This window comes from Myotis yumanensis, unplaced genomic scaffold, assembly GCF_028538775.1.
Source record: "Myotis yumanensis isolate MYYU_CA2020_CCGP unplaced genomic scaffold, mMyoYum1.0.hap1 SCAF_19, whole genome shotgun sequence".
Classification (NCBI taxonomy): domain Eukaryota; kingdom Metazoa; phylum Chordata; class Mammalia; order Chiroptera; family Vespertilionidae; genus Myotis; species Myotis yumanensis.
In genome coordinates, this window is record NW_027223770.1 from 21,289,639 (window position 1) to 21,430,153 (window position 140,515).

Genomic DNA, 140,515 nt, shown 5'->3' on the forward strand with positions numbered 1-140,515 from the left:
GAATGGTGTCCCAGAGGAAGCCATGAAATTCCCCACCAACAAATCGTTATTTTGAGAGAAGAAATATTAACCTAGTGTGAACCGGTCGATTCATCACTTTCAGTGCAATTCTCCTGAATGCTTACGAAACCTTGCCATTTCTTGGAAGCTCCGTGAATAGAATTCAGCAATGCTGGTGGCCCCTGCCTTAAATTCTAGAAAGGTAGGTTCATTTTCCTAGCACAAAAGGAGAAGGAAATTGTTCTGCTGCAGGTAGACCATTTTTAAACAGCCTCTTCTCTCGGGCCCCGCACGGACGAGGACATGCTTCAGGACTGGAAGTGCTTCCCCGGGAGTCATCCGTGCTGTGAGTACTAGTATTACTTTGCCACAGAGAAGGAAGCAACACTATTTCGGGTAAAGTTTTCTCTGCTCCAGAAGGCATAGATACAGCTAGCCTTGATGCTTTGAAATAAAGTCCAATAAATGAATCCCAGCCTCCTGTAGAGAAAGTCGTAAGCATGACTTGGACTTGGGCCTTCCGAAAAGAAAGCTGTCTTAATTCACCGCGTCTTACCCAGAACGACCACTCCTGGGGTGAGTTTCAGACTGGCTGTCTCTACCAGAGTTCCAGTTTAGCATCATCCCCCAGCAATGGTTCTTTTTTTTTTTTTTTAAATATATTTTATTGATTTTTTACAGAGAGGAAGGGAGAGGGATAGAGAGTTAGAAACATTGATGAGAGAGAAGCATCGATCAGCTGCATCCGGCACACACCCAACCAGGGATGTGCCTGCAACTAAGGTACATGCCCTTGACTGGAATCGAACCTGGGACCCTTCAGTCCGCAGGCCGACGCTCTATCCACTGAGCCAAACCAGTCAGGGCCCCAGCAGTGGTTCTTGATATACTTCCCTTTGTAGAGTATATAGATGTGTCATCTGGGTGCCACTGCTTTAAGGTCGGACACTATACCTATCACACACACACACACACACACACACACACACACACACACCATGTTAGCAAACTCCCTGACTCAAGATTCTTCCCCTCCAAAGTCCTCGTGAATCCCATCACATACGCTAACTCACAGGAGACCTGTGAGTTTAACAGCAGTGCCTGAACTCCCAGCTTCTGCTCAACTTAGATTCCCTGCCCTCGTTCTATTTTACAAACACTGGGTCTTTGTCTGGAAGGCATTTTCCCTCCCACCCCCATCCCCGCCCCAGCTTCTATTGAACTCCACCAGGACTCAGCCTAGGTACCTCCTTCTCTGGGAAAGCCTTCGTGAACACCTTCCCAGGCTGGTAAGGGGACCCTTTGAGGTCTTTGCAAAAACAATCCGTGCACTCCCTGGGCTGTTTGTTGTCTTTACGGTGTACACTTTCTCTCCGTATCTAAATGATAAGCTCCCTCATTGCCTAGCAGGACTTGGAACACAGTCTGCCCTCAACCAATGCCAGTGGACTAAATAGGTCTCATTCTAAATGGTAAACTCTCTGGCCCTTAGACATTTTGACCATCAGAGGCTGCCACGCTCCTCCGTATGGGGAATGAAGATAAATCTGTATCTACCCTATATAGAGTGACTGGGCTAGTGGCGAATGACCCATTCGTAGAAACTCAAATATGTCTGTCTCTTCTCGTTTCACGGAAAAGAACTGGATCTTATGACATTGTTTTAAAAAGAGCGATTCTTTCCTGATCTAGAAAAGAGTGGGAAGGGGTGAAAGTATTTCTCTACCCTACGTTCTCAGAGAATGGGATTAAGCAACATGTTGATGAACTGTGAGCCTCCTTTGAAAATGGTGCAGTGGGTTTCATAGTCATTGATCTTGCCTATTGCAAAGAAGAACCAGAGGGGAGGCTATTCTCAATGAGAGAGGAGGTCGTTTTGCTATTTTTCCAGTGAATTTTAATGGAACAGGAAGTTCTCAGCCTACCCGTTTGCATATCTAAATAAGAAAAATGGCACAGATAGTCCCAGAGGAAGGTTTGGCCAAGAATGGGCTTTCCAGGATTCCCAGTTTGTTTTCCTGAGCATTTGAAGCCTTTTCCACTCTTTTAGGTTAGTGCCTGCAGCTCTTTATCCAATATAAATGTGTTAGGTGCTTCTCTATAGTAGGTCCTGATTCAGCTGGTCTTGGAATTGTGAATTAAAGTTTAGTGTGCATTTCCCTACTTGCTAAGCAATTTTATCCATTTCGTTTTGAAGGTTTTTAGTCCACGTTAGCAAACGAGTCGAATTTGCATTTGGAAGTGGAGTCTTTGGAAAAACACCTGTTCTCTTATCTAAACTGTGTCCCCTTGCTAATAGGTCACAGAAATGATGTTTAGTGACATACACACATGGGTGTGTAAAGTCAGCTTTCTTAAACATACTTGTGATATACGTCAAGAATTTTCTTTCAGAGTATAATATGAGAGCGTGGATTAACTTCTTCTGAACCCACACCTGGGCTTATGTCATGTATGCCATAGTATACACTGTTTATTTTCAATAATCTTATGGATTATTGACAGATAAACCACCACATTACAGTGATCGTGCTCATTGCTGTGTAGGGTGAAAAAGTACTTTTACACCCATAAAGGGTACTTAGTACTTTCAGAATCCATTAAGAGCTGGGAAAAGAACAAGCTAAATCACAAGGAAGAAAGAATTACTTTGTGTGCATGTGTTCTGAAGAACCTTAAATAAAATCAGAATTTTTCTCTTCTTCTCCTTCTTCTTCTTCTCCTCTTCCTCCTCCTCCTCCTCCTCCTCCTCCTCCTCCTCCTCCTCCTCATTTTCATTCTCATTCTTATTCTGTTTGTTTAGTTTAGTTTAAACTGTATTTGAGTGTGAGGTTCTGAGGTGCAATTTTTTTTTTTTTGCCTATTTTTCTAGAATATCAAGGGGCATGAGAAATGGCACAGCCATCACAGAGTTCATTCTCCTCGGCTTTCCTGGGATCCACGGGCTCCAAGTCCCTGTCTTCACCGTGATCTTTTTCATCTACATACTCACCCTGGCAGGCAATGGGCTCATTATTGTCCTTGTCTGGGCTGAGCCCAGACTGCAAACTCCAATGTACTTCTTCCTCTGCAACTTGTCCTTCCTAGAGATCTGGTACACCACCACGGTCATCCCTAAACTGCTGGAAACCTTTGTGGTGGCAAGAACAGCGATCTGCACCCCGTGCTGCCTGCTACAGTCCTTCTTCCACTTCTTCCTGGGCACCACTGAGTTCTTCATCCTCACCAGCATGTCCTTTGACCGTTACCTGGCCATCTGCAGGCCCCTTCGCTACCCCGCCATCATGACCAGCAGCCTCTGCCTGCAACTGGCCCTCAGCTCCTGGGGGGTGGGCTTTGCCATTGTGTTTTGCCAGACGATCCTGCTCATTCAGTTGCCGTTCTGTGGCGACAACGTCATCAATCATTTCTACTGTGACATTGGTCCCATCTTGAAAGCAGCCTGTGGAGACACAAGCACTTTGGAGCTTCTAGGTCTCTTGGCAACCATCCTGGTGATCCCAGGGTCGCTGCTCTTCACTGTGATTTCTTATGCGTCCATTCTGTCTACCATCCTGAAGATTCCTTCCGCCCCTGGCCGCCAGAAGGCTTTTTCTACCTGTGCCTCTCACTTGACAGTGGTCTCCCTGTTTTATGGAGCCGTCGTGTTCATGTACCTGAGACCCACCGCACACTCCTCCTTTAAGATGAATAAGGTGGTGTCGGTGCTGAACACTATCCTCACGCCCCTTCTGAACCCGTTCATTTACACCATTAGAAACAAGGAGGTAAAAGAAGCCCTGAGAAAAGCAATGGCTTTTCCAAAGACTCGTCGTCATGCAGAGTAAAACAGGCGACACATCAACATCAACTTAATGCATGGACACAGACAACAGGGGGATGAGAGCATGAGTGTGTGTGTGTGTGGGGGGGGAGTTTGGGGGCTAATGGGGAGATGAGGACACATTTGTAATACCTTAACCAATAAAGAAATTAAAGATAAAAAAATAAACTTAATGCAGATACCAAATTAAATGTGAGAGAGGATTGTGGAGGAGGCGAAGGTGTGAAAGCGAACTACGATTGTTAGGGTTTCCTACAAGCATTCCTTACATATAAATGAATCAAAAATCCTCCTTAAAGAGGAGATGTGACCTAATTGTCTAACAAGGAAACCGCCGAGTGCCCTCAGGTGCATGAGACAGAACTGAGGACTTGCTCAATTATACGCGGAAAGTGGAAACCACTCAAGTCAGGGACAACCGTCAGTAACATATTTTTAAAATATAAGAAATCCTGCCCTAACTGGTTTGGCTCAGAGGATAGAGCGTCGGCCCACAGACGGAAGGGTCCCGGATTCAATTCCGGTCAAGGGCATGTACCTTGGTTGCAGGCTCGATCCCCAGTAGGGGACATGCAGGAGGCACTGATCGATGTTTCTCTCTCATCGATGTTTCTAACTCTCTAACCATCGCCCTTCCTCTCTGTAAAAATCAATTTAAAAAAATTTTTTAAAAAGAAATCCTGTCTTGCTCTGTTTATAATAAATCCCTTTGCCTCATCTCCTTGACAAAGGTATAAGGCATCCCACACCTCATTTTCTTAGTATTTATTTTCTTCATAATAGAAGTTCCCTAAAGTTTCCTAATCAATTCAAAGGGTCTTTTAAAAATGCTTGAAATACATTAGGTTTTTATCTGATAATGTCTCATTAAGTGGATGTCCATCTTTTTTTTAAAATAAAGATGTTGGGGTTTTTAAAAAATATATTTTTATTGATATCCAAGAGGAAGGGAGAGGGGAGAGAGAGAAACATCAACGATGAGAATCATTGATCAGCTGCCTCCTGCACCCTCTCCCCCTACTGGGGATCGAGCCCACAACTTGGGCATGCACCCTTGACTGGAATCGAACCCGGGACCCTTCAGTCCACAGGCCAACGCTCTATCCACTGAGCCAAACCAGCTAGGGCTGGATGTCCATCCTGACATAAAACACATTTTTCATTAAACCTAATGCTGTTTATTCCCAGATAATACCCAAAGCTGAGGATATTGTATGAAAATTTCCTATTGGATTGTGTCAGTTGCTATACTTCAACCTCGGTAGGCCATGTGCCTAGGAAACCAATAAAAATCTCAGAGCCAACATAACCATGAAGGCTTCCCTGCTGGGAAACTCAGCCCCAAGGTTACATTAAGTTTGGAGCTGGCGTGTATGATTCGCATGTAAAGTCCCTCAAGGCAGGTGGCAGATCTATTGGTATAACCTTGCTCTCAGACAAGACATCTGGCATGAAAGGTTCTTACACCATGATGACGCAGATGAGTCAGTTTGTAAAAGATAATTAGTATTCTATATGTCCCTCTTCCAATGGCAAAGAAATGTTATCATTAAAACCCCATTAAAACTATGATTTTTTAAAAAGGATTATTGTGCATTTTTTAGTACTGAATTGAAAATTCAAAAGTGCAATGAGGTAAAAATGTAATCTCACTGTCATACCCAATTTATCTTAGGGAAGAGCTGTCTTAGAGCGGGGCATGGGAATCACTCATTTGAAGGCAAAGAAAGAGACGCTAAGGACATGAATATCATCAAGAACCCTGTCATCAAAAGAATGGTTTTGATAAGGAGGAAATATTTCTCCTCTAGCCTCCTAGGTTCTTCTGAATGGTATAAGAATTAAATTGGCATGAGACAGGTTAGCAGGAGAAAACCAAGTTTAATTTCATACCTATGGGGAGTATTATTTTAAGCAAAATAAGCCAGTCAGAGAAAGACATTATCATATTATCTCACTAGCATGTAGAATCTAATGAACAAAATAAACTGCGGAACAAAATGGAACTGGAAGCAAGACTATATGGAAGAAACTGGGCGGTGCCCGACGGGAGGGGTTGGGGGTGATTGGATGAAGAAGGAAAAAGAAGAGGGAAGAATATATATGCATACCCCATAGACAGGGACAATAGTTTGGTGAAGGCCAAGGGACAGGGTGGGCACGGGTGGAGGTGGGCAAAGGGAAGAAAAAGAGGAACAGCTGCAATAATGTCAATATTAAAATTTTTTTAATTAAAAAAAAAAATGCAAGGGCCAGTCTTCAAACCCCAGCTGCTCTCTCCTACAGTGCTCGACAGACAATTCAAAGGGGGGCGGGGGGGGGGGGGGGGGAGAAAAGAAAAACAAGAAAGAGATATTGGCATCCCAATCAAAACAAAGAAATAAAGATCAAAAACAGAAAAACAAAAGGAAATCGGAGACGGGCGGCGGGCGAGCGAAAGCGGCGCGGACGAGCCCTTTTGGATGAGGATCCCCGGGCTGGGAGCATCCCTGGGCGCGGGGCACATCGAGAGGACCACACCTCCCACGGCCTAGAACGGCTTCAGCGCCGCGAGGAGGCGGGGCGACGGCAGCTTCCGCTTCCGGTGCAAAGGCCCCACGTGTTCCGACCCTCCTGGCCCCGCGCGACTCGGATCCGGTGGCGGCCGCGCGGGCCGGGAGTGGGTGGGGGAGAAGCCGGCTGGGCAGGGGAGGAGCCCCGGGAGCTGTCGGAGCCGTGAGTGCTGGCGGGCTGGGCCGGACCGGGCCGAGCGGGGCAGCGCAGGGCGGGGACGAGGGAGAGGTCGCAGGCCCCGCCCCCGACCCTGGGAGCCGGTGCGGTCCTGGGGAGAGGGCGGCGGCAGTGTCGCGAGGGGCCGCGGGAGGCGTCGTGGCCCCGCGCGTCCCGGCGGCCGGAGCTGGAACCTGCGGGCCGCGGGGGGCGCTCCCGGCGTCCTTCTTGCAGCCCCCCGCCCCTGGGGCCTGCGGGAAAGCTGCTCCCAGGGCTTCCGCGCGGCCCCCGCCGGGCCGAGGGGGGAGTGGTCTGGGCCCGGGGGTTTCTCCCAGCGTTTTCTCGCCCCGCCTCGCCTCGCCGGTTGCTCAGAAATCCTCCCCCGCCTCCTCCCGGCCTGGACAGACCCCATCTCTTTCCACCACCACCACCCCCCCGCCCCCCAGGCCCAGCACACACACAGGGATACCCACGGGTGACCACAGTAGGCCCCGGGGCCGGTCTGGCTCGCGCTTCCCGGCTGTCTCCGTGGCCGGCCCCCGAGCTAACCCCACCGTCACCGGCAGCTGCCCCGCCCCGCTCCCGAGGGCCCGATCGGCACCTCTTACCGCCCGCCTTGCCCGCCTTGCCCTGGGCAGGAGGGTGCGGGCCTCTGCTTTTTGTCTGCTTGAACTTAAAAGTTAGGAGCGTGCCGTGGCTGTGCTGTGTTCTCGCGCAAAGGGGGCACTTTTCATTTTTCTGTGCGTCGGAGGCTGTTGTCGCCTAGGCGCCCTGATAACCCGTCTGTCTGCCTTGGTTTCAGCTCTTTGACCCAGCTCTTCCAGCACCGTGGTCCTGAGGAGCAGTGCCGCCCCCCACCCCCCAGGGTCCCTCTTGGAGGCTAGGCTGGTGCTTTATCTCTGTCCGCACTCTGCAGGCGATACCCAGGGCAGCCCCCCTCAGAAGCCACAAGGAAAGCTAGTGGCGATCCTCCTCCCTCCTCCTCCCCCCTCAATGTATCTTCCAAACCACCCCCACGCATGAGCCTGGATCCAGAAAGGTTGTGGTGGAGCCTGGGAGGCTTGTTTTGTTGCTGGGACGCGGGGGACAGCAGAGCAGTTAGGGTTTGTGGCCGTGCGTCTCGAGTAACTTTCTGCTCTTACCAGGTAGCGGAAGGGAATTTTTCCTCCTAGGACCAAACACCTGGGACTCCTGATCTTCATTCACCCCTGTCTTCCTCCGGCTGTACCCCTTTTGCTCCCTTTGTATGTATATTATATCGCACAGCAAGGCTTTTACTAGGATATGAGGGACTCTTGGGCATTACAAACGAGCGTAAGACATTACAAACGAGCATAAGACAGAACGGTCCTAGGCTCTTGAAGCCTTTGCATCCCCTCCCCCTTTAAATTTGGCCGACGCTGGAAACGTTGGATCCTTTCTGCTGAAGCCTCGGATTGACGCCCTTTGCCCCAGGCACTGGTTCCCAAATGCATGCATCTGGAGTACCTGAAGGGCCTGTGAAACAGATGGCTGGGGCCAGCCCCCCAGTTGCTGGTAATAGGCCTGGGCTGGCCCTGATAATCCGAGGGTCTAACAAGTTCCGAGGTGCTGGTGCTGCTGGTCTGGGTTTCTGACGCTGAGCACCGCTGCCTGTGGCCAGACTTCTTCACATAAACCTGGCAGTGGTTTGGGGGTCAAAAGACCTGTGTGTAGAGTACTTCTGTGCCGGAAGCTAGTAATAAGAGCTTGTGTGGGTAATTGAACCACGTGAGTCTGAATTCTTTCATTTGTAGAATTAAGAAAGTGTACTTTAAAAACAAGCAAGCTCTGAAGGCTACATTATCTTACACCAAATGGAAAGTGAAATACTTAAAAGTTTTTCCCTCAATTTTCTTATTTTTCTTGATAGGCGCTTCTCTTTTGATCATATAGCTTATACTCATAAACTAGTTTTTTTGCTGTGAATCTCTAGTATGTAAAGCCCCTGATATTTCTTAATTATATATTAAATTCTGTAAGGTCAGAACCTATGCTTTTTTTCGTCTTTCTCTGCCTAGCACCTTGTGTGGTGAGATATTGGAATGAACTCATCCCCAGCCCTCCTACCCCCTTGAAGAAGTTTTTCTCTCCTAATTCTATGCCACATAGTAAAACACTATATAGCTACTGTAGCTGATTCCCCGCAAGATTGGAATAAATGCTTATGCCCAATGCCTGTAATTGTCCCTGTGAGTGCTTTATACCCAGAATCGCTGGCCTCCACTGATTCTTAATGTGTTTCTATACTCAAGTTGGAAGAGAAAATAGCTTAATTAAATTCAACACACATTTATTGAGCACCTTTTCTTCCACATATTTAGCAAAATGTTAGGCTCTGGAAATAGGAAAGTGAATAAGGAGGTCTTTGCTCTCAGGGGCAGGGCTCACAGTGGGAAATAAAGATGCTAAACTGCCCACAGCAAGAAAGGCTTCCTGGGATTACTTCTCCTTTGGACCATGATTTAGGCTGCAGTGGAAACCTGACGCTGCTCCGATTCCTCTGGTCCAGCAAGCATGTGTCCCCTCCTTGAGCATCTCATATGCAGGGGAGCCCGGGAAAGCCAGGAGGTCATCTGGGGACGGAGCAGGGAGCGTCCGGACTAGAATTTTAGTTACAAAACTAAAAACCTAGTTAATGACTTCTGAATTGACTGTTCTGAATTATCCATATTTAAACCTCAGGTCAGGCTGTATTTATAATATCCTGTTATCTTTTATTAAGTCATGTTGTGTGATTGGCATTGACCATGTTTGTTGTAGTCATTCATTGGATACAGCTAGTGTAACTCTGGCTGCCAAATGAAAACTCTGCTGTTAGCAGGATGGGAGTCAGGTTTGCTGACTGCCCAATTCCTCCTTCAGATTAGTTTGGGTTCTGTTTTAACCTGGGGCGTATAGATGCTGCTTTATGTAGGCCATTAACCATCTCTGGGTAATCACCCTTACCTAAGGTTCATCTTCGCGTTGGAGATTAACAAATATCATGATGGCCACATAGTTAATTTTGGACTCTTAAAATCTATATTTGGCCTCTAGCCTGCCTCAAGTCTATAATGAATTCCTTTCACCATCCTAAGCTAATACATTAAGGCCCAAGTACTCAATAAAACCATATAGTATCCTTGTTCCTCTCAAAACACCTCCCTTCTCACCAGCAAAGAGCTGGACAGTTTCTCAAAAGATGACCCATCTCTCTGCCTTTAAGAAGAGAATCATCCCCATCTTCAGGATGAGTTGATGTGACTTGTCCAAGGTGACACACCTTTAGGAGGTAGAACGCAGGTCATCTAACTCCAAAGGCAGAATGTCCACTGTTCAGCCTCCTGGGCCTTTGGTACATATCTATAGAACACATTTCAAGTAAAAAATGAAGTGAATTATAATGATTTTAGAGCTTTATTTTACATTGTTTCCATTTACTCTCAGTGACATTTTTATGCCCATTGTACACTTTGATCCTAACCACAAAGTCTACAAATTCAGAGTTGAAAGTATTTATATCTCAGCCTCCCTGACTTCGCTGTACCGCCACCGCCCATCTGACCTCTTTATTCTTCCTAATCTTCCCCTTCTCTACACCTTATTCTGTTTCTCTGAAACCTATTGTAGTAACTTTGAGCCACTTCTCTTCGTGTTACTCAGATATTTTATGTTGAATCTAATGAAGAAGGAAAACATTTTAAGTGGCAAAATAGTTTTTAAACGTAGTTTGAACTTGATGTGTTCAAAAGTCAGTGAATTCATTTCCTTTTATTTCTTTTGCCTTTTGAGTTAAGTTTTTGAGGGACTTCTTGGGTATACTAACCGCTCACCTCATATTGCCCCCTCCCAGTTACAGGGAGGGAAGGGGACTATGATATTGATTCGTAGAAGCATTGCTAATACGATTTGGGAGGATTGCATGTAATTGCTTATTAGAGTTGATTTCAATCCTGCCTGTCAGTTTCCACCCTTGGAAAAGGGTCCTATTTGATCCTAGCTTATAAGCACTGTCAACGCAGGACTCCTCTGGTTTAACACTTCACTTTTGATGTGACAGTAAACAGACCTAGATTTTTCCTTTACATTTTAATCTTTTTGTAATTTTGATGAAATAACAGACTGTTTGCTTAACATTTAAATCTTGCCTTCTTCCCAAAAGTTGGAAAAAAGAGAACAAAATATATTGGGACAGTCACCTGAGGTGGTATGAGCCACATTTTGAAGATGAGACTTAGGGAGTGTCACATGGCTAGTAAGTGAGGAGAGGGGTCCAGCCCTAACCCTTCTATGGGAAGCATGGAGAAGCATTTTGTGTCTATGACAGTTAACACAACAAAAGAATCTTCCAGTAGTGGGACCATACTGGGCTAATCTTTAGTTTTAAAGAACAATACAGCATTGGAAAAGGGCAGCTAATACATTAGGGCCCAATTGTATTAGTTGATTTCTGTTCTAGAGCAAATGAGAAAGAAGATCTGTTGCAATGACCCAGTAAGCAGTCATACTCAAATTTCTAGGTTATCGATCTGAATTAGTGTAAGACAGGAATGGAGACTGGAAGGGATAGCGATGTCTGCTAAATAGAATCATTTGAACCTTTCTGATCACCTTTTTCTTCTGAAAATTATTTGCTACTAAATAGGTCACTATCTCTCCTTGAGACAGATATGACTACAGACCTTGTCATTTAGGCTCCAGAATGACCCCCGCAAATAGCAATACTTTAAGGTAGAGAAGCAAGTACCCTTCCATTGCCTGCAGTTTCCCGTTCTTGTCAGTAGGATTCTGTAGGGTCTTCACGGGCTGTGACACTTCAGTAAGAAGCAGAGACAGCTGGACCAGGATTGGAGAAAGGTCTTACCTTTCAAATAAAAAAACCTAAAGGTAAATGTATAGGTTCTAGAAATAAAAACTAGAGTAGTAAGTACAAGCTGAGTCCGCCACAGCCCAAGGACATTTGAAACCAAAATAAAGGCTTCTGGAGTTTGGGTTTCTAAAATCAGTGCTCCAACAAGGAGACATGAACTGGGGAACTGGTGGGGTGGGGGAAGTCCATGGAATTGAACCTCTCTCAGCCTGGAGCCTTGAAGAGCTGCCCCTAGAAATCTGTCGAGTGATAAGTCAAAAGGGCGAGGAAGTAGGCCTCCATAACCTTCGGTAGGACGAAAGTCACAGGCATTGGCCCAAATAATACCAGCTTAAGTCAGGAACACTGAGAAATTAACATAAAACTGATCCAAGATCATTGAAATCATTAGTTTTTAGGTAGAAGCAAATGAAATTCTATTCAAAGAGCTCACTTTTATAACCTAGGGCTCTCCGAGCTCCCAACATATAAAATTCAATCATTGAGGACGGGCATAGCATTTTAAGCATTACAAACCGCCTAAGAAAACAAATCATGAGATAGAGATTGCAGATTGAATAAGTAGGCAAATTAGCATATGAACATCGAGATATGGGACTCTAAAACAAACTGAAAGTATATAGTAGATATTTTAGGATAATGGATAAGTAAGCATGAAGAGCAATGTGATATAGATAATAAAAATGAATAATATTTTTATTATTGAAATTAAACTCATTTGATGGGCAATAGCACATAGACACAGCTGTTAAGGGTGAATTGATAATTTTGAAGGTGGATCTGAGGCAGTTCGTTTGAAGCACAAAGATTAAACAATGAAGAATTTCTCCGGTTATATGTGGGGACTGCATCTTGGTCTGGAGGGGACATGGCCAGGAAGACCAGTGGTAAAACTTGAACCAAGTTGTTCAACGTGCCTGTCACGTGCCAGTGAGGTGGAGCTGGTGATGTCATTTTTTTAAAGGGTTCTATTACTGCCTTTTAGTGGGCTTCACTAGGGGACTGGCAGTGGAGGTGAGATGGATGAATTTGAAAGAAGTTTAAAGGTAGAATTAACACGATTGGGTGAATAAAAAAGAGAGTAGAAACATAATGGAGAAAAAAAGGCTGATTCTTCCTGTTAAAGTGGGAAGAAAACTTCAAAGTGGAGGTGTATTCATTTAAATGCACTTTTATTGTGCACTTTATTATAGGTATTGGACATTGATGAAAAGCATAGCCCCTAACTTTAAGGCGGTTCACAGAAAAGATGAAAAATGGCTATTTGAGCCCCAATCAGTTTGGCTCAGTGGATAGAGCATCAGCCTTCGGACTGAAGGGTCCCAGGTTCGATTCCGGTCAAGGGCATGTACCTTGGTTGCAGGCACATCCCCAGTGGGGAGTGTGCAGGAGGCAGCTGATCTATGTTTCTCTCTCATTGATGTTTCTAACTCTCTATCCCTCTCCCTTCCTCTCTGTAAAAAGTCAATAAAATATATTTTTAAAAATGGTTATTTGATGTGACCGATACTGTGATAGAGATGTGCGCAGGTTGCTATGGAGGCACAGTGATTTCTAACCATGTCTAAGGATGGGGGGAATGGGATCAAAGCAATCATCTCAGAGGACATGAAGCCTGAGCTGTGTCTTGAAAGATAAAGTCTACCCTAATGAAGGGCAAAGACTCAGAAGGAACAGCATGTTCAAAAGCCAAAGAACTTAGGACTTTTGTGTGCTTTGCATGCACACACGTGTGCATGTGTTTGAAAGGATTGGAGAGGAGGGCAAAGGAAATAAAATGAAGGTCCATCCTAAAATATGATACTTGGAAGTAAGTCTGTATTTCACTTACAAGCCAGGATTGATTGAGGGTCTTAAATAGGGACCAGATTTGCCAAGAGTACTCACTCTTGTGCCTGGTAACTTGAAAGTAGACCTGGAGGCAGGTAGCTCACATCTGGAGGCAGTTTCAGTAATCCAGAGGAGAACTGATAAGGACCTACCCTGCAGGTCATGGGGATGGAGAAGAGGGACCTGTCAAGAAGAAGTGGGAACACCATGCAGCGTGGGGGTGGGGGTGGGGGGGGAAATGGGTATTCCATGCAGAAGGAACTGCCTTCACGCAGGCCTGGAGGCCTGGAAAGACACCCTGTTATAGGGAGATGAGCAATGCATTTGTTAGAACCAGGTAAGGCAGAGGGAAGGGTAGGATGTGAAGCATAAAAATAGATTGAGGGCTGATTGTGAAGAGCTTCATATGCTAAGGATTTTGGAACTGATCTTAGTAAGAAATTATCATCATCATCATCATTTATCCTCATCTGAGGATATGTGGGTTTTTATTGATTTGAGAGAGAGAAAAACATCACTGTAAGAGAAACATCGATGGGTTCCCTCCCACACGCACCCTGACCAGGAATCGAACCTGCAACTGTACAGGATGACATTCCAACCAACTGAACCACCTGGCCAGGGAAGAAATTATTTTTTAAATGTTGAGTGATGCAGTTTGAACTAAAACTTAGAAATATTTTTTAAAAAGTTAACTTTGGCGTGCCATCACTCTTCTAAGTACTTCACAGGTACTAATACATTTAATCCTCATAGAACCTATTAGATGAATACCAGTATGACCTCTATTCTATGAATGGGGGGACAGGCATAAGGAGGATAAGGACTTGCCTGTGGCCTCATACCGAGGGAACAGTAGAGCCAGGATTCACACCCTGGCAGCCTACTCCAAGGCTCTCATTCTTAACCTTACCCTCACACCCTCGGTGTTTCAACCAAGATGCACATCCAAAGCTCATCTAGCACTTCTAAAGATACAGATGCTTAGATTGACTGAATCAGAATATCCAGAGAAATGATGTGTGATACTGTTTTGCAAAAGCTTCATGGGTAATTCTGTTGCCCTTTGCTCCCAGTTGAGTACGGCCGGCACCCAGTTAGGTTACGGCAGTGGTGCAGGCAAGAGGTGAGGGCCCAAACTACAGCCGTCTCTGTAAGGAAGAGGGGGAAACAGGTTCAGAGGGTAGGAGGCAGAATCAGTTTAATGAGCTGTAAGCAATGGGGAAGAATCAGCGTTGAACCCAAGGATCACAAAGTTGAATCTTAACTGGAATGATCCAGCCTAGACAGGATTCCAGGAAGAGGGAGGGTTGGGAGTAAGACCGATGCGTGAACTTCATTTTGAACGCTTGGGTGTGAGTGCCTGTAGGTCTTCCAACTAAAGATGTCTTACAAGAGAAAAGTTGCTTTTGGGGGTGCCTGTGTGCCAGCCACTATACGTGGCTTTCTCCACTGTTAACTCACCGGGTCCTCCCCTCAAATCTCTGAGAGTTTCCATTTTACAGAAGAAATGAATAATGGGTGTGATTCGGTTCAGAATGAACTTTGATAAGACCTTCTCTCTCTATTTCAGTCCCGTCGATGTGTCTCTTCTGAGAATATACATTCTAGTATATATGTAAATGTGTTTGTACAGGACACACCTTGGTCAGTACCACGGTTTTTAGCAGGTAATTCTGAGTGTCCTTGCTGCCAGCCACTTAGCTTTTAGGTTCACAAGTCTCGTGAAGTAGAAATGCAGTGTTTTTTTATGGGGTGTGAACCATGCCCAGGAAAAGAGGTGGGGAACTTACGTGTTCAACATACGTCATCTGGTCCAACTAGATTTGTTTACGGGTCATGCAGATTCGGGGAAAGGGGACTTAATAGCTTGAGGAAGTATTATATGTGCAAGATTATGATTAAACTCAGAACTGCTATCGCTGTGCATAACTCTGTGCTTACACTGTTTGTCTCTACTTCTCTACCCCAGGTCCCTTGGGAGAAACTCCTCGAGGTGCCCAGGCTGAGACTGGGGGGTAATGGCAGTGTGAGCCCTAGATGGTGTGAGACCAGCCCAGAGCCAGAAAATGGCTACAGCCTTGGAACCAGAGGACCAGGACCTTTGGGAAGAAGAGGGGATTCTACTGGTGAAATTGGAAGATGATTTCACCTGTAGGCCAGAATCTGTCTTGCAGAGGGACGACCCCGTGCTTGAGACCTCACACCAGAACTTCCGGCGCTTTCGCTACCAGGAAGCAGCAAGCCCTCGGGAAGCTCTCATTCGACTCCGAGAACTTTGTCGTCAGTGGCTGAGGCCAGAGAGGCGCACAAAGGAGCAGATCCTAGAGCTGCTCGTGCTGGAACAGTTCCTTACCGTGCTGCCCGGAGAGCTGCAGAGCTGGGTGCGGGGCCAGCGGCCAGAGAGTGGCGAGGAGGCGGTGACACTGGTGGAGGGTTTGCAAAACCAACCCAGGACACCAAGGCGGTGGGTGAGGAGGGGGAGTCCTGACCTGTGTGATGTGGAGGGGGACCATTTGCTGGAAGGACGGATTTGGGAGTAGGGCTGACGGGGCCCCATAAATCACCTTTAAATTTAATTGGCTCTGCCCTTGGGTTGTGCCTAGATCCATAAGCCCCATGGGGCAGAGGCGGTGTCTGTGTGTGTGAGTGTGACTTTCTGGTTTTTGAAACACCCACCTAGGGACTACCTTAAGGGCCCTCGTCACCCCAGGGTCCCGTGGCTTTCATTTTCCCTTCTTTAGATGTTGAATCTCCAATTTCTTGGGAGGAAGATTTTGTTACTTCCTCAAAGGTTCTCATAAACCCTCAGTCACAGATTTCTGCCCAGGTCAACAGCACATGGAAGCAGACACTGAGGGTTGCTGCGGGTGGGACAGGTAGCGATGGGAAGGCCAGGACTGAGGTCCTGGTAGGTAGGGACATGGTTGAGGGAGGCGAGAAAGCAGTGCAGTGTCTGATTGTTCCTGCTTTGATCCGGCGAGGATAACAGCTCCTTGCGTGCCCCAATGGAACTGGGGGTTCCCCTCTTCATCTGGGTCCCTCTGGGAGTTTTTTTCTATTGGCAGCTTCTCCTAAAATGAGCCCTGATGACAACCAAGACTTTCCTCCTGATTCCATGGTGACTGGAAGTTGGAATTATTCCCAGGTGACTGCCCATGTTCATGGCCAGGAAGTCCTGTCAGAGGAGCCAGTGCACCCAGGAGCAGAGCCTGAGTCACCTAGTGAGCTGCAGGATCCTGCGCAGACCCTGACCCCAGAGGAGTCCCATGCGGAGATCACACTGAGCCCAGATCCGGGGGAACCAGCAGAGCAGAGCCTGTGCCATGAACTGGAGCTGCAGCCCTTGCACGAGAGCGGTGGGAAGCCCCGGCAGAGTGTGGGGGTGGAGGGTGGGGTGGACTTCTGTACCGGCGAGGCTGGGGAAATTGGAATAATAATAATAACTCACAGGACAGGGTGTTGAGAGAGAGAACTAGCTAGAGTCCCTGTGACTAGGGCTGAGCTTAGAGAGCCGTGGTCTTGGTCATTCCCTTAGCATCCGTTAGTGTTGTAGATTGTGTTTGGGTTATTGGAGCTGCCCTTGATTCCCAAAGATGACGGGGGTTGCTCAGCTCTTTGTTAGTTTCAGGGGTGCATTGCCTATTGCTGACCTCTGCCCTCTTTTCTTCGTAGAGGTTCCAGTGCCCCAGGACCCAGGCCTTCCTGAGGAGAGGAACACTGGAAACTCAGAGATGGTCGCCCTTCTTACTGCTCTGTCACAGGTGCACCCTCGTGTCCCTCTATTCCCTAGAGAATTTGAAGAGCCATATACTCAATGGGTCAGACAGGACACCAATTTCCACTCTTCTTTTGTCAGTTTAAATTCTGTTCTTCACTTGTGGGGGCTGGGGAAAGGAAGTTGCATCTAATGAAATAAATTATAATAGTCTCAGTTGGATCTGCAGGCTCCAAAACCCCTTTATTTGCCACTGACCAGGGGGACTAACAGAATGGGATTATTTTGTAACTCTCCACTGCAACTTTGACGTTGTTGAATGGGGGTTTGTTTTGGTTTTTAGGAATAAACTTGACAGTCATTGGTAAGGATGACTGACTGCTGCAGAAATGATTTCTGAACTTGCATGGTGTACTCTTGCAAGGGCTGCATTCAGTCAGGCCAGAAGCGAAGCTATGTGGCTGGGGGGCAAAGGAATAGAATTTATCTGTGCTTTTAGACTAATGGAGCTGAAGACAAAAGTCTTATTTATGCTGTGTAGACTTTGTAAGTGATAAGAGAGATTAGAGAAGGTCAGTCAGGGAAAACTTCCTAGAAAAGATGACTTTTTACACAAAATGTAAGTAGCATTAAAGCATCAACTAGGGAATTGAATGATGGCTTTTAAGACTTTTTTTGTAATTAAACAATATTCTCAAGAGGAAGAACATAGTTCTTCTGAAAGGAAGTAAGGCGAGGTAGCAGTAGCAGGCCAGTGTGAACGTGCCAGTAGGGAAGCAGTGACATGGTGAAACACAGGTTTCCTGAGGGAGCCAAGTATCCCATTGGAGTCCCTTCTGTCTGCTGGGTGGATTCTGCCTATTCCAGAGACCTTCCTTCCAGGAACAGAATGGGAGGCTCCATGAGGCTTCGCATTTTAATTGAATCCTGCTGTTGTTTCAGGGATTGGTAACGTTCAAGGATGTGGCTGTATGCTTCTCCCAGGAGCAGTGGGATGATCTGGATCCAGCACAGAAAGAGTTCTATGGAGAATATGTCTTGGAAGAAGACTGTGGAATTGTGGTCTCCTTGTGTAAGGAAGTTCAAGTGTTTCTAGAGTGTTATGAACACAGAGATCTTTCTCCTGTTGGAAATTATGGGGGCTTAGAGCTTAGACTGTATGTTCTAGACTTCTCTTATGCCTACCCCACCAATGAGATTAAAGAGTTAGCTGAGTAAAATGATTTCCTTCTAAGATAAAGGGAAGAGAAATGCTTAGAAAATGGTTGAAAACTTCTAATAAGAAAGTAAAGTTATAATATTACTAGAGGCCCAGTGCACGAAATTCATGCATGGGTAGGGTCCCTAGGCCTGGCCAGCAACAGAGGGCCAATCAAGGCCTTCCTTCCAGTTGCTGGCCATGGTCTTCTTTCCCCGGCTGCTGGCTGGGGCCTTCATTCCATGCCACCCCCTGGTGGTTAGCACACATCATAGCGAGCAATTGAACTCCCTGTCGAACTCCCGAGGGGACAATTTGCACATTAGGCTTTTATATGTAGATCTAGAGAGAGATCACTTTAATATATTTGAGGTAAGCATGAGTTTTGAAACAATAAAAGTTGGAGATAATCTATTTATTTAAATATGGGAAAAGAGGGTAGCATTTACAGTGTGTAATTATTGAGGTATAGGTAAAAGACAAAAAGTATGCAGTACTTGGTTGGAGGTACTCAAGCTAAAAAGACCAAAGATATGAATGACTTACTTGGCTGATCTGCTTTTACACAGGGAATTGTTTAACCAATCATAATGTCCTATTTCCCCTCTTGAACAGCATTTCCAATCCCCAGATTAGATGAGATCTCCCACATTATAGAAGAAGAGCCTTTGGTTCCAGATATTCTAGAGCCTCAAGAATCTCAAGAGCCAGACATCCTGACTTTTACCTACACAGGTGAGGAAAGACCAGAGGATTCACAAAGCAGCTGGCAGTTCCTTTAGTCGGTGCTCCATTGGTTCTTCCAATATGTCAGGCATTACTGCTGTCTCCCTCTAAACGCCAAATCCTTCTATCCTTTTCCTCCTCTTACCCCTCCCATCATTCATTTGAGGTATATGTAATACAAAATGGGGCGGGGGGGGGGGGGGGCGGTATCGGGACTTTTGGAATTGTGGCTAAACCATTTATTAAGCAGTTTACGTAAACTTGATCCTCAGCCTCCACATTTGTGAAATGAGGATTATAACATTTGTCCAAATTAAGGCTATTCACAGCTTAAGATAACAAGAAAGTGCCTGCATATGACAGGCATTCATGTGACTATTTCCTTTTTTCCCTGTCTCTACAGTTATGAAATATGGGCTTCTCACTGTGTGGTCTGGCCCTTCCAGAACTGTTTTAAAATACCGCCCCCCCCTCCCCCCCAATTGTGTAGAAGGCATCATTACTTCTATAATTTTCTCCTCTCACCATCTCTTCAGGAGATAGGAGTGAAGATGAGGAAGAGTTTCTTGAGCAAGAAGATCTGAATTTGGAGACTCTACACACATCTGTTTTAGGAGATCCAGAAATCCACCAGACTCCAGATTGGAAAATAGTCTTTGAGGATGACCCAGGTAGACTTGATGAAAGATTTGATACAAATATTTCTCAACTTAATAGTTCAATAAATCTTCAGGAAACCGTACCTATCCATTCCCTGTTAGGGAAACCTCATGGCTGTCCTATATGTGGAAAAAATTTCACATGTAACTCCCACCTTGTTAGACACCTGAGAACTCACACAGGAGAAAAACCCTATAAATGTATGGAGTGTGGCAAAAGTTACACGCGGAGCTCACATCTTGCCAGGCATCAAAAGGTTCACGTACTGGGCACTTCTTATAAATTCCCCCTAAACCAGAAGAATTTGAATGAGACCTCCCCTCTGGTCCCAGCTGAGAAAACACCTGTTGAGAAACCCTATCGATGTGATGAGTGTGGAAAGCACTTCCGCTGGACTTCAGATCTTGTCAGGCATCATAGGACACATACCGGAGAAAAACCTTTCTTTTGTACTATTTGTGGCAAAAACTTCAGCCAGAAATCCGTGCTAACAACACACCAAAGAATCCAGCATGGAGACAAGCCCTACATGTGTGGAGAGTGTGGAGAGTACTTCAGCGACCACAGGCAGTACCTGACACACCGGAAGGCACATGATACTGAGCAGCTCTATCTCTGTGGCCAGTGTGGGCGGAGCTTCAGCCACAGGGCCGCATTTGCCAAGCACCTGAGAGGACACGCTGCAGTGAGGTCCTGCCAATGCAATGAATGTGGGAAAAGCTTCAGTCGAAGGGACCACCTCGTCAGGCATCAAAGAACACACACTGGCGAGAAACCATTCACGTGCCCTGCCTGTGGGAAGAGCTTCAGCAGAGGCTATCACTTAATCAGGCATCAGAGGACCCACTCAGGAACCACCTCCCAGCTGGGACCCCATGATAGGAGGTCTGCATTCAGCCCTGACCCCGGGGTAGGCCAGGAGAAGCCCTCTGGTCATCCTGGGGAGACCTTTTCCGGGGAGTCTCCCTGACTTGCCTAGATGGACATAACCTTCCCACAATTAGGTAAATTGCTCCTCTCAACTTCTCCTTAAGGAGCTATTTTGCCCAAAGTACAACCTGAGTTGAGGCTTCTTGACTGGAGTGTCCCTGCCTCTATGCCATCAGTATGAGGTAGGAGAATTAGAAGTCTTACGAGTTGTGGTTATTATATTTTCCCAGAAATAGGCTGTTAGATACCCTAAAGACCAAGCAGCCTCAAGTTAAAGTTGCCCAGGACAATTCCTTAGGTTTGGTAAGGGCTCGGATCTTAAAGCACACAGCCCTGAACTCATGGCCAGATATTTGCATCCAGATTGCTTTGCTAACCATTCACAGGATAACTACACATCTCACTGATCACTTCCTCGCCGGGCACTGTCCGTGATCCCGGGGAGAGGTTGGAGAAGTGTCTGATGGGCGAAAACCTCAAAGCTGCTTCACGTGGACCTTGTCAGGGTGCTCCATTCCCATTGACAAAGTGGTGCCAGTGCCAGACACTGCTGAAAAGGAGGATCTTGTCCGAAGCCTCTTTCCTTGTGGGTTTTTCATCCTCTCCTTTTAGAGTTCTCATGCTGTTCGCCTTCCTACTGTTCGACCAATTTCTTGGTTTTGTCCCCAGCACTTTTTCTACTATAAGTGGGATGTGGCATTTGGGTGCCAAGGGATTTGCAAAGCATAATTAAGTCATAATGAAAACATTTACATTCCCACATAGGTACAAGCCTGCCCACCCACCCCACCCTCTCCACAGGGGTTTGGGAGGGCCTTTTGGAACAGTGTCCACCTTACAAAGGCACTGGGTCACATCACTTACATAAAACTGGAGATCTGAGATCAGATTGTGGAACAACTAAGAAAAAGCTGTTGCTGCTGGCCAAGGCTATCAAGACTATCCTCCTGACACCTAACCCCCATGATCCCTACCCTGGTTCTGTGGTATCAGGGAACATAAGGAACCCCAGCACCTGGGACCCTGAAGAATTTACTAAAAGTAAATGGCTTTCACGTGTTTGCATTGTCTGCTTCTCTGTGGTTTCATTTTCATGTAATTAAGAACTAAGTCATAGTATCTCATGGCCCAAGGGTCTCTCTTGCCTGATAAAGGTTCTGTGGAAATGAGGTTGAATAACTATGAACCTCACCTGCTTTGATTGTGGGAGTGGCAAGGACTGGGGAGACTGTCCTCCGTACATGGAGCACAGGGTATGGGATTAAAGCATGAGAAGAGGGAGACATCTGTGCCTGGTTTCTTCTGATCTGTTTTTTTAATGCAGTGTACACCAGCGGAATATGGGCATAAGAACAAGGCCCAGACCTAACAGCTCAACCAGGAAATTCTCATTTTGGTCAGTAATGATACTGCAGTTGACTGGTTTGGTTTTAGTACAAGTCTGCCATTGTCCTTTGGAAATACGCACATGGAAATAAATGAAAGTAACACTGGCAGTCAAGTTCCCTGGGTTTTTTTCTTCTCTTACTTCCCCCATTGACTGCCTCCCACCCTACCCGCCCCTCCCCCAGGCCTTCAGCACCTTATTGTTTGTGTCCATGGGTATATGCATACATGCATACAAGGTCTTCGGTTTATTACCTCCCACCCACCACCCTCCCCCCACTTCCCTTTGAGATTCTGCACTCGTCCATGCTTCCATGTCTTTGGATCCACGCCACTCATTGGTTTATTTTGTTACTTAGATTCCACATATGAGAATGATCATGTGATACTTGTTTTCTCTGACTGACTTCTTTCACTTAGCATAATACTCTCCAGGTCCCTGCATGCTGTCTCAAAAGGTAAGAGATTCTTCTTTTTTATTGCTGCATAGTAGTCCATGGTATAAATGGGCTTTTTTATCCACTCGTCTACTGATGGCACGTGGGCTGTTTCCAGATCTTAGCTATTATAAATTGTGCTGCTATGAACATAGGGATGCATACATTCTTTCTGATTGGTACTTCGGGTTTCTTAGGATATATTCCTGGAAGTGGAATCACTGGGCCAAATAGCAGTTTCATATTTAATTTTTTGAGGAAACTCCATACTGTTTTCCATAATGGTTGTACCAGTCTGCATTCTGCATTCCCACCAGCAGTGTACTAGGGTCTCCCCACTCCCCCACTTTTTTAAAAATATGTTTTTGATTTCAGAGAGGGAGAGAGAAAAACATCAATGATGAGAGAATCATTGATTGGCTGCCTCCTGCATGCCCCCTACTGGGGATCAAGCCTGCAACCGGGCATGTGCCCTTGACTGGAATCTAACCTGGGACTCTTCAGTTTGCGGGCCAACGCTCTATCCACAGAGCCAAACCAGCTAGGGCTAGGGTTCCCTTTTCTCCACATCCTCGCCAGCACTTGTCATTTGTTGATTTGTTGATGGTAACCATTCTGACAGGTGTGAGATGGTACCTCGTCGTTTTGATTTGCATCTCCCAGATTAGTGACTTTGAGCATTTCTTCATATGTCTCTTGGCCATCTGTATGTCCTCTTTGGAGAAGTGTCCTTTGCCCATTTTTTAATTGGATTGTTTGTCTTCCTTTTGTTAAGTTGTATGAGTTCCTTGTATATTTTGGATATTAACCCTTTATCAGAAGTATCATTGCCAAATATGTTCTCCTGTGCAGTGGGCTCTCTTCGTTTTGTTGATGGTTTCTCTTGCTGTGCAGCAGCTTTGTATTTTGATGTTCCATTTGTTTCTTTTCTCCTTAGTTTCCTTTGCCTTAGGAGATGGGTCTATAAACATATTGCTACGAGAGATGTCTAAGATTTTGCTGCCTATGGTTTCTTCTAGGATTTTTATGGTTTCATGACTTAGATTTAATTCTTTAATCCATTTTGAGTTTATTCTTATGTATGGTGTAGGTTGGTGGTCTAGATTCATTTTTTTTGCAAGTATCTGTCCAATTTTCCCAACACCATTTATTGAAGAGACTCTCTTGACTCCATTGCATGCTCTTGCCTCCTTTGTCAAATATTAATTGAGCTTAATGGCTTGGGCCGATTTCTGGGTTCTCTGTTCTGTTCCATTGATCTATATGTCTGTTCTAGTGCCAGTACCAGGCTGTTTTGATTACAGTGGCTTTGTAGTGTAACTTGGAGGAATCACAATTCCAGATATCAAGTTATACTACAAAGCCACCGTAATCAAAACAGCCTGGTACTGGCACTAGGACAAGACTCACGGAGGAGGAGGGGAAAAGCTACACAAGGTGGAATTGGAAAAACGGGCGGGCTGGAGATGGGTTTTTTGCGGAGTGTAAAGCTGCATTTGTTGAACAGAACGAGACAAGGCTGTGTCCTGCAAGTCTGATCCTCACTAAGGGGAAGAGCCGAGCATGTTTAGATGCAGCTGCAGAATTTCACTTCACACAAGTTTGAGTTGCCTGGGTTCTTTTCTACGAGCATCTCTCTCTCACACATGACTGTGTAAGACATGCCATGTGGGGTGATGGCTCCTCTGGGAAGTGGGTGAGAGGGACAGGCCCACCGGTGGTACAGAAGGTGACATTAGCTTTAATGACAAATTGTCCGCTGTTCTGAACTCTGGGTAGGAGGAGAATCGGAGGCCTCTTATGTTATTGTTGTGTCTTCCTGCCACTGTGAGAGCCCGTGTGCTTCTGCCCCAGCAGCCCCACCTTGAGCTTCCCAGACACGGGGTCGGAAAGCGCTCCTTCAGATAAAGGGGAACAGCCATCATGGCTGAAGTTTAATAAAGCCTTTGATCACGTTTTAATCTATAAGTTATCTGTGAAAACAAAATAACCCACACCATTTTATTTTATCACTTATTTATTTATCTATATTTTAAAAATCCACAACGTTTTAGAGCCGTCAAGAGCCATCAAGGTGTGGCTGCACACCAGCTATGAAAGCAGAGTCAGTGTTTTAGGTAGTGCAATATTTCCAGCTGCTGAAGAGTGACATGAAATGACAAACTACCCCTCCTCAGCAAGAGAGACCCAGAGTTGATGCTTAGAAACTACTACCCGCACCCAATCCCACACAGGAGGATTCTCAGGTGATGAAAACCAAGATGGGGTGCCATTTCTTTGCGCAGGTTGACAGTTATGTGGGCCCCAGCATAATGCGCAAACCCACTCAGTGTACATACACGCTCAGATCTTCGGAGGAATGGAGCATTTAAAGAACATGGCAAATCCATAGACTCGGAGGTTACTAACAAATCTTAAATGCTGAATTCCTGTCTGTAAATTCCTTGCTGCCTTTCCATCAAAGTAAAACACACACACTGGCCTCTGGGGGCTCGGCACAGCCAGGCCTGGACGCTGACGGGACCCGGCACCCGTCTCCACAGAAGCCGTGGAGACAGGTCTCGCCCACGTTGCCGCCAACCTGAAGGTTCTTGCTGGAAGGTGTTTGCTGCTTGGAAGGGAGCTACAAGCCCAAGCCGCTCCATAGAGCAGACGAGGGACCAGGCACTCCTAGCTTCTATTCTGGCTCAGTCTCCGTGGTGGGGAGACTGAAAGGGTGTGATGAGGGGGGCGAGGGTGGATGGTTGTCAACATAGACCACTGACACGGCCTTTGCCTCAATTCCCTGGATCTAGAATCAAGTTCTCATGATAAAGGTGAAGAATGAGGATAGAGAAGCACAATGGGAGGACAGAGAAAACAGTAAAACAACAACAAAAAACCAATCCAGGGGGCCGTGAATTTCCTGAACCTCGTGAGCTGAGAGTACAGAGGTCTCCAGGGTTCCCTGTGCTGAGGACGGACGGGGGCGAGACCCAAGTTTCTTGGATTTTACGATCTGAGTAAAGCCGTGCCCAGAAGAGCAGGACCTTGGCTAAGATTTGTTTCCTCCTGCTTAACAGGCGGGCAAACAAGCAGGAGGAAGGCAGCTGCTCCCGGGAACCAGGAGGCTTTGGGTGACAGCCGCACCTTCTAGAAACGGAGCTGCTCGTAGGGCCAACTGGCATTTTCTGGCAAACCCAGGATGCAGTGTGAACGCACTTTCTGGAACAAGCCAGTGGAGGCGCCCTAGCAGCTGGCCTGCTGGGGACTCGGAGCATCTGAGGCCAAAGAGAGCAGCGCCCAAACTTCCTGTGCTCATGACCTTCCAGCGGCACCTCTGCCTCCCTGGGGAGCAGGTGGTCTTGGCCATCTGGAGTCTGGAGAGGCTGCTGGGGATGGGCTGGAGGCAGAGCCTTTGTTGGATGCATAGAGGCTACCTGAGTAGTTTTCAGAAACAGGAGTGTCTCACACGTATTAGGCTTCGTGCACACAGGCCCAGGTCACGGAAACCAGCCTGGAGCTTGGAGTGCCTGGGCCTTGTGCATGCACAGCGCACTCAGAGACGTAAGGAAGGAAAGACTCACCAAAGAGCAAACTATAAAAAAGAGAAACCCCTCCACAGTCGTGGGCCTGGGCTTCAGGCCACTGGGAGTATGGAGAAACGACCGATGCTGGCGGAATCTGGAGGTTTATTTCCAACACCCCCTTCCCATTAGTGTCACCTGGAGAATGTGTAGAGTCACATGTGCATCCCAAGTTCTTGAAGCCACAGGGGAGTCTTATGGCTATAGAGAGGGTCTGAGGGCTGCAGTCACCTGGCATGTCGGTCTCGGGCCCCGGGCAACGCTGCCTCCTGGAGCCGAGGTCCTGGTAGGCAGAAGTCTGTGAGGCAGGCGGCCGGCGCCGGGTGCTAGGACAGCTCGAAGCCCGTGTTCATGCTGATGGCGTAGCGCAGCTTCTCCCGCAGGACGCTCTTCTTGCTGTAGTTGGGCAGCTTGAGCAGGTTAAAGCAGGTGGAGGAGGTGGGCAGGCGGCCACCTGGCTCCCGCTTGCGGATGGTGAAGAAGCCCCGGAGGACGCTGCCCAGGGTGTCCCCAGTGTCCTGTAAGCACACAGCACAACCTCGGTTGGAGGTGCCTAGTGAGGGAGCGTGGGCAGGTGCCCGAACGTGAGGCCGGGGGAGAGGACCTGGCCGGTGCTGGGTGCTGAGCGGGGTGTGCTGCACCGCCCTGGGGAGGCTGGGCCTGTGAGTGTGCCCTCCACCACCAAGACCGGCCCCAAACTGAGGACAGCCTCGAGAGGCGAGTGCACAGAGCAGCCCCGCTCCTCGGGCGACACAGGGGACTCCTGTGTTAAGGAAGCGCCAGGAAATGGGGCCTCTGGGGAACTGCTAATTATTGAGTAACCAATTGTCAGAGCCAGAATACAGTGAAAATACTTTAGGTCCCCAAACATTTCTGCGTGCAGCCTCATGCTTCCTCCCCGACCTGGCCAGTGCTTGGCTGGGGCAGACTAGCTTGGGGCAGTCGCCTCCAGCAAGGAGGCTCGTTTCCCATGGGAGGATCTGGAGCCCAGACTGCAGCATCCTGAAAGGTGTGGCACCCACAGGCCACCAGGCTGCAGGAGTGGGGGGAGGGGGACACTTAACAAGGGCTACTCTTGGAGCACCAACCCCGCCGAGGATGACAACCCCTAAGGCATTCATTCTCTTTATAAAAGACAGGAAACGGAGCAGCCTGCCCAGCTGTGCAGCCAGCAGGTGGAGGAGTTGGCATTCAAGCCTGTGCCTGTTCAGTCCCTAGGTCCATGCCCTCACCCTCTGCCACACTGTCTCTCAGTCCTGGAGCCTGGCAGAGCAGCGGCGACTAAAAACACCTCCAGCTACTCCTCCCTGAGGGAGGAAAGAGGACCAACTGAGCTGAGGCGGCAGGGCCAGCCTGCTCTCCCAGGGGAACAGCAGACTTGCTCCACGGCTCCCAGGAGCCCAGCGGCTTGCCCTGTGGTTGGCATAGCACACGACCCTCCCCAGCCGTGGTACCTGGTCATCTGACACTTCGACACAGCGAATGGAGAAAGGAGGCTTGAGGTAGGCGAATCCCAGGAGCGGGGGCCTGGAGCAGCTGGTCACAAACTGCAACACAAGGCGGGTCGGGACAGGGGGCCGGCGCTCCCTCAGAAACGGGCCCTCGGTCTCTCACTCCTCCAGTGACGGGTCAGTCACTGCTGTTCGGCTGGCAGGATGGGTCACAGAGGGCACATTCGGCCCAAGAACTGGGACACATCTCATATGTCTCTTAAGGGCTCGTCTCAGACTAAAACGTGTGAAATCCACGCCGGCGGACATGACTAGCCGAGTCTGGTGGAGGATGTGTGAAGAGTTCAGGAACAGTGAAACTCCCACCAGGGGAATGGTCTCTGGTGGGACTGTCACGTTTTGAACATTACAACTTTAAAGACACCAATACAGGAGTCCTGATGAATGCCAGCCATGCTCTTTGCAAAATATACACTAATAGCCGCTTACTTGATGGTGCGCATTTTATCGGGAGATGGCTTGAGTGGCATTGTGTGTTCATACTACTGAGAAAAAAGCTACACAGAGGTAGTCCCTGGTGAATAGAAATGGAGACTATTTAAACCCTACACTCCAGGAGCAGATTGTCTTTATTTTCTTAAGGTAACAGCACCACTTACTTCTATAATGACAAGAAAGCAAGAAAGAGGCATGAGCAAGGCCAACGCCAGCGAAGGGGCAGATGGAGTGCGGAGCCCAACAGGCAGAGCATGCCTGTCCCTGCAGAGGGTCCGCGCAGGCTCGCCTCACCTCGAGGCCCTCCCCAGTTACTACCTGACCCGCCTATGGGACAGGGCATGCTAATGACAGGAGGTCCTCCTGTTAATGTCATTTTTCCCCAGTGTAAGTTATTACATCACCTGGCCTTCTAGATTTAGAATATCTACGTATGCATGCACGCACACATAGGTAACATGCACAGTACCTTCAGAAACATGGCTCTCTCATTGGGCGTGAAGTCGGAGGCCAGAATATCCCAGAGCCAGATAATGACCCTGTGACTTCCATGAAAACCACCGTAGTAGACTGTGTGCTTCCTGAAAACAATGCAGACACGGCTCAGTCACGCAGACACAGGTAAGCACGGCATTTAGACAGGCACTACTGACTACCAAGTCCCCTGAAAGCCAGAGTTCATGCCTTAATAACCCCATGTCCCTGGAAGCTAACGGGGCAGAGAGTTCAAGAGCTGGCAGCTCCAGAGCAGAAGTCAATAGAAGGTCCTGCAACTAGTCCTGAGAAGCTCAGAGAGCCCAGCAGTCCTCAAGATCTGCTTCACTTCGGTTTCTAGGCACACAAGTGGTTGGGTTTTTATTCCAAGCAGTTCACCCCATGAGCGGGGAGGAGAGCATCGGAGGTGGGCCCTGAAATAACTCTCCAAAGGGGACCCCACGGGGGGCCGCTTGCTTTCCAGGCTAAGAACTTCGCCCTCGCCAGCTCACTCACTCCTTACTTTAAATCCTCCAGGTCAATCTCAGCGTTGTCACCGGAGATGAGACGCTGGAGCTCAGGGGTTGAGAACATCCGGGTCCACTCTGGTTTGATGATAGAACGGAATCCGCTGATGAGGGCAGCCGTCTGGTTTTTGATTTGAGTGTGCATTCGAAAGTGTGCCATCAGATGGATGTAGCTAATTCTGTAGCCGACAGAAGAAAACAATGGAAATTAACAGGACAGAGTGGGCTGTTCCCAATGGGCTAGAAGATGAGTTAGGTCATTTTTGTTCCATTTTACAGAAACAAACAGTACCAGGACATTTCACCAGAACAACCAGATGACGATGACGGCTCTCCTGAACGGTACACTCCGTGCCTCTGTGAAGGCATTGAACGTTCAAGGGCATTACCTCATCACTTCTCCAAAAAGAACCGCACAAAACAGTGGGCCAGTCATTCATCAGGATAACACCCCAATGTGTCAAGAGTCAAAGCAAGACAATCTCCAGGTAAGGAGAGGGCCCTTCTTGGTACAAAGGGTACTTTTCCGGTCTTGGATTTATTTTCATCCTTTTGGACATACACCAATTAAGATGTAATGCAGTCCTCCACTGAGCTTTAAAGCAGAGAAAAGCCGCTTCATGCTGAAACTTCAATCAGAACCTTGCTCATCTGGACCAAGAGAGAGGCCGTGCAAAGGTGAGGCCGCAGAAAGTTCTGGCCAAATGCAGCTGGCTCATGTTCAGTTTCAACTAGGACGTCAGGGCACTAACCACGGCTCCAGCAGATGGTCTCCTGGGTCTGATTTTATAAACACAAAGGCCGCATGTACAATGTATAATATACTGCAACTGAACAGGTTAAGTACATCCCAACAGACTTGCTGATTTCTTAGCAAGCACGTACTCAGGGGTGAAAGAACCCGAGCCCAGCCCAAGTACAACTCTCAAAATTCCTATCAGTCCAATCCAAGGAAACGTGTTACCGCAGCACTCAGATCTGAGTGACTGACCTTGAAAACAGCCTACTTTAAAAATTATCCAGCAGCAAACTTGCACATCCATACACTTCAAGATGACCTTTCCTTGACTCTTTGAAGCCGGTTACTAATACTGTCCATTTCACCAAAGAAAGAGAGGGACTCTCCCATTTCACACCTCGGAAGTGCAGGGTCCAGCATTCCCTGAAGGAGGAGAACCGGGCACTGCCAGGCCTCGCAGGATAGGCAGCCTGCAGCACTGAACCCCGCTCTCACCCTGAGGTTTACACTGAGAACATGGAAGAGCGAGTGAAAGGACTTTGTCCACAGGAGTTTCCAGGCGGGGCAGGAACCTCACGCAACACAGGCTGCACGGACCCACTTCCTCCTACCACCACCTCTGTACCCTCATGTCTGGCACAAAAACCCACCAATCTGAGGGCGGCTGGCTGCGTGTGACGTGTCACGTATTCGATGATGGTGGCAACCACTGCTCTCATTTACTAAGTCCCTCCTGTGACCCAGACACCCTGGAAGGTCTTTTACACGCGAGCTCTCCCGGGAAGCCCTCTGCAGGGATGGTGAGAGGGAACACGGGCAGGAACAGGATCCACTTGCTGACGCCTCCAGCCTGTTCCTCCCAGCCAGGCTCTGTTCTCTCTCAGCTGTCAAACTAACGCCCCCGAGGCAAGTCAAACTGGTGCATCTCAATCCTGACAAGAACTGGGTCTGTTCTGAATGAAAACTCCCAAGCATGAGGCTGACCGAGGCCTCCCAACCCAGAGACACAATGCTCAGGACGCTGGGCTGTAACGTGCATCTGGTCCAAAGGCCTCACCGGGTGGGACCGAGCTCTCACGTGTCACTGAGGAGAGTGACACTCAGATTATAGTTCAGGTGCTCAGCGGAGCCTGGTGGTAGGAGAAGACGGACCGATTGACAGACAGGCCTATACTCCTCACACCAGGTTCTACTGTTTTAATTCGATGAGAATAGGCCGGGTGGAGACAGTGCATTGAGGGGTTTGGCTTCTAGGGACCAAAGAAGTTGACATTCATGACAGATTCCTGAAAGCCTGTTATCTGTGACAACAGCTGCCGGGCCTCAGAAGCTCCTCATATCTAAGACCTATCTGCTGCATCTGAACTTGCCACTGTGTTCTCAAGATCAGGCTTTCTACAACCGCCACCCTGCTATCATTCCTAAACGATCTTCCCTCCAGGTGCCTTCTGCCTCGGTGCCCTCTGGGTTCCGGACTGCATGCCCGAAGGGCCCAGAATCCATCTGTCTGCACCGAGGGCCATCGTTACATTCCTAAGAACAGTGCCTCTGGCCTCAGAAGTGCTACTGCAAACAATAAAGTGTCAGTTCTTATTTTGCACATCGACTTTAATACGATTTTGGCCTATGAACTCTAACCAGTAAGTTCCATTATAATATTTATGGCTTTTCTACTTCAAAGAATCTTAATTTTCAAAGTAAGCCCGGAGAGCCAGAATGAAGTCTTCTCAAGTGCTGACCTTAAAAATCGAATTGCGATACTCACTTATTTTCATTTGTAACAGGAATGGTCTTCCCTCCAGGAATCAGTTCATGGCAAACGAGCTGGGGGAGAAGAGGGGGAGCAATCACTCGAGAGGATTCTAATGGGGAGAAAGCTTCCTGCAGACAAAAGGGCCGACACCCACGTCCGGAAAAATGATAGAATTAAGATGGGACATGTTTGGGAACAAGCATTTCCACAAAAAGCCTGGGCTTACACGCTTACACGCTTACACATCAGCAAGCAGATGCTGCACAATCAATACGAAAGGTATTTTTTCTCCAGAAAAAAAAAAAAATGTGGGTGCCAGAGAGAAAGATCTGGAAGGCCAGCCACGTGTTACGGGTGGCACTCTCTGGGCACCGCCACTCTAGGCGGTTTTCATTTTCACCTGTCTGCCCACATTCTAGCTGATACTTGGTTAGGAGTTTGCATTATTTTTATAGTCAGGAGAGAGAATTAAGAATGCAGGAAGAAGCCTCAAAATCTGATGAAAGATTTGGAAACTATAGAATCAACTGCTTTCCTCAACGTCAGAAACTTCAGTGGGTCACCTAAAGAAATGAAAGAGTGCGTCGTTTTCAAGCTAATTTTAATAGAAATTCTGTTAATGTAACTCTAAAGATGTGGACAGTTTGGAAAACAGTGACCTGTAGGGCCAATGCTGTGTGCATCATGGGGCACACCAAAGATTTTCAAACTAAAAGGGCCCTAGGAGTCGCCCAGCCTGGCGTTTCCCACAAAGGTCCCAGGGAGCACCCTGCCTGTGAGCGCTGATTTGACAGTCACTCCAGGAGATGGCATTCTCTCTGAAAGAGGAGTTCTGTGGTCAAATGCACTGGTATTCTTTCTCACAGGCTTCTCTGAGCCCTTAGGTGCCAGCCTGCTTGGCGGCTCTTCAGGAGGAGGGTAGGGCACATGGGCACTTACAGAGCACCCGGTGACACTGGTCCCAGCGAGGGCTCACACTCGGCAAGTGGCCCTTTGAGAAAAGGAACTTGGGGAGACCGAGCGGCCTCTGAGGCCACAGAGGCAGGGCTCAGAGGCAGCCCCGCACCCGGGCTCACGGCGTGGTTCCTCCAGAGCAGCCCTCGGGCCACATGCAAGGGGGCTCGTTCAGATGTCACCGGGACACACTGGAGGGGCCGGGGCACTTCCGAGAAAAGCTGAGAAGAACTCTGGGAGGAAACAGCTCTGCCCCCATGATTTCAAGGGTCTTTTTTCTTCCTGTTCTGCTCTTTGTGACGAGTTGGGATGGGGACAGGAGTCTGTTAGAGGCACGTCTTCTCAGAGCCTTCTTCCCCCTTTCTAAGTCACTGTCCTCATGAGTGACAGCTAATCCTCACCATGGCAACAAACGGAGCTATGACTTCAATTAGGAATGACCCAAAGCGTAACCTCAGCAGAGCGAGGGGTCTCAGCACAGCGAGAGCGAGCAGGCAAAGGCCAGGTCAGCTGTAATGGAAGGAGGAGACCTTCCCCTCCTGGCGAGGTGGGACAGGAGAACAGGCACGGGAGCCAGAGGAAAGAGAGGCCGGACAGACAGACACTCTGTTAGGGACCGTTGGGGAAAGCATCAAGGGCAGGGCAGGCCTCAGGAAGCCAGAGGGACAGAAAGAAGACTTCAGCCCCAGAAGTCAACCTACCTGACCCATGACGTCTTCATCGTACGACAGCGTCAGGCCCAGGTCGGAGATGTCCCCGTCGTAGCGCTAAGACGACAGAGAAGGGAAAGTGTTGGGACCCAGCAGGGCTATGTCCTTGAGGAATTGACACTCCTGCCTACAAGGTCTGCTTAGGCATCGACGGCTGTGGCCACTGAACAGCTGGAAGCAAAGGAGACAGCCACACATCCCCTCGAGGAAGGAGGCCCTGAGCATGGGTCCTGAGAGGCAGCGTCCTGAGGGCACGAGGGGCAGGGAACCTCATCCACCACACCCACCCTGCGGGGCTTCACTCGCTTCTGCCTTCCCGCCAGCGCTCAGCTAAGCCCCTGCCAGTCCACACTGACCTTAATGGAGGTGAGGTTTTTGTAGAACTCGGAGTCCAGGGAAGGCAGCTCGTCCACGGAGCTATAGAAGACACTGTGGTGGTGCCCGAGCAGCTGGCTCAGGAAGAAGGAGGCGAAGGGCACGTCCACCACGATCCCCTGGGGGAGGAGACAAGCTTGTTTGTCCAGATTCCGCCCCAATACTCCCATCAGGGGCAGCTCACGCCGCAGAGGCTCCAGAAGCATCTCCGGGCACTTCTGAAATTTTCAATCTGAAAACCCAACCAAGTCCCCCCGGGGACACCTCAGCATGGTGGTTATGGACATAGGCTTTGGAGCCACACCGCTCAGGGATCAAACCAGCTCTGCTGCTGCCCGGCCACAGAGCCTCGGTTTCCCACCTGCAAATGGGTGACAGCACAGCCTCCCTGCTGAGATTTGGGGAGCAGGTTGTGGGAGCTCAGAGGATAAGCACCCACCAGAGGCAGAGCAGGGCAAACAGCGGGGCCCAGTGCCCCCGTTTCTTACATCTGCACTGTTGTTATTGTTGCTGGGGAAGGAGGAAACAGAGATAAGGCCAGGGAAATGGGGGAGGACATTCACACCACCCCTCACCCTTCAGCGAAGCGGAGGGCAGATTTAGGACTCAGGTGGCCTGGGTGCGAATCTGCATTCTACCCCTTATCGAGCGATGAGACTCTGGAATAGCGCCTCCTCGAGCCTCGGTTCTCTCGTCCTTACAAACAGGACAGCGGCGGCCACGCCACAGGGATGCTGAGGACTCAGTGAGCCACACAGGAAGGTACCAGTATCTCTGTACAGTCACTGTGGTTCCTGTCCTTTCCTGGCTTTACCCTAATGACAGGCAGTTGACACGCTAGGTCTGATCACATAAATGCATACAAAGCCCATGGTACTTCCCACGTTTTATCGTCCTTTCCAGTTCGATGCTCCTACACGCGCCTACCTCATACACGGCCTTCCCCAGCATCTTGCCCACGAACTCGAAGAGCTGCAGGTAGTTCTCGTGGATGTAAGAGGTGGGCGAAGGGTAGAGCCTCTCGTCCCCACTGGTTGTCTGCAAGGAAAAAGGTGACAGAGGCAGGGAGGTGAGGCCTTGTGTGGAGCAAGCCCAGCCCTTCATCTCTTGGCGCCTCCGTGTGGCGGCTGGCAGCCCCGCTCCCTCCCCTGGAATACCTTGAACAGGTTCAGTGCCGGGTCAAACACCCTCTTGATGATCTCTTCCAAGAACTCCTTGAAAACACCGTCTTGATCGATCCCTGCCTCGTCCACCCCGAGGTCATTGACAAACTTCACGCGGATCACGCCCTTCATGGCGTGCTGGGACAGCTGCCGCAGCTGCTCGTAGCCGTCCTGCCGAGGGCAGAAGTGCAGCCCATTAGGACCCCGCTGCACACTCGGGGCTCCCCGAAGGCTCTCCTCCCTGTGGGAGCTCTCCAGTGGAATAGACGTGTGTTAGGGCGCATGGGCACATGGGAAGAGCAGTTCTCACCCGTTCTTAATGAGAGCCTGGTCAAAGGAAAACTCATTTTGTGGGACATGACTTTACCACTCTTCCCGGTGGGGAGACTGCCTTCGAAAGGATGCAGAGTCGAGAGACAGGAAACTAGACAAAATGAGTCACAACAGGCTCTCGGCCATCAGGGATGAAAGAAGCCTGGACCAGATCTCGCCCTCTCTGTTTTAATGATACAAGGATCTAGCTCATTGGTCATCAACCACACTTACAGACACACTAGAAGATGAAGAATAAAATACCCTCCACCTCAACTCCTGGTTCCTCTCCCCAGATCGTGAAAGGCCTTGTGAGCCATGCTGAGGAATTTAAACATCCAAAGGGCGGTGGGGAGCCCAGGAGTGGTTATGCCAGCAGCAACATGGCTGGCTTTCTGTCCTAGGTCTCTCTGTTGGCAGCAGAGCAGATGGCTGGCCGACCCCGACCCGGGGATGGGAGAGCTGGCTTCATTCTTTGGGGCCTTCGAGGCCTGATATCTATGACCCTACTGAGAATCTGAATTTCTTTGGCCTTAGTTCTGCCACTGGCGGGTGAGGGGACAAGCGGGTGTCCCCCTGAGGTTCCTCCCAGGACTGGCACGCTGCAGTGCCAGCCCCGTGCACCCTTGTGAGGGGATGCCTTCCTGGAGGACTAACCTGGACGCCTGGCACAGAAGCCCCGCCTTCAACACAAACCACAAAAAAGGAAGCGGACAAAAAGCCTGGGACATCATGAGTCTAATGCCAGCTTTTTGATGCCCCTCGTGTCCAAATCGACCAAAGGCCACGGGGCTCTCATGTCCTAACAATCAGACCACCAGACTGTAACACGGCTAACGGAATAAGTGACCCTCCTCCCTCCTCATTCAGTAGGAAGGCCAGTGATCAGTTTCATGACAAGATATTTCTAATGGGACGGGAAGAGGAAAACAGACTTTGCCTAAAACCTGAGACAGACACCCCTCCTTTTACGTCCCTTAGGGATGGGTTTTAAAACGCAGCCTCAGATAACCAGGACGTCAAGTGACGGTGCCATAAGCACTGACACCTGAGAAGAGAGTTGGGAACTCTCCAGACTTCCCGTGGGTGCTGGTCCCACTGGAGGGGGATGGTAGGTGGTGGGGCTGAGAACTTAGAGACAGGAGAGGTGCATCTGAAGAAAATGCGGGAGAAGGGAGTTTCTATTACACAACTGGGCATATTCTTCTTTGGGGTCGCCAGAGTGGCAACCTGGATGCTGCTTTGACTGTAGTGGGCCACTTCCCTGGCACCTCATCAGTGTATGTCTACAAAGAACTTCTGGCTCTGTGGTAATGCAGCTCCCAGCACAGCTCAGTCAACTTAACACCTACACTCCCGCCTCCACGTGCACAGTTGGGAGTCTGGGCCAAGGGCCTGCCAGGACAAATGGAGTTTGCACAGACACGAGATGTTCTGCACATCACACTTCCTGTCCTCCTTTAGAGGCACCAAGTGTTTGATGCTCTAACCAGGGGCCCTCCTGGTGAAAAGGAGAAGAAAACCTGTTTAACCAAGCAGCTTTTAGAGCAGGAAACAGGACAAATGGCCCCTTTCTGGCTCCCAGAGCCTCAATTCCAGTGTCATTAGATGAAGGAGTGACAAGAACAGTTCAGAGGCAACAGTTCACCCGCTGAAACGCCTACCCTCCACAGAGCACACTTCCTGTGGGCTTCTCACCTCCAACATCCGGGACCGCCGGATAGTGATGTGGGTGACGTGAGGGGAGGCGGAGCTGGTCTCCACGAGCCCCAGTTTCTCCTTCTCCTTGGTGACCATGTTTCGGAACAGGAGAACTCTCTGAAACGAGCAACGGTGGGACCAGAGACAGGGTCAATAGTTGATGATTCCCTAAAACACACTGGACAAGATTCATGGCTTTTAAGTCATTTGAGACGCAACTGGAATGGGATGCTTCCAGAAGTTAAAAGTGACTTGAGGGAACAGGAAACATTCCCCAAAACACTCTTGGGAATTAGAAATATAGCTTCTTCTCTCCCTCCTACATTCTCTCCAGCCAGACAGGCTGTCCGTCTGGCTCTCCAACAGCACTGCATTCTCTCACTCGAGGCCTTTAAACACTGCCCGCTTTTGCCTGTGCTCCCGACCCCTTTCTGGGCTCCCACAGCATCCAACCCTGTGGCACACACCCCATTCTACAGGACTGCCAGTTCATAGTGTCTTCAATCCCTGTACCTCCAGGACTTAGCTTCATGCCCTACAAGAGTAAGATCCAATCACGGTTTGCCTCTGCTGAATGAGTGAGCGCATTTATTTATTTCCAACTGGGTAACAGATGTGGAAAGCCAGTAGCCACGTGGAGGAACAGAAAGACACACGGGCCCTGCTCTGAGTGCGACTCACGTTTTTGTGAGGAATGACATGAGGGATGTACTGCAGGATCAGCTGGGCCCGCTTTCTGTCCTTGTCCAGTTCTTGGAAGAGCACGCTAGGTTTGAGATCCCTTAAAAAGAAAGACATGGGCTTGGGATAATGAAAACAAAAAACCCACCATTCTTGGCAAACTGCACCCTGCGGGCCACATGCAGCCTGCCGCCTATTTTCTGTCAAGTTTTAATGGGACACAACCATACTCATTCATTATGTATTGTCTCTGGCTGTGTTCGTGCCACAGCGACTGGTCTGCAGAGCCTAGAATAGTCACCGTCAGGCCCTTGACAGAAACAGCTGGCCAGTCCTGCTCTAGTGCCACAACTTACACAGGAGTTGACATGTCATTGATGAGACAATGTGGACACAATCTTATGTTTAGTTGTTGCAAGAGGATTCCCCAACCCCACCCCCCAAAACACCTAGCTGTAGTTTTTATCCTGCTAATTCTGATTTTTAAAAACTGCCATTTGCCTAGCATTACCTGTAGCTCAGTTCAGCTGAATATTTTTCTTCTTCCCAGTTTGGATAAGAAACACTTGCTAAATGTGACCGGGCTTTGCTGCTATAATGAGCTCTAACCATCCTCAGTGTACGCATATTGTAACAGAAGGAACTGCTAGGTGATCCGTCCCGACAGGTGTAGGAAGAATGGGTCTCCTTATGCAGGTGAAAGATGAAGGAGAGGGCCAAGTTCCTCTCTGCCCTGGGACGTGAGTGCAGTGTCCATAAACCCGCCTCCCCACCCCGGGCGCTCACTTTCGCAGCCAGTGGTCCTCAGGGGCGAAGCGGCGCCGGCAGTCCCGCTCATACAGCACCATCAGCCACCCATGGACGGACTGGAACAGCTCCAAGGTCTCGCCCTTGGCGTTCTCTGTGGGCACACAAGCAGGAGGCACCCTCACGAAGCTGATCAGAATGGAGACGAACTGAAAGGACAGCTCTGGTCATCAAGTCCCACCAAGGCCTTCCTCCCCCAACACCCCCTGTGACTCCTGCATGGCACCAACAGAGCTGAAAGGCGCCCTGGCTGTGTTCGAAGTGTCTACAGGACTGAGTATCTTTTAGGCACAATCACACCGCCTCCCGCTAGCACGTCATCTAAGACCCTGTTAATCTAAGGAGCTTTGTACTGAACCACTGGAAACACATCAGGAGGTGCATCTAACCCAGCCGTGGGCAAACTACGGCCCCCGCGGGCCGGATCCGGCCCGTTTGAAATGAATAAAACTAAAAAAAAAAAAAAGACCGTACCCTTTTATGTAATGATGTTTACTTTGAATTTATATTAGTTCACACAAACACTCCATCCATGCTTTTGTTCCGGCCCTCCGGTCCAGTTTAAGAACCCATTGTGGCCCTCGAGTCAAAAAGTTTGCCCACCCCTGATAACCAGAGGTGTTAGCGGGCACACATTTATCTTCTCAAAGATAAAGAATCAACACAAAGAATCAAAAGGAGATTTGGGGCAAAATTAATCATTACTAATAATTCCTGATACAAGCAAATCTTGAAAAACATGTGGGAGAACAAGACTTCTTTAACTTCACCACTGTCTTAAGAGGTCATAGATAGCGAAAAAATGAAACTTCTAATTAGGTGAAGAAATATGCATTTTCAGTTAACGCTGACAGCTAAAAAGGCTAAGAATCAGCTGTGTTCCTGACTGACCTCCCCGCCTGTAGCATCAACCGAACCATGGCCACCACCTTTACCTTACCTACGATGCCATCCCAGATCATCTTAAACACAAAGGAATTCAGAAAAGAGGAGATGGTGACCAGCTCTTCCAGTTTGAATGAAATTTGTTCTTCATACACTTCAATGTCATCAAGGATCCTAAATCAGACAGAAAATTATTCACAATTATCCACCAAGAAAAGGCAAAAAAAACTAGATCTGTACTTCTTAGAGGACAAAATAAGGTAACGAAATAAGTCCTATCTGTTAGAGATACTTACTGTAAAATTTACAGATAAAGTAGTAAATGTCTAGGATATGCTTCAAAATATGAGGGAGAGGAGAGCGGTGGGCGTACAGAGGAAGCAAGACTGGCAATGAGTTAACAGCTGAAGCTGGTGATGGGTGCACAAGAGTTCATTGTACTATATTCTCTCTACTTCCTATTGACTTGAAATTGTCCCCAGTAAAAAGTTAAAAATACAATTAAGAAGAAAACAATAAGCCCTGCTCTGTATTTCAGCTCTATCTGAAAATATCCTAAAACGGCTCCATTCCCTTTAGAATGTGAGTCGCTCTTGGGTCGCCCGTGACCTAGCAGGTCAGGGTCTGCACCAGCAGCTACGGACCCTGCTCTTGCCACCAACCTCTCACTCAGCTCTTCCCTCCATGATTCTTACCCAATCTGCCACCTACCAGCCCCTGAGGCCTCCTGCCAAGGCTTCTAGCCTGAACATAACTGCCTAAGGTTCATTCTATCTTATAATTTTTCACCAGCCTTTTGGGGGAAAAGTGGAATTAAAAGAATACCAAATACACAAGTAGACACCTAAGCTTAAAGAACAAGGAACTGAATGGGACTAGCATTTGTTAATTTCTCCCTCTGTGCCAGGCACTGTACTAAGTACCTGACATGCCTTTTCTCGTTCACTCCCTATCACACTGGTAATGTTATCTCCGTTGCCCAGGGCATCTCAGTAAGTGGTGGAGCCAAGTTTTGCACCCTGACTCCCTGGCTCTGAAAGCTTCCAGTAAACTAACTAGCACAGCGAGTAAATGGCCGAAGTAATTTAGACCCAGAGACTAGGAACCCCAAAGGCCACATTCAGTGGTACTGACCCAGCTCCCTGAAAGGATAGGAACTAACAATTGCTGAAGCCCTACTATGTGCCACCCACTCTGTAAATGTTTCCTCATCTGATGCTTCTAAAGCATCATTTACAAAAGCAAGCAGTGGACCCTGCCACACAGGCCAAAACCTTAGCAGGAATTCCATCAGTAACTGCTTCCTTACTGCCACTGCCTTCTAGGGAAGGAGTCCAGGCCCGCAGCAGTCAACCTACGTGATGAGGTGCCGGGAGCAGTCACAGAACAGCATCAGCATGGCCAAGAGCTGCTTGGACTCTTCCGTGTCATTGTTGAGGCATTCCAAGAAGAGCTTCAACCCTCCGTGGGGCCCCAGCTCACAGATAAACGCCCACAGTTTGGGCAGCAGGTCATCAAGGTAAGTGAGACCTGGGAAAAGACAGAGAAACCCAAGCTTCAGGGGGGGCTCCAGCTGGTCCATTATTTCCCTACCCACCAGGGAGACAAACACACCTACTAGTGAACGTTCAGTGTGTGAGAGAGAAGGTGCGATTACCAAGAAAATCATTATCACCACGAGAATAAGAGCTAACATGTAACAGGTGCTTACTCTGTGCCAGATACTATTCCAGGTACTTTACACGCATGATCTCCTTTCCAGTGTGAAACTCAATGTTATCTAAAGTGAAGGCCAGAGAAGTTTAAGTGGCTCAAAATCACACAGCGAGGAAGTGTCAGAGCCAAGAGCAGAACCCAGGTCTGTCTGACTCCAAGTGTATGTTTTAAATCAGAGATCAGCAAATTTCTTTCTGGAAAGGGCCAGAGTCGGTGTTTTTAGGCTCTGTAGGCCAATCTCTGTCACAACTACTCAATGCAACTATGATAGCACAAAAGCGGCTATTAGACAATATGGATGTAGCTTTGTTTCAATAAAACTTTATTTATAAAAGCAAGTAGTGGGTTGGCTTTGGCCCACAGGCAGTAGTTTATCGATATCTACTTTAAACTATCTTGCACGCATGGGATTGAACCTGCAATCCAGATATGTGCTCTTGACCAGGAATCGAACCTGTGACCCTTCAGTGTTTGGGCTGACACTCTAACCACTAAGAACAGTGGCCAGGGGGAAGCAAAGGACATCTTAACCTTGTGATGGCAGAACTCTCCAAGCCCACGAGCCCCGGCCCCAGCCGGTCATCCCCCACTCGGCAAATGGCACCACACTGGCACTGGGCTAAAAAACTGGCATCATCTTTGAAACTGTTAGGCCCCACTCCCTCAAGTCCAATCCGCCTCTGAAATATCACAAACCCTCCTGCTTCCATCTCCATCACCACACCAGTTCCGCTGTCCTCAGGGGGCACTTGGCAATGTTTGGAAACAGGTATGGGTGTCACAACTAGGGGGAAGGAGTGGGTGCTACTGGCACCTACAGGTGGTGGCCAGAGGCTGTTGAAACCCTACAATGGACAGGGTGGCTTCCACCACAAAGAATCATCTGCCAAACCGTCAACCCTCCTCCAGGCCAAGCCTACGTCGTCACTCATTACTCCACCATCATAGGCCTTCGTTACATTGCATGCAGTTCCCCATCTTATGCCTGGTCTCCCCACTAGGATATAACCCCCTTGGGAACACAGACCCTGGCTCTTTTCACCTCTGCACCCTCAGTGCCTGGCATAGATGGTGCTCTGTGAACATGTGAAGATGAAGAAATAAGTATGAAATGGAGAAGCAGCAAGAATTTATGTTTTAAAACAAAAAGTAAAATGCAGCAGAGAAGTTCTGAGTCCTTTATGTGGTAAACAGCTTCATGGCTTACAGACCTCTGTCCTCATGACACCAGTTTATCCCAGCTCCTGCACCACCACTTAAAGCCCCCGACACCCAAGTCTTTGCTCACAGAGGGGACTTTCTTCCTTGCTCAGCTAAAAAGGACAATGGTGGGCATATCCATGCAATGACGTGTTATGTAGCCTATACAAACAAGGTTTCTGAAGAATTTCTGACAAGATAAAATGCGTATTCAGGTGACTAATGGAAAAGATTAAACTATATATTTCAATCTAAATATATAACAAATAGCACACTCAGGCACAGGTAGTCATGACTGGATTGTGGGATGAAGAGTGGCTTAAGCTTTATTTTTTCAGCTTCCCTGTCTTTTTTAGTTTTCTATTAAAATTTTTTTAAAAGTAACTTTTTGCCCTGGCCAGTGTTCTCAGTGGTTAGAGCGTCGGCCTGGGAACCAAGGAGTTGCGGGTTCATCCCCCAGCCCTGGTCAGGTGAGTGCGGAAAGTGGCAGGTCAGTGTGTCTCTCACATCGATGTCTCTCTCTCCCTCCCCCTACCTTCCACTCTCTCTAAAAAAGCAATGGAAAAATATCCTCAAGTGAGATTTAAAAAAAAAAAGTGATTTTTTAAAAGCAAATAGTACTTCAGAATGAGAATAAAGAGCCAGGTCACAGGAATGGACTGGAAATGCCGGGATTGAGATTAGTTTGAGCTGTTCAACTACTCGGCCTCTAAGAATGGCTCACAAATACCCTCTTTCAAGGAAGCCAGAAGAAATCCAGGTGTTCCAAGCAAAACTGTCGGCCGGACGTGAGCCAGAAGAGGCCCGGGGCCTGCCAACCTGTGAGTATCTGCAGCCGGATCTGGGTGAGAGTGGTCAGCGAGGTCTGGTAGAGGACGCAGATGTTGCACACCTTCTGCACCTCCGCGGAGTCCACGCGTTTGCCCCCGACGGGCTTGAGGATGTTCCGCACCGAGGCAGACTTCTGAAACGCACGCTTCAGCAGATCTGGCACGGAGAGAAGAGGAGCGTGTGAGCGGAAGTGCCAAGTTCAGCCATCCGCCAAGTTCCACCCTGTAGGAAACGGCGTTCCAATACAGCTCCGAATTTACAGCCACAGCCAGTGGGGCTGCCGCCTGATTCAAGTCATCTCCTTGGGATAAATTGGAAGCACATTAACAATAGGATTTTAGGTAAAACCCAAAGACATCTTCAGAACCAGAAAATCCGATTCTTACAAGGGATCCTTTTACTGAACCACTTAACTTCAGCACCCACAAAGGTAAAAATTCCGAGGACTATAGTAGGGAAAGGGAGGCCTGGTGGGTCCCCAACTTTCTGTGCTTTTAGATGGAAGAAGGGGCGTCAACCTCACATACGGATACTCAGCTTGGGGCTGCTCTCTACTTTTGTTTTGACGCTTTCCATGTACATCCTGCGGAAGTTGTATTCGAGAGCCCATCGCACTGACAGGTGCAAGAGGGGACTTGGCAGCACAGTGGCTGGCGGAGGAAAAGCTGCCCGCACCTGGAAATCGGCAGGTCATTCCACTGAAGTATGTGTTGGCGGCAGTTCCTTCACTTTCGTCAGAGTGGGTCACAGGAAACCTTCCCCCAGGACCCACTGCTGAGCTGGAAGCCGGGTCAGGCACCCAGTGGCCCCTTCATCAAGAGCCCCACGTGGGAGAGTTCCTTTACGATTACGAACTCAGAAAAGCTCCACTTCCCCTAAGAAATAGGCCCTCGTCTTTATGAGAAGAAAGGGTCCCAAGTCCCTTTTCATTTTGGCGACTAGAAATTCAGAGCCAAATGGAAGTTCAGAGACAACCACGGCGGCCCTCGTGGATCCTTTATCAGTGGACGTTCTCTACACACGACCTTGATTTTGTTCACCCATTTCTATTCCCCAGGTCCCTGTTTTCTACTCTTAAGGACTTTCTGTCACTGTTTTGCTAAACGTAAAGTGATTTAAGCAGCTTCCAGGTCTGTGGGAGAGGTGAGGGTGACAGGAACAGAGCGGGCAGGTGCCCCGGGACACTCAGGAGCTGCCCCTCAGCCCCGCGCGGCCACGGCCGGGCCGGCTCCAGCCACTCACTCTTCACAGGAAGTACGTTCTGCGGGGAGGCCGGCTGCACGTGGGCCACCGGCTCCTGGTTCTCCAGCTTCTTGCTCAGGATGTCACTGAAGAAGATCCGGATCAGAGGCACCCCCCACAGGAACTGCAGCTGTTTGGTGACCAAGGGCATTGACTCGTTGAGGCTGGGAGAGAAAAGGAGACCAGGGGGTGGGGTCCACCCGGCGCAGGGCCAGGGAGAGCCCCGCGGTTCCCTAAGGGCCTTGCACTGGGAGGTAGCAGGACCTGCCACTCAACATGGTCAGTAAGATCATACTTTAAAAAGGGGGATCCACAAATTGCTGCTGAGGCCTGATGTGGAAGGCACTGCCCTTTATCTTCCCTGTCGCTCCACCCAGACTTCCTGTGCTGCCAACAGCACTGCTGCTCTCCCTCGGTCCCCACGCTCCACGTCATAGCATCTCCCAGACGCCCTTTATCTGCCTTTACCCTGATTCCATCCTGTTTACCACTCAGCGGACAAGCCATCTCACGCCTGCCATCTTGTCCTGTTCACAGCCAGCTGCAGGCCTGGCCCACACCCCGCTAACTCTCCAGCCTCCTAGGAGTCTCCCTGCCTTCAATTGCTCCTTCCTCCACTCCACACCGCACCCCAGCATCACTCACACCCTAAAACCCGCCTTCATCACCTCCCTGCTCCAGACCCTGTAATGCCTCCCAGCATCACAGTGGTAACGGCCACCACCCACTGAGCATGGGCCAGGCCTGCGGGAGGCTGACACGATTTATGTCATTCAACCCTTTGAGACACCTGTACCCCATGTTTCAGATTAGAAAAGTGAGATGAAGCCACTGTCCCAGGTGTCCCGAGAGAACAGGAGTGCAGCTGAGCCCAGGCTATTCACCTGGTGCTAGGCTGCCCCACCCTCTGCCCACAACATCCCGATGCCCAACACACAAGCCCCTCCATCCTCTTCAGTCTGGGGCAGCGCTCTGGTCGGCAGTTGAGAAATAGTCTTTTTAACTGGATGCCACTCAGGCACAAGGAAAAGGGAGAAAATCGTGGATTTCCTGCCGTGGCCCTCAGTTTTCTGCCTCAAGAGTCCCCGGCAGGGACCCCAGGCCTCAGGCAGACATGGAAAGGAAAACAGCTGAGCAGCACGCCGCCTCAGGTCCCGAAACCCGCTTCATTTCAGCCCAGGGTGCACATTTAAATTTGTGATGCCACCTTACTTCACCTCTATCTTCTAGAAGTGTTTTTTTAAAAATATTTTTGAGTTCTTCATTAAAAACGTTAACATTTATATTCCAGCTCCTGAAAAACATGTGGAGTGACTTCTATTCCCTTTGAATCATGTACCTTATTTTAGTTTCCCCAAAATACGGCAATCTAGGCAATCAATAAAATGATATTGAAGAAGGAAAGATAATACTAATAGATATTGTTCATAATTTACTAAATGAACAAAATACAAATTAATATAATCCCATTTTTGTGAAAAAACTGGTAGGAAAAAGACTGAATGGAAGTGCACACAGGTTGTCTTAGGAGATGATTTTTATTCTGTTGTGTTCTTACCTATACTTATACAATGACTATATGTGACTTTTATAATAAGAAACAAACAACATAAGCTAAAATGAAGAAAGAAGGGAGAGGTGGGGGAGAGGCAGGGGAGGCAGGAAGGGCAGGGCTTTGCCCCGGGACTCACCCATAGTCCACCGACTGGGAGAACCAGCCAAGGACGGGGTGCCAGTGGGTCAGGTTGGATTTCTTCTGGGTCACGTACTTCTGACAGTAGCACAGCATCTGCGTGAGCAAACTCACAAACCCATCTGTCTCCTCCTCCAACACTCTGGGACTGAGGGAGCCCAGGTGCAGGAGGTTGCCTGCAAAGAGAGAAGGCTGAGGGCGCGGGGTCCAGACAGACACGCTTCATCACCTCGAGGCCTGCGCTCTGCCTGGCGCTCAGGCAGCCACATCTCTGTGCGGGAAGAATTCCACGGGGAGGGGCACTTGTCAGGGCTGGGGCTGCAGGCGGTGCAGGGCCGAGACCTAGGCCAGCCTGGCTTCCCATCCTGGCTCTGCCCCAGGCCAGGGGTGACCCTCACCCCACCTCTCCCATCTTGTTTCCTCATCTATAAGACTGGAATAACGATCCCCACCTTCGATGTGAAGCCTGTATGGACTAACATGTAGACTGTCTGGCACATGGGGATGTGACATTTAGCTCGTATGACATTTTACTATTACACTATGATTTTAAAACCAAGGGTTAATGTAAGAAATGACCTTTTTGAAGAATATCTGAATTTCCATGGAAGTCACTGTTATTCAAAGTTAACCAAGGTTATTTAACATGTCTTGTGTGAGGACTCCCCTAAAATTTGGCCTTAAGAACCTTTTTCTATGTTAGGCACTGAGAATTAGGTACGTCTGCAGTTTTCAAATGCTTCTATCCACAACCCCTTTGATCTACAATGAAAACAGTAAAACAGATGATGTAGGCCTTACTCATCTAAGCCCAACTCAACTTCGCCCTCCCTTCTCCCAACATGAGAGTTATCCAGGCCACTCATCACGTTTTCAATTTTCCCTTGGCTGCCAAGAAGCTAAGGGCTAAAATTTAACATTCACTTACACTCACTCAACCAGTTTGCCAAGTTGGATCTATTTCCCATGTGATTTTCAACTTTACATGTCTAGTTTAACCGTCTATCTGATTACATGTTTCCTATTGTAAACACTTCTAATCATTAATAAAAACAGCTCTTGATCTCCTGAAAGGTGAAAAGCAAACCACTTGGGGTTTTCCCGACGCCCAGGACACAATCACATCCCAGCCTCAGCTACTCACCCATTAGACACAGTGTATGGCTTCCTTCTAAACTCTCACAGACATCGCGGCATCGATCTTTAGCTCTTAAAAATGTGATGAACTTACGAAGCATGTCATGAGATTCGACCACAGTGAGGCGCTGCGAACAATTACAGACTGTCAAAGGGGAAGCTGATGGAAGAAGTTCCCACGGGAGCATGAACTTGACCCCTGCAGGTCACCCCCCAGGAGCCCAACATGCTACTGATCGCCAAGAAGATGAACAAACACGAGAACCTCTTTCTTTGGGCTGCTAACAAAAGTGTGTCGACAGTGGCACGGATGTAGAAGAAAAATTAGGGGAAGAGGTGGGGATTAACAGAGAAAACAGTTTATGCTCTAATTTCCAAGGAAGTAAAAAATAGAAGGGGGAACTCAGGGCCCACTTACCTCAGGGGTCACTATGCTGAGATGAGTCACAAGAGCTGGCACAGACATGATGTGGACGAGGAATGGCCGAATCAGATTGTCTGAAAACTGGGCAGCAATCACAGGGCTAGACACAGACAGATCACCTTACTCAGAGAGGTTACCAAGGCCCCCCAAACCCCTTGAAATTATGCTTCCCATGATGGGACACCCACTAAGGCAGTGGTTCTCAACCTTCTGGCTCTTTAAATACAGTTCCTCATGTTGTGACCCAACCATAAAATTATTTTCGTTGCTACTTCATAACTGTAATGTTGCTACTGTTATGAATCGTCATGTAAATATCTGATATGCAGGATGGTCTTAGGCGACCCCTGTGAAAGGGTTGTTTGACCGCCAAAGGGGTCGCGACCCACAGGTTGAGAACCGCTGCACTAAGGGAAGGCTGAGTCACGTGACACAGCTATGAAAAATCAGTTTTGACGTTTTACTGACATGATGTCATCAAAATCTTGCTTAGCCTACTCGTAATTGTTGTACTTAAGCCCCCTCGGGTGACAAATTCTACAAATGCACTGCTGATGGTACATTTAACAGGGCACGCATCCATTCTGGTAAACGCAGCAGGGAAGGGGGCAAACATAGTTTAATGCATAGTCTCAGCCATCAGAGAGCTGGGGCCGTAATCAGGGAGCTGGAGAGGCACACGGGCACAGCCGGAAACCAGGGCCAGCGGTCCATGCACCAGGTAAAGAGGGTCCCAGCTAATGAAAGGAGCAGGGCGAGTTTGGGAAGGTCCTCATATACCATTACTTAAAGAAACATGTTGTTTTAGAGTGCAGAGATGTGCCTATATGGGAAGCAAGTTTAAAGAATAAGGAGTAATGAGTGTGGGCTCTGGAGTCGTATGGCCTGAGTTTAATTGTTGGCCCTACCACTCGCCGCTGTGTGACCAAGGACAAGTGGCTTACCCTCTGGCCTTAGCTTCCTCATCTATAAAGCGGAGTGAGAGAATGTGGTGAGGAGTCAGTTAATATGTGTAGATGCCTTAAACAACGTGCGGCCCCTCAGAAGCAAGTACGTTTCCTACTTACCGCAACGCCAGAGAAAAGGCCGCAGTCAAAGTGCCTTTGGACAGACAAGGCCTGGGTCTGGCCAGGCCACGGGTTAACAATATCTGGAAAGAACATTTTAACTGGTCAGGGGATGATGCCAACTTTGTATTCATTTGTTCTTTTAAAAAAAGAAGCATAAAAGTAAAATGAGTGCCTTGGATAAAAAACTATATTGGAATGTTTTTTAAAAATGAGGGGAGAGAAAAGTAATGGGGTGGAGGTTCATTAATACCACCCCTTCCCCTTTAAATGATATGTTTAATTTTTAAAATAATAAACAGTTAAAAAAAATTAACAGCGGATCCAAAGCCCAGACTTAACACTGCAAGACAGGCTTTTTTTTTTTTCCAAGTGAGAAAAATCTTTTAATCCTCTCATCAAAATCAGTTCTTAAAACATTTTGGTGTGTACTTTTCCAGAACTTTTCTGCAGTGTCTCAGTTTTTTCCAACACAAGGTATAATATGGGCAGCTTTATATAACTTGGTAAACACATCCCCAACATGTTTTTAACAGCTAAACAATGCAATACTCACACATACTCAACCCATTTCTACTATGGACATTTAGGTTGCTTCTAAGTTTTCATCATTCGAATAAAGTCTGTGGCACATCTTTAATGATTCTGTTAGAATGAATTCTTTGAGGGGCATTACTGCACTGACTGCACTGGTATATTCTTTGTAGAAGGATCTTATAACTCCAACTAAAGTCATCCCTATTTCCTTTGCTCAGTTATGATGGGTCTTCTCTTCTCAAAAGGAGTTCCTCTTGCAACAAGTTTCTTGACTAGTTTTTATATTGCCAGGTCTCCATTTCACTCTTCACTATCTTTTCTACTAGATTTCAGAAGCAGTTCCGAGTTATGGTGTCAGGTGGACCGCTTCGCACTGGGAGGACCTATGGACAATGTCGCCTGTGTGAGGAGCAAACGGAGCCACATCAGGACAGAACCCATGGCTGAATCAATGCTACTTCTCAGGAATCCTAAACACCAATTCGGCTTCTGACCATTCCTTGGCATATGGGCTGGCACAAAAGGTGCAGTGTGGACAGAAGGCTGTTTGAGGACAGAGCCAGAGAGTTAATTCCAGAACCAACCAAGGAGCCAGAGGGAACAAGCCTGAGGCCTCCTCCCTCAGTTTCAATTTCAAGTGACCGGACTGCACCTGTAGCCAAAGATAGAGCGCATTGAAGGGATCCTGGGGCCACCGCCCCCCTTTACACAAACCACAGTGACCCAGGCCGGGGAAGGCAGGAGAGGGCACTGAGCGTTAAACTCTTCCTGCAAAGTATTTCTGCGAGGAGGGCGCCAGATGTGCCAAAACCAAACATATAACACCAAGTTCAGGTGTGGAGCGTGAGGTCACCTATTACAGGAGGAGCTCACCCATCAGGGGGTGGTGGCACAGACCTGCAGCACAGAGTACAGTCCACGCTGGTTGAGATGTCCCATTATATTTGCACAGATGTGGTTCATGGCTGGTCGGAGACTCTCGCCTAAGGAAAGAAAAAGGACTGAGGAAAGAAACCCAGCAAATCTCTGGCCGCAAGAGGAACTGCTTAGGTGGGACAGAAAATCGGGCCCCAGGCCAGGGCCACAGGCAGCGAGATGCTCCCTGGCCTGCCTTCCCGCTTCCCTTGGGACTGGGACCAGAGTCCACGGAGATGCTGCATATCCGCATTCTCTCTCCAGAAGGCCCGGCTCAAGTGTCGCCTCTCAGGTAACCGGGCCCAGCATTCCCCCAGCCAGCAGCAAGGGCCCGGCCTTGAGCCCCAGAGCACCTTTCCATTTCCCTCCGAGGGCACAGAACTCTGTGCTCTGTGGCTGCCTCCTCTCCAACGAGAGACAAGCTCCTGCAGGGCTCAGGGCTCTCCATAGTTTAAATCCTCCCTAGAATCCAGGATAATGCCTTGAAATAAACCCTCCCTCCTGTCTTGGGCTTCTGCATACAGTTTCCTCGGCTTTTGGAGGTTTGTCCCTCTTCACTCGGTGGCTCTGACTCTCCCCGAGCTCTGAGCTCACTTGTCACTTCTGCAGGAAGGCCTGAGCCCCGACAGAGCAGGGCAAGGCTGTCCCTGCCCCACTAAACTCGCATTTCTCTTCCTTCTGAGCGCCGCTTCTCACACTATTGTCGCGACAGAGGATATGCATGTGACTTCTCTTTAATGTCCATCTCCCCACCAGCCTCTACGTTCTGTGAGCTGCAGTTCAGCAGGTAAAGCCCTGGAGGCCAGTGGCCGCCTCTGTACCTCCAGGGCCTGCACAGCACATGGCACACAGTAGGCTCTTTGCTGAATGGATGGATGAAGTGACGGTATGAAAAACATAAAGCTAAGCATAATGTTCAGGGAAGGAGGCAGCATGACAGTGCACATTTTATGGCCAAAAGAGAATTACTTGCTGCTGATTCACCAAATGAAACGGCAGGGCTTAGTGAGTGCCTCCCCTGGGGCTTGTGATGGCAAAAGTGCTTCTTACAAAGTAGAAAAGGTGCCCAAGCTCTGCGACTTGGGACAGACTTTGAACAAGTCCCACAGACCTTTTCCCCGGAGAATTTTCCACGTTGAAGTGTCTGTGAAGGTGACAAGCATCGTGAGGTACAGTGTGACGAGTCTGGATTCATGTAGGATTTCAGGCTGGACACAATGAAGAGGAAGGTTAAGACACACACACCCCAGTCCCAGACAGTGAAGCAACCATTCTGTAATTTTGCTGAGTGTTCTCGGGCTCAAGTAGTGAGTCAGGTTATAAGTACATATTCTTCTTCTTTGTCTCTTAGGGGATGACCACTGTCAGGAGTTAAACGACAGGGATTTTGACCCACGAGTGATTGCCTACGGAATCTAAGTACTCCCGGAATGGAGCACTGAGGATCCTGGGAAACAGGTGACCAGCGCTGGCCTGCTGGTTTTGCGTGCATTAGGAGCATGTGTATGCTCAGCCGTTCCCTGGAGCAACAGAGTGGAAATGCAATCGAGCATAACAGGGACCCTGGGTTCAGACTTCTGCCTTTACCACTTCCTAGCTCTGTGACCGTGGGCAAGTTTCTTAACCTTTCTGTGCCTCGAATGCTCATCTGTTGACTAGGGATAGTATGGCTGTTGTAAGGAATAAACAATTCATGTACATAAAGCACTAAGAGCAGCGCCCACCCGGCACAAAGATAACTCTACAATACTGGCTGTTATTATACACTGTTTCACAAGAGCAGGCTGGAGAAAGGCCCGATTCCTGTCTAGGCTCAGAAACTTAGCATGTGCACTGCAAGGGATCCTGGAAACCAGCTAGTGATGGCGAACCTATGATACGCGTGTCAGAGGTGATGCGTGAACTCATTTTTTTGGTTGATTTTTCTTTGTTAAATGGCATTTAAATATATAAAATAAATATCAAAAATATAAATCTTTGTTTTACTATGGTTGCAAATATCAAAAAAATTCTATATGTGACACGGCACCAGAGTTAAGTTAGGGTTTTTCAAAATACTGACACCCCGAGCTCAAAAGGTTCGCCATCACTGATAGTTGAAAGCTCTAAGCTCACAGAGAATGAGCGAAGGGAAGTGCCTTATTCAAGGCCACATGAGGAATTGGGAGCAGATTGAGGACTACATTTAGATATTCCCGGCTCCGGATCTGGTGTTCTTTTCTCCTAATGCGTGTTTCTCTGCATGAACTTTCAAAAATTTTTTTTCAAAGCAGAAGCGCCTCTTCTCAAAGAGAAATCCATTGTGGAATGCAGACGCAGACAGCAGGTAATAGAGAAGACCACTGCTCCGATGCCTCGAGAGGGATGGCTGGGAACGGATCCCTGGGAGCTCTGCTGACGTTCACGCCATCGCTCAGCTGCTACCCAAGTCCTTGCCAAGCCTCTGCCCTGGAAACTACATCCTACAGGCCCCAGGTGGGAAGGATACATTTACAGTGTTTCATTTTACCTTGAGCTGCTCAAGAAACTCACAGCAATGCCACAGCATGTCCTTGATCTGTTTAATCCATAAGAGGGTGAGATCTTTGGAAAGAGCCAGGGACACATACCACACCTACAAGCAGGAGAAAGAGGAATGTAATGGGCAGTTACAGGGATCAGATTACATAGGGTCTAGCTCCTGGCCAGTGCCAGATAAGCAGCCAATAAGGCTTAATTTAACCCGACACCCATCCCACTTACCTTGGGTTCATTCTCAGCATCCATACTGCTCAGGATGCAGCGACACAACTTTTCAAATCTCTGCAGAGAGACAGAAGGGGGGTCATAAATTCCAGCAACTGATAAAAATGGGAAAGAAGCCAATGTTTGGTGGGCACCTGGCATCTATTACAGATGACTATTTCCTGGAACTGTATTTCCTGGGCTAATTCTAACCTCAAAGGTACAACCAGTATGTTTTGTTTGGTTTGCAGGATCTAAAAGGAATTTGAAATTAGCTACCAATTCTTACAAATGAGAAAACTGAGCATAGAGAAGCCCAGCATCTCTTTAAAAAAAATCAGGGTCCACCCCTGGCTGCAGAGGAGTAGAGGCCGTGCCCTCTGGATGGGCGTGCCACAGACCCCATCGCTCTGTCTGAGGTCCTCGCCACCACTGTGAGTTACCATGTATTATAACTTATGTTATGTTTTATCTCATCAATGGCTTCTTTCTTTCTTTTTTTTAAATATATTTTTATTGATTTCAGAGAGGAAGGGAGAGGGAAAGAGATAGAGAAACATCAATGATGAGAGAGAATCACTGACCAGCTGCCTCCTGCACGCCCCCTACTAGGGATTGAGCCCACAACCCAGGCATATGCCCTTGACCAGAATTGAACCCGGGACCTTCAGTCCTCAGTCAGTCTTTCACCTAACCTCCCTGGCCCCCGTATGCATCTGAGTCCAACAAGTGCTCTTAATAGTCGATGAGAAAAGATTTGTGAGGAGGTCCAGAAGCACTGGGCGTAATCCCTGCAAATCAGGCCCCAAGAAGACAAAAGGGCCGGATGTGGGAGTGGCGGAGAGCTGCCCTAAGGACGGGATGCCTTAGCATTTATAAAAGACCTGGCAGACAGAAAGGACGATGTATGTTTGCTATTATTATTTTACCTCATTATCTTCTTTCATTCTGAACAAGAACAGCAGTTTCCTGGCAATCTTAAAAATACAAAGTGCACTTCTTCTACTGGACCCAGCGTCATCTGCTTTAAAAAACTCATCGATCTCTCTCCTAAGGGAGGGAAGGGTAAAAAAAACAAAAAAAAAAAAACTTTTTTCATTAGGAGCTCCCAGCAGCCGGAAGGCTTTTTCAGAACTGTTAGAGAAAATGCCTTCTTTTCTTGCTATTACTTGGGAGCAAGAGAAAACGTGCTGAGGAGTTCCTGGCACCCACCTGATGTCCCTCTGGAGTCGCCTCCGACAGAGAAAACTCCGCACGCGGGCCTGAATCCCAATGGCCGCCCGCTCCCGCTCCTTCTGCACCAGCCTTTCCTCCCGAGCCTGCCGGGCTCTATCGATGAACCACGCTCGCGAGGTCTGAGAAACGGTGAACATGTTTGCAAAGTTGCACAAACCCTGCAAGGGAAATGGCGAGCCGTCGGTGTAGATCACTGTATGAGAAACACACACAGCGAGGGGTTCAAGAGCAAAGGGTGGGCAGGGGTGTGGGCAGCAGCAGAGAGCTACCCAGGGCCCTCCACCACCTCCCAAAGTGCTAACAGCTCTCCTGGCACAAGTCCAATTCCTATCGGCTCTTTTCATGCAGCTCACCAGGGCAGCACTGCTGCTTCCTGTATTAAATAATCACATCTTCTTGAGAGAAAATTCGCAGCGCCTGGCCTAGGGCATGGCTTCTGTAATCGTTTAATGAATGAACAAAGCAGGACTCAGTCCCATCCATAAACTTCTAATGCAAGCCATGCGTCCTCTAAGTCAGGGGTCCCTAGATACTTGAATTCTTTGGAGCCGTCCACAGTATTTGGGAAGCCAGCACCAAGCAGTCAGCTTTTATTTTGCCAAGTCAAGACTTGAGGGGAAAACCAAAGATGAATATTTACCATCACTGTGACTTTTATTCATCCATTCATTCAGCGATTATTTACTGGTACCTACCTTGTGCCAGCACTAAAAAAAGTGTTTCATTTTTTAAAGGATCGTTTTAACAAAAAGCCAAAGGTACGTGATTTCAGAATGCAAGGCAATCATTAAATTGAATACGTTCTGTTTTATGTGTAACTTATTCCTTTGTCCTACTGATCCCATTCCTCCAAGGACCACTGACGCCTTTAGCGCAGAGCCTCTCCCCTCCGCTGGCTGGAACTTTTGGATAGAGGCTCTAAATGACCCGTTACACTGGTTGTTTTTTAATCCTCACCCGAGGATACTTTTTTTTTTTTTAAAGAGAGAGAGGACAGGAGAGAGAAACCTCGATGTGAGAGAGAAACATCAATCAGTTGACTCCCATCTGTGCCCCGACCAGAGATGGAACCCACACAACCCAGGTGTGTGCCCTGACTGGGAATCGAACCCACAACCTTCTCGTGCATGGGACAACGCTCCAGCCAACTGAGCCACCTGGCCGGGGCTACACATTTTTATCTCAATCACTAATAACTCTTTTCCCAAAGGGATGCTTTTTTAATTTTATTTATTTATTTATTTATTTATTTATTTTTAAATATATATTTTATTGATTTTTTACAGAGAGGAAGGGAGAAGGATAGAGAGTTAGAAACATCGATGAGAGAGAAACATCGATCAGCTGCCTCCCGCACACCCCCTCCTGGGGATGTGCCCGCAACCAAGGTACATGCCCTTGACCGGAATCGAACCCGGGACCCTTGAGTCCACAGGCCAATGTTCTATCCACTGAGCCAAACCGGTCAGGGCAGGGATGCTTTTTTAAAAAAATATATTTTATTGATTTTTTACAGAGAGGAAGGGAGAGGGATAGAGAGTTAGAAACATCAATCAGCTGGGGATGTGCCTGCAACCAAGGTACATGCCCTTGACCAGAATCAAACCTGGGACCCTTCAGTCCGCAGGCCAATGCTCTATCCACTGAGCCAAACCAGTTAGGGCCAAAGGGATGGCTTTGGCTAGCAGCCTAGAGCACATAGTACTGGTCCCTAGAACCTCCCGTACTAAAATGATTTCTTTAGATGCTTGATAACTTTGTCACTCTATCCAAAATATGTAATCAGCCCAGCTGACAAAAGCACTGAAATGAATTATCATAAATCCAGACTTCAAGACAAGTTCTTTACTAGGTTACTTCACTCACAGCAGCACCTACATGAAAACATCATCAAGAATCAAAGGGTCACGGGAGACTCCTCCCATGTCGATATACCGAGGGACCTCTGTGGCCCCTTTTCAACACTGCTTCACATCCTGTTAAACAAGTCTTTTCCAACACGTGCATGGCTCATCAGTAATTCTCAGAACAAATGAACAAAGTCCGCCTGACCATAGGAGGGAGAGTAAGAAGACGCGAGAAGAAGGGCTTCTGAATCATTCACTCTTTTGGCCCCAGCAGTGGAAGTCCAGAGAGCTCACCTGAGGACCTGCCTGTGTCGCAGAAATGCCAAGTAATCATCAGTGATCTCGCAGGGGACTCACGGCCACGGGCAGCTTCTCCCTTCAGAGGAGCTTGTCCTCTCTGGCAGAAGCAGAAGAAAAAAAATCCAGACTTAGGGTTAAGTTTTATAGGTAGGGCATCCTACATCTTCCTCACCGAGTACAGGAATACATTCAGTGCCTCTGGTTTAAAAAACAACACTGTGTTCTCTTTAGTTAATGTCTGGTCTAAATGTTAACCTTTAGCGCCACAGTCCTCACCGTTTAAAGGGAACTGGTTGAAAATACAGTTGGCCCTTGAATGACACAGGTTTGAAACGCATGGGTCCACTTATACATGGATTTTTTTTCCAATAAATACGGTAAATGTATTTCCTCTTATGATTTTCTTAACATTTTTTCTCTAGCTTACTTCATTGTAGGAATACCGTATATTAACATACAAAATGTTCACATACAAAAATGTGTTGATTGCTTATGTCATCAGTAAGGTTTCCAGTGAATAGTAGGCCATTAGCAGTTCAGTTTTGGGGGAATCAAAAGTTATACATGGATTTTCAACTGCGCTTGGGGTGTCAGTGCCCCAACCCCTGTGTTGTTTGAAGAAGTTATAATCCCAAAGAAGTTAATGAATTAAAAATTTATATGCGTTGTGATGTAAGCAAGAATAACGGGATAGAATATTAAAAAGCCACTGAAAATAATGTTTGACATTTTCAACAACACTGAAAACTATTTATGCCCAAGAAATTGTGTGAACCAGTATGATTCCAATTACATGAAAAAGAAAAATGCACACAGAGAAAAAACTGGGGGGGAAATATACCAGAATGTTACATAAGAGTGGTTGTTTTGAGAGCATGGCATTGTGGGAAATTTTGCTTCTTTACCGGGTCTGTTTTCTAGGTTTCCTACAGAAAGCGCATGGCGAGGCAGCTGATCCTGAGAGGCACTCCCTCGCTCTGCCATGTACTATCGGGTGATGTCTCAGAGCCTGTCTTCCTCCACTGATTAGCTCAGAGGCCAAGCATGAGGACTAAATGAGATGATAAACATCAAGTACCTACTGAGGTGGCTGACAAGCACACTCAGTAAGTCTAATGTATTATTATTACTATTTTTTAAAAAAAATTTAAATCCTCACCTGAGGATATGTTTATTGATTTTTAGAGAGGGAGGAAGGGAGATGGGGAGAGAGAGGGAGAGCAAAGAAGAGGGAGGGAGAGGGATAAGTGGAAGAGGGAGGGAAAGGGAGAGAGAAACATCGATTGGTTGCTTCCCATATGCGCCCCAACCAGGGATCAAACCCCCAACCTGACCCAGAATGAACCTACAACCTTTTGGTGTATAGGACACTCAAACCAACTGAGCCACCCGGCCAGGGCTAATGTATTATTTTTATAGACACAAAGTTTTTCTTGTTTTTTTTTTAGTCTTCTGTCACTCAGGTTCTTGGGGTGGGAGATAATGCTGGGACCCTTACATTCCTCACCCATTAGACAGGACTGGGTATGCTAAGATTCACCAGTCCGGTCACATGGGCAGTGAACCCCTGGCCCTGTTCAGATTGGGTAATAGCTTCAAGCTCCTGAGAGCTGCAAAGGAGCTGGGCCCAAGCCAGGAGCACAGTGGTTATGTGCTTTCCTTAACATGTAGACAGTCCCTCATACGTGGGGGAGAAGAGGGAGCCTCATCCTAATGGAAAAATAGGAGGCTGCACACAAACTGTGACTAAGTACCTGTCAGACTATAGCAAGGCCTGGTTAGCATCGTCTATAGGTTGTTGGAACTGGGGCAAAATGACATATAATGAAACCAATTTTCCCATAGGCTAATAGGCTAATTGATATAAACAAGAGTTAAGTTCCTATGGCATCTCATCAATGTTATAATGAAACAACACTGAACAAAACTATGTTATTGGAGGACCTGCTGGGTCTCAAACTTTCACTTCTCCAGGGGCCACTCAGGATAAGATCCCTTCCTTGACACCATCATCCCCTCACCAATGTTATATGTTGGTTTCTGTTTACAACATACGATAGCCTACACTTTGCAGTTTTTCTCATTCTTTCTTATTCACCTGCTCCACCTATATTGTCTGCTATAATTCATCAATAAGATAAAATACATTATGAAGTACTTATTAGGTGCTTACGCTGGCAAATGCCACTGAGAATCAAAGGAAAGGCTGTGTGTGACAGAACAAGCTTTGGATCGGACGAAGCAGTCCTTGGTTCTTTTTAGTTCTGATTCTACCTCATTTGCCAAGTTACTTGCCCTCCTTAGGCCTCGGTTTCCTTATCTGTAAACTGAGAGTCATAATAGTAACATATCTACTTCCTAGGGCTGCCGAAAGGTTTAAATTAAGGTTAAATGAAACATTTACCCTTCTTGTACCTCAATTCAGTCATCATGACACTGTCACTAGCATTAAATGAGAAAATATTAATAAAAGCATCTGGAAACAAATAGCATATAAGTGAGCTTTACTGTTTTGTCCTTAAGCAGCTTGCAATCCAATTAGGAAAACAACAGTGACATCGGTGGGACGATTTGGAGACAAGAAGCTGGTGACCATCAAGATCATATGAAAAGCAAAAGGAAAACATGAGACAGCACCCCCGTGAGATCATTTAGTATCTCCCATAGCCCAGGTCAGACCATCAGGAAGGGTCACAGCCACTATTTTCATAAGAAGAGACAAGACTCAGACTCCTCTTTACTTCAGTATTCCCACCGGACCTGCTCAAAATCGGCCTTTTCTGGATCAGGCCAACCTCATGGGGAATTATGAAAGAGACGAGACTCCAAAGAGTATTGTTCAGGGGTGAGGCGCCATAAATACCAACTGCTGACCCAGCCCGGAAGGATTCTGCCTCTTTGGTGGGAGGAGCTGAGCAGCCAGTCCAATGACCACCACAACCCAGATGCTGCTGTTTTCAATCTCACCTTCACGGGAGCAAATGAAATGTGGAGACGGGGCAGGACTTGTCAGGGGTCGTTAGGCTCCTGAATTTGAACTCAGATCCGACTCCAAAACAATAATTTGTAAATGAAACACACAAGACCCAGAGAGTCCCCGACTCACAGAACAGCAAAGAAAAGCTGAGAATGCGAGGCTGCCCGTGCGGCTAGGTCAGAGTCAAATGTCGAACAAGCTTTTCTTTACCGATATCACTAACTCCAGCTGCCTTTTCTGACTGCTGAGCGACTGGCACGGCACTAAAACTCCCATTATACAATACGCTCCGTGAGACGAGCTAATCACGCCATCTCACAGCGGGGGAAGCCGAGGCTCGGGGAGGTGAAGCACTCACCCGAGGTCACAGCGAGAAAACAGGATTCGAACTCGGGTTTCAGCGACTCCTAAGACCTGGCGTCTTCCCTTGGCATCAACCACAATAACAAAGCTTTTTCATCCGGCGTTAGTACGTTTCTAAAGGCCCCACGAATGAAAAGAGATACGCCAGCCGCTAGCACCTGCCCCTCCGACCAGAGAGGCGGGGACCCTGCCCCAGGGTTACCCTCCCTTAAGGTCCCCGGCTCCACCACCCAGTGCACCCACGGTCCTGATCCCGCTCGCTACTCGCAGGCCGCAGACCTTTACCCGCTCGAGGCCCCCGCGCTCGGGATCGGAGCCGCAGCGACTGTCGCCTCAGCCCAATACCCCTGAGCTCTGCCGGACCCGGGGCAGCGATCGAGACTCCACCACCATCTTGCCCCGGGGTGTTCTTTCTCCAAGCTCCGTCGGGAAACAACTCTCCAGTTCCGGCCAACGACAGTTCCGGAGACCTTCTCCACCGGGAATGACAACCTTCCTGAATCTTTTTCTCCGCTCTGGAAGCTGAAACAGTGGGGCATTCAGGAGCGGGACCAACGCCCGACCCAGCAGAGAGGAGATGCAACCTATTCCAGCCAGGCATGTTGGAAAGAATGCGGCCCACGTCTAGGAGTACAGCGGATCCTTTAAGAAAGCGCCCTCTGCGGGGCGGAAGTGAGGTATGGACAGCGGAAGTTCCCGCCCCGGCCCCGCCTCCGCCCCTGGCTCACGCGAGCTGGGTGTTTCCTGCCTCTTTCAGTCCAGGTTGGGAGACTCCGGCGTCCTCCAGCTTTTCATGGTAAGGAGGGCGGTGCCCACCGACTGGGAGCTCCGGGCGGCCGAGAGAGCGGGCAGAGCCAGAGAAGAAGGGGAAAGGGCCGACAGAAGGGGGTGGGGGGGTAAGGGGCTGTCGCGGCCGGGAGGAGGCACTTGGGGAGTAGATTGGGGGCGAGGCCGGGCCGGGCCGGGCGTGGGGGAAGGGCATTGGGTGGAAAATTGGCTGGGGTGGGGTCCTGGGGAGGTCCCTGGCCTTTGGAAAGCCGGGAAAGGGCATTTGGGCTCGGGGGGCAGATATGTGTGTGGGTGGGGGATGTCTCAGAGTCGAGTGCTTGTAAGACGTGGGAATGGGTGATGGTGAAGAGGACAAAGAGATGTCATTGAAGACGGGCATTTGGGTGGAGGGTTTGAGTTTGGGGCGATGTGAAGGAGACTGGGTGGGTTATGAGAGGACGGGGAGTTTGGGGTTTGGGGAAGTGGTCCTGGGAGTCGCTGGTTTTGGGGGAGTGGGGACGGGCTTCCAGGTGCGTCTGACCACGCCGTCGAATGGAGGAGAGAAATGGAGGGAGGCGGGCGGTGTGCGTTCCGCGCTAGGAGCTCCGTGGAGGGTGCCAGGGGCCCGTCCCCGCAGGGGCCGGCGCCTTGTGGCTGGGTCCTACGCAGTCACTTCCGTTGAGACCCCAGGTAGCCACACCTAAGGAGTCGGGGTGTCTCACCGGCGGTCCCCCAGCCGTGGGGGGTGTCTGTGTGCTCGGGCTCCTCCGAGAGTCTGCCCTTTGAATAGCTCTTTGTCCCGGGACGGGAATGAGCAAAGGTCAGCCCAGACCCTCGTTTCACTCGTTTGCCTGCGTCTCTAGACAGTGCAGTCCTTGGGGAAGAGGAGTGGATCCCAAGGCCAGTGCTGAGGAAGCAGGAGTCAGCGCGTACCTGAGTGTGGTCTGCTGCATTTCGCGTCCAATGAGGGCCACCTGAGGGGAAGAGGGCATTAAACCTGAAGAGCAGCAGCAGCTGGGATTTGTTAGAAATGGCCACCTTTTCAAGCCCTACCGCAGACTATGGAATCGGTCTGGGGTGGGGCCCAGCAATCTGTTTTAACAAGCCCTCCAGGGAATTAAAGCTCTGTTTTCTTTGGTTTGGGCTATAGAATGAAAAGGGCATGAGAGTGGGAGTGAGAGGACCTCCATAGTTCTGATTCTTAATTTTCTCCCCCCAAAAGTGGGACTGATGACATTTTCCTCCCTAGATTCTCGAGAGACATAGGCCAGCAGTAGTTGGTGTGCTGGTCGCCGGAAGAGAGTGTAATTCAGCAGTAGCTGTCCCATAGGGTTCGGGGGGAAAGTGATGCCGCCCTTACGTGGCTGATGGAATGTAGCTTGGTTGAAATGGAGCCACGGGCTTTTCTGAGTTGTGGAAATGCCCTCAGTTCAGAGAACGTTGTATAATTAGCATCAAGGTCTCGACTCTTAGATCTAGCCGGTTGAAACGTCGTAGCTTTGTGGCTCTCAGCTCTGGCCACACATGAGAATCCCCTGAAGAGCTTTTAAAACTCTGGTTTCTGAGCTGCCACGGTCCTCCTTTCCCCTCCCCAAATTTGATGCCTGGTTCTGGGTGAAGCCCAGGTATGAGGAATGTTTCAGCATTCCTAGGTGATGCTAGTGCAGCCAGGGCTGTGATCTCTGGTCTGCAAGGAAGCAGGAGGGGCAGAAGGAAAAGGACACTAAGAACTTCACTGTTCATTCCCGGGCGGGGGTATTGCGAAGAGTATGGCTTTAACTGCATTTTACAAGTTAGGAAACTGAGGCTCGGTTCAATCACGTGTCTGAACATCACATGGGAAGTAATGAAACCGAACTGCTGCTTAGGTTTACCAAACTCTCCACCAAACCTTCCACACATACTCTCCGTCTACAGAGAGTTGTATAGAAAACATGTACAGGTGAGGGATTTGGTGCCTTTTTTTCCCTGTTGTACTTGCCTGGGCCTCCTTTGAAGTCAGCGGTTTTCCCGTTCAGCTGACTTTTATTTTTTAAGCGTGCATACAATTGCTTCCTGTTTGTGCCTCTGAGGCTGTGAAGTAGGGGCTTGCTTTTGTGTATGATGCTTTGGTGTATTTTTATGTATGGTCAGGAACTCACCCAGGCCTGGAAGCTTCTCCAAAGCCATGAAGTTCACTGTAGCCTCATTAAGATACACCGGGCTTTTTAGAACAGTGGGTAGCAAGCAGTCCTGGCTGCACATTGGAATTACCTGGGGGACTTTTAAAATGTCTGCTGCCCAGACCACACCTCCAGGCCTGTTACATGAGGTTTCCCACGGGTAGGGCCCAGGCATGGGTATTATTTTAAGCTCCCCAGCGGGTTCCGATGGGCAACCAAGTGCAGGGCTACTGTTTAGAATCAGCAACAGTATACTCAGCGGAGATGGAAAAGAGAGAAGCCTTGACTTACCCATCTAACTGGAATAAACTCCTTTGCTGATTGAATGGAATCAGTAATCAATACCTCCAGTATCAATTACCTCTCTGTTTCTTGTAACCAACTTTGCTCTCCCCTGTCCCACCTCCCTAACCTCATCAAACATGAAATCCAACCTTTGAAACTAGTTAAAACCAGGATGACTGGGGAGTCCTCTGTGGGGAGGCTTGCTGTGAGAGGCTTATTGTCTCCTGCCTTGTGGCGTCAGCCGCAGCTCAGAGCCTCGGGCTCTCGGCCAGGCCTTTCTTCCTAGCGCCTCTCCTGTTGAGGTGACCGACCTTTGACCTTCGGAGGAGTGGGCTCCGGGAAGGTTCGGAGCTTTCTTTGTCTTTTCTGGAGTCTCAATCCAGATCGGGATGGTTTCTGCCTTTATCTCTTGTAATTCAGTCGGATGTCAATAGAGCTGGAACCAGTTTCGAAAGAGAAGATAATTTGAGACACTGAGGGCTTGAGTGTTTCGTGTTTGAGTGCTCACTCTGAGCCAGGGACCGTGCTGAGTGCTCTGTGCAGGCGCTGCTGTTGTCCCCATTTGACAGACCAGACTAAACTCAGATGACTCACCCAGGCTCCCCCAGCTGGTAATAGGCAAGGCTGGCGGCTTCAGTTCAGGTCAGGTCTGCCTTCCAAACCGCAGCCCATGGCCACAGGTCCCCTCCCATCTTTTCAGAGCTTGTTTGTATTTTCTAAAGAAGGGGCCCTCCTCTTTCAGTTTATATGTCATAGTTCTGCACATGCTGAGGGTGGCCATTGATAAAGCCATGGGCTCGGGCCCAGGCAGGACCTGCCCACGTCCTTCGCTTGCTCTGTCACCAACTCACTTTGGGAGGTGACTGAGCTATGGGTCGTGGTTGGTGGTAACTGTTAGTGTCGGTCTCTGAGGACTGACTTCAAAGGAAAGCTAGAAGGAAGGGGCCAGCACTGCCTCGAGGCCTCTTTCCTTTGATGTTTGGCCTCTGGCCACAGAGACCCCAGGTGAGCTAAGCCCAAGCTTTAGAGAGCGTGCCCCCTTGTGACGTTTGTACTGCTGCTTAAGGAAACCCTTGTGTTTCCAGAGGCCGCTCTCCCTCTGTGCCACTCTTCGAGCTCGGACGGGAGCCTCCCAGGGGGTGAGTTCCAGGCCACCCTTTTGAAGGGACAGTTGAAAGGACTGGCCATTGCCTCTCTCTTACCGTTCGAAGGCAGGTGGCCACCTATCAGTTCCTTATTTCAATGAAAAACATAACATTTGTGTTTTAAAAATTATAAGCTCATGATGAGAGATCTGTAAAAGAAAGGCAGGCCTGACCAGTTTCACTTAGTGGTTAGGGCTTTGGCCCATGGACCAAAGAGTCAAGGGTTCGATTCCTGGTCAAGGGCACTTGCCTCCATTGCAGGTTCCCCAGCCCAGGAAGGGGGATGCATGTGGGAGGCAACCAGTTGATGTCTCTCTCACTCTCTTTGATGTTTCTCTCCCTCTCCCTTCTCCCTTCCACTCTCTTTAGAAATCAATGGGAAAAATATCCTCGGGTGAGGATTTTTTTTTAAAAAAAAGAAAGGCATAAAGAATTTAAAACACAATTCTTTTTCAGTATCAGGGTATTTGTAAAAGCTTTGTGTCGTCAGTTCCTTCTAGCAATAGCACCAGTAGCACACCTGTAGTTGAAGTTTTGTCCTTGATGCATCGAGGGAAAACTCGGGCATCCCAGAGGATTTGGGCGTGCCTTGAAGGGTTTTGGGGAGGATTCAGAGGAGTGGGGCTTTGCTCTGGGTTGGATGCTGTCGGGAAGCAGGGCTGATTCTGTGATTGGGCCTCTGTAATTCCTATTTTGAAGGCGGGAAGAATGGAATGGGGCTGAAACTTGAGTTGGTAGAAAGGCAGCAGGATATTAGCCAGGATAAGGGGGCGTTTGGTCATTTTTGTGTTTTGGACAATGGTCTTGTGTTTGTGTTCAGGCACTTACGGAGTGGTCTTATTTATGTCCTTGATCTATCCATGGCCTTGTCTGAGGCAGTGTGCTGTGGGATTGTTCATGTTCGTAGGGAACACCAAGGCCCAGAAGGGGTGTCAGGCCAGGTCCTGTTGGGGCCACTTCCTCAGTGCTATTCCCCATATTTAGTAAATACTCAGGCATCTTCTCCAGCTGTAGGATCCTACCTATTCATTCAAGAAATGTTTCCTTTGAGTACACACGTGCTAGGTACCAGTCTCCTTTCCTGCGCCTGCTGAAATCTGGACACCGCCTTCATTTATTTCTCTGATTCGTACATGAGAGCTGGCAGTGTTGTTACGGAGACTATCAGATCGCACTGTTTTGGTTAGCGTAGTACAGGAAGTCTAATAATTTTGCAGTAACTTGCTTCCAAGAGTTCTTATGTCTGTTTAGTCCTCAGAAACACTTTTTTTTCTATAGGAAGTATTAGGAGTGGTAGTTGGGATCCTACTCACGTTCATAAAAACTCATTTCGTCTGTAATTCAGCTGAGAGCTGGCTGTCTGGTGTGCATGGCGATAAGGAGAGAGACCTGGGCAGTGCCTCAGGCTGCAGCCAGTGTGTTTGTTTAGTGGATAGAAAGGAAGTTCTCATAACACAAGAGTTAGTGGCAGAGTTGTACCTACCGGGTCAGCAGGTGAGGCCAGTGTATGAGGCCATCTGGGTGGAGTTGGGGGCAGATTGGGGAATACCTGTGTCTTGCCAGGGGAAGCCAATACCCCAACTCCCACCAGCTGTTGCCCTGCTGGCCAAGTTGGCCTCTGATTTTAAGAGAAGCCAGAAATCCAGATTTTTCTGTGAATTCCTGAGCTGTCAACATTGAGAGTGAAGTTTGTTTTCAATGCAGAATATACTTGGACTAAGCAGAACACATCTGGAGGCCAGATTCAGCCCAGTGGCTTTCAGAAGTAAACCAGACCTGGTGCCGTGACCCTGGTGACCTTGTGTCTTCTTCCTGGCAGGAAGAGATGTCAGGAGAAAGTGTGGTGAGCTCAGCGGTGCCAGCGGCTGCTACCCGCACCACTTCCTTCAAGGGCACGAGCCCCAGCTCCAAGTATGTGAAACTGAACGTGGGCGGCGCCCTCTACTACACCACCATGCAGACGCTGACCAAGCAGGACACCATGCTGAAGGCCATGTTCAGCGGGCGGATGGAAGTGCTCACCGACAGTGAAGGTAAGCCAGCCTCAAGGAGCTGGGGACGTGCTTGTGGTTGAGGGCTTCCTTCTAGCTCAGAACACCCCAGGAAATGTCGCACAGCTGCAGGTCGCACGGTGTGCTCAGTGTTCTCATGGTGTGCAGGGACCCCTGAGGAATAACAGGGAGACTCTGACCACCTAGTCCGGGGGGTGTGGTCAAGGAGGGCTTTCCGGAGGAAGAGGCATTTCAGCTGAGACCTCGAGACGAGGAGGAGTCAGCTGGACAGGGACTCACAGTCTCAACTTACTTGTTGATTTGCTGTGTGAAGTTGTTGATTCGCTGTGTGACTTTGAGAAACTCCCAGTCCCGCTCCGGGCCTCAGCTCTGTTAAATGGAGGCTGGACTAGCTACTCTAGTTGGTTCCCTTCCTGTTCTCGCAGCGATGGGTCTCTGATTTCAGAGAGAAGTTCCAGTGTGAGTCATTAGCATATTCTCTGGACACTTGTCCTCCTGGGATGGGGTCATGGCAGAGTTCACAGACCGAGTTCGAGGGAAGCCTAGAAAAGCAGAGCTGAGTCACAGCTCCCCACTTAGTCGTTGGTGATCCTAATCAGGGTAGTTCGGAATTGAATCACAGCTCCCCATGTAGAAGCTGGTGATCCTAATCAAGATGGTTAAGCTGTTGATGTCTCACTTCCCTCAGCTGGTGAAATGGGCACAGTGATCCCTGCCTCATGTTCGCTCATAGTAAATATTCAATATACATATGTTCGTTCAGTACTTGTTCTTTCTTGTGGAAAATCATGTTAGTAAGAGGCAAAGAACTGCTTAAAGTCATATTACCATAACTACTCCTGCCTTCCTGGAACGTCAAAGAGCACCTGACAAAGGGGAACGTCCTTACCTGGCTGGGTTTAGGGAGCAGGTCCCATGAGGTTTAAAAATGACCCCATCCTACATTCCTTGGCCTGAGATTGCTTGAGACTAGGCCAGACCACAGCCTGGCTTGACCCAGCTCACCTGTCTCAGGCTGCCTCTGTGCTGATGCCCTGCCTTTCCAGGGGCAGTGGTTCCCGAGAGGGTGGGTGAGTTGTGACTCAGGAGGTGGGATTGGGGGTCCTTGGCTGGTGTGCACAGTGCATTCTGTGATCCTAAGAGGGTTAAGCTCACTCGGGCTGTCGCCGATTGGGTGTTTCCCTCTGTGCCCTGGAGAGGGCGAGGCTGCCATTCCGTCCCTGGGCTTCCCGTGAACTTGGCTTTCCAGAACTGCCTGTGTCTTACTCAAAATAAAAGTGAGCTTTGTATGAGTGGGAGGATCTCCTCGCCGTGCCACACCCAGCGTTGCCCAGAGTATTTGTGGAAATCAAGACAATGGCACCCGGGCTGCAGGAGGAAACAGACCTTATCGGAGAGGCCAGGATTGTTGTGGCTTTTCTTCCGCCCTACCCAGTCTCCGGTGGGGCTCAGGAAAAGTGCCCAGGCGCTTCCCAGAAGCCTCGTCTCCTGGGAAGGCCTACCACTTGTCCCAAAAGAGACAGCGTCCTCGAGCTCACCTGTCCCAGACCTGGGAGATGCCTGGGAGTGGTAGCATGGCACCTGCCGCAGCTTCTAAAGAGCTGCTACAGGATGTCCTTCCCCCTCGCTTCCTGGGAAGCCCAGCATCTCCCGGAAGCAGTGCTGCCTCTGACACTCCATCCTCAGCTGTTTCCATTTCCCAAACACTCGGCAGCCTTCAGACCCCCTTGCAAAGCTCACACAAAGTGCCATTGTATGGGTGTTGTTTAAATGCTTTCTCAAAAGCTCCTGAATCCAGGCCTTGCTGGCTCTTATCAGCTGCTCTCTGTGGCTTCGTGTGGTCCCAACCCCCCGTCCAGGTCACCTCAGTGTGGCAGCCTCAGGGTTCAACCGCTGGCTTCGTGCTGAAGCCCTGTGGTGCCCTGTGAGCTGGGCTGTCTGGCTGGGTGTCTGCTCTTCCATCCTGCTCTGTGCCAGGCAGAGTCCTGTTGGTGAGTGCACTGCACCGCCTGACCCATGGCCTCAGTGTTACCTCAAGCACATAGTTGGGCCCAGAAATAGGGAAAATTTGCTGAATCTCAGCTTCACCCAGGAAGGCTTTCAGCTGCCGCAGAGTTTGCCACAAACGGGCTGAAACTACAGGTACAGCTCAGCCCGGCAAGTGAGTCCAGCAGCAGAGCCTGTGGCTAAAGGGCCGGGCTCTGAAGGCCCAGAGCAGTGTGTGTAGCTGTTGCTGGAAATCTCTAAAGGATGCCTGAGGGACTGGCTGCCCTGGGGAGGGACCTGGAGTCCAGGGTGGGCAGACTCTCGTGGGCTCCGTGCCCTTCAGCCTATATGAGTTTTGCACCACCACGTGCATGTAATTCCTAAACCAAGAAGAACCCGGGCACTGGAGTGAGATGGGCCTGGGTTTGGGTCCTGCCAACAGCCATAGCTAACATGGTGGCATGATTTCTGGGTCTTGAGCATTGTGCTCATTTAGACTATTGCTGTTCTCTGGTCATGTGACAGTGGGTGAGTGACTTTCTCTGAGCCTGCTTCCTCCTTTCCAAGTCTCCAAGGTAGTGCTCTTCAGAGTTGTTATGGGGTTTAAATGAGGAGATTAGGAAGCACTTGATCAAGTGCCTCTCATGTGGAGAGACTCCACAAATGGAAGTGTCCGTTGTGGCTCTAGTCCTGCCTGGGGTGGGGTGGGGTGGGGTGGGCAGAGTGCTGCCAGGAACTCTGGAGAAGCCTGCCTTAGCGTGGCTTACCGACCTCCTGCCTTAAGGTCTTTACATGGTGACTACAATTTTCTTCCCTGTTTGCCTGGTTGATTCATACTTACTCTTTTTATAAAATATATATTTTTAAATACATGAATATATATTTTATTGATTTCAGAGAAGGAAGAGGGAGAGATAGAAACATCAATGATGAGAGAGAGTCATTGATCAGCTGCCTCCTGCATGCCCCCTACTGGGCATGTGCCGGGACCAGGAATCGAATCTTGATCTCCTAGTTCATTGGTTGATGCTCAACCACTGGGCCACACTGGCCTGGCAGTACCATGCTGTTTGAATTACTATAGCTTTGTAGTATAGTTTGTTATCAGGTAGCCTGATACTTCCAACTTTGTTCTTCTTTCTCAATATTGCTGTAGCTGTTTAGGGTCCTGTGTGGTTTCGTATAAACTTTTGGATTATTTGTTCTAGTTCTATGGAAAACACCATTGGTATTTTGATAGGAATTGCATTGAATCTATAGAATGCTTTGGTCAATATGGACATTTTAACTATGTTAATTCTTCTATCCATGAGCACGGTATATGCTTCCATTTATTTGTATCTTCAGTTTCTTTTTTCAGTGTCTTATAATTTTTTGAGTACAGGTCCTTTACCTCCTTGGTAAAATTTACTCCTGGGTATTCTATTTCTTTTTTAATGCAATTGTAAGTGGGATTGTTTTCTTAGTTTCCCTTTCTAATAGTTCTTTATTGGTGTATAAAAATATAGCAAATTTCTAAATATTTATTTTGTAACTTGCTACTTTACTGAATTTATCAGTTCCAGTGGTTTTTTTAAATAGGGTTCTCTATATACAGTATTATGCTATTTGCAGATAATGACAGTTTTACTTCTTTCTTTGAAATTTTGATACCATTCATTTCTTCTTGTCTGGTTGCTGTGGCTAGGACTTCCAGTACTATGTTGAGTAAGAGTGGTGAAAGCAGACATCCCTGCCTTGTTCCTGATCTTAAGGGAAGTGTGCTTTTAGTGTTTCCCCTTTGGATTTTATCAAATGCCTTCTCTGCATCTATTGCTATGATCATGTGATTTTTAGCCTTCATTTTGTTTATGTGGTGTGTCACATTACTTGATATGTGGCTATTGGACCAACCTTGCATCCCAAGAATAAATCCCAGTTAATCATGGTGTATGATCTTTTTAATGTATTGCTGGATCTGGTTTGCTATATTTTGTTGAGGATTTTTTAAAATATTTTTATTGATTTCAGAGAGAAAGGGAGAGGGAGATAGAGATAGAAACATCAATGATGAGAAAGAATCATTGATCGACTGCCTCCTGCATGCTCCCTACTGGGGATTGAGCCCGTAAACCAAGCATGTGCCCTTGACTGGAATTGAACCTGGGACCTTCCAGTCCGCCCGCTGAACCAAACCAGCTAGGACTGTCGAGGATTTTTGCATCTGTGTTCATCAGGAATATTGGCCTATAACTTTCTTGCTTTGTAGTGTGCTTATCTGGTTTTGGAATCAGGATAATGCAGGCCTCATAAAATGATCTTGGGAGTCTTCCTTCCTTCTGATTGTTTGGAATAGTTGGAGAAGAATAGGTGTTAGTTCTTTGAAAGTTTGGTAAAATTCACTGGTGAAGCCATCCAGTCCAGGACTTGTCTGTTGGCAGCTTTTTAATTCCTGCTTCAATTTCATTGGTTGTAATTGCTCAGATTTTCTGTTTCTTCTTTACTCAGTTTTGGAAGAGTGTATGTTTCTAGGAATTTATCCATTTCTTCCTAATTTTCCAATTTGTTGGCATATAGTTCATAATATTTTCTTATAATTCTTTGTATTCCTGTGGTGTCAGTTGTTACTTCTCTTTCATTTCTGATTTTATGTGTGTCCTCTGTCTGTTTTTCTTGATGAGTCTGGTTAACCTTATTTATCTTTTCAAAGAACCACCTCTTGGTTTCATTGACCTTTTATATTGTTTCTGGACTCTATTTTGTTTATTTCCGCTCTGATCTTTCTTATCTCCTTCCTTCCACTCCCTGTGGCTTTGTTTGTTGTTCTTTTTCTAGTCCCTTTAAGTATAAGGTAAGGTTGTTTATTTGAGATTTTTCTTTTTTCTTGAGGTAGGTCTGTATTGCTATGAATTTCTTTTTTAGGACTGCTTTTGCTGTGTGCCACAGCTTTTGGGTGGTTGTGTTTTCATTTTCATTTGTCTCAAGGTACCTTTTGATTTCTTTCCTTGATATCATTGCTAACCCATTCCTTGTTTAGTAACATGTTATTTAGCCTCCATATATTTGTGTGTTTTCAGTTCTTTTCTTGAACTTGATTTTCTGTTTTTATACCGTTATGGTCAGAGAAAACGCTTGCTATGATTTCAGTCTTCTTAAATTTACTGTGGTTTGTTTTGTGGCCTAACATGTGGTCTCTAGAAAATGTCCCATGTGCACTTGAAAAGAATGTATATTCTGCAGCTTTGGAGTGAAATGCTCTGCAAATATCAATTAAATCAATGTGGTCTAATGTGTCATTGAAGGCCTCTGTTTCCTTGTTGATTTTCTGTCTGTAAAATCTATCCGTTGATGTCAGTGGGGTGTTAAAGTTCCCCACTATGACTGTATTACTACTGACTTCTCCCTTTGTGTCCATCAGTATTTACTTTATATATTTAGGTGCACCTGCATTGGGTGTGTACATGTTTACAAGGGCTATATCCTCTTGTTGGATTGATCCTGTTACTGTTTATGCAGTGTGCTTCTTTGTCTCTTATTATAGCCTTTGTTTTAAAGTTGCTGTTTTGTCTGATATAAGAATTGCTGTCCCAGCTTTTTTTGTTTGTTTCCATTGGCATGAAATATCTTTTCCATCCCTGTACTTTCAGAGTGTATCTTTTGATCTGAAGTGGGTGTCCTGTAGACAGCATATACATGGGTCTTGTTTTCTTACCCATTTAGCTACCCTGTGTCTTTTGATTAGAGCATTTAGTCTATTTACATTTAAGGTGATTATTGATAGGTACATATTTATTGCTATTTTATGATTTATATATTTATCTTCCTCTTTATTTATTTTTCTTAAAGAAATCCCTTTAACATTTCTTGTAATACTGGTTAGGTGGTGATGAACTCCTTCAGTTTTTTTCTTATCTTGGAAGTGCTTTTTTTCTCCTTCAATCCTATATAATAAAAGGCTAATATGCAAATTGTCCCCTCGACCAGGAGTTCAACTGGGAGTTTGACCAGGGGGTGGGGCCAGCTGGCCAACCACCTGCTGCCCCTCCCCCCAGCCAACCCTGCACCCCCTTGGCCCCCCCCCCCCCCCCGCCCCAATCGGGCCACCAGCCAAACCCCACCCATGCATGAATTTGTGCACCAGGCCTCTAGTTTTAAATAATAGCCTTGCTGAGTAGAGTAGTCTTGATTGTAAGTCCTTGCTTTTCATCACTTTGAATATTTCATGTCAGTCCCTTCTGTCCTTCAATTCATATTCTGTTGATGGTTATTTAGGTTGTTTCTAGTGTCCACCGTTAGGAACATTATCGTTCTTGAACACTCTCCCTGGCATGTGTGCGTTTCTCTAGGCCAGTGCTTCCCAGCCTTTGCCACATCAAGGGACACCCAGAAAATCATATTTTTACTTTGGTAAATGAAGGGGCTCTGACCTCCCCAGGCCCTACCCAGCTGCCTCTGGGGCTGCAGCAGTAAGATCTTAAACACAGTTGGGAGCTCTGTCCTAGAGTTCATTCCCAGGGGTGGCATTGGGGGTAGCAGCATCCTCACCTCCATTCGATGTGAACAATTGTGTCAGGTTACACTGCCCACAGAGGTCTGAATTTTTGCCGACACTGGGCACTGTCAAACTTATTAATTATTTCCGATTTGGTGACTATGCCGTGGTACTCTGTTGTTTTAGTTAACATTTCCTAATTTCTAATGGGTTGAGCATCTTTTTATGTTTGTTTGTGTTTCATCGTATGGCTGCCTGATTGCATCTTACACATTTTCCCGTTTTCCTTTTTGCTTTGTAGAAATAAGTGTGCATTCTGGATTTTATACCTTTATGGTTTTATTTTATATAAACATAAACAACTTAAATCTGACTCTTATGGGTTTTTAAATGGTGTGTTTTGGTGCCTCAGTTTTTATGTGTTTTCTTTTTTTTTCTTCTTTCCACTTGGCTCTCCTATCTACCCAGTGGTATTCAACCAGGGACGATTGGATCCCTCGGGGACATTTGTCCAGAAATATTTCTGGTTGTCACACTTTGGGGGTGAGAGTGCTACTGGCATCTAGTGGGTAGGGGCCAGGGATGTTGGTGAGGACCCTGTGATGTGCAGGACAGTCCCTCCATAACAGAGGTATCCAACCCCAAATGCAGTGCTGAGGCTTAGAAATCCTGCCCTAGAGATTCTGATTCGGAATGAGGACAAGAATCTGAATTTGTAACAAGGACCTCAGGTGACTTATGATCAGGCAAGTTAGGTCCGAGCAAGCTCCCTGTAGGAAGTGGGGGAGGAAAAAGAGAGGGAAGCACATGGGGTGCTGGTGGGACTGGGAGAGGGGAGCCTACCTCCGAGGTACCTGAAAGCCACACAGACTCCCTCCTGGGGGTGGACCGCCGCCTCTGGATGCTGCTTCGTTCGCAGGCAGCGATGATGAAATGTGCAAAGGGCTTGTCATCAGAGGCCTAACTTGAATGCTGGCAATAGACTCAGCTTTGTGCTGTGTACTCCCCAGGCGTTCCCTTATCGTACCTTTATGCCAGCCGTGGGAGGCACCATTCTTAGGAGAGGAAACTGCTGGACACAGAGGTCAAGTGGAACAGTAACGTCACCCAGCAAGTACGCAGACCTGCGTTTCCAACACAGGCCCACGCTCCTAACCCTGTGCTGTGTTGCGTCTCACACCATCCCAGAGCCTCTGGCCTCACTGCCCGTTCACCTCCCCAGCCTCGTCCAAGGGCCCGGGCTGCCCCGCTGTGCACGGCTTTCCTACACGGCCCTGTGCTCTGTGGCAGCAGGAAAGACGCCCACAAGCTTGACTTTTGCTTTTCTACTTGCAAGACTGATTCAAAGGGACAGATTCCTGCTTTGAAAGCAACTAAAATACTTTAAATTCAGAATGCTAATTGAAACCTCATGGGGAATGTGCCTGGCTCCTTTGCCCATATTTGTCCAAAGTATGATTCCTTCGCCACAAGCATTTCCTGGCGCATTCTTGAGCTGGAGCCCAGTGTGACGGTCCGCCCGTTCGCTCATGGAAACTGCGACAGGCCGTAGTCATGGGAATCACTTGATTGATCTTAAGGGCCCTTGCGCTTTCCAAGCGGCTGAGTTGTCCATGTGACAAAGACAGAAAGGGATGTTTTCTTCCCGGAGCAGCTGGGCTGAGGTTCCACTTGTCTCACCCTCACCGGCCTTCTCAGTTCCCCTGAAAGTAGTTTTCCTAAGTTTCTTCTTTTTTTTTTTTTTTTTTTTTTTTAATTAAATCTTTATTGTTCAGATTATTACATTTGTTCCTCTTTTTTCCCCCCATAACTCCCCTCCTTCCAGCTCCCACCCCACCCTCCACCCTCACTCCCCACCCACTGTGTTCATCCATAGGTGCATGATTTTTGTCCAGTCACTTCCCGCATCTCCCACACCCCTTTTTCCCCCAAGAATAGTCAGTCTATTCCCTTTCTATGTCCCTGATTCTATTATAATCACCAGTTCATTCTGTACATCAGGTTATTTATTCACTTGATTCTTAGATTCATTTGTTGATAGATGCATGTTTGTTGTTCATAATTTGTATCTTTACCTTTTTCTTCTTCTTCCTCTTCTTAAAGGATACCTTTCAGCATTTCATATAATACTGGTTTAGTGGTGATGAACTCCTTTAGCTTTTCCTTATCTGTGAAGCTCTTTATCTGACCTTCAATTCTGAATGATAGCTTTGCTGGATAAAGTAATCTTGGTTGTAGGTTCTTGGTATTCAGCACTTTGAATATTTCTTGCCATTCCCTTCTGGCCTGCAAAGTTTCTGTTGAGAAATCAGCTGACAGTCGTATGGGTATTCCCTTGTAGGTAATTGAGCCTCTTTCTCTTGCTGCTTTTAAGATTTTCTCTTTGTCTTTTGCTCTTGGCATTTTAATGATGATGTGTCTTGGTGTGGTCCTCTTTGGATTCCTTTTGTTTGGGGTTCTCTGCGCTTCTTGGACCTGTAAGTCCATTTCTTTCACCAGGTGGGGGAAGTTTTCTGCCATTATTTCTTGAAATAGGTTTTCAATATCTTGCTGTCTCTCATCTTCTGGCACTCCAATGACTCTGATATTAGACCGCTTAAAGCTGTCCCAGAGGCTCCTTACACTATCTTCACACTTTCGGATTCTTTTTTCATTTTGCTTTTCCAATTGGGTGTTTTTTGTCGAATCTTTGGTTTGATTATTGTACTCCTCTGGTCTGCTATTGGGTATAATATTCTTTATTTCAGTCCGTGTATGCTTACTTTCTAATTTCTTTATCGTAGCATCGAGGGTCTCATTAGTTTTCGTGAGGCTCTGCACAAATTTATGGCAAGCCCTCAAAATTGCGATTCTTAGCTCCATATCCTCCATTTCTGTCATGTTTTTTTGTCTCCGCATCTTTTATGCTTTCTTGGTGCACCCCCTTGTGGTCTCTGTGCGCAGTCTTGTTCTAGCCAAGCCTTAATTGTTGTAGTTAACACTAGAGGGATTTGACCCCCAGGCCGACTGGCTATAGGAATCAGCTGTATGGAAAACGTCTGCCTTCTGGGGAGGCGCTAATCCAGCCTTTGCCTGAGGCGATCGGCAAATGGCTGTGCGCAGGGTTTGGGCGGGGCGGGATCGACAGGGCGGGCGGAGGGAGCAGTTATGGCCACGCTCAGTCCCGTTCCCAGAGGCTCTGCTTCTCAGAACCCGGCAGCCGCTGCAAACCTCAGAGAGAAAGCTGCCCTCAGGTTCCAACTGATGCCGGATAATCCCGCTTCTCCCGTTTGAGTCTGGGTCCCTAGAGACTCGCCCGGATCTGGAGCCCAGAGTCTGAGACTCACTCCCGACAGAAAACGACAACCGCGCCCTCAGCCACCAGCCCGCTTTGCGCGCGCACCTCGGTACTTTGTATTTTCCACACTGCGCCGCCTCTGAGCCTCGATTTGCTGTTCTCTTTCCTTCTAGTTGTAGAGTCTCTCTTCAGCCAGCCTTCCTGTGGTTCTGGGTGATGTCCGTTCAGTCTTTTAGTTGTATTTTTGAAATGGTTGTTTGCGGCAGCGGTCTCCGGTGTTTACCTACGCCACCATCTTGGTCTCTCCTCTAAGTTTCTTCTTCTTGTTGTCTAGTTCTGCCTCCCCAATTTGGGAGTGTCACTGAACGCTGAGCCTCGGGGTTCATCTGTGGGAAGATAACACTGTCTTTCCATACCTTGTCAGCTTGTTGGAAGAACAACACTAGCTCCAGGGTAGCATAGAGGATGTTATAAGGTGGTGGCCCAAGGCCCAGTGCAGCCAGCAGGTGTGCTTCGGTTGCCCTACAGCACATTAATGACAGGTTTTTAAAAAATTAGTTTACCAGTCTTTAAAAATCAGATTTCACAGAAATCTGTATTTTTGGCTTAGCTTGAAACATCAGAGGCTCACACAGCCCTGGACCCACAGTTCTGCCTGGCCACTCTTAGCTGGAGCTGGGAGAGCCCGCCCTCCTTCCCCAATACCCCACGGGGCAGCGCACTGCTCTCTGGTCTCTCTGGTCAGCCATCAGCACAGCCCACCTGCACCCATTTATCCTGCCTGCTCCGGGCCCCCTCAGGCACCTGAGCTACATAACAGATACTAAGTCCAAACTCTGTGCCTCGATTGTAGAATTGGGTCATGTCCAACAGACCCTGTCAGGGTCACGGGTATCCCTCTCTTCCTGGAAGCCAGCGTGGGACTCCAGCTGCACCTTTGCAGTGTGTCTGCCATGTTCTTCCCACTTAGGAAACCATAGCTGTGTGGAAATACCAGTGGAAGGTTCTAGAGAGATGAGATTAGACCAAAGGCCCAGGAAGTGTGGGCTGAGGAATTGCAGGAGGAGAGCATGGAAATGGCCTTCTTATCAGCTCTCCTGGTGATTGTTGCAAAGATTACCTACTCCGCTGCTGCTACCAGGAGAGGGCTTTGGGCAGGGCTGGGTTTGGTTGACACAGGGGTGGGGGAGGTGAGCAGACATGTGACTCTGGATATGAAAAAGGTGCATTCGTTGCTCTTGGCTTTTGTTGGCCTCTGCCACTGATCCAGGGCCTGGGGGTCTGAGCAGGGCACAGTGGTGTTAGGAGTGGAAATGTGGGCCCCTTTTCCTGAACTGAGCAAAGAAGGTGGCGGTGCGGGGGGCATAAGGTTACTGGTTTCTGTTTAAACCTTCCAGCTGCCTCATGCATTGGTGTTTCTCAGGGGGGGACAGACGACCTGGGGAAGCTCCTTGCCTGGGGCTGCCCTGCTGGTCGGGAAGGCCAGACTGTCTGGCTTCTTTCTAGTTTTACATTTTCTACCCAGACACACACGGTCTTTGTTCCAGTCCTATTTCCCCCTCCAAATTCCACTCCCCAGGACATTTGCATTTCAGTAGAGTAATTTTGCAAAACCCATGGCATCTCTAGGGGAGGAATAGCAGGCCAGCGCTGAGGCTGCAGAGGGCACTGGGGAGTGGAAGGGCTTGTCTTCCTGGCCCGGCCCAGGGGTGGGGAACGTCCGGCCTGCGGGCCATATCAGACCCGAGAAATCATTTGGTCTGGCCCTGCCAAGGCATGAGGGATGAATTAATTAAATGTTTGACCAAATATAGCAGCCTAATTTTTAAGTTGATAATTTGTATGGCCTGCAAATGATGCTATAAATATCCAAATGGCCCTTGGCAGAAAAAGGTTCCCCACCCTGCCTTACCACTAAGAATGTTTCACTGTCCTGGTTCTGGGCAGCAGGGATTGTTCCATATTTGATATGGAAAAATACCCCCTCTCCTCCCCCCTCCCCCCGTTAGACTGCATTGCTTAAGGGCAGCTCTGTCTCCCTGATCGCTGTCTCCTTCACCATTTTATCTCCAGTTAATTGCTGTCACTAACCAGTGAGTGTGTGGGGGGAGTTAGGGATGGAATTTCCTGTGGTGGTCCTGGTGCTGGGGTCACCCTCAGAAACCACAGATCCAAGGCTGTGAGAGGGAGCCTTCTGCTTCCTTAGAAGTGGCTCTGCTATTTGAAAGTCTGAAAAAGTCTCAAGAAAGAAAAAGGCTCCTAGAAAGACGGACTAGAGCCTGGCCTGCAGGTTCCATTCCTGGTCAGGGCACATGCCTGGCTTGTGGGCTCAATCCCCAGTAGGGGGCGTGCAGGAGGCAGCCAATCAGTGATGTTCCTCTCTTTCTCTTTCCCTCTCTCTAAAAATCAATAAGAACATATGTTTTAAAAAGAAGAAAGAAAGAGGGAGTAGATATTTTTACTCCACAGGCCTTTCCCTATTGTTGGGGTCATTTGGACGCATTTTATCCAAGTGTGGCGTCTAGGTCCCTCTGGAGATGTTCTCGTGTAAGGGGTTTTGAGGGAATTTAAAGAAACGTGCTTTTAGACCTCAGGGCCCCTGGCATCCAAGAGCCTGAGACCAGGTGAGTCCCGTGTGGTTGTTCCCCGCCAGCAGGGTCTGGAAGCTGTGACTGTGCTCTAGTCAGGGCCTGGTCAGCCTTTTGCTGGTGACTCTCTCTCTGGTCCTGCCCTCCCGGAGGCAAAAGGAGCCAGGAGACACCCCAGTTCTCCTCGGGGCCCCCCAGAGAGGAGTGCCCATGTAATGAGCCCTTCCCTTCCTCCTTCTCCCGCTGCAGGCTGGATCCTCATTGACCGCTGTGGGAAGCACTTTGGTACGATACTCAACTACCTTCGTGACGGGGCAGTGCCCTTGCCGGAGAGCCGCCGGGAGATCGAGGAGCTGCTGGCAGAAGCCAAGTACTACCTGGTCCAGGGCCTGGTGGAAGAGTGCCAGGCAGCCCTGCAAGTAGGCATCACCCTTCCTTCCCATCAGGGGGCGAGGCCCAGACCCACCTGCCTTGCTCTGCAAAATGGGGTACTTCCTGGAGCCGCTCCCTGTGGGTCAGAGCTACCCACGAAGCTTCTCTGTAATGTTCAGGCCGCCTAACTACTTCCTGGCTTATTCCGCCTCCATGGTGTTGGATCCTCTCACCTGTACATCGAAACCCTTTAGTGCTGAGCCTGGGTCATAATACTTCATCAGGTTTCTGGGCCCATTAGGACTTCCTCTCACCCATGAGTTCTCGCTGGGAGCCTAGCATAATCTCTGCAGACACAGACCTCCCCCCCTCCTCAACTGGACCTGGGGCAGGGACATCAGGGTCCAGTCTAGTGACAGCAACATTTCTATGAAACCACAAAGCTTCCACACGTAGCCGGTGGCCATTCACGTCAGACAAAGCTCCCACATGGCAGAGTCAGAGAGCCCCTTTGGGTGGTCACAGGAACTGGATCTGTGTACGGGAAGCTCTTATTTGGGCTTCTCCCAAGCCACATGTCTGTTTGGCCCCCAGTGGACCAGTACCCATCATGCCTTGCTCCTCAGGAACTGTTTCCACACACCACCTCTACCCCCAGTCTATAACTCTAAGTGTCGTAGCCTTTACTTTAGTATTTTTATTTCATTTTTATGTTTCTTAAAGTAATACACATACATCATTTAAGAAGTCACTTAGTTTTGCAAGGTTGGTGTAAAAAATACCGCCAAATGCCCTCTCTCCCTCACATCCTCCCCCGCCCCCCACCCACAGGCAGCCTCTTTTAATTCTTTCAATAGTTATTAACTTTCGTATTTCTTATACTGCTATTTATTGGCATTTCAGTTTTCAATGTTATTTACAAGATGGCTATAGAAAATTCAGATTTAGCTCATGCACTACCACCATCCCCAGCCACTGCCAAACTTACGCATATTTCTCCTCCTGTTCTCCCAATGCAGGTTATTACAGTTTTGGTAAATTGGTATTCAGAGCGTGCATTGGGATGTCAGTATTGTTAACAGTTGAGCCACAGAGTGTACAATGACTGTTTCCTTTCTCGTGTAGCTTTTCAGTTTGCCAGACTGGTGATTGCTGCACCGTTGTGTTTGCTTGGTTTTCTGAGCACATCTCCCTAATTCAGCCCTAAATTCTCAGGAAGGTCAGTCTCCTGCTGGCAGGTGCAGACCCCGCAGTGCCTCTGATTCATCTTTGTCTTGGAGACATGCCCTTTGGGTTCCTTTCTGTGGTTTCCATTGGTCTGAGGTTAAACTTCCAAGACTGACCTCCGCCCAGTTTCTATTACGTTTATCTTCCTGTTCTACTTTCTCAGGGGTTTGTTTTTTGTTTTGCTTTTCAGTTTTATCTTTTCATCCCTTTCGTTGAATGTTTTACTTCTGCTGTCACATTTCTAACTTCAAAGGCCTTTTCTTGCTCTCCGATGCTCTTGTTTATGTAGCAGGCTGGTCTTGTTTCATAGGATGAAAAATCTGCTCTCATCTGTCTGATGATGCTGGTATTGGAGGTTTTCTTTCTGCCGCCTTCATCGTCTGACTCCTTCCCTTACTTTTTCTCTCTTTGTTTGGTCTCGTGTTTGAGAGGCTTTGCACTTACAATCGGATGATCCTTGGCCTGTTGAAATTTAAGAGGAAGCTCTGAAAAGCGGTGTGACTGTGGGGGGTCCTTGTTGTCCAGTAGGCTTCAGTGGTGCAGGATGGGCTGACTTTCCCAGCGGGAACCCCCATGTCAGATCTGCCAGCCTCTTGGGCAGCTCAGTTCCTGGTGGAGGAATCCTCCTCTCTTGCCCAGGGGATAAGCCCGACTGGCTGCCGTCTGGGATCTGAGGAGGGGAAGGGCCCGGGGGCTGGGGGTGCCTCACCATTTAGTCCCTCTGTTTCAGAATAGCAGCTCAGTCCTATACACACCTAAACATGGACCTTCTTTGCCAGGCTGGGGAAGGGGCTCTGCCACCTGGCGGGCGAGCCTCCCCTCTTGCCCTGTGCCCACCAGCCTTGAGAGCTGTTCTTTGAAAATCTCCAGGATCCTTTCCCATCTGCTGACTTAGGTTCCGGCTTCCTCCTTGCTTATCGCTCATCTGTGATCTGTTCTCCAGCCTCAGATTGTTTATGTCTTTTGTCTGCTGGCTTCACGTCTCTCATTCTTTTTTTCTTACGGGCTTACACTTTTCTTTATTCTTCTGGAGGCATTGCCATGGGGTTTTGGGTGCTTTGATGCAGTCATGTGTCATCTACCATGTTCAGGGTTTATGTTTGAGTGGCTCCCTGGGCTGTGGGAATGTGTCATCGTTCTTGGTGTTTACTGAGCACCTGGCGTATAACAGCCGCCAAATAGCAGACTTATTGGAGAACTCGACTCCTGGTCGTGCCCCCATCCTAACTCACTGGTAGTAAGAATCTTCCTCTCTTCCCACCGTGACTGCCCATCTGCCCTCACCAGAGCCTGCCTTTGCCCGTGGGCCAGCTTAACCAACCCAGTGCAGGGCAGGCCTCCTCGGCTGAAAGCACGTTTTGTTCCAGCAGAACAAAGATGCTTATGAGCCTTTCTGCAAAGTTCCTGTTATCACCTCATCCAAAGAAGAACAGAAACTTATAGCGACTTCAAACAAGGTATGTTGGAGGCCCCGTGGCACTCTTCTTGCTATCGGAGATGATAGAGGTTCTTCTGAACACGTTTTGAGATGAGAACTTGTGTAATTGCCTGAGGAAGACCCGAGAAGGGGCTACGAATGAGCCATCCTGTGTTCCCTGCCATTGGGGCACACAGTCTCCTTCTCGAGCCCGGCCTGGTGGCAGGGCCAGCCTTATGGGAAGCCAGTGGTTTATGGCATCTGCACTCCAAGTAACCCTCTTCTTCCTTTTTTAAATCAACCCGCAGCCAGCCGTGAAGTTACTCTACAACAGAAGTAACAACAAATACTCGTATACCAGGTAAGGCGCCAGCCAGGAAAGACTTCTGTACTTCTGTACTCGCTAGGAAAGCCTTCGCTCACACCAGCGGGCCCGGCTCCTCTTGTTCCCTCCAGATGAGGGGGCCCGCTTCACCTCGAGGAAGCCAGATAGGTAGATGGCAAGAAAGGGAGAGGCTAGAGAGGAGATAAAATTCACATGTACCATAAATTCACCCTTTTATTTTATTTTTTTTAATTCAATCAAGTTTTTTTTTTTTTAATATATTTTATTGATTTTTTACAGAGAGGAAGGGAGAGAGATAGATAGTTAGAAACATCAATGAGAGAGAAACATCGATCAGCTGCTTCTTGCACATCTCCTACTGGGGATGTGCCCGCAACCCAGGTACATGCCCTTGACCGGAATCGAAATTGGGACCTTTCAGTCCGCAGGCCGACGCTCTATCCACTGAGCCAAACCGGTTTCGGCAAATTCACCCTTTTAAAGTATGTAATTCAGTAGTTTTTAGCATATTACAGGTTGTGCAGCCATCACCTAATTTTTGAACGTTTTCATGACCTCCAAAAGAAACCTGGTACCCGTTAGCAGTCGCTCCTCATTTCCCCACCAGCAATATCTCCAGGTTTCTAGAATGCCTAGTGGCCCTTGGGAACTTGTGACTCTAAATCAGGAACTTGAGGGACCTTAGGGGGACCTGATGCAGTTACTCAAGACCCGTAATCTGAGCAGGATAGAGCGTCGCCTCAGCAGTTCCGTCCTGACACTCCTGTGCTTGCTGGGCTGTCCTCCATGCCCCACCTGGCGCAGTGCCCACAGGCCCATGCTCTCAGCGCTCCACCTCTGGCGGTTGCACACAGCATAGCAGCCTCTCTAGCACACTGACTAGGAGCTCAGGCTGAGCGGCTGGAGCTATCTTTTTTGAGGCCTTGGCTCTGCCATTCATTCGTTTTTTACCTCAAGTAATCACCCACTTTCTCAGGCCCTCTCTTTCCTTCTCTGAGCAGTGGGGGCTGGTGCCTCTCTCGTGGGTTATTGTGAGGCTGAAACGGGGTAGCAGGGATAATGGGCCCCACGTGTGGACACTCTGCCGGTGGCGGGGTTATCACCCGCTTGTGGTCACCTTACCAAATGCTCTTTTGCAGCAATTCTGACGACAATATGTTGAAAAACATTGAACTCTTCGATAAGCTCTCTCTGCGCTTTAACGGACGGGTCCTGTTCATAAAGGATGTCATCGGGGACGAAATCTGCTGCTGGTCCTTTTATGGTCAGGGCCGGAAGATTGCCGAGGTCTGTTGTACCTCCATCGTCTATGCCACTGAGAAGAAGCAGACCAAGGTGAGGGCTTGGCGCGGACGGTTCTGCGTGGCTGACCTGGCGTGTGCACTTGCACAGCTTTCATTGTCCTTTGGGGCCCGCTAAGGTGCAGACGCAGGTCCTAGAGAATCCAAATGGCGCTCCTTTTGTGCCACCCAGCATGTAGGGGCAGCCTCGCTGCACCTCAGTTCCTTTGCCCTAAGTGTTGACTCACATATCCCGCTACCCGTGCGTGGCCCGCTGCCAGCACGGCCTCCTGCTTCAGTGACCTGACGCTGCCTGTGCGCTTCCGGATCCTTCCCACAGCACGCTTCCCACCAGCACGGCCCCATCCCGTCCCGGTCATCAGAGCAACAGGGCTGCCTTCAAGAGCCTGACCTTAGCTTTCTGTCTACTCACTGCCATCTGTCCGTCCTCCTCTGACCCGCTGACCTAGAGCAGCCCTCCACCCTCACGAGGCCCACTCAGCATCCTTAGCTCCTACCCTGTGGACTTCCTACCGAGCACATGACCCCCTCAGTGCTCTGGACTCTGAGGATCTAGTTTTATATCATCTGCTCCAAACCAGTGTACTTACCCTCTCCCTTCTGTCTCTGCACCGTTCTGCAAAGCTAATGCATGCTGCGGGAGCTGTTCGGGCCTGTGCCCCATTAGGCCTTCTGTTTCCTTGCTCTCCTTGGGCTTAAATGGAATCCCAGGGGCTGATTAGCCTGAAAGTACTGGGTGGCGGTGGCGGTAGTAGGCCGTATGTGATGCTCGCTCACCTGCCTGTATTTCGTGGGGATGCAGGTGGAGTTCCCTGAGGCCCGGATTTATGAGGAGACCCTGAATATTTTGCTGTATGAGGCCCAGGATGGCCGTGGACCGGACAATGCGCTCCTGGAGGCCACAGGTGGCGCGGCTGGGCGCTCCCACCACCTGGACGAAGACGAGGAGCGGGAGCGCGAGCGCATCGAGCGTGTGCGGCGGATCCACATCAAGTGACCTGACGACCATGCCCACCTCCACCAGTGAGCAGGCAAGCGGACCCGAGCTCTCCTCCCTCCTCCCCACTCTACACTGACCCCGTGCAGGCTCCCAGGCACCTTCCACTTCCCCTGGAGTCTGGAGATACTTTTGTAACAAGCCAGATGATTTTGATATTTCTCGACAAGGTGAATTGATTTGTACCAGGTGAATGCTCCCGTGTTGTTGACAAGCTATGTCCAAGGGCTCTACTTTCTGTGAGAACCTGGAAGGCCTGCTGGGTTCTCAAAAGAAAAGTGTGAATGCGTATGAAGCGTATGTGAGGACTTTCGTTTGCAGTATTTATTTTTGTGGATGTTGACTACCTATTGGAGCTTCTTGGATGGCGTTGCCTTTGGGGTTCAGGGTGACCGCTCTGAGGGATCCTGCAGCTGGTGGCCACCAGGGGTGTCTTCAGGCTCCATGGTCCCTCATCCTCCCGCCCACCCGGCACTGGCTGGTGCCTGCACGCTTTCCAGGCGGCTTTGCTAGAAGTCCACTCTGCAGCAGGACTTCATGCCCAGAGCGTGTTGGTAAATAACTGCGGCTTGTGGAGGCGGGACCTGCTGGGCTTCGTGTAGCTCTGGGTGCCTGATCTGTGTAGGGGCAAGCCTCTTGCTACCTTGGCTGGTCTGTGGTCTGGTGCCTGGTGGACCCCACACCTCTGGCTAGGGCAGAGCTGTGCTGGTAGTGAGTTCTCGCCCTTGTGCCTCGCTGCTTTTTCAGGAAGGCCGTCTGGCCTGGTTGTGGGCACAGCTCACAAATCGAGGGATCCATTCCTTCCCCCTTAAGCTGGGCTTACTGCCGCAGTAGGTGCCCTGCCCTTTGCTTAGAAACTCAGTGTGGCCCCAGCCTGGCATCCCTGCGGGACCACCGTCACCAGCAGCCTCGGGGCAGCTTGCCTGCTGTAAACATAGCCATCACCTGGAGACCCCTTGGGTGTCTTTGCCTCTGATTTTGACATGTATGGAGTGGCTGTCAGTAAGAGATGTGCAGATCGTTTGGGTCCGGTTAGTGTTCATGGTGTTCAGGGAACGTGTGTGACTGTGACGAGGGTGTGTGCATGTGGGGGATGGGCGTTCTCGGTACCTACCTCCCAGTCTCCTCTGCGCCTGTCAGGGACAGAAGTGAGATGTGACTAGTGTCGGTGGTTGAGACTAGACTAGGTAGAGTAGTTACAAGGTGATAGGAATGTGTGTAAGGTAGTGGGTGGTTTTTGTCCACTTTTCAAGGGAAACGTTACTGTTTTATACCAAAGGTATTAATGTGGGCAGCCTCTGAAACAATGTAGTCCAAAAAAAACGAGTTTATATTTTGAAATGGTTTTTACAGCTTCGACTTTGTACGCAATGCCCTACTTGCGACAGTTGTACGCCTTCCTTTTGTATCCAGCAGCGAAGCCTCCAATAAACCTTTAAACAATGGTGACAACCCCAAAATCAAGGACTGGGTAGATGCTTTTTAAACTGTGTGGGAACCTTCGCATGAGGCCGTTCGGATTTTATTAAGTGCTAAGGAAAGGGGGGCTTAAAAATGTTTCTTAAATATTTTATACTGTTCGAGCTCCAACTGCAGCCCTGCCATTCGGGTTGAACTTTTCTAGAAAGTTAAAGTGAATGTCAGTTCTCATGTTTCCTGTAGGAATGGAAAAGCCATCAAATGCATTGTTTTTAAATGTTTACGCGAAGAGTACGTTTGTGATTGATTTGTTTGGGCTTCTCCACCTGATGACCTAATGTCTCTGGCCGTCTCTATCCCAGGGGAGCAGTCGGAGGAAAAGTGAAAGGAGGGAGACAGAGGTCCCTACGACATTCCAGGTGAATGCTGCTGCATGGCCATGAGCTGACAGAGGGCCTTGGCTGGCGCAGCTGTTACCCAGTATATTCTACAAGGACCTAATTTTTCTTATGCTGGCATTGGGGCAAACAAGTCAGTATTTACGCTTAAGAACCGTCCAAGTAAAACACGGGCCTAAGATCTGGTAAAGAGTCAAGTTTTATTACATTGTAATAGCTTACAGTGAAAGGGGTGAACAGCTTTTGGTCCCTTGTAATCAAGTTTTTTCAACTACGCCACCTGATTGTGGTACAGGAGCCTGTGCCCGAGACGGCCCCTGGCATAGCCCCTTCTGTCGCCCTCCTGCAGCGGCTTAGCAGGTTGGTCGCTGGGCAGGTCCCAGCCCTCTGCTTACTAATAGGTGTGTGTACCTCCCAGCAGCTATTCAGGGCCCACGTGGGAACACGCAGCCCGAGTCTTGGATTGGGTGCTCTCTACACGTCTGTGTGTCCTTAAGCTTTCTGTTTCTCTATGCTATGGAAAAAGATGCTGTAAGCTTTAGAAGTCGTCACTGTATGTTGTGCAAACATTTGTGGACATAATGTACAATAAAAGTTATATATAATGCTTCTACGTAAGCCAGTTTTCTGGGTCTTTTCGGAAACCCCAGCACAGTGAAGTGCAGGGTTCAGCAGAGAGAGCTCGGCAGTCACAGTGCCTTCTACTCGACCACCTTGAAGTTGCTCGGGGTGGGAAAGCTGAGTCATTTCCCCGTAGCGCCTGAATTTAAACACCGAAAGGGAGTCTGGGGCAGAAACGCAGCTGAGCTTCTGAAAAAGCAAAACCAATCAATCAGCTGGTGTTGCCACCGATTTAATTTTGGGGAGACACAGCTCACCATCTGGGACCTAGAGAGCCTATGAGAAACGTTAAGGAATCGGGTACATTTCTAATTCCATGTATTTAAAGCAAAATTCAAATGTTGCAGCGTTGTGAACTTTCAGTTACTTACTCAGACCACCTCTCACACTTCATTGTGCCTTGGAGGCAGCCGGCAAAGGTAGAGAAGCTGTTTGCCTACCTTACAGTGACCGGGCAGAGTGCGCAGCGAGTGTCTATCCTACTGGGGACGTTCACAACCACCCTCTCGGTGACGTGACTCCCCGAGAGGACTTTCTACGTTAGCGCGACAGGGCAGCTGAGACGCTGGGGATGGGCGCTGGCATGAGAAGCCGCTCCGTTTCTTCAGAGCCGCGGGAGCCTTTCCTCGAAGGGGTAGCTTCCTGGGTCAAATCCCGCTTCCTACGTCCTGGCCTCGGCAGACGCCACCCTCTATCAGGACTTCATGCGGACAGACACCTGCAAGAGTCCACGCGGCGGCTTAGAGGCCTCACCTCGCCCCCCTCGGAAGGAAGCAGTTATCACCCCACCCGTCAGCATCACCCAGGTAGGTGATGTCGCTTCGACCAGCCACACAGAAATGGGCTCTCGAGGTCTGTGACTAGCTCTGTGACTCCAAAAAGGGAGCTGCTGGAGCTGGGCTCAGAATAAGCTACTTGGCAGGGAGGGCAAAGCTCTGAGCACCCGGCCATACCCGCAGCCAATGACAGCACAGAGCCTGGGGGTGAGATGCTAACGCAGGAGGCTCCAGTTTGGAGTTTGAGAACCACTGTGATGAGGCCCAACACCTGCACCGCCCAGGGAAAAGCGGGGCTTTGCCATTTAAACCCGAGGAGGGTTGAATGTCAGCTCTGGCTCCCAGTAAACATGGCAGTAAACCCATGCTTCATCCAGCATTTGGATCTACGTCCCCAGGACCAATTCCAGTTCCTTCCTGTTTCTCAGATGTGGAAGCAGGACTGGAAAGAAATGAACTAGCTATGATTCCAGTCTGTCTACAGGAGGACTGAAATTGGCAGCATTTTCATCTTTATTCTCATCAAAAAGTGCTTCCCTCCCTCCCTGACACAGCCACTCACCACTGTTAACTGTCCGTTTTTATCTTTATAGATTTGTTCTTCTGGTCCCGTGTCGAAAACTATTGTGCCTTCTCTTCCAGGACTGATATAAAACTGTAAACTTAAAATACACAAAACATGATGAGTTACTGACCTGGTGTTACTTTTCTCTCTCTGCCTTTGCTCTACAGAAGAAATTTACTTAGGAAGTTTTACTCGTTTCAAGGTTGAACCTGTTTGATTATAGAATTTGAGTAATGCAAAGACGAAAACCATTTCCATAACCAGGAAACTTACCCCATGTCTCTAATTACTCTATGATCAGTTTAGCTCCTTCAGTTTCAAGGGGCCACACTGCTGTCTGGGTAACTAGATGTCTTTATACTACAGCTCTCATGGGCTGGCTCTGCCCTCAGAGGCAGAGCAATACAGAAGTACCACTTTCCACATACCCACCTCTCACTGTTCCATCCACACAGGGATTTACTCTGCAGGTTTTAGGGATTGGGGCGTAATGGGAGCAGAAGTGTGAGGGAGCAGCCTGCTTTAGGGGCTCTGGGAGCCGTGCTGAGGGTCCGTGCACGGTCCCTGCCCGGCTGTGTGACCAAATAACACTTCAGAGCTGCCGAGAGAATTGAACAGGTACTCTATGCACCAGGGGTTTTTCTTTCATGTCCCACAGAAATGCCAGCACTTTTCCATCTGTAGGCAGCCTGCAAAGTGGAGGCCCCCTGTGCTCGACCAGCTGTCCTCCAAAACAGGCTTCCACAGCACAAGTGTGGCTGCTGCCTCCTCGGGACGAGGCCCACTTGTGACAGCTTCCCCCAGGGGCGTGAGCACCGCCTTTGAATACTGGGTCACAAAACCCTGTTCCCTGAGATCAGCCAGTGATCACCCACTTCTTCATTTCTCTGGAGCCCCAGGCATTGGGGAGAGAGAAGAAGTTCTTAATCGGAAGGGCAGGGTACCCACTGGAGCAGGGGTGGGGAACATCGGGCCCAGGGACTTGAAATTCAGTCACTCTAAGGCAGCGGTTCTCAACCTGTGGGTCGCGATCCTTTGGGGGTCGAACGCCCCTTTCGCAGGGGTCGCCTAAGACCATCGGAAAACACATATATAATTACATATTGTTTTTGTGATTAATCGCTATGCTTTAATCATGTTCAATTTGTAACAAATACATCCTGCATATCAGATATTTACAGGACGATTCATAACAGTAGCAACATTACAGTGATGAAGTAGCAACGAAAATAATTTTATGGTTGGGGGTCACCACAACATGAGGAACTGTATTAAAGGGTCGCGGCCTTAGGAAGGTTGAGAACCACTTGCTCTAAGGGCGCTTTTCATAGCAACATAAGTTTTTAAGTTGATGATTTTGTACGGCCCACAAATAACACTATGTAGGCAGAAACAAGTTCCCCACCCCTGCAGGGAGGCGGGCAAGGGTGACACAGTTGCCATTCCTGTGGGGACCTGTCCAGCAGAGAGCTAGGCAGTCACAGTACCTTCTGTGCATGAATGAGCATTTGAGCACTGAATGCCTTCCTCACGGGAGACGAAATCTCCTACCTTCCTTGAACAACATGCACGATGTTCTCCTTCTTAACCAGCATGACGAGTTTCGTAACAGCTTCAAAGACGTGCTCACACTGCAAGATGGCGTCCCCCTGGGGTGGGAGGAGAGGCGAGGACAGGGCGGTTTCAGTGGGAGCAGTAAAAAGAAAACTCCCCAATACTGCGGTTTCCCCGTCGTCCCCCCAGCATCTCGGCACCACGCCGGGCCCTCAGCAGAGACAGGTGGCCGTCGGTTACCTTGTGCTTGTTGGCTCCTGGTGAGACGTGAATGACGAAGAATCCATCGCTCAGGTTGCTGGTAGAGACACCTGCAGACGGATGGCAGTGAGGAGCCAGGAAGGGACAACTTGACATGAAACACAGGTACAAGGAGAGGTGCACCTCGGGGCTCCCCAACTCCACAGTCGTCCCCCTCGCTGGGCCCAGCAGGGCGAAGGGCCTCTTCACACAGTCCGTGTGCTGTTGGGCTGTCAAGGTTGTGCCCCAAATAAAAGTGGGCACGAAGAGGGCGACGGCCGTCCAGCCCGGACACTTGAGTGAAGGGGGCTCCACTGATATTTGCGCAAGAACAACAGGCCCCTACACCGTCGTCCTCCGGTCGAGGGCTTCCTGCCTGGGGTGCCGGGAGCCAAGTCTCCCAGTGACTGGCCCTGAGATGGCCTGCGTCTCACCTTTGAGGGCCGAGTACTCTATTTTCTGCTTGATTTTGGCCAGTTCCACCACGTACGCGGCTTTCTGCGTGAGGATGAGCTGCCGCTGGCGCGCCTTGAAGCCTTTCCTGTCGTATTTAATGACCGGGATGCCATACTGCAAGGAGGTGACCGTCACGACGGGTGGGGAGGAGGGGCCTCGGGGCTGAGTTGCTGGTTACTCAGAGGCTCAGATTTTGCATCAACAGGGTTTTCCTACACCCTGGTGCTCTAGTAGGTGGATTTTGTTAGGTTTTTGGGTTGTTTTTTCTTAATCCTCACCCAAGGATATTTTTCCCATTCATTTTGAGCGGGAGAGAGAGAGAGAGAAAGAGAGACATCAATTGGTTGCCTCTCTCACGTGCCCAACCCAGCCGTGGCCACCTGCCTCATGGATCTGCTCTGAGAGGTCAGCAGAGATGCCCTCTCCTCAAGGTTCTGTGGGCACAAGAGACCTGAGCTATAGGAACATCCTGTCTAGCCACGCGGGTGTCTGTTCTCCCGAGGATCAAAGTGACAGAGCAGCCAGCAGAGCCCCCGAGAGCTTGCAGACCTGCCTGGGATCGCACCGCTCCTAAGTAAGGCAGGCAGCCCAGTCAGTACCCAGAGCCCCGCCCACACGCACCCCTGCACGTACTCGGTGCTTCCAGGCCTGCTCCCCCAGAAAACAGGCCCCGTCCTCAGACTCCATCAGGAGTCCTGCCTGAGACCAGGCCCCGCTCTTCCTTACCTGGATTTTCTCGTTGCCGATGAGCTGAAGCACTTTGGGATTGATGTCTCCTTCGTCTAGGAGGGAACAGAGCACAGTGAGTCCTCGCAGAAGCCACTGGCATCTGCTGGCTTCCTGTCACGTACAAGGAGAGGTGGGGTCTCTGTGACCGAGACCCCAGCTGGGGCACAGCCATTGGGAAATGCTATGGAGTTGAAATTTTCCCCCTGGCTTTTTTAAAACGAGGTAAATGGAAAAATGTACTTACCTATCCGACTGTTGGCAAAGGGTTTATTCAGACTTTCCGCATAGCCTTCCTTCTTTCCCCTGAAGACTGCGCTGGTGACTGCCTTCTGCTGCATCTGGTGACACAGTTCAGTGTACAGCAGCGGTGGCCACGGGCCTCCGGGACAGGCACGCTCCCAAGTCCACGTGTGGCACCCCTTCCCGGAGACGCTGTGGGAGCTGTGTCCTTCCACACACACATCAGAACACACGCCTGGCTTTGACCAAATGCCCTAAAAATTGCTCCCCTGGCAAACACGGAGTTGCTACTTATGCTTGTTCTCTTTCACTTGCACTGGCTCCATGGAAGCGGGATGTGCAGAATTTAGGGAGCCATTTGTTGCTCCTGGGTCAGAGGTCAGCAGGCTCGAGCCTGCGGGCCAAGTCCAGCCTCTGGTCTGGTTTCGTAAGTCAAGTTTTACTGGAGCACAGCTCTGCCTTCAGTTACACGCTGCCTCTAGCTGCTCGGGGGCTCTTGACAGCAGAGCTGAGTCATTGCCATGGCGGTCCCATGACCCCCAAAGCCTGAAATATGTACTCTAGCCCTTTAGGGGAAAAGTTTGCTGACCTAGGACGAGCATAAACAAAACCAGACCTCCAGCACACGGGGCCTGCATTTGCTCTGCAGGGGCCATCTGGACTGTTCCCATGGTAACAACAGAGTGATGCCGATTATTAACAGCTGCCACTCAACAGGGCTCGGGCTGAGTGTTTAATCATCACGTGCACGAGGCGTGTGCCTTGGCTGACAGGTGAGGTCCGCTAACTAGTAGTTCAGCCGTAGGGCCAGTGCCCGCCCCTCCGCGCACCCCACGTCCCTACCAGCGCTTTCCTCTCGGCTGTGATCCCGCGGCAGTACTTCCGAACCAGGTTCCTCACGCACATTTTCCTGAGCAGATCCGATGCCTGTGGGGAACACACCTTTTTTCCCACCCGTCTCGGGCTGTGGCCACCAAAACAGCTGTGGAAACCTAGTTGAATTCAGTTCGATTTAAAGTGCAGAAAGCAGCTAATCGTCTCACGCTACCTTTTCTCTGCTGCTAAGCTAGTGGTTCTTAAACTTGAATGCACTTGAGAGACTGCCTAAAGAGCGATTCCTAGGGATGCTGGCTCAGTGGGTCCAGGTTGGAGCCCAAGAACCTTACCGTCTACAGAGGGTCCTCGGGCCACCTCCAAAGAGGCACTGTGGTAGATGACAGTCACCTAACCTTCCTGGAAGGCTACTCCAGGACAGACGCCATTTAAAAGTGCTCTGTAGCCCTAACCGGTTTGGCTCAGTGGATAGAGCGTCAGCCTGCGGACTGAAGGGTCCCAGGTTCGATTCCGGTCTTGGTTGCGGGCACATCCCCAGTAGGGGGTGTGCAGGAGGCAGCTGATGGATGTTTCTAACTCTCTATCCCTCTCCCTTCCTTTCTCTGTAAAAAATCAATAAAACATATTTTAAAAAATAAATAAAAGTGCTCTGTAGCCTGGGTAGCGTGGCTCAGTGGTTGAGCGTTAATCTATGAACCAGGAGGTCACAGTTCAATTCCTAGTTGGGGCACATGCCTGGATTGTGGGCTCGATCCCCAGTGTGGGGTGTGCAGGAGGCAGCCATCAGTGACTCTCCCTTCCTCCCTGAAATCAATAAAAATATATATTAAAAAAATAAAAGTGCTCTGTGTAACACACCTCCAATGGCTTTATGCTCCCAGGCTTTATGCAGACCTGCCTGGGCTCACACCGCTCCCCAAAGGCGTCTCGACCCACAGGTTGAGAACCGCTGCCTTACTCCGAGGGTTCTGAGGAGTGAAACCTCTGGTGCGTCACCTTGCAAGGACGTGCTTGGCTAAGGTAGCCCTTCCGAGCCCGGGGCGGTCCACATACAAACACAAAAGCTCCGTCGGTGCCCAAGCCCCTTGCAACACGAGTCCCAGCGGAGTCCTTACGTTTTGCAAGATGCCAGGAGGCCTCAGCCAGCGCTTGTCCAAGACGTTCTTCGGGACGTGATAGCGAAGATTCAAGATGTAATTCTTGCGCACGAACACGACAAACTCCTCATTGTCGGGGCAAAGAGGCTTGTCGCGATGGATGAACCCTTTGATGAACCTGAATTGGGAAGCGTTACGTTCGTTTTCTGACCCATTTCTTCCCCGCGTTGTGGGTTCTCTCCACTCGTTTGATCAGAAGAGGCCACAGGGCAGCGATTACTTAGATGGTTACAAAGGCCAAAGCCAGTGATGTCGCCCACAGGCCCAATCTACCCCAAAGGTCTGTCCCACTTCACCCACACAGTTTCTTCTTTGTTTTCAATAGTTTGAATTAGTTGCCAACAACAACAACAAAAAAGAGAGGTATTACATGAAAGCCAAATTTCCAGCTTTCCTGAAAAATCAAAAGATCTGCCTGGCATTTCTCCTTGGCAGCTGTCATCTGAGAGGGAATGAGCGTTCCAGTTGGCCGCAGTCCCCACCACACCTTACTGTCTTCTCCCAGCTCATGAGACCCACTTACTGTACGCACCTGGCGTCACAAGGCATTTATTTGACTTTGTGACTTTTGAGCTAGAGTCAGACTAAGAGAAGACTACAAATGGACTAAGTTGCAATCAGCATCAAATCAGGGTGCTCAGAGGAAAGAGCTGAATTCCTCACGGGTGACATCCCCAAAGGAGGATTCCCCGTCTGCACAAATCCAAAAAACCCAGCCAAGCCCACAACCTCCCCCTGCCGCACCCCTGCACCCAAGAACTTACCTCCTTACAATCAGCACAGCCCACTTCCTCCTCTCAGCCTCCTTCCGGGCCAGGGCTCCACGCCAGTGGGTTTCGAGTTTGATGGCTGAAAGAGTTCACTGCTGCCGTTAGGAGGCGAGCACCATCACATTGAATCCAAGAGGCTTTCTCAGAATCAGTCACCCAGGTCACAACCATCGGCACGCCCGCCACGGCGCTCGGCTAGTCCCGGAGATGGAAAGTGGGGTGAACACCCTCAGTTCTTCCCTGGGGGGCGCTCAGGGGGCACTGAACCCGGAGACAGGAGCACGGGGCGCTGTGGGAGGACCCCAGCTGCTCGGGGTCCTTTTCAGGGGCAAGCAAGGCGCTCATGTCTCTTTATACGTGTCTGACCACGGGGTTTGGTTTGTCTCCCTGTGTTTGCTTTTGTTGTCTACATTTTAAAATTGGGATACAGAGCCCTGGCCGGGTGGCTCAGTGGTTGGGCGTCCACCTACGGGGTCATGGATTATTGAGTGGTGTGTCCATAGATGGTAGTATTTTTTTACAAACCAAGGGAATTATAAATTCAAAATTCAGATGAGTGGGGAGGGACAGGAACGGGACTCATGTTCGTAACCTTTTCGAAAAGTTATTCTTTAAACATGCATATGTTGTGTATCAAATAAAATATGTCCATGGAACATAGAACACTATGTCATCATCTCTGGTAAATGAGTGAGTGAGTGAAAAATGAAAAGAGGCCCCAGAACTGGACCCTGAGCGCCCCCCCCCCCCACACACACACACATACATACATATACATACATATACACCAAGGTTTCAAGGACGGGCACGGGAGGATGCGCAAAGGAGCCCGGGCGGGGGGAGGAGATGAGAAATCGCTGGGCCCATGGCCAACTGGAAAGTTTCTGTGTAACCCTTACCTGCTTGTCTTTTTTTCACATACACTCTTCTTTCCAGGCAGGCTTTGTACGTGGCTTGAATCCTCGCCACTTAAAATAAAACAAAAGTTTGGTGGAATGACTTTCACGTGTGCCTCGCTGTAGTTGTGACCTTGAGGGGATGTCAGAAGTGACCCTCGGGGCTTGCAGTGCAGAGGGGACGAGGAAGCCAAGCGTCAGCAAGTGACACTCAGCCCAGCTGTCCGGAGCTTTCTCATCTTCCTCTTGCCGTCCCCCAGGGTAAGGCCCAGAGCCACCATCAGGAGGGCCTGGTTCCCTGGTGGGCATTACAGCCCACCCTCACCCCGCACCCTGCACCGACAGCAGCACATCTGACTACTGGGCCTGCAGGTCAGATGGTGGGGAAACTTGCAGCTAAGGGGGTGTGACCCCAGGGCTGCCGGACCACACATCCTCCCACTGACAGGCCCAGCTCCCTGAGGGCCCTGAAAACATGAATGTCACATCCCCTGGGAGCTGGTTCAAAACTCCCCTCCCTCCCCCCCCCCCCCCCCCCCCGCCAGCACCTTCCCATTAACCAGATCCCAGTGATGTGCCTTGACCGGGAATCGAGCCCACAATCTCTTGGTGCCCAGGACAACATTCCACTCAGCTGAACCACCCAGCCAGGGCACTATCTTGTTCCTGCTTCTCAAAGCCAGTGCTTCTAACATATCAAACACCATGTTGAAGATGTAGCCCAAGCTAAGCCCGTCATTTCACAGTCTATGGAAGTCAGGACAGAAAAAAAATAAAAATCATACCCAACTGATGTTTACTAAATTCAAAAGCATCTTCCGTGGCAAACAGAGTTCTGGGGAAGCGAATGAATATCTTGGTTCTAGAAGTGGAAACAAAGGTGTTTTCATGATTAATTGGTCAGCTACCATCTGTAGTGGGTCGCATAGTGGTCCCCCCAAAATCAGGTCCACTCAGAACCTCAGAATGTAAGATTCTTACTTGGAAATACGATCTTTGCAGATGTAATCAAGGGTAAGGCTCAAAGTCAGATTAGGGGGGGGACCCTAAATCCAAGCGTGTCCTTCCTTAGACAAAAATGAACACACACACAGGGAAGAAGGCCATGTGAAGACGGAGGCGGAGACTAGAGTGATGTGGCCACAGCCAAGGAATGTCAGGAGCCGCTGGAAGCAGCAAGGAGGGATCCCCAAAAAGCCTGCCAACAGCTGGAGTTTGGACTTGTAGCATCTCAAACTGAGAATGAATTTCTCTTGGTTGAAGCCAGCTAGTTTGTGCTAACGTTTTATGCAGCTCCAGGAAACTAACACACGATGCTAACCTGCAGTAAACTGTTTTCCTGCTCTAATGAATCATTCAAACCCCAGGAGGAGCTTGTGGGAACCCCCATTTATAGCCGATCGGTCAGAAGCCCAGGTGACAGCCTGGACACGGGACAGGCATCTGCTGTGGGGAAGGAGCCGTCTTACAGGGCTGGGCCATTCCCTGTGGGGTCTGCCACTCTCTCCAGGTCGACAGTGTCAGGATTGAGTGTCCGAGGCGTGGACTGTTCCGAGTGAGCCAACCACTGCGCGTGGAGGAGACACACGGGGGAGGGTTCTGCTTTAAGAGCTGCATTTAAATGCAGTGGATGGAGGTATCTGCTTATACGTCTATGTCATTTCCTGAAAAATGACTCTCTGGGCTCCAGATGGATGTGGATCAAAGCCCGAAGCATCTGACAGTGACTCCCCAGCCACTCACCTCCCCAGCTTGTACTCTTCCGGTTTGTAGCCGATGTATTTGATCAGCCGCTCTACGCCCTCTGCCGGAGGCCCGCGCCAGTGCGGCCAGGTGTCTGGGCACAGGGACTTGTACCTGGGGGGAGAGGCACACCCTGACCTTACACCATCTTCCCACCAGGGTGGCATGCCAGCTGCCCCGCGTGCTGTAGTAGACTCATTCCTTGCTTGAATTCAGATGCTTTGAATTCAACAATATACACTTGGCCGGAAAAAAAGAAAGAAAAAAGAGAAACTACTTCAATCGGGTGGGAGGTTTGGGGCCTGTCTTCATAGAGCAATGACATCATCAGACACCTCAAGAAACTCAATTCTACTCCTAGGGTATCCAGGACGGGGCCAAAGGGTTACAGTTGTCAGTATGCGAAACAGAGTTTATTCTTGTGTTATTACTAACTATTGTATTGTCTTCCATGCGAACAACTGTAAGCCCCTTTTGTCCCACCCTGTATAAGCAAGAGACAGGAAAACATATGTCCACGCAAAAGCTTATATACCAGTGTTCATAGCGTCATTATTCAGAATAGACAAAACGTAAGACACACAAATGTCCATCAGCAGACAGATGAGTAGATAATGTGTTCTCGGCAGCCTCTCTCACTAGGGGGTGAACACCATGCGGCAGGGGTGGGCCTGTCTGGTTCTCAGACAGCGCTGGTACCGGCAGGTGCTCGCTGGTGTTTATGGAAAGAATAAACAAGCCCCAGGCAGCAAGAAAGTAGGAAAGAGGTGTATGAAGTTCAAAAATTGCAGGAAGATGGGAGCATCATGTGTGTGGGGGGGGGGGGGGGGGGGGGGGGGATGGAGCAGGCAGTGGCTGCTACTTCCTGCCACTTCACCAAAAGGGGAAAAATGAAGGCGATAAGGGTGAATGAATAGCTGCTGAGCAAAAATGGTGTACACCCATTTTTCAGATTTTTGCAAAGAGGGTACCTCAAAAAAAACAAAACAAAAAAAACACCTGGTAAATAGCCTGGCAGTTCCTCAGTTGAACAGTGAGTTATCATCTGACCCAGTAACTTACTCCTAAGTATATGCCTAAAGAAATGAAAACTGCCCTAGCCAGTTTGGCTCAGTGGATAGAGCGTTGGCCTATGAACTGAAAGGTCCTAGGTTCGATTCCGGTCAAGGGCACATGCCTGTGTTGCGGGCTCGATCCCCGGTGGGGAGCGTGCAGGAGGCAGCCAATCAATGATTCTCTCTCATCATTAATGTTTCTATTTATCTCTCCCTCTCCCTTCCTCTCTGAAATCAATAAAAATATTTTTTAAAAAAAGAAATGAAGACATGTACCCACACAGAAACGTGCCCATGCATGGCCCTAGCAGCATTGTTATCACAGCCCGAGAGCGGGAGCCACCCAGGTGTCCGTCAGCGGATGAGTAGATACATACACGGTGGCCTAGCCACACAGTGCAGAATCATTCAGCCGTAAAAAGGAATGGATTATGATCCACGTTAGGACATGGATGAATCTTGAAAACATTATGCCGAGTGAAAGCCAGACACACAAGTCCCCCTATTTTACAACTCCATGTGTATGGGGATCCCCCCCGCAATTCTGTGCGGCTCCTATGCCCACGTTCCCACTACACCCTCTTCTCTTGACAGCCCAGTAGTCGGAGGAGATCAGCCCAACACTGACAGCACTAACCCAGCGCCTGTCAAGACCCAAGCGGTGCACGACCCATGCCTGCCCCCTGGTGGCAGGTCTATGCATTTGGCCTTGTCTTGCTTCCATTCCCATAAGTTGGGGTCTTAGTGAAACGAAGGGACACCGATGAACTGAGTTGGCTTTCTGTTCTTGGAAATATTCGTGTTTATCACCGTCACAGCCTCACAGCCGGAAGAACCAAACCGAGGTCCCTGAGGGATGGTGGTGGAGTCTCCGCCTCATCCAGAAACTCACCTCACCACAGTCCCCCTCCTCCGTGGCTTCGCTTTCCACGGTTTCAGTTACCCGCGGTCAACGTCAGTCCACAAACATTACATGGAAAATTCCAGAAACGAGCAGTTCACAAGTGTCACACTGCATGCAATTCTGAACAGTGTGATTAGTAATCATGGCTCCGTCCCGCTCTGTCCCACCAGGACACCACTCGTCCCTTTGCCCAGCGTCTGCACGCTGTGTACGCTCCCTGCCCGTCAGTCACCTAGCAGCCCTGAGCCACCACATCACCGGCACAGTGTCGCAGCGCTTGTGCTCAAGTCACACGTATTTTACGTAATAATAGCCCCAAAGCACAAGACCAGGGTTGACAGCAATTCAGACAAGCCAAAGAGAAGCCGCAGAGGGCTTCATGTGAGTGAAAAGGTGGAAGTTCTCAACTTAAGGCAATTTAGCATCTCACATCATCACAAGGTGAGTACAATATAATATGTCGAGAGAGACCAGACTCACGTAACTTTTCTTATGTCTATTGCTCCAATTGTTCTATTTTATTATTGTTGCTACTCTCTTTGCCTGATTTATAAATTAAACTTTATCAGAGGTTGTATGTCTAGGAAAGAACATATCTATAGGGTTCGGTACTATCTGCGGTTGCAAGCATCCACCGGGGGTCTTGGAACATACCCTCCCCCCCAACCCTCACCCCTGTCCCGCACATGCATAACGAGGGACTACTCTAGGTTCAGGTCAACAAAGCGAACTTCACCTTTGCAAGAAATGCTCATACTTCCGCCGGTACGCAAAGCCGGCCCGCCTCACCCGCAGGTGTTCCATCAGCCCCAGGTACTTGATCTGATGCCTGATGAGGAAGTCGTCAAACTTGCCTTGGAAAACACAGAAGAGGGGCGACAGTCAAGGACCCCAAGGCTCCATTTCAACCAACCGAGACCAGAGGCGAGCCTGCGAGCTGACGGCCTGGGAACTGGGTCCAGCCACACGCGTGCTTTCTTAGGCCCGAAGACAACATGAGTGTTATTTCATGGGGGAACTTTACAAGGAAATCCGGATTTCTGGTGTCTCTTAAAAAAAAACACACACCCCTGAGGTCTGGCCATTCTAGGTCTAGAGTCCCACAAGACAACGGCAGCTGGAAGGGAGTCGTGCTGCCCTTTTCAACGGGGTGTACCCTCTCCAGTTTGCCGCAGTCCCCTCCGCTCCCTATTGCCTTATGCCCAGGCTGCTTCACTCATTTTCTTCCTGCCCGGTCTCTGCAAGCCTTTGACTGTGTGACTGTGTTACAGACCATGGCGTGGGTTTAAGAGAATAGCTAAGTGAGAGACCGCTTTGTAAGATTGTTCGCTGGCTGGAGAGAAGCAACATGGCTTCCCCTCCCCTCTGGCGCCTGCCTGGCTCAGCCGAGTTGAGCCAAAGTCTGAGCAATGCTCACTCAGGACCACACGCCCCCACCCCGTTTACCTTCTATTATGTTATTTTAATACTAGAAGTCCGAGGCATGAAATTCACGCAAGGAGCTTGGCCCTCGCAGCCCCGGCTTCGTCCAGAAGGTCGTCGGGGACTCTGCTGTTCAGTCTAATTAGCATATTAGCTCTTTATTATATAGGATCTTTTTATTGATTCCAGAAAGGGAGAGAGAATCATTGATCAGCTGCCTCCTGCAGGCCCCCAACTGGGGATCATGGCCACAAACCGGGCATGTGCCCTTGACCAGAATCGAACCCGGGATCCTTCAGTCTGAGCCAAACCTGCTAGGGCCATGGTCAGCAAACCACGGCCCACGAGCCACATGCTGCTCTTTGGCCCCTTCAGTGTGGCTCTTCCACAAAATACCACATGCGGGCACACATGTACAGTGCGATTGGAACTTCGTGGCCCATGCGCAGAAGTCGGTATTTTGTGGAAGAGCCGGTATTTTGTGGAAGAGCCACACTGAAGGGGCCAAAGAGCCGCATGTGGCTCGCAAGCCGCGGTTTGCCGACCACTGGGCTACCTCCTATTATTACAAATGAAAAGAACTCATGCCCAGAGGACAAGGACAAGCCCATTGGTGGTGGTGAGGGTTTTAACTGCATTCCACCTCCCTCGCAGCCTCATTTCGGAGCCATTCACAACTCACTGGGTTCCTTCCTCTCGTTGGGCTTGATGCAGCGGATGTAGGAGGGCTCCTTGGAGATGAGGATTTCCAGAAGGCTGCTCAGGCTGGTCTTGAACTGAGTCCCCACCTGCAGGGAGAGGGAATGCGCTGAGACAGTGCCCCTCCCAGTTAACACCCAGAACAGGGTTAGGGCATGAGACGCTGGCCCTTGAGACCCCAGCTCTCAAGACAGATCGTTGTCACATTCTCACCCATTAAGAGGGGGCTTTGGCTGCCCTGGCCTGAGAAGCCCTTTGAGTCCCACACTCCCTCCCTCCCCCCCATTCTCTCTTTGAAAAGCAATGGGAAAAATATTCTCGGGTGAGGCTTAACAAACAAAAAGGAGAGAGAGAGAAGGATTTGGATGTCCTGGCCTGAGAAGCCCAAGGTCAGTATGGCTGAGCAGAGGCTAGACCAGCACCTACCCAGAATGCCTCACTCACTCAGCACGGATGCAGTTAGTGCCTCCTCGCAGGAGCCAGCATCGCTGCCAAGCCCATCGCCACCCCCTCGTTCCCGCTTCCTGGTCACCAAGCTTCCTGGTCACCAAGCTTCCTGGTCACCAAGCTTCCTTAGGGCACTCACACTACCAAGTTCTTTGATGTCATTTTCCCACACCCTCCCCACTAGATCGTGAGCCCATGAGCTCAGGGACCTTGTCTGCTTTGTTCTTGCAAATCCCGAGCCCAGCCCAGGGCCTGACTCCGTGGGTGCTCAGTGCATGTCTGCCAGCGACCACCCTGGGTGTCACCTGGGAAATAGGTGTCTAATAGAACCCACTGGAGGATGAGAGTTCCAGGACAAGGGGAGGGCTTACGGAGGGGAGGGAGCCCGCGGTGAGGCACCCTCTGGGGGAGGAGGGGAGGGAGCCCATATTGAGTGCACCCTCTGGGGGAGCTTGGCCACCTTTCCAGTTTCGCACGGGCTGGCTTCCCACTCACCGTGGGCGACCTCCTGCGGTTCTCCAGCTCTGCCGCCAGGAAGCACTCCTTCAGGATGCCGTTTCTGGACCTGCACAGCACCTGCCGCAGAGAGAAATGAGTCCCGTGCGCGCCATCCCAGACAACGCGAAGGTGAAAGGTTTGTACAGATGCCTCAGTGTCTGTTCCAGCCGTGACACGCTGGCTTCTGACTCGATGCCTGGAGAGGAAATTCCCGAACAAATCTGCCCCAAAATCAGTGTCACGGGGGTGTCCCAGACCCATCAGAAACACGCGTGGTTCCGTTTCAGACTGACCTCTTTCAGGTGCCTGTACAGGAGATCACTGTTCTTTTCCAAGAATCCTGCAAAACATTGAGTAAGGAGTGTTGGAACCAACGGCTTTGCGGGAAAATGCAATTCCATCCCAACCGATCGCGAAGGGAAATCCTAAAAACAATCTCACGGTTAGACCAGGCCTCAGCCTTGGCATCGGGACAGCGGAGGCGGGATAACTCTGCTGTGGGACCCTCTTGTGCCGTGTAGGGTGCTGAGCAGCCTCCCTGGCCTCCACCACGAGGTGCCAGTGGCATCTTCTCCACTTGTGGCAACCGAATGTCTCTAGACACTGTCAGACGTCCCCAGGGGACATCGGGAGAAGCAGGGCCTCAGTGCCGACCTCATGGTACCCACGCTCCATTCTATATCCCCATGAGCTGCCACGGGAAGGCACAGCCTTCACACTGAGCATCGTACCCGGGAATGCACAGCCTTCACACTGAGCATCGTACATGGGAATGCACAGCCTTCACACTGAGCATCGTACCCGGGAATGCACAGCCTTCACACTGAGCATCGTACCCGGGAAGGCACAGCCTTCACACTAAGCATCGTACCCGGGAAGGCACAGCCTTCACACTGAGCATCATACCCGGGAAGGCACAGCCTTCACACTGAGCATCGTACCCGGGAATGTACAGCCTTCACACTGAGCATCGTACCCGGGAAGGCACAGCCTTCACACTGAGCATCGTACCCGGGAATGTACAGCCTTCACACTAAGCATCGTACATGGGAATGCACAGCCTTCACACTGAGCATCGTACCCGGGAAGGCCCAGCCTTCACACTAAGCATGGTACCCGGGAAGGCACAGCCTTCACACTGAGCATCGTACCCGGGAAGGCACAGCCTTCACACTGAGCATCGTACCCGGGAAGGCACAGCCTTCACACTGAGCATCGTACCCGGGAAGGCACAGCCTTCACACTGAGCATCGTACCCGGGAAGGCACAGCCTTCACACTGAGCATCGTACCCGGGAAGGCACAGCCTTCACACTGAGCATCGTACCCGGGAAGGCACAGCCTTCACACTGAGCATCGTACCCGGGAATGTACAGCCTTCACACTGAGCATCGTACCCGGGAATGTACAGCCTTCACACTGAGCATCGTACCCGGGAAGGCACAGCCTTCACACTGAGCATCGTACCCGGGAATGTACAGCCTTCACACTAAGCATCGTACATGGGAATGCACAGCCTTCACACTGAGCATCGTACCCGGGAAGGCCCAGCCTTCACACTAAGCATGGTACCCGGGAAGGCACAGCCTTCACACTGAGCAATTGTTAGTAAAGAACACCACACCAGTGAATGGCATTGAGACAATGGAGGGGGCACTGAGTTCCAGGGGAGACTATGCCTTAGGCGAGGGAGCGCCTGGGAGGGACGTGCAGCCTTTCCCCAGAGGATGCGGAGGCCCTGCCTGGCTGTGGCCTGTGCCCGGGGCACCCACCTTTGGTGCAGTAGGTGACCTCCCCCGCGTAGTGGAACAGTCGGAACTCCATCCAGCCAATCCTCTTGCGGCCCTTTGGACCCGCCAGCTTCCGGCTGCAGCGAGGTGGACACAGACACAAGCTGAGCCTTTCTCATCATGGCAGCAAATGCACCAAAGTACAAAGCAGAGGGAGAGAGGCCTCTGACGGTGCTCGGGACCTGACAGCCAACTGAAGGCCAGCAGGGAGAGCTGACCACCGGGGGCAGTTCCCAGGAAACCCTGCTGCCTGTTTCATCCTGGTGGAGACCAAGGGCTAACAGGAGACCCTCCCTTCCCACACACACTGAGGAATAAAAAACGTGCGTGAACCGCAGAAACAGTTACTTTTACAATGAAGTCACTTCCATTTTCCGGGTGACAACTAAGAAACGATTTTACCACCTTACATTTTTATGATGTTGAGAGATTAAAATACTCAAGAAATAGCATTTTTCAGATTGTGGTGATTCATAATTTTTAAGTAACTTTTTCTTGACGTGTATATACACACACACATATCCTAAGTGTATATAGCTCAACAATCTTCCTTTCATGAAGTTATAGACTGTTCATTCTAACGGCTGTATTTCATTCCCTATGTGATTATACCACAATTTATTTTTCCATTCTTGATTCATTTAGTTATCCAATTCATTTTACATATCATTTTAACATTCTATAAGAGGTTTGATAAAGCCACTACCATTTATGGAATCCTTACTATGGCCAGAAATTGCACCAGATGACTTATACAGTCATTTATAATTCTAGAAGGTAGGTATATTAACATCCCCACCTTGTAGAATGGGAAACACAGATGCAAGAGTGTTGGTTTGGCTCAGTGGATAGAACATCGGCCTGTGGACTGAAGGGTCCTGGGTTCGATTCCGGTCAAAGACAGGAGGCAGCCAATCAATGATTCTCTCTCATCATTGATGTTTCTCTCTCCCCCCCCCTTTCCTCTCTAAAATCAATTAAAAATTTTTTTACATAGAATTCGAGTTTGATTTTTTTACTAACAAAAAGGATGCATATACAGCAAGTCCTCACTTAACATAGTCAATATGTTCTTGGAACGGTGGCAAAAGAACATAGAATAAAACCACTTTTACCATAAGCTGTTTGATGTAAATAAGAGTCAAGTTCCTACAGCATCTCATCAACCTTATAATGAAACAACGTTACCTGAAGGCCTGCTGAATATGACTGGGTGCATCCTAACGGGATTTCTACTACGAAGACGTAGCTGTACTCTTGGGGAGCACCGCCCACCTCCCCAAGAAGATGGATGTGCCCTGCAACGATGCAACAGCTCATCACATGCAATACCTACGTTTGGAAGTGCGCATGCTTCCCCACTTTCTCTTCCAACTTCTCCAGGAAACTCAAGTCAGAAGCAGGACCAGGGCGGATACATTCTTCATCCTTCAAACGAAGAAGAGAAGCCTCAAGCCACAGCAACACACTCGACCACGTCCAAGTTTTAACACGCTCACCAGCTCTGGCAATGTCCTGCACTCACATGCGGTCATCTCACTCAAGTTCAGGGGAACGTTTCCAGGGAGGGGGCCTAACCCATCACATGTTCTCAGATTTTTTTCAAGAGAACCACGGAACCAGAGAGGCTGGAAATTCCATGAGAAAGCAGCTCTGCCACCCCCCGAGCTGAGGCATATCCCAGGACACCCCACAGCTTCCGTGCCCAGCTTGCTTACACACGCAACCTCATTTTTTTCCCTTAACTACGCATCTCTGGCAAGGAACATACAGATCCCCCTTTACTCGGAGCAAAGCCTCATGGGAAGCAAACTATAAACCACTTGGGCCTAACGTCTCCTATTTCTCGAGCTCTGCCTTTCTGTTTTCTATTCTGGGTCCTCCACAGCGATAACATTTCACTGACCATCTTTTAAAAAATAACGATGAGCCTGGCTGGTGTGGCTCAGCAGTTGAGAGTCAACCCAGGAGCCAAGAGGTTGCCGGTTCAATCCCCAGTCAGGGCACATGCCCAGGTTGCAGGCTCCATCCCCAGTAGGGGACGTGGAGGAGGCAGCTGATGGATGATGACATTCCTCTCTCATTGATGTTTCTATCTCTTTATCCCTCTCCCTTCCTCTCTCTCTCTAAAAATAAATAACATATTTTTTTTAATTAAAGATGAATCAACCATGTAGCTTTTATTAAGACAACAGTAACAACAAAAAGAACCTGGTTACGGTTGGTGAGACAACGCTCATTAAGTAGCATTTTTATGCTGATCTCATTTATGGAGAACCAATGGGAGTAAGTACTTTTTACTAAAATATCTTTTGTTGTTAATCCTCACCTGAGGATATTTTTTTCCATTGATTTTTAGAGAGAATGGAAGGGAGGGGGAGATTCAGAAAGAGAGAAACTTGGATGAGAGAGACGCATCAACTGGTCGCCTCCAATACATGCCCAGACCGGGCTTGGCATTGAGCCTGCAACTGAGGTACATGCCCGTGACCAGAATCGAACCCAGGACTCTTCAGTCCACGGGTCGACACTCTATCCACTGAGCCAAACTGGCTAGGGCCTCAAATACCTTAACATACTGGTCTAGCAATCCCTCTGAGCATTGAATGTACAGACACTCGAGTACGTCAGCCCATGCTTCCCCAGATGTCCCCATGGCTGGTGCCCTCACCTCCTTCGGGTCTTTGCTCAGATGTCACCTTCTCAGTGAGTCCTTCCTGAACCACCAATGATCTAAAATGGAGCTGCCCTCCCCAGCACATCTCATCTCGTCCTCTTTCTCCATTGCACCATCTACACATGTTGCCCATTAACCTGTTTGTTGTCAGGCTCTCCCTGCCAGAATCCAGAGCCTCCACTGGTTTTCCACTGCTGTGTCCCAAAGCACAGGGCACAATCCTGGCCCAAAGCAAGCGTCCGATGAGTGTTTGTCGAATGAATGAATGAATGAATGAAGCCTGAATGTTCACCATGGAACAGGCATGGCTCTGAGCCCTCTGCCTACATCATCTCACTAAATGTGTCCTTCCAACTCCTCTCGGAGGTAAGTGCTGTTATCACTGTACCCGTTTCAAGAGGATACAAGTCCTTGTGTGCGTTGTAAACACCGGGTGAATAAGCTCTAAGTCAGTGGTAATTGTCTCACCAGGATGGAGATGATTCCTTTGTGTCTTTCTTCAACCAAGTCACAGATGATCTTGTTGTTGAAATACTGAATCGGCTCCCACTGAAATGACAGAGGAAAGAATTCTCCATGGAGGATTTGGATGAGCAGAAGATGTATTTCTTTTAAACGGGTTTTCCGACATTTTTTTCAAAAATCGATTTGTATCTCTAACATTAAAAAATAATAATCCTTTCTGAATATCAAAATAACTTCCTGGGAAATAGGCAGAGCAGGAGTACAGAATAATTCTCAGTACTAATCAGGGGAAATCGCCAATGAAATCCTGCGTCTCAAGGAAATGCCTCTCACAAGGTTATCAAATGGGAAGAAAACCCCAAGACGTTTACCTCTATGCCTTCCATTTCATATTCTGCCTGTTCCGCCTTTAGGGTTCTCTCGATTAAGAGCTGCTGGAGCTTCTCGTTGCAGTAATTTATACAGAACTGTTCAAAACTAGAGATGCAAAAGGTTTAAAAACTAAAGCTATGCACGTAGGCCAATTTTTTTTTAAGTTGTATTTACTTTTTTTAAAAAAAGTTAAATTTATTGGAGTAACACTGGTTCATAATTATATGTTTCAAGTATACAATATATAACACATCATCTGTGTATTGCGTTGTGTGTTCACCCCCCAAAGTCTGGTCTCCTTCAGTCACCATGTATTTGCCGCTCTTTTCCCTCTTCATCTCCACCCGCCCCCCCCCCCCACCCCCTTCCCCTCTGGTAACAACCACACTGTGTCTGTGTCCATAAGTTTGTTTGTTGGTTTTGTTCCTTCATTTGTTGCTTTCAGTTTTATTGTATTCCCTTATTTTTAAGGATGCTTTCTAATACAGAAAGATCAAAATCCTTATTAATCAAATACTCTAGTGAGCAGACCACAAGAGTCGAGCTGGAAGACAATTCCCTTTTCCATGGTTATTCCACCGCTAGAACCGCCAGTCTATGCAAATCTGGAGAATTTCTGGGAACGAGGAAATCAACTCCCATCACAGTAGCGAGGCCTGAAGCCAGACTCAGACCTGAAAGATGCACCGAGGGCCTCACCCGTTCTTGTCGAAGACCTCGAACCCGTAGATGTCCAGCAACCCGATCACGGTTTTCTTGGTGAACTCCTAGTCAAGAGAGCACGCCGTTCATCTTTAGGCCTTTCACGCCGAGACGCTCAAATCCCAGTGGCTGCCCCCAAAGCGGAGCTGTGGCCACAAAGCTCATGCCTTCTCTCTCCAGCAGAGGCTCCCAGAAGCAGCTCCGGGTGGAAACATTTCCCAGCTCACTCCCACCTGCGGCCTGTCCACTTCCCACCCATCACCCGGGCAGGGACGCCTCCCCTCCTGATTCACTGTCTTGCTTAACCCTCTCCAACTTGACTCCCAAGCCCACATTTGATCTGGAAGGAAAAAAGGGAGGGAGGGAAGGAGGGAAGGAGCCTTATAGACCAGTGATGGCGAACCTTTTGAGCTCGGCGTGTCAGCATTTTGAAAAACCCTAACTTAACTCTGGTGCCGTGTCACATATGGAAATTTTTTGATATTTGCAACCATAGTAAAACAAAGATTTATATTTTTGATATTTATTTTATATATTTAAATGCCATTTAACAAAGAAAAATCAACCAAAAAAATGAGTTTGCGTGTCACCCCTGACACGCGTGTCATAGGCTCGCCATCACTGTTATAGACAGACAACCAAGGAGACATCTATCCAGGGAAAAGACAGGTGGTACAGATGTCATTTTAAATAGAGAGCCAAGTGTTATTGGGCAAGGATGGATAGTGAGAGAGAACATGCCTATTTTTTAGGGACACAATTGAACATTCTGAATGGTGTGCAGGCATACTTCAGGTTATCGTGCCTAGCTTTACTGCACTTCCCAGATGTTGCGTTGTTACAAATTGAAGGAAAGACCCTCCCCCCCCCAAAGAGATATAACTGGCTTTATCGCGATACTCGCTTTACTGCCGTCTAGAATGAGCCCTCAGTCTCTCTGAGGTAGGCCTGTACCAAGCTGATGTCTCCCAAATCTGCCCTTCACAGCCTTAACCTCCATGAGTTCCACCCCATCCACATACCTTGACTTCGCGTATCATTTCCTTCATTTCTAGCTTTGAGTAAACCCCCTTTTCATTTAAATTCCACTTTAAAAGGAAATGTGATCAGTGGGTGAGTTCAAAGGAGTCGTCGTATTTTTCTCTGATACACACTAAATATGCTACTGTTGAGATTAAACGTTTCTGTATATACTTCAAGCATCCGGCATGCTTCATATGCTCTGCGTCCTGTACTTTGGGACACACTGAGAGAATCATTCAGCAGGCACTTTAGGGAACCTACTGTGTGCTCGGTGCTGGGAATGTAGGTATGAGAAAGGGAACCTACTGTGTGCTCGGTGCTGGGAATGTAGGTGTGAGGAGATACTGTCCCTACCCATCAGGAGCTTATGGTTAATTCTCACAAATTGTTTAGAGTAACAGTGTAAATTATTTTTTTTAATATTTTTTATTGATTTCAGACAGGAAGGGAGAGGGAGAGCGAGAGAGAGAGAAATATCAGTGATGAGAGAGAATCATTGTTCGGCTGCCTCCTGCACGCCCCACACTGGGGATGGAGACCACAACCCGGTCATGTGCCCTGACCAGGAATCAAACTATGACCTCCTGGTTCATAGGTCAACGCTCAACCACCGAGCCATGCCAGCCGGGCAATGGTGTAAATTATAAAACATCACCATGTTCGTGAGAACAAGCCATCCAACCCGTGGGGACTGACCTTGTTCACTAAGGAGGAGTTGATTTTGTTCACCAGCCACGTGAATGTGCGCCCATAGACGGCCTTCGCCATCGCGTCCCTGGCGTAGACAGAGTTTTCTAGCGTCAGTGGGCAGATCACCTGAGAACAACAGTGGCATAAGGTTAAAAAAAAAAAAGTCCCTGGAGTTTTCAAAGTAGCCTTTAAAAAAAATATTTTTAATGGATTTTTAGAGAGAGGAAAGGAGAGAAAGAGAGAAATGTCGATGTGAGAGTGAAACATTGATCAGCTGCCTCCTGCACGCCCCCTACTGGGGATCAAGCCCGCAACCCTGGCATGTGCCCTGATGGGGAATCGAACTGGCAACCTTTTGGTCCACAGGATGACACCCAACCAACTGAGCCACAGCCAGGGCTCAAATTAGCCTTAAATGATGACCCCAGGAAGGATGCTACCCCCCCGGGTCCTGCACCGAGCAGCTATTGCTGGAGTGGCAGGCACCGCGCTGAGCTCATGAGATAAGCCCATGACCAAGACAAACAGGGCCAGCCTTTGTGGGCCGGACTCACATTTGGGGAGCGGGGCACAGTCAATAAGTCACACAGCCCAGCTGGTGTGGCCCAGCAGTTAGCATCAACACAGGAACCATGGGGTTGCCCGTTCAATTCCCAGTCAGGACACATGCCTGGATTGCGGGCTTGATCCCCAGTCGGGGGCCTGCAGGAGGCAGCCAATTGATGATGTTCCTCTCTCATCAATGTTTCTCTCTCTCCATCCCTCTCCCTTCCTCTCTCTCAATAAAAAAAATATATATTTAAAAAAATAAGTCACACAAAGAAGTCATGTTGTTCTCAAGCTGAGAGTGACAAGTGCTCTAAGGAGATGCACCCACTGCCGTAGGGCAGGGGGGACATGAGCAGGAAGTGACCTGGGAACTGAAGGAGCAGGAGTCAACCAGAGGAAACACAGGGAAGGGTGTTCCAGCAGAGGGAACAGCATGTGCAAGGACCCAGTGGAGGGAAGGCACGGAGACGGTGAGGCGTGGAGAGCGAGCTGACGACCGTGTGATGTTGGGGGGAGAAGTTAAGGCAGGAGACGCTGGCAGGAGCTGGGTCAGGCTGGACCTGGTGGGCAGGGCTGGGGGCCACCACCCTCGGCTGCAGCGGAGGAGAGAACAGGCGTGTCCCACCCAGAGCCGTCGTTACCTCCTCGGTTTGGGCTTCAATCTTCCTGTGGGTGAGAGCTTCCAGCAGGGCCGATGGCTGGACCCCCAGGAGCTGAATAAATGGAAACCAAGATGAAAGCCATTCAGTGACCTGAGCTGACTCACAGCTTAGGAAGAGTTCGAGGAGTTTCCAGGCTCAGGGTTACCTGCCCCGAGTGATAACTGAGCTTTAATGCAAAACAGACCACGTTAGATCTCCCAACCAACTGGCTTTTACCCTCGTCCTCAGCCACCCTCGCCTACCGCCACCCTCGCCCCCCCGCCACCCCTGCACGCTCACACCTCCTAACCAGCATCAGCTGCAAGAACATGGTGTCAGCCACTGAAACGTGGGCATCCAGCTGCCTCGCTCCCCCCGCACCCCCACCCCCTCCCACACATTCCCCCCCACCCGCATCCCCATCTCTGAAGACAAGCATCACCTTGGCGATCCACTTGATCTCGTTGATGACTGGAATGGTGGCACAGCCCTGGTGGTTCTCTCTAAAGCAGACGTTCCCCAGGTGCAGGATGCTGGCAATGATTCCAAAGAGATTCTAGGAACGTGGGAGGTGGTGAGGAGGATAAGGAGAGAAGCCGCAGCCGCCTGATCGATACATGTCATCAGGGGAGGCACCCAGGGACAACCACCCCGACTTCCGGTCCTGAGCTCACAGGTCCTTCCTTCCCCAGACCCGGGCCTCTGAGTCACTCCAGGTACTAGGGTGGGGTGGGGAAGAGCCACCCCCAACCTCCATCCTCAGGGGTGGGTGGGGAAGATGTCCCACTCCATCTCCTGCCCAGGACACCCGCATTTTTACATCCCCCCCCCCCCCGCAATAAACCATTTAACATTCAAACGCCATGGTCCCCGATACATAGATATGTTGGAATCCTATTCTGGCCCTAGAAATATCAATAGTTTAGCCATACAAAAAAAGACCCAAAGATATAAAAATGTTGTTTACAAATCCTACAAGTTGTCCGTTTGTTTCGAAATACAAGAGTAAATAAATAATTCGATGGGGATTCATTATCTACAAGAGTCCCAAGATCTAAATGTTTGCGATGGTACTTGAGGGAAGGAGAAACATCACCCCCTCTTTTCCCACAACAGGCGGGAAAACGCAGGGCTACCAGCAACACGCAGAGCCCCCGTCAACATGTGACTCCCCCATGAGCAATGACGAATGTTCGGGTGTCAGCCAGTCCCGTGCGCAGTTGGGATACACTTATACCGACAAAACGAGTCCTCGCCTTGGCCGGGTGGCTCAGCTGGTTGGAGCATCATCCCGTATACCAAAGGCTGCGGGTTCGGTCTGCAGGCGGGTCACGTACAAGAGGTGACCCAATGATGTTCCTCTCTCTCTTTCTTTCTCTCCCTCTCTCTCTCTCTCTCTCTCTCTCTCTCCCCCTCTCCTCTCTCTAAAGTCAATAAACATATCCTTGGGTGAGGATTTTTAAAATATACAAGCAAATAAATAGTCATCATTTACTTAAAATTAAGATATAACTAGGCGTCCTGCTTTCCTGTTGGCTGAATCTGACCGCCCGCCCAGGCAGTCACCAGGACTGTCCCCTCAGCTCCAGGCTCCCAGGGCGCATGCCCGCACCTCCAGGTCGTCTTCAGTGAAATCGATGACGGCAAAGGCATTGGAGACGGTTTTCCAGTCGTTCCTGTCATTCATAGACGACTCGTTGGCGCCATGAGCCTGCTGACACAGAGTTGGGTTGCGTAATGGCACTTGTACACGGACAGTGAATAGCTCCTACCCCAGAATGCTTTTCTCCACAAGCATGAGAGCGCCAGGTCTATAGGACGTTCTGAACCGTGACTGTCCCCCCAATCACCCAGCACCGGGTGACCTGCCAGCTGCTGCTCTATTCCGATGTACGTGGAAGTTTAGTTCAAAATCTCCACCCGGGGAAAACTTCCAAAGTCACATACTCGTGGTATTTCCTTTTGTGTGTTTTTTAAAAGGGGTCTTCTGGCTATTTTTGCTTAAAAAAATTGAAGATAGCCCTGACCGGTTTGGCTCAGTGGATAGAGCGTCGGCCTGCGGACTCAAGGGTCCCAGGTTCGATTCTGGTCAAGGGCATGTACCTCAGTTGCGGGCACATCCCCAGTGGGGGATGTGCAGGAGGCAGCTGATCCATGTTTCTCTCTCATTGATGTTTCTAACTCTCTATCCCTCTTCCTTCCTCTCTGTAAAAAATCAATAAAATATATTTTTAAAAAAATTGAAGACACATCTCAATAAACACCTGAAGTGTAGGGGGACATGACAGTGAAATTCAGAAAACAATCCGGACACGCTTAGCAACCGCCAGCCAAGCCGTGACGGCAGGAGGCCCTCCCTCGTGGAAAGAACCGTTGGGCCTTTAGAGAGAAACACAGTCGTGCAAACACGGTCACCAGCAGAAGCGTGACAAGTCGTGTCTCACTCACTCGAGAAGCTGTCTTTTAAATAAGTCACAGATCGACCAGTGTCACAATTTAAAGAAAAAACAGCCTAGATGAGGGCTTTTATTTAAAAAAATTTTAAAAATACATGTTTTTTATTTATTTCAGAGAGGAAGGGAGAGGGAGTGAGAGATGGAAACATTAATGATGGAGAGAATCATTGATCAGCTGCCTCCTGCAGGCCCCACACCGGGATGGAGCCCACCACCCGGGCATGTGCCCTGACTAGGAATTGAACCCTGACCTCCTGGTTCATAGCTCGACGCTCAACCACTGAGCCACGCTGGGGCCAAAGTGTGAAGAACAGTCGCTGGGCTGCCTGCAGAATGGTCTGAGAAAGTTCTTGGGAACTTGGGAACACCCCATTGAGGGGCCCACAGACACCCCGTCCCCCCCTCTGTAGGGCCACCGAAGCCGGGTGCCGGCTCCCCACCTGGGCCAGGTATCTGTACAGCTGGGGGTCTCGCTCCAGCCCCAGGTAGGCCAGCAGCTGCTCCTCGCCGCCCTCCAGCAGCTGGTAGAAGATGTGGAAGTTCCGCTCGCCGTGGTTCTGATAGACAACTCGAGACTTTTCTATCAAGTAACCGATGATGTGCCCGCCGATGGGAATGCCCTTCAAAACAGGACCACAAATAAAATTTAAAAATGCAGCAATGACAGCAGTAACCAAGCCACCCTCTATGGGTATTTTCTGAGAAGAGAAATTCTGAAGCAGAATGAAGTCGGATCTATCCGTCTCCCATGACTGGTGTTTCCCGTCGGGCTCTGTCTAAAAGGAATCTTGCCTCCCCCAAGGTCATGAAGATGTTTCTATGTTTCTGTCCGGAAGTGTGATTGGTCTGCCGTTCATGTTTAGGACTATAATCGACGACTATGTAATTTCTGTATATGAAGTGAGGAAGGGGGTCAAAGGCCATCTGGATTTCCAATTGATCTGCAACCTTTGTCAAAAAGACAGCCCTGTCCCCCCTGAATCAGTGTGGTGCTTTTGTCATTAAATCAGTGACCTATACGTGGGGATCTTTCTGGACTCTATTCTGGCCCATTGGCCTGTTTGTGTATCCTTGTGCCAATATCACACTGTCTTAATAATGATTTTTTAATAATTGGTCCCATAAAGGATTTGTATCCCAGAACATATCTAGAACTCTTCCAAATCAATAAGAAAAAACACAGCCCGATTAAAAATGGGCAAAAGCCTTCAACAATGACCAAAACTTCATGAATAATCAGGAAGATACAAACGTAAGTCACAGTGAGAAAGCACTAACCCCACCGGAATGCCAAAAACAGAAAGGACCGACATCCCACACGTTGGCCGGGGCAGGGAGCAGCGGGAAGTGTCAATCATTACCGCACATGTACCACTTCCGGGGACAGGCCCAACATGAATGAACGCTTGTGTCTACTGAGAGACATGCGCACGGATGTTCGGAGCACAGTCTGCAATAGCCCCAAATGTCCATTAAAAGGAGAACAGAAAAATGGCAACCAGGTCACACACCTGAAAAATGAACCGCCGCCACATGCAGCCGCATGACTGAACTGAACGGAGAGAATGTTGACTGAAAGAACCCAGACCCAAAATATAATTCCATTTTTGTGTCGGGCTTCTTATTGCTCCCACTGCCATACAACCCCTCATCGTGTGAACACCCCCCAACTGCACCAGCCACTCTCCTGTACACGGACAGTCAGCCCTCCCCAGATGTGGGTTGGTCCCCTCACGCGCAGTGCTCTGTGGGCTTGCACACCTGCAGGAGTGGACTGTCTCCACCTGAGATCCAACCTCACAAGATAACACAGGGTGGGGTGAGAGAAGGTTAACAGTTGTGAGTACGCAGAACAGAGTTTGTTCTTGTATTATTGAGTCAAACTGACGAGAGGCCCAGTGCACTAATTCGTGCATAGGTGGGGGTCCCTCGGCCTGGCCAGCAATCAGGGCCAATGGGGGCCATCTCACTCAGTCCGGGGGGGCGGGGAGGGGGGGAAGGGACCATGGGAGGTTGGCTGTGGGAGCCCACTGACCACCAGGGGGGCAGCTCCTGCATTGAGCATCTGCCCCCTGGTGGTCAGTACACGTCACAGCAACCAGTCGACTGGTTGTAATGGTCGCTTAGGCTTTTATATAGAAAGATTACTGTATTATTTTCCATCTGCACAACTGTAAACCTACTTTCGCCCCACCTGTATATCGTTTTCCAAATGGGTTACGCTAACATACCCCCCACCACCACCCGTTAATGATCCACATCTTTGCCAACACCTGGAATTATCTTCATTTCCACCATCTAGAGCAGGGGTCCTCAAACTACGGCCCGCGGGCCACAGGCAAATACAAATATTGTATTTGTTCCCGTTTTGTTTTTTTACTTCAAAATAAGATAGGTGCAGTGTGCATAGGAATTTGTTCATAGTTTTTTTTTTAAACTATAGTCCGGCCCTCCAACCGTCTGAGGGACAGTGAACTGGCCCCCTGTTTAAAAAGTTTGAGGACCCCTGATCTAGAGCAGTGGTTCTCAACCTTGGCTGCACATTAGAATCACCTGGGAATCTTTTTAAAATCCTGAAATTCTGTTTCTTTGTTATGGGGTGGGGTCACAACATTAGTAACAAAGAAACAGAATTTCCGGAGGATGAGGCCCAGAAATCAGGATTTTAAAAAGATTCCCAGGTGATTCTCATGTGCAGCCAAGGTTGAGAACCACTGCTCTAGATGGTCTCTCACTGCAGTCTTTATTTGCATTTCCTAAAACAAGTGCAAATCCTGGAGTTCTCAGCTGTTTGAGCCAATAAGTGCCCCTCCTTCCTTAAGGTGCCTTGGGGGTGGGTTTCCGCCGCTGGTGAGTGAAGGGGTCCCCGGGAACAGTAATGGGAACTGGAGTGTACCTTAAAGTCAAACTGTATGTCCATGTATTTCCCAAATCTGCTGGAGTTGTCATTCCGGAGCGTTTTGGCATTTCCAAAGGCCTTGGAATACAAAGTGGGGAGAGGGGAGCGCTGAGCCGAACTGCCACTCACTGTCCTCTGAGCTCACTACGCGCATCCAGTTCCTGAGCCCAAAGGACATGCATGTTATGAGAACAGGAGGGAGGGGGAGCCAGGGGTGAAAGCTGTACTCTATCTCCTAAGGAACCGCTAACTACAGAGGATTGGACGCCAACTACTAGGGTTGGACCTAAACAGAAAAAGGGGGAAAGCATATCTTCTCCCTGGAATCCAATCCAGGAATAGATTAGAAATGGCCTCAGGAGAGGTGTAATATAGGACCCTCGGCCCTTGCTGTTCTAGAAGGAACAGTTCATGGCCCCCATAACCAGACCCCTTTCTTCTTATGTCCTAAAGATAAATCATTCAGCCCAAAGGCCCACTGGAAAAACTCTTCCAGCATCTTTTTACACAAAGGGCAACAAAAACACAGGAGAAAATAACTTGTTCAAAGTTATCCAGCGAGTCAGTGAATTGCAAGAGTAGACATAACCATCCAAATGATTTTAATAATAAAAATGTAAATCAATAATCGAGCATTTTAGTGCTCCTTGGTTTTGCAGAGTGCTTTTGATGCGCTCGTCTCATTTAATCCTCAAAACCTCCCAGGAGGTAAGTACTATGAGTAGACCCATTACACAGATGGGAAAACAGGCCCCAGAACATGAAATGACTTTCTGAAGCTTGCTGGTGCGTGGCTGCCCTGGGATTACCATCATGCCCGCTGGACTTCAAGATCATGCCCTTAACCTCAATACCACCCGACACCCCGCTTCTTAACTCCCAGACTGTTACCTCCCCGTTTTGACTGACCCACTCCGGGGATTCTTCTTACTTAAGTGCCCTACCGGGAACTCGCCTTGATTGGGCCTCCACGGTTCCTTACCTCCAGCACCGGGTTGGAGAGCAGCAGTCTGTCCCGGGCGATTTCTAGCGAGTCGGTCATGGGGCAGGTCATTGCGAAATACTGCAGGATCTTCTTGGAGGCCTCCGTTTTCCCTGCCCCGCTCTCCCCAGAAATGAGGATGAGGTGGTTGGTCAGCTCCGAGCACATCATGCGGTAAGCGTTGTCAGCTATGGCATAGCTGGGGAGGTGGAACAGAAGCGGAAGGAGCGGGAAGTGGCTGTCACGCTGCTGCCCTTGGTTCTGACGCCCACAAGGCACCCTGCCTCCAGGCAGCCACATCCAGGCCGAGGCACAAGGACACCGAGCTCAGGCAGAGATCAAACCCATCACAACCCACTCCCTGATCACACGGGAAGCGTACTAGATGGCAACGCTCAAATAGTACACGAGGTGAAGTGAAGAATTTGAGCAGTGACAGAAATAATTTAACAAATTTATTTTGTTTAATCTATCAACATTTCTTATAAAATTAAGCCAGATACTAAATTATATCCCTCAAGAGATGTGCTATGAGTTGTAGGGAAAATTAACAACTTGTCTAAATATTAAACAGTTCAATAGATATAATAAGATCTCCCATTTTCTCTCAAAACCTAGGTTGCTAAGAATGTAGGGACAGTCCGGTCGGCGTGGCTCAGTGGTTGAGCGTCGACCTATGAACCAGGAGGTCACGGTTTGGTTCCTGGTCAGGGCACATGCCCGGATTGCGGGCTCGATCCCCAGTGTAGGGCATGCAGGAGGCAGCCGATCAATGATTCTCTCTCATCATTGATGTTCCTCTCTCTCTCTCTCTCTCCTCTCTCCTCTCTCCTCTCTCTCCCCCCCCCCCCCCCCATTCCTCTCTGTAATCAATAAAAATTTTTAAAAGAGTGTAGGGACAGGAAACTAAAAAGATTTTAAAACCTTTGTGATACCTTTACAACAACAGCTAAAACTCTCATGAGGGATTTATCTCCAAGATCAGAAACCAAAGCATGAAGATCTCCCAAGACCATAATCTTTGCATGTGGCCGAGTTTGAAAGCTGGCTATTTCGGAAACCATTGGTGGTAGTGATGCGGAAAGGTTTATAAGCGCCCTGGGAGGTGAGAAAACGAGTCCCCAAGAAAAATGGAGGGAGGACATAAATATTAGCCCGGAGATCAGCCAGGAAGGAGAACTAAGAAAGTTAGCAAAGCCCAAGTCATACAGGAAACTGCTTGCCTTAGGGATCTGCAGCCTTGGTTAAGTTTCTGCCCACGGAGAATCTCCTTAGCTGCCATGACACCCAGGCACCAGTAGATGGAGCAGTAGCAACCCACTTCCCAGAGAAGACGCCTCTCTAGCCACTCTTAGATTTCTCAGCATTTTCAAAGGATTCCACCTCTCATGGTATTTAAGCTGAGATTCCACAATGATCTGCTGATGTTTTCTACTGTGTTGAAAGATTTATTTTACGAGGCAGCAGATACAGAATGAGTGAGACACAGAACGTAATGAGTATGTGTCCAGGATTTGGATGCACAGGTAGGTGGGTGGGTGGGTGGATGGATGGATGGGTGGGTGGGTGAGAAGAAGGGAGAAAAGGAGGGGGAAAGAGAAGGAGGAAAGAAGTAGAAAAATACTCCTACTGATGAGCCGGCGAGGGCTACTTACACATGTGGTGGCAGCTCAAAGAAATTGACCCCTTGGTAAAGCTCCATCTGGCTCAGGGTGTAGATGCCCAGCTCCTGGTACGGATTCACGGACACGAGGAGGGTGCCAATGTATGTCTAGAGGAATGGACCAAAGCACCAGTGAGGCATCCCGGGGTGCAAGTGGCCACCGTAAAAGACCGTCACGTGCTGGGATCCCCGTGCGTTCATTCAGAGCTGGGGCTAGAACGTGATAAACAAGACAGGTGGGGGTCTCTGTTGTCATGGAGCTTGGTGGACAGGGGCAGATAAAGAGCCAAGGGCTCAAGGCTGTTTCCACCAGAGATGAGTGGTAAGAACGGTGTAAATAGGGTAATGAGAGCAAATGATTGAGGAAGGCCACCTTAGCTGGTGGGCTTAGGGCCGGCTTCCTCCAGGAGGTGACATCTGAGCTGAGACTTGAAGGATGAGGAGCAAAGTCATGAAAAAAGTCAGCAGGAAGGGTTCTGGGTTGGGGAAGAAGTGTGGCGGGTTGGCTGCCACGGAGGCCAGGGATGGAGGGGAGAATGGAAGGTGGTAAGAGATGATGTTGGAGAGGGAGCGAGTTCACGTCACACAGCGTATGAAGGATTGGGGGGTTTACTCCAAATGCAATGGATGGCGGAGACGCCGCTCTCCCCGCTGGAATGAAATACCTGCCCTGAGCCATTATGGAAAATGAATGACTTTAAGAGGGGCACACCACGCTCTGACGTAGGTTTCACCACGGTCTCTCTGACCATCGGGCAAAAGCAGGGTGAGCGAACACACCAGCCATTTAAAACTGGGCAAAAGCTCCCCAAGATTTCAACACTGGATTCTATTAGGATTCAAGTGTTGGAAGTACTTATATTTGTAATACAGCCACTAAGTTAAAACTGCTTGGCACATAATTAGGAATAAAGGTAAGCTTAAAGGATTTACCTGAAAACTTGACCAATCAAATTAGGGTGGGGTGATAAATGGAGAATTTAATAACAACTGGCCACCACTAGAAGCAACAGGACCAACCTGAGTAGTACTGGACCCTTGGAGATTCAGGGGGTGTGGTGGACCCCCTCTTATTTATGCCTCCCTGGTATCTAGTTCCCCTTCGTCCAACAGATTCCTATGAGGGACCCTCTGCCCCAGCTCTCAGTGCATATCATAGGATCAGAGGGGCACTGGCCTCACTCCTCATCGCCAGGGGTAGCCTTGGGTAAATATTCTGTCCCATCAGAATATTCCTCATTCCTAGCTATTGGGATTGGTTCAGAGATAGGCACGTGACCCAAAATAGGCCAATCAGAGCCAATCAACATCTGTGTATCTGGGAAGACTTGCTTTCAGCAACTCTAAATGGATGTCAGCATGGTTCTGTCAGCAGCCAACTTGTCACCTTGTTGAGAGGCTGCCCCAGAAGGAAACCGACCCAAAAGAAACCAGAGAGGTGGAAAAGATCCCGCAAGAGGGAGAAAGAGTCCTTAAGACATTACTGAGACCCTAGATCTATTCATAGACCCTACAGTGACATAGGCCCATACATTCCCTTTTGAGGCTAAGACGGGTGGGTTAAGTGGTGGGTGTATCGCTGGCCGCCCAAAAGGCCTTAAGCCCAAAGGATGAAAAGGCATCCGATAGTGGTCCCTCCGCACCTCCCTGCTCCGGCTAACCCAACAGCGTGATATTGCTCTCAGTCGACAGAGCTGCGAAGGCAGGGAGGGAGCCGCCGCAGGAGGAAAACAGCTGAGAAAGGGGGTACGTTACATAGATGAGGTTCTCCCGGAAACGCTTGCGAAGATTGTCCAGAAAAGCAGATTCGCTGGTGTGCGCGTCCAACAGCACGAAATCCTGCACCCCGACCTTGTCGCGGGCGGTCAGCGCCCCTTCCATGTGCAGGCGAATGTGCCGCCGCCTCACCTCTTCTTTCTGCAGGAAACACAACAGGCCTCAGCTGCCATTTCGTCTCCGATTCCTACTGCCCGTCTAATGTGGGAACAGCAAGACCCTAGGCCCTGGGGATGGTAGAGAGCCAAGCATGCATGACGCCGTCTTCATGAAGAGTTCACATCTGGTGAGAGGTACAAGAGGGTGATGATAAAAGCAGCAACAGCAGTTAACAGCAGCAGCCGATGGGGTCTGAGCGTGTACTGTGTTAGGCACTAAACACCTGCCATTTAATCCTCCTTCTGCCTCTATGACAGAATGGCTCCTACAGTTCAATAATAAAGAGTCAAGCTCAATAAAAACTGGGCAAAAAAAAACATGAATGGACATTTCACAAAGGGAGATAGACAAATGGTCAAGAAACACCTAGAAAAATGCTCAGCGTCCTTAACCATCAGGAAAATGCAAATGCAAACCACAGGGAGATGCCTCCACCAGAACGGTTCAGAGAAAAGAGACTGACAACACCCGATGTTGGCGAGGACGTGGAGCCGACGAAACGCTCCATCGAACAGGGTCAGCGAGACGCAGAGGGATAGAATCCGTTCGGGGAGAAGTCTGGCAGTTTCTAATGAAGTCACGGCGCCTCTCCCCTTTGATCCGGCAGTCCCATCCCCGAGTATTTACATAAGACGAGTGTAAACACGCGCTCACAGAAAGGCCCCGAACACGAAGGTTTACACGAACGTTATTCATCACGGCCCCGAACTGTAAACAATCCAAATTCCCATCAACCGGAGAAGGCGCGAGGGCCATGGATGCCACCGAACGGGCCCGGCGATCAAAGAGGAACGCTGGCGTGCACGGGGACACCGTGGCTCTCAGACGTGCGGCCGAGTGAAAGGACGGGACACAAAAGGCCGCGCGCCCTCTGGCTCCATTTATATGAAATTCTAGGACAAGCAAAACTAATCCACAGAGAACATCTGAACAACCGCCGCCTGGTTAGAGGGGGTTGTCTGGCAAAGGGCAGGTTTTGGACTAATGGAAACGTTCTCTGACCCAAGAGGGCTGGGCGTTCCACGGGTGGGTCTCTCTGGCAAGGTATGTGTGAAGACGGTGTGCATTTTGATGTGTAAATTTTTTTATTTTTTATTTTGTTTGTTTTTTAATCCTCACCCAAAGATATTTTTCCACTGGTTTTTAGAGAGAGAGTGGGAGAGAGGGGGGAAGACAGAGAGAAACATCGATGTGAGAGAAACACATCGATTGGTTGCTTCCTGCACTCGCCCTGACCAGGGCCCGGGCCGGGGAGGAGCCTGAAACCAAGGTACGTGCCCTTGACCAAAATCGAACCGTTTGGTCCACAGGCCAATGCTCTATCCATCGAGCCAAACCGGCTAGGGCTGCACATTTTATTTTTAAAAGAACCATCAAAATAATCAAGTGGGAGGGGGTGGGGAGTGGGTGGAGGTATAAACGAAAACATTTATGCCAGGGTAGCTTGCTGGGTATGGGAAGGATTTATTACACTATTCTGTTTACTTTGAAATGTAATTGAATTTCCCATGATAAAAGTTTAAAAAAAAAAAAAAAAAACAGAACGGCCACCAGGTGTCTCCCTACACTAGCCAAATGGAGCTACAAGAAAACAATCAACTGCTCTCTAAGGTCGAAAACAATGCATTTAGATAAAAAATATTTCAGTGATTCTGAATATTCTCACTTTAAAGTTGCTGTTTTTTTATAGGAGAGGCAGCACAGCGTAGTGATTAAACACAAGGACTTTGCAACGTGAGCCTGCCCAGGTTCAAGTGCCATTTCCGCCTGCCTCTCGCCGGCAGGACAACCTTGGGAAAGTCTCTTGCTCTGTCCAAGTCCCCGAAGCTGCTCTGTGTCTGTAAAACGGAATAGACTGTGCCTCCTTCCCGGGGCTGCTGGTTTGAACAGAACCAGGGAGAGCACTGGGAACGGTGCCAGACGCAACGCCAGCTCTGTAGCACTCGCTTCTGCCCTCGACCGTATCAGTGACACAATTGTTAGAAACAAGAATATTACAAAGAAAAAGTCTGTGGGTGAGCAGTCGATGAGCCCCGATTGGGAGCAGGCTGGAGTCTGAAATACTATCGGAGCTGCACCCACAAATATGACTCAGTCAGATCTCTGCAGGCGGAGGGTGGTAGAGATTAACAAACTTCTTCCTTTTTTAAAAAATGTTTTTATTGATTTCAGAGAGAGAGAAGGAGAGTGCGAGAGATAGAAACATCAATGAGGAGAGCGAGTCACTGACCGCTGCCTCCTGCACGCCCCCTCCTGGGGATCGAGCCTGCCACCCGGGCATGTGCCCTGACTGGGAATGGAATGGTGACCTCCTGGTTCATGGGTCGATGCTCAACCACTGAGCCACACAGGCCAAGCAACAAAGCTTCTTTCTTATCTGCCCTGGGGATGGGAGGGTGCTGTGCTTACAAGAGTGAGAGCCCTGTGGTCAGCCCAGGGCCTTATGCAACGTTCAGTCCAAAGAGATTTGACAAAACTCGCTAAATTAAGGAATGAAACAGTGAAATCGTAAAATGCCCAGTGAGATGTTCAGCTATCCAACGCCCCCTGGTGGTGAGTGAAGAAGGCCGAATTCACACTGACAGCTCGACCCCAGTGCTTGGGCACCCAACCCTCGCCCATCACCTGCAGGCAGGCTCCAGGTTGCCGGAGGGGAAAAGGAGGAGATGGGGGAAAAGCACCGAGAAGCACATCTAAACGCCATTCTTTCAAAATAGAAGCTCGATCTACTTCGGTTCTGCCTAGATGCCACCATCTGTCAGGGAAGCAGTTTCCATTTTGTAACAAAATTGGAATACTGAGGCAAACCGCCCCCACCCCCCTCCTCCCGCTGAGATAGGGACTGCTCCTGCCAGGCTCAGTGCCCCGCATCCTGGCCAAAGATTCCCTTTCGCTGCTCAACATCGGTAACAATTAAACGCAAACAAATGAAAGCAACAACAGCACCAGGTTATTACCATGAAAAGACACATAAGGGAGAGGATCGCACACAACACTGGGAGATTGACGTGAGATTAAAACCCCAACGCACTGCAAGCGGAATAGTACATTTTAACTATCCCTCAGAAATGCAATGTTGCCATAGGTTAATATATAAGTATAGTAGAGGCCTGATGCATGAAATTTGTGCAAGAGTAGGCCTTCCTTTCCCCGGCTGCCAGCACCGACTTCCCTCCGGCACCCGGGACCCGGGCTTCCCTCGGAGCCCCGGCTTCATCCAGAAGGTTGTCTGGAAGGATGTCCAGAAAGACGTCTGGTCTAATTAGCATATTACGCTTTTATTATTATAGATATTGGCCCAGTGATATGATTCCTTAGAATTTCTTCTAAGGAAATATTTCTAATAATTAGAACATGTAGCTGTTTCTGTAGTGTTTTATCTAAAATGGTAATTGAGCCCTGGCTGGTTTGGCTCAGTGGGTGCAGAACCACAGTGACAGAGCGACGGCCTGAGAACTGGAGGGTCCCCAGTTTGATTCCGGTCAAGGGCACGTACCTCCGTTGCAGGCTCCTCCCCAGCCCGGGCCCTGGTCGGGGCACATGCAGGAGGCAACCAATCGATGTGTTTCTCTCACATCGATGTTTCTCTCTGTCTTTCCCTCTTTCTTCCACTTTCTCTAAAAATCAATGGAAAAATATCCTCGGGTGAGGATTAAAAAATAATAATAATAATAATAATAATAATAATAATAAAATGGTAATTGACATTCAATTTATAACAGTAGCCCAGTATATGACACCGGCTAGAGAGAATACATACAGAGATGGAAGTAATGCTTATGAAGAGGACATAAGCGAGGCTTTCTCCCTTTTGAGGGGCAGCAGCAGAATGCACAGGTATATGTGAACTGGGATTACAAACTACGCCTCAATGCATGCTCACGGACTGGCTGCGACATGGGCCGGACACAGTCACACCAGGTGGCACGTGCAAATACTGGATTCTGCACACCATCCCCATTTCCAGCGTTGGTCTGCTTTTCCCACTGACGGGTCCAAAAGTATTTTTCTTTCTTTCTCCTGTGATTCTAGATGTCTGTCTTGAGCCTCCCAGCATCCGCAGCTCCTCCTCCTCCTCCGACTTCCCCTAGAGGTGCGTCCTCTTCCCCTCCCCCCTCCGCCCCCATCCCCCGTGGAAGGTCTCAGGTCCAAGACACTCCCAGTCCAGAGGGAGGCAGGAGACACAGCTCTGACTTCCAGAGTTCTCCCTTTAGGACTTAGATCTCAACTGCACGGGGCGTAAAGAAGGAAACCGGCCTGGCTGGCGTGGCTCAGTGGTTGAGCGTTGACCTATGAACAGCGAGGTCATGGTTCGATTCCTGGTCAGGGCACATGCCCGGGTTGCAGGCTCGATCCCCAGTATGGGGCGTGCAGAAGGCAGCCCATCAGTGATTCTCGCTCATCATTGATGTTACTATCTCTCTCTCCATCCCCCTCTGAAATCAATCAAAATATATATTTTTAAAAATAAGTGGAACAACAAATCGATGTTTTTTTCTCTCTCTCAAATCAATAAACAGAAAGTGCTGGTTTCTGTTTCTATTCCTCCTCTAACACAGAATCCGAGTCTATAGCTTCAAAACCAACAAGGATTTCAGGCAGCCACTTGCACACAAGTCCCCCTTCTGTCCACATCTCTAACTCACGGATGAGAAATGCTTATCTGATTTGTTTTCCTTAGTACAACACTTCAACACCACTGTTCCCATGGACAGAAGCAAGACTGTGGACATTCTGGGTGACAGTTCACACACACCCCACGAGGACCAAAGGGACTTTTTCCAGGAAACAAACACCTCTACTCCCTACCCCATGAAGGCAGGTGGCCGAGAATTTGGTGAACTACACCTTTCCGAAGACGTTACCCTACAAGCATCAGCACATCACAGCTCTTCCTGTCTCCAGGCCCTGAACATTATCAGTAAGGAGAGAGAGAGAGAGAGAGAGAGAGAGAGAGAGAGAGAGAGAGAGAGAGAGAAAGAGAGAGAGAGAGAGAGACCTTTGCTCTGGTGCTTGTCTAACTGGCAACAAAAAAGCATTGAACTCTGAAGCTGACATCTCCACACTGATTCAAGCAGCACAGAAATTGGGTATATGCCTGAAAAAACTCAAAAACAGGTATTTGCAAAGATATATGCCCCCCCCCCCCCCCATGTTCATTGCAGCATCATTCGCAGTGGCCAAGACACGGAGACACGGAGACAACCTGCGAGAGAGGACTGGATAAAGATGACGCGGTCCATACACACACAATGGAATACCGCTCAGCCGTAAGAAAAGGCGAAATACTGCCATTTGCAACACATGGATGGGCCTTGAGAACATGATGCTGAGTGAAATAAGTCGGGCAGAAAAAGCGAAGAACCATAGGATTTCACTTATACGTGGGATACAAATGAAACTCGTGGACACATACAGCGGTGGGGCGTGAGCCGAGGGAAAGGGGGTGAGGGACTGGGGTGAAGGGAGCCTAGTGAATGCTGACGGAAGATGATCTGACTTTGGGTGGTGGACACGCAGTGCAATATACACATCTCGTATCCTAGAAACCCACCCCCGCAACTGTATGATCCCGTTAACCAATGTCACCCCAGTAAATTTAATATAAAAAAAAAAGAAGCGCAGAAACACCCATTTAGTTTTGTCATAAATGGATTAGAGTTGGCACACAAACCCCAGAGTCTCAGTCTTAGGGAGACACGGAATATGCCTCAACCCCCAGCAGTTTCCCCAATAAAACTCACTGGGAGCCTTAGCCAGTTTTGCTCAGTGGATAGAGCATCAGCCTGCAGACTGAAGGGTCCCAGGTTCGATTCTGATCAAGGGCTCGATCCCTAGTGGGGGGTGTGCAGGAGGCGGCCGATCAATGCTTCTCTCTCTTCATTGATGTTTCTATCTCTCTCTCCCTGTCCCTTCCTCTCTGAAATCAATAAAAATCTATATGAAAAAAAAAAAAAAAAACCTCACTGGGAAAAAACGAGGTGGCATTTGAGATTCTCTGCAATCTCCTATTGATCCACACACATCCAGGCCCCCTCCAAAAAAAATAAATAAATAAAAATGAACTTTTAGCCAAGAGAAAGCCCCAACCATCCATTCCTGGGACCCCTTGATTGTTCGCAAGCAACAGGCTCCCAGCGTCTTGTCAAGGCTGCCCCTCCGGCCGCAGGCTCGGGACAGAGGTCGGGGCGAGCTGCTTCGCTTTCCCAAATCAAAGCGGGGGGCGAAGCAAGTGAGAAAATCTCCCGGGTTCACACACCCCTTCAGAGGCCGCGACTTGAAACACCCGCCGTGTCTCATGGCTGCCATCTTGCCAAACATTGGTTTGCCAAAGGCGGCCTTTGAGGGGCTCGGGGCTGGGAACGCTGGCCGCCGGCCCATTGAAGCGGGGCCCGCACAAAGGCCTTCCTGCCACAATCCCCGTGCTCGCGAGGGACGACATCTCTCGCCCCCAAGAAAACATTTTAATGCGGTACAATCCGTGACACAGATCACCCCCCATTTCCTTTCAGCAATTATTCATTAGAAAACATTTAACGTCGCTGCGGATTTCACACTGGGCAGTCTGCGCACAAAGGACCCGCGATGGCCCATTTAGAAGGGGCCGGGGGCCGCCTTTTCTCATCTGAGAAACTCCACGGAGGTGGGGCCCGCGGCGAAACCGTGCGGTTAACGGTCAAAGCCCCCCTGCCTGCCCTGACACTCATTTCAAGATGACAGGGGACAAAAGAGATTTGTTCTGTGCAAGCCTGTCTGGGTGCCCGGCCACGATCGGGCCCCGCACACATGAAACCGCCCGGGCATTTCATCCCACCTGCCAGCCCCCTCCCGCCTGCATCCCCTCTCTCCTCCGAGGCTTGGCTCGTTCCCACTTTAACACAAAGAGACAGGTAAAGAATATGGCGAAACGCTGCCCATTCAGCATGTCAGCTTGCATCATACGATCGCCTGTCAGGTCCCCTGCAAGCTGCGAGGCGCTCAGATGTCTGGGTTCAGACCAGAAATCCGGCCCGCGGGCTGGTTATAGCTCTGGGGCGGGCGGCTCCCCGGCCACCCCCCTCCCATCCTCCTGGGGCACAACGCCACCATTTCACAGACCCCCAAAACCATCCTGAGTAGCAACAGTTTGAAACTTTGGCAACGTCAACGAGGGACCACAGGCCGACTCCCAATGGGCTCTGTGTATATTCCTTTACAGCCTGCACTTGACAATGGAGCTAAAAGCTCAGGCCCGCAGACCCAGAAGGCTGGTCGTAGTAGGAAAGGTTGGGAAATAGTGTGTAGACATTTCTGAAGACGTTCTCAAGAGGCGAAAACAGTTGAACACGGAGGAACCTTCCCTGAAGTGGTGCGAGGAGGGTAATGTTGTTGAAAGTGTGGCCAGAGTAACGGGGGTAGCTGATCAGCTGGGATGTGTTCAGACCTAAACACGTCCTAGTGTGGTTTCTACTGTGCACGCTGCATGAGGCTGCGTGGGCACCACCGAGACGCTTCCAGAACACCCTGGTTCACACACACACGCACACACACACACAGGGAGCACACACAGGCGCTGGCATGCACGGATTTTCAGCAATGGTCCCGTGTCACTGTACTGTTGTTATTCCTGAGGGCAACGCTGAGGTTCACGTGTTACACTTGCTTCTGATGACCACCATGGCGTGTCACGGAGTCAGCCGCGAGAACGTGCCGGGTAAGGTCAGTGTGTCCGTGGGGAGAAAGCAGAATTCAGAGTGAAGCCAATGGCAGAAGCCCGGCCGGTGGTCAAGGAGATTCTAAAGACACTTTGGATGTTCTATGTCACAGGCCAGCAAACTGACCCGCGGGCTGAGTCCGGACAACTGCCTATTTTTTGCCACAAGTTAAAATCATTATTAGAGTAATATAGTATAATATAATATTATGTTATATTATATTATACGAATATACTATCTATATGTAAAAGGCTAAGTGACCGACCATATGTCCACCCAACCGTCCAACCAACCAGTACATATGACATGCACTGGCAATTTAAAAAAAATAAACGTTGACTCGTGCCTGTGCAATACATATAAAGCTCTCGCTGGCACCAACTGCACGCTCGATCTGTCATTGTCGATTATAAATTTGGTTGACACTTCTATTATAGAGAAAGGGCGAATAGCGATATTAAAATATTTCTTCCAATTCATTTCCTTTCCATGTGCACGAATCCGTGCACCGGGCCACTCGTAACTCTCTATTATAATGTTATAGTAATATTATTATTTTGTGATATGAAAAAATTATGGTATTCAAATGTATGCCCATAAGTACTTATTGGATCACGGCCATGCTTACCGTTTATGTCTGTCTGTGGCCACTTTCACACTACAGCGGAGATGAGTGTTTATGGCCTACAATATTTACTACTTTGACCTCTACAGATAGCAGTTTGCTGATCCCTGCTCTCCCTCCTACTTAGCACATATTTCTCTTTTCCTTAGGAACCAGACTCCTGAATCAACGCTGCTTACAAACTGCACGCACCCAGAGCGGCACAACGGAACTGCAAACACAACCCTTTCCACATCGATGTCAGTGGTTTGGGATCTGTCCCTTAAATGTGAAGTCAGGTTACTCCTCCTCCATGAAGATCTTCCTTATGCCCAGCATTGCTAAGTGTTGCAAATAAGGTCATTTAGAACTCGAGTTGGGACGTTATCTTTCCAGACCCACGGTGGCTTCCTGAGCACCAAACACAAACCTAAGTGTAACTGTGCAAACGGCAGGGAGCGGTGTCTCCTATGGGACGTAACCAGTGTTTGCTCCACTGACAGACAGACAGACAGGCAGACAGGTCAGCCTCTCAGGGAAGCCCTTCCGCAGCTCCCGTCCCCAATTCCGCATGACAGAGCTCAGAGACACTAAAATCCAAACCAGACGCACCTCAGGCAGCAGGCACGGCCGTGTTATTCTGATGGAAGGGGTCTCAGCTGGGGAGCTAACCAGGATCACACGTGAACGATGCGAGCATTTCACACTGCGCGCTTTCAGGGCTCTGATTTGCTCAGCGCTGACAGCTCACCGGCCGCACCGAGGGACTGTGTTTTCATTTAACGACGGGAGGACTGCTGGCGTTTTTGTCTCCAACGGCAGCCTCTTAATCACCGCTGAGTGAGTATAATTATGAATATCGGCAGCCGGAATGATGCTTCTAAATGACCTCCGGGATTAGGCAGCCTCCTAGCAAGAATTAGAGCAGTTCATGCCGTCTTAATTGCCTCATGGGAGTTGCAGGTGGAGGAAAAAAATTGCAGTTACACGGCCATATTTTTCAGCATGACTAGGGACTAAAAATATATAAAATGCATGGCCTGTGGCCCTGGCCGGGTAGCTCAAGCTGGTTAGAGCATCATCGCTATAGGTTCAATCCCCAGTCAGGGCACATACAAGAATCAACCAATGAATGCATAAATAAGTGGAACAACAAATCGATGTCTCTCTCTCTCTCTCTCTCTCCAATCAATCAATGAAAAATTTTAAAAGAAAGCAACTGCCCAGATGATTTGCATAAAGTGAGCTTTATTTTTTTAAATATATTTTATTGATTTTTTTTACAGAGAGGAAGGGAGAGAGATAGAGAGTTAGAAACATCGATGAGAGAGAAACATCGATCAGCTGCCTCCTGCACACCCCCTACTGGGGATGTGCCCGCAACCAAGGTACGTGCCCTTGACTGGAATCACCTGGGACCCTTCAGTCTGCAGGCCGACGGTCTATCCACTGAGCCAAACCGGTTAGGGCTAAAGTGAGCTTTTGAATGAATCACCCATGAACTAAATATGCCAACACGTGGATGATGTCCAATCGAGCCACAGGAAGTACTCGGTTAACATCAGCATCATTATTCGTGTGGCTTTAATGCTTCCTTTTGCTTCACTCATCAAACCCAGCTCCTTCTGAAGGTAATTTCTAAACGGTTCCATCTCCAATCTTTTCAAATAGGATTTTTTTTAAAAGTTTGCTTTGAAATAATCACACACTCACAAGAAGTTGGGAAAATAGTGCAGACAAGGCCCAGGTCCCCTTCCCCCAGCTGCCCCCCAACATAACATAACTAGAGTTCCAGGAGGTTGACACTGGGACCATCTTCAGACTTCTTCCAGATTTCACTAGTTTTTACATGCACTTGTGTGCGTGCATGTGTTTCTATGTAATGTTACCACATGTATGGATTCATGTAACTACCGTGGCAATCAAGATGCAGAGTCGTTCCATCATCCCTAAGGATGCTACCTTTTTAAAAAATATATTTTTATTGCTTTCAGAGAGGAAGGGAGAGGGAGAGGGAGAGATAGAAACATCAATGATGAGAGAGAGAATCATCAATCGGCTGCCTTCTGCATGCACCACACTGGCAATCGAGTCTGCAACCTGGGTATGTGCCCTGAGCGGAATCAAACCACAACCTCCTGGTTCACAGGTCGATGCTCAACCACTGAGCCACGCTGGCCAGGCAAGACACTACCTCTCATAGTCTTACCGACCATCCTCAGACTTCTAACCATCCCCTAACTCCTGGCAACCAGGGATCTGTTCTCTATCTCTATAATCATACTAGAGGCCCAATGCACGAAATTCATGCAAAAGTAGGCCCTCACAGCCCCAGCTTTGTCCGGAAGGTCGTCCGGATGGTCATTCCGCTGTTCAGTTGATTTGCTTTTATTATTATAGATGGAGACATACAGTATATAACCTTTAGAAGCTGTCTCTTTTTTTCACTGAAATAATGCCCTTGAGATCCACCCAACTTGTTGGATGTACCCACAGTTTGTTCTTTAATATTCTAGAGTATTCCATTCAAGTAATGTTTTACCAAGGGAATCTGGGAATTAATTCACAAATTAAAGAAAAATAGCACCCTTCATTTTTAAAAAATGTAACTACAGACAGCCTAGCTGGATTGGCTCACTGTTGAGCATTGACCTATGAACCAGTAGGTCACAGTTCAATTCCTGGTCAGGGCATGTGCCCCAGTTGTGGGCTCGATCCCCAGTGTGGGGTGTGCAGGAGAGAGCCGATCCATGATTCTCTCTCATCATTGGTGTTTCTACCTCTCTCTCCCTCCCTTCCTCTCTGAAATCAATAAAAATATATTTTTAAAAATATATGTATATACAACCACATACAGGTAAATCTACATGCATACTTCCACATGGATGTCATACAGCCATGACGACAGAAAAGGGCACAGAGACCTCACTTGAGGACAGGCCTACCAGTTGCATTTCCTCTGGGAGACCAGTGCCGCCGTGACCACGCCTCCCCACCAACCAACCAATCGTTTCTCCCCGAGACTCATGCTTCCTGGAGCCGCTATTGGAGATGTAATGCAGGAAGGGCAAGTACAACCTGGACCTCTGGGTCAGGCACATTTCTGTCAAGGGCAGTGCCATTTAAGTTCCCAGTTGCCAAGGTGCTATAGAAATGGATAATGGACGGAGTGGATCGATGACAAGCCGGAGCTAGAGTTTCTTGGTTGTGCGTGAGGCTTCTGGGGCCGACTCCTCAATTATTCTGCCCACGAATATAAATGCTTCTGTGGCCTCTTAGCTCTCGAGAGAAGGAGGAATAATCCTTCAACACTCAGTGCTTTCTAAATAGATCACACAGCAGATGGTTATGCAAACAAACAACAGAAAAAAAAAATTGTCCTCCTCCATCGTTAGGCCTTTAAGGAACTCCTGGAAAGCGGTAATAGCTTGGACACGCAAATTCTATCTTCCGTTGCCCCAGAGAATTTTTTCCTTGTCAACATGCCGATAAAAACACCTCCATTTTACCTTCTTAGGGGATCTTTACCGGGGCCAATTTGAATTAGCACATCGAAAAGTAAACACACTCTATCTGGGATAAAAAAATAAATAAATAAAATAAAAATAAAAAGAGAAAGAAATGCAGACAGAGCCTTACACCTAAGCGCCAAAATGACCTACGATTTTCTTCACTATTAGGTCACCATCTATTATTTAAGGTTCCACCTGCGCCGCCCGACACCGCAGCCACTAGCCACACGTCTGCATCTCGGTGCATTAAAACGAAGTGAAACGTACAATTCCGCTGCCCGGTCTCAGCCGCCGCGCGTCCAGCCCTCAGCCGTCGCATGTGTCCTGCAGCTCCAGGATGGGACACTGGGATACAGACCACATCCTTCGTCATGGGGAGCTGGACGGCGACACTGCCTGGGACCAACCTGAAATGAACTGTTAACACCCCACCCCTTGGCTCTAAAAGATCACACGGTCCCCCACCAAGCAAAGGGGGTGCCTCTAAAGAGCATCTTAAATAACATTTTCACCCAACAAATTCAGCATCTTTATCCATGGGCCCACTGCGGGCTCGGCTGGGAGGCCCATTTAGAGGCTCCAGGCTGCAGAGAGGATGCTAAAGTGAGGCCACCGTCGAGTCACATTACCTTGGACTCCATCATGCCCGGGGGTGTTGGGGGGGCAGAGTGCGTGGCTAATAATTATTCCGCTCGCCCTTCAAAACTTGCTTCTCACCGGCTTCTGATCCTGCGACGCATGACACTCGGCAGCGAGGTCTGAGGAGAGTCTAGCTCGCTGGGCGGGGCGGCATTAAAAATTCATCCTGCGAGGCAGTGACTGCATCCTATGGCTGCCCACCTGTGGGCACCCGGGCCACCTGCGAGTGATAAGAACTGGAAACCTGACCTGCCCCTAGATTACATTACAGCCACTGCTGATCTTTGATTAGTCCCTGACATTCCCGACCGGTTGCCATTGATGAAAGAAAGTCAGGACCCTCCTGAGCGATTGCCGCCCCCCCCCCCCCAAAAAATTCTCCCAACCACTCGGCCTGGACCCCGCTCAGCGGAACTCCCCTTGGGATCGTCTGCTGGCTCCTTTTGGAAAAGTTTACGTCCTCAAACGGCAGGAAAGCAAGTCCCCTGGCAGCCTGAAGGTTCATAGCAAAGGGACGCTGGCTTCCCCAGGTTCCCTTCATGTTCATTGTGTTATTGTTAATTTTCAGATGCAAAAATAGCCCGTGTGCGCTTACGCATTAACAAATTACAATGCTGCCCTGGCTGGTGTGGCTCAGTTGCTTGAGCATCAGTCCTGTGCACCAAAAGGTCACCGGTTCAATTCCCGGTCAGGGCACATGGCCAGGTTGTGGGCTCAATCCCTGGTCGGGGTGCGTGCAGGAGGCAACCGATCAATGTGTCTCTCTCACATCGATGTTTCTCTGTTTCTTCCTCTACCTTCCACTCTCTCTAAAAATAAAAAATTAAAAATTAAAAAAATCAGTGGAAAAACTATCCTTGGGTGAGAATTCACAAATAATAATAATAAAGTATCCCTTAAGAGGCCAGGCAAGTAATAGCAGCTTCTAGAATCCTCCTTCCAGGATGGTCTGCTTTGCTCACAAGCTCTTGACTCTAAAGAGGGCCCAGACTTTGAGTCTAAGTGTTTGGTGACTCCAAGGAGCCCCCCACCCCACATGGCACACTCGCCCCGGGGCTATGGCCCATGCTGGATCTCAGGATTCCCACCTCTGGTGTAAACAAGTTCACGAAAAGCCCTGGGAGGCGGTCACGCGTGTCAAAGAAGGAATTACTTTCCATTATGAAATCTGGGACTACCGAAAACCCTACAGACCAATAGCAGAGACAGGCGCTCTAGTGAATTTCCCAAAATGGATTTCCTACTCCGGGAAAGCAGAAAATAACGGATGATCGGGAAACATCAGGCTGACCGTAAAGAAACACAAAAGCATATGCTATGTGAAGCGTTATCTATTCCAGAGTAAATTAGAGTCATTAGCAAAAATGAGTCCCTGACCTAACCGGCTTGGCTCAGTGGATAGAGTGTCAGACTGTGGACTCAAGGGTCCCAGGTTCGATTCCATTCAAGGGCACGTGCTTTGGTTGCGGGCACATCCCCAGTAGGAGGTGTGCAAGAGGCAGCTGATCGATGTTTCTCTCTCATCGATGTTTCTAACTTTCTATCCCTCTCCCTTCCTCTCTGTAAAAAATCAATAAAATATATTTTATAAAATAAAATAAAATATATTTTTTAAAAAACAAAAAATGAGTCCCTTAAGTTGAGGAAGATTTATCCATGGCAAAGTGCCAGGCCCAGAGCCGCCTTCAAATGCCTCTTCAGTGAGCAATCTATCAAATGGCGTCCAGAGTTATAATATTCATCCATTTTGAAAGAAACACATACAACTACTACTCACACGCTGAAAAGGCACCCTCTGACATAAACAGGGACAGTCCGATCCAGTGATGACTGGTGGGTTAGCAGCCCCAGACTACAACCCTGCAGCTCGGTGACACCAAACGAGAGACTACAGGGCCGCATCCTGGAAATCCTACAAGGCAACTTCACTTTGAACTTGCAAGCAAACTTCCAGGCGCGATCTGCATGAAACGGGGCGGCGTTTTGTCCTAGAACAACGGGCCCCAATTAAAAATAATGAGGCCTGTCTCCAGCCGCCAGACCCCATTAGAGATCATGAGGACCGATAGCTCCCGAAACAGATTCATTTTTCTCTGACAGACGAATTGGGACAGGGGTCTCGGGAGGGTCATCGGGGCAGGCCTGGCCACAAAGCCTGGGTCGCCCAGGCTGAAGAAGTCCTCACGAACTCGGTTATTAAGTAAGGAAGTGGGAATAACCCCGCAAGACGTGCACTCAGCAGCCACTGACACGCCGCCCCGTTCGGATACACCTGACATCTGAGAAGGGGTTAGTATCCAAGATACACAAGGAACCCCTACAACTCGGTAGCAAAAAAAAAAAAAAAGCAAAAGGCCAAGGACCAGAATAAACATTTTTCTAAAGGAGACATACAAATGACCAACAGGTAGGTGGGAGTAAGTTCTACATCATGAATCATCAGGGACATGCATGTCAAGACCACAGGGAGGTACCTCCTCGCACCTGCAGGGATGTCTATTCCCAAAAAGACAAGCGGTAATAAGTGTTGGTGAAAATAAGGACAAAGGGGGACCCTGGTGCCTTTTTCATGGTAAGCAACGGTCTTCCTCGTTTGTACAACGGCAACACTCATTTCCTCATTTAAAGGGAAAAAAATGTTATTCTGGCCAAAACCAAACAAAAAACAAACACCACAACATAAAATTGACCATCTTCAGCATTTCTGTGTCCAGTTCAGTCGTGTGAAGGATGTTCACGTTGTCACACGACAGATCCAGAATTTTTTCATCTTTCCAAACGGAAACTCTGTGCCCACAGACGCGGCAGGAATAGGGACCAGTCACGAAGCACCGCTCAGGTTATCCGGAGAGGCCTACAAGCGTCCGAGCAACGCAGGACTGTAAGACCTTCTGGGCCCTGACTGGTTTGGCTCAGTGGATAGAGCGTCGGCCTGCGGACTGAAGGGTCCCGGGTTCGGTTCCGGTCAAGGGCATGTACCTGGGTTGCGGGCACATCCCCAGCAGGGGGTGTGCAGGAGGCAGCTGATTGATGTTTCTCTCTCATTGATGTTTCTAACTCTCTATCCCTCTCCCTTCCTCTCTGTAAAAAATCAATAAAATATATTTAATTTAACAAAAAACCTTCTGGGAGAGCAAATAATTGGTCCAACAGCGAGGACACGGTTGTTGTCACTCAGCTGGCCCATCTCGGCCACAAATCCCTGTGTTTAGGAAAAGCAGAACCAGGGTGGGGTGTCTGCCTAAAAGCAAGACAGGTTCTCCCATCAGACGTAGACACGGCGTCCACTTGCACTCTGAGGAGCGCCAGCACGGAGCCGTGTTTGCAAAAGGACTATTTAGGACACAAAGCTCATTTTGGTGAAGATTGCCTCGCTTTTGAGAAACAGACCCTAAAAAGCCAAAACAATTGTGCTCAATTCTTTTTTTCTTGTTTTGATTGATTTCAGAGAGGAAGGGAGAGAGAGAGAGAGAAACATCAATGATGAGAGAGAACCACTCATCGGCTGCCTCCTGCACACACCCTAATGGGGATCGAGCCCTTGACTGGCAATCAAACCTGGGACCCTTCAGTCCGCAGGCTGATGCTCTATCCACTGAGCCAAACCAGCTAGGGCCACTGTGTTCAATTCTTTCAAGCAGCCCAGCCTTTCGGTTTTCTTTTGAGGGAACTTATTTTGGGTGGAAAGTTATTTCTCCCCTTTCCTCCTGAGATCAAGCCAGTGATTAGGAGGAAGATCTTTGGGTGTATATAGAAGTTGCATGTAAATCTAAATTAGCGTTGAAACGGCTAAGTCTTTGGTTTAAAATTTCAGTGAACAATTATTTTTAAAAATATAAAGTGTAAATATAAACATTAATATTACTATAAATATACTAGTAAATATTTAGTTAGTTCAGAGTCCCAGGCACACACCGGCTGCTCACTGGCTGCCCTGTGGTCTGTATTGGAGACTTGGCGTAGGAGTTTGCCATTTTTATTCTCCAAGTCAAGCCCGTTATGGGCTTTTCAGTCCGTGGCTTTGAGGAGTGACGGTTTCAAAATCAGGGGCATGGCACTTTTTCATTTCAGGTGCAAATTAATTTCTAATTTGTAGAGCCCTCCCTCTCCAGCCCCCAGCCCAGCGAATACCTTTCTGGTGATTAAGTGAACAGCAGATACTGGTTTGGATGATGAGCTCTCTCCACAGGGCACATCTGCTCGGCCCACAGCGAAGCCGCTCTTGGAAGCAAATTCTCGTGCGATGTGGAAGGGTTAGGCTGAGGCAGTGATGGCGAACCTTTTGAGCTCGGTGTGTCAGCATTTTGAAAAACCCTAACTTAACTCTGGTGCCGTGTCACATATAGAAATTTTTTGATATTTGCAACCATAGTAAAACAAACACTTATATTTTTGATATTTATTTTATATATTTGAATGCCATTTAACAAAGAAAAAAAACAAAAAAAATGAGTTCGCATGTCACCTCTGACACGCGTGTCATAGGTTCGCCATCACTGGGCTGAGGACACGGGAGAACACTCCTGCGTACACCCTGGCGGGTTTCAGCACGCGGAAGGCGCTGCAGAATCTCACAGAGGGCAGGTGATGACATGGGCACGTTCTTGGGGGCCTGAGCGTCCCAAACAAGTCAGGCGCTAGGACCTCCACCGACTCCTCCAGCCCCCATTGGGGAGGTCTTTTTGTCCGTTACACCCAGGCATGTAATCAGCGATTGTTCCCATTGTGAGCCCCAAATTCACCATCTGTACGCTCCAAAGGGCCCGGGGATTGTTAAGGCCCCGTCCCGGTGGGATTAATCTGCAATTTCACACCGAATGATTTTTAAGTATAATTTGTTACAACGATACAACATTACCATTTCCAAAACACACAGCCGGGACTGTCCCCTCACAGAGGGGACGTGTCCGGGGAGCGCTACCCTGGGACGAGAGTCTGTGCGATAGTCTTATCTACTCTTCACTTTAGACGCAAATGGAGAGAGATATTGGGGCGGGGGGAACCCCAATCCAGAACCTTGGGAAGGGGTCCTAGGAAAAAAAGCAGGTTGCTTTTGATTCCTGGGGAGCAGGAGCGGCAAGTGCAATAGTGATAAAGTGAGTTCTCTGAGCAGGGTTGTGTGTGTGTGTTTTAATATACTTTTATTCATTTCAGAGAGGAAGGGAGAAGGGAGAGAAAGATAGAAGAGCCCGCAACCCGGGCGTGTGCCCTTGACTGGAATCGAACCCAGGACCCTTCAGTCCGCAGGCCGACGCTCTAGCCGCTGTGCCAAACCAGCTGAGCAGTGTTTTAAAACCACTCTGGGTTGGTGGCTCGGGGTTGGCAGGATAAAGCTGCTTGCGGTGAAAAAATTGGAGCCTAGATTCTTTGCTGAGCCAAGAACTGTTACAGGCCTTTTTGTGGTCCAAGGAGGAGCCCCCCAAATCAGCCTGTGCTGGCTTGAGGCACACGAAGAATTTATTCCTCATCGTAAGGCTCTCTTCCTGTTCACGTGTGAAACAAAAATTAACTTCCACCGCGGAAAGCCTCTTTTTAAGAGAAAGGCTTTATTGGGCACGAAAAGACCAGGTCCTCGGGCGTGATGTCTGAACCACCAGCAACCGGGCTACGTGAAGAGATGAGCCCGCCATCCTGGAGTTGAGCGTTTTTATACATCAAAGGGGGGTGAGGGGGAGATGGGAGCCATTCTGAAGGTCACATCAGCGATAAACAGAGGGGGTACGGGAAGGTGGGGTGGGCCAGCTCCGGGACAGGCACCGTCAGCAAACACGTGGTCAACCCAGTGAACTAGCCGTGGGCAGCGGATTGGAAAATCCATGTGCAAATAGGACTGGGGGGTGCCTGGGGCTCCAGCACGCCTGGCTGTTCTTCCTGTCGGAATCAGGGAAATAGCCACCTGGAAGTTAATCCTCAATTCCAACAGATTTACAGGAATGTGAGGGGCCTTGTGTCAGAGCTGGTCCACAGCTATTAACAGGCTGTGTTCTCTCAGGTGGGAAGGTAGAGGGAGCCACATCAGAGCCCCGCCCTCCTCTCTGCAGGGGGTACAGTCACTGTAAGGAGAACCCCCAAGGTGCCCAGAGCACTTAGCACCCTGCTGAGCAGAGCGAATTGTCCACAAGATAGCTCATTCATTCATTCACTCATTCATTCATTTTCATCCTCACCTGTGGAGTAAGGATATTTTTTCCACTGATCTTTTAGAGAGCATGGAAGGTGGGGGGAGGGGGAAAGAAAGAGAAAGAGAAAGAAATATCAATTGAGCTATCAGCTGTTAAAGTGTGTATGCATTTTGGGGGGACGCCCTGTACAATTACTTGGCCATAAAAATGAATGAAATCTTACCATTCAAGGCAGCATGGATGGATCTGGAGGGTATTATGGCTACGTGAAATAAGTCAGAGAAAGACAAATACCATATGGTTTCACTTTTATGTGGAATCCAAAGAACAAAATAAATGAACAAAACAGAACAGACTCATAGGTACAGAGAGCAAATTGATGGCTGTCAGATTCGAGGGGAGCCGAGGGGCTAGGTGGAAGAGGTGAAGGGATTAAGAAGTATAAATTAGTAGCTACGGGTTAGTCACGGGGATGTAAGTACAGCATATGGAATAGAATCAGTAATATTAATAACTATTATGGAGCCAGGTGGGTACTAGAATTATTGAAGGGTTCACTTCGTAAATTAGATAGATGTTTAACCAGCATGCTGTGCATGTGAAACTAATCCTGCATCATAAAAGCCTAATATGCAAATTGTCCCCTTGACCAGGAGTTCAACCAGGAGTTTGACCAGGGGGCGGGGCCAGCTGGCCAACCACCCGTGGCCTGTCCCCCCAGCTGGTCCCACTTGGGGCCAGTGGCAGCATGCAGCTGGGGGAAAGCAGGCCCCGGCCAGCAGCCGGCAACTGGCAGCTGGCAGCCGCTAGGGCCCCTGCCCATGCATGAATTTCATGCACTGGGCCTCTAGTATAAAATAATATTGACTGTCAAGTGCAATTGAAAAATAAATCTTGGAGGGAAGGTGGGGGAGGGTGGGTGGGAGGTAATCAACCAAAGACCTTGTATGCATAGATGCATAACCCATGAGTGCAGAAAATAAGGTGGTGAAGGCCTAGGGCAGGGGATGGGGGCGGGCTGGAGGGGGTTAATGGGGGGAAAGGGGGGACATAGGTAATACTTTCAACAATCAAGAATTTTTTTTTTAATTTGTTATTGATATACATGAGCTTGCACTGAAGTTCAAGGATGGGCTGTAGGTTACCATGCGTGGAATTTCGGCATTGGGTGGGCCTCAGAGGCGGGCCTCAAAGGTGAATCCCCTGCACCTGTGTCCATTCCCTGCTGGGTCGAGGGCACGTGCTACCAGCAGAGGAGACAGGCCGTCTGATTGTTGGAAAGGTGTTCCTGATACCGACTAGTTAAGCCCCGGAATCTACAACCGGTGATCTCAGCTCTGTTTTGTGGCGTCACAAACCAAGATAAGCCTCTGCTTTTTCTTTTTACCCCCTCCCCTCCCAAAAAAAATCCTCAAAATTTAAAACAATAACACTTTTTCATGAAAAACGCCTGCACATGTTGCCAAAACTGACCCCTACACGAGGTTATCATAAAGGGAAGGAGAAAGTTTGGAAAAAAGCAAAAGCTCCCTCGACGTGCTCGGTGCACGTTCACGGCCCGTGCTCTTGAATGGGTTTCATTTTCTGAGCCCGTAACCACCTTTCTGAGGACAAGACGATGTTCGAACCGGGCCGGGGCAGGAGGACGACATCATCAAGAATCAACACCATGACAGTGTTCCCGCCCTGGGGACATCCAAGGGCCTCGCATCCTTTTATTAAGTAAGATGTACGGCGATTATAAGCGGCGACGCCTCCACAAAGGCCAAAGAGAACCACAATACACGCATCAGTCATGCTCACCCAGCAAAGGGGATCAGCGACCAGGACTCTCCCATGGTCTCCCCCAGGGAAAACCAATTCCGTGCCCCCGTCTCCAGAGCTGTGTTCCACATCTCGCAGTGGTTTCACGGGGCTCGGAACCTCCCATCTTACGGAACCAGGATCAGAAATTATTTTTAGAGGTGGCACCAAACTTGGAGCATGAATACTGGGTAAGCTTTCCATTGAGAACTTCCTTTTTTTTAATATATTTTTTTTTGTTATTGATTTAAGAGAGGGAGAGATACAAACATCAATGATGAGAATCATGGATCGCTGGCCTCCTGCACGCCCCACACTGGGGATCAAGCCCACACCCCGGGAATTGAACCGTGACCTCCTGGTTCATAGGTCGACGCTCAACCACTGAGCCACGCCGGCCAGGTTGTTGAGAACTTTCTTTTTTTTTTTAAT

General features: G+C 49.0%; 5 protein-coding genes across 9 annotated transcripts; 3 read left to right on the forward strand and 2 right to left on the reverse strand.

Moving 5' to 3' along the window:
• The first annotated feature begins 2,885 nt into the window (after positions 1 to 2,885).
• Positions 2,886 to 3,845, forward strand: OR6X1 (olfactory receptor family 6 subfamily X member 1). The gene has a single exon (XM_070400069.1). The coding sequence runs from the start codon at positions 2,886 to 2,888 to the stop codon at positions 3,825 to 3,827; it is 942 nt and encodes a 313-aa protein (XP_070256170.1). The 3' UTR covers positions 3,828 to 3,845.
• Positions 3,846 to 6,439: 2,594 nt separating this feature from the next.
• Positions 6,440 to 21,953, forward strand: ZNF202 (zinc finger protein 202). Its single transcript, XM_070399574.1, has 7 exons — positions 6,440 to 6,538; positions 15,205 to 15,703; positions 16,381 to 16,591; positions 16,908 to 16,996; positions 17,893 to 18,022; positions 18,764 to 18,883; positions 19,411 to 21,953. The coding sequence occupies exons 2-7, from the start codon at positions 15,302 to 15,304 to the stop codon at positions 20,502 to 20,504; spliced, it is 2,046 nt and encodes a 681-aa protein (XP_070255675.1). The 5' UTR covers positions 6,440 to 6,538; positions 15,205 to 15,301; the 3' UTR covers positions 20,505 to 21,953.
• A 2,333-nt stretch (positions 21,954 to 24,286) lies between these two features.
• On the reverse strand, positions 24,287 to 59,675 carry UBE3B (ubiquitin protein ligase E3B). 4 transcript variants are annotated; one of them, XM_070399247.1, is made up of 29 exons: positions 59,375 to 59,672; positions 59,085 to 59,203; positions 55,744 to 55,846; positions 53,579 to 53,760; positions 53,296 to 53,416; positions 52,385 to 52,444; positions 52,152 to 52,256; positions 50,754 to 50,850; positions 49,625 to 49,710; positions 48,191 to 48,273; positions 47,118 to 47,223; positions 46,707 to 46,827; positions 45,561 to 45,738; positions 43,870 to 44,033; positions 42,616 to 42,783; positions 40,239 to 40,410; positions 38,936 to 39,054; positions 37,975 to 38,089; positions 37,189 to 37,288; positions 36,505 to 36,624; positions 34,489 to 34,665; positions 34,259 to 34,369; positions 33,313 to 33,450; positions 32,948 to 33,013; positions 31,305 to 31,363; positions 28,797 to 28,979; positions 28,269 to 28,380; positions 27,308 to 27,400; positions 24,287 to 26,371 (listed from the first exon to the last, which is right to left on the reverse strand). In XM_070399247.1, the coding sequence occupies exons 4-29, from the start codon at positions 53,737 to 53,739 to the stop codon at positions 26,180 to 26,182; spliced, it is 3,207 nt and encodes a 1,068-aa protein (XP_070255348.1). In that variant the 5' UTR covers positions 53,740 to 53,760; positions 55,744 to 55,846; positions 59,085 to 59,203; positions 59,375 to 59,672; the 3' UTR covers positions 24,287 to 26,179. The 4 variants fall into 4 exon arrangements, with proteins under 4 accessions (XP_070255348.1, XP_070255349.1, XP_070255350.1 ...); XM_070399248.1 differs by lacking the exon at positions 59,085 to 59,203; XM_070399249.1 differs by lacking the exon at positions 59,085 to 59,203 and having other exon boundaries at positions 59,369 to 59,672.
• A 141-nt stretch (positions 59,676 to 59,816) lies between these two features.
• KCTD10 (potassium channel tetramerization domain containing 10) lies at positions 59,817 to 85,873 on the forward strand. Of its 2 annotated transcripts, none has more exons than XM_070400204.1 (7): positions 59,817 to 59,885; positions 65,269 to 65,482; positions 78,033 to 78,202; positions 80,750 to 80,839; positions 81,108 to 81,160; positions 82,285 to 82,480; positions 83,249 to 85,873. In XM_070400204.1, the coding sequence occupies exons 1-7, from the start codon at positions 59,883 to 59,885 to the stop codon at positions 83,441 to 83,443; spliced, it is 921 nt and encodes a 306-aa protein (XP_070256305.1). In that variant the 5' UTR covers positions 59,817 to 59,882; the 3' UTR covers positions 83,444 to 85,873. The 2 variants fall into 2 exon arrangements, with proteins under 2 accessions (XP_070256305.1, XP_070256306.1); XM_070400205.1 differs by having other exon boundaries at positions 80,753 to 80,839.
• Positions 85,874 to 86,534: 661 nt separating this feature from the next.
• MYO1H (myosin IH) lies at positions 86,535 to 119,688 on the reverse strand. The gene is made up of 31 exons (XM_070400203.1): positions 119,530 to 119,688; positions 117,767 to 117,882; positions 116,112 to 116,310; positions 115,127 to 115,207; positions 112,671 to 112,850; positions 111,387 to 111,485; positions 110,217 to 110,330; positions 109,775 to 109,846; positions 108,591 to 108,710; positions 106,869 to 106,936; positions 106,169 to 106,274; positions 105,801 to 105,881; positions 103,992 to 104,083; positions 102,638 to 102,732; positions 101,160 to 101,206; positions 100,864 to 100,944; positions 99,905 to 100,010; positions 98,537 to 98,654; positions 95,842 to 95,955; positions 94,884 to 94,960; positions 94,102 to 94,170; positions 93,197 to 93,281; positions 92,391 to 92,550; positions 91,285 to 91,368; positions 90,446 to 90,539; positions 90,199 to 90,254; positions 89,451 to 89,586; positions 89,017 to 89,087; positions 88,774 to 88,871; positions 87,220 to 87,319; positions 86,535 to 86,599 (listed from the first exon to the last, which is right to left on the reverse strand). The coding sequence occupies exons 1-31, from the start codon at positions 119,653 to 119,655 to the stop codon at positions 86,576 to 86,578; spliced, it is 3,069 nt and encodes a 1,022-aa protein (XP_070256304.1). The 5' UTR covers positions 119,656 to 119,688; the 3' UTR covers positions 86,535 to 86,575.
• Between the last annotated feature and the right edge of the window lie 20,827 nt (positions 119,689 to 140,515).

Coding starts and splice junctions, on each gene's coding strand:
- OR6X1 (XM_070400069.1), top strand. CDS start 2,886: ATGAGAAATGGCACAGCCATCACAGAGTTCATTCTCCTCGGCTTTCCT.
- ZNF202 (XM_070399574.1), top strand. CDS start 15,302: ATGGCTACAGCCTTGGAACCAGAGGACCAGGACCTTTGGGAAGAAGAG. Junction 16,592..16,907: donor GCAGCCCTTGCACGAGAGCG/GTGGGAAGCCCC, acceptor TTTTCTTCGTAG/AGGTTCCAGTGCCCCAGGAC. Junction 16,997..17,892: donor TTCTTACTGCTCTGTCACAG/GTGCACCCTCGT, acceptor CTGTTGTTTCAG/GGATTGGTAACGTTCAAGGA.
- UBE3B (XM_070399248.1), bottom strand. CDS start 53,739: ATGTTCACCGTTTCTCAGACCTCGCGAGCGTGGTTCATCGATAGAGCC. Junction 38,090..38,935: donor GATCTGGGATGGCATCGTAG/GTAAGGTAAAGG, acceptor GTGTGCCCACAG/AGAACGCCAAGGGCGAGACC. Junction 28,980..31,304: donor CCTGTTACAAATGAAAATAA/GTGAGTATCGCA, acceptor TGTCGGCTACAG/AATTAGCTACATCCATCTGA.
- KCTD10 (XM_070400204.1), top strand. Junction 78,203..80,749: donor AGTGCCAGGCAGCCCTGCAA/GTAGGCATCACC, acceptor GTTTTGTTCCAG/CAGAACAAAGATGCTTATGA. Junction 81,161..82,284: donor AACAAATACTCGTATACCAG/GTAAGGCGCCAG, acceptor GCTCTTTTGCAG/CAATTCTGACGACAATATGT.
- MYO1H (XM_070400203.1), bottom strand. CDS start 119,655: ATGGAAGGGGCGCTGACCGCCCGCGACAAGGTCGGGGTGCAGGATTTC. Junction 100,011..100,863: donor ACCGCAGGAGGTCGCCCACG/GTGAGTGGGAAG, acceptor CTCTCCCTGCAG/GTGGGGACTCAGTTCAAGAC. Junction 87,320..88,773: donor GTGCATGTTGTTCAAGGAAG/GTAGGAGATTTC, acceptor GTGTATTTTAAG/TTTACAGTTTTATATCAGTC.